We start from the raw sequence: 144,179 nt of genomic DNA on the forward strand, positions 1-144,179 counted from the left end.
TTTCTGGATCCAAAAGAGCAACCACGTCCCAAGTGATAAATTGCACTTGCTCTACAATTCCCAACGCACAAGCGATTTGTATAAAAACTAGATCTTCATGCTCGTCGAAGGCCGTGAGAAAGTAGCAATTGACTAGGAGCTCCTTTCCTTCGAGTTCCACACAGTCGGAGTGAGGCAACCTTCTCACAATTTCATAAAGAACATCCTCATCAAGTCCAATCAAGTTTGCAAGATTTAAAGACTCCACTTGTGCTACAAAATTTCTGGACAAAAACTCTTTAGGATTATGGTTAAATCATTCAAAAGCATAAAGAGATTTACAATGTCTCTATGAACAAAGTGTTATAGAAAGTAGAGAAGGATGAGAATTTATACAAATTTGCAATCTTCTCTATGCTCTCTTTATTAAGACAAGCTCTGAATAGCTCCCTATCTCCTTTGTTGAAAGCGAAAGGAAGACTATTAATAAGACGCAAATGAGGGAAAAATTCACCAAATGTGAGTCTATGAAGCATGAACTCTGGCCGCAAGTTTTCTGAAGAGTCTTCCTCAATGGTGAAATGCACTCGCCAAACGCCAAATTTCACTCTATTTACCAATCTTAGGGCACACACTAGTTGGATGAATGCGCGGTCTTCCTTAGTGCCCAACAACAAGAGGAAAATGGAATCCACGCGTAGGACCTTTCGTCTTAACTTCACCACCCTCTTGTTATGAGGGAGACGCTGTCAGGAGTTTTTTGGAGCAAGGGATTGCGCATATGTACATATACATGCATGGTGCATCAAATAAAGGATTGCCCATTTTCCTTAGCCAGGTGGTTATGTGGGGCCCACATGTGTACAGGTAGGACAGGGTGTACATAGTGCATCGATTTTCACTATTACCAGTACCACTGTGTTTTTCTACAATAATGAGGAGTTTATAGCGTGTAAAACTTCTCGAGGAAGCTATCCACGGGCCGACGACATGAGGTCAGCAGGTGCGTCAGATGGCATCTAGTGGCGTCAGGAGGGCGAACGAGGTCAATATTTGCACGCAGATGAGGACGGACACAACGTGGGTGTTTTCTTGTGAGAGTTACGCAGAAAGGTCATCATTAGGACCACTTTTTGGGGCCACTTCACGTGGTGGCGAGATGCATTATTGGAAAAAAGCTGAGTGCCAGGTGTGCGGATGATGCAAAAAGGTGACAACTATGCACCGCGAGGTCAGTTTTTGGCCTGTTCGGGGTCCGTTTGAGGTCATCTAAAAGGCCAAGGGTGCCCAACTAATAGAGCTAAGTGTGGGAACTGAAAAAACTGAGAGAAGACCAGAAAAAACGTGGAGAAGAGAGGAGGAACAGCCGCAGGTGTGTTTTTGGAGCCTGTTTTGGCCGTAAACTGCTCATGCGAGGTCGGATTTGAGCACTTTGACATTGTAGACTGGGGTTTTGGGCCATTCCGGACGCAATGGCACTGTCCATTTTGCCAAATTCTTCACTCTTTTCCTGATGTTTTTCTGTGTAAGTTTCTCCTATGAGCGAAGTTTCTACTCTAGTTTGTGATTGTATCTGGCTTATTTTACCCATATTGTGTGAGCTATTTGCCCCATTGGTGTTGGCCCAAGCTCAATTGTATATAAACATCAGAAATTCTCCTCTTTTGAGCTGAGTTTTTTGGGTGTCTGTGTGGAGTGGGCAAGTGGATAGTCTCTCTCCTCTCACTCCAGAGGTGTGTTCCCTGTCTCGGCCAGGTGTGTTGTCTGAGCCGAGTGATGCCCCATAGTGTGTGTGTGTATATTCCCAAGAGTGTGTGTCGGGTCGTTATAGAGGCGCTGTGTGTGTTTTCATCCCGCTCACATTCTTTTGGCGCCCCCACAGAGGATCTTCTTCGAGTACCTTCTGCTTCGAGCTTCGGGATTACAGGTTGCAGGTTGTAGATTACAGGTTACTGGTTACATGTTACAGGGACAGGTACAGGTACAGGTGATTCACACAGGTACAGGTAGCTGGAGTACAGTGATATACTAGCAGTGATGTCACTTGCAGTTGTTGTGGGAATGCATCACTTGGCGCCTATTTGAGCGCATTGTCTGCTGGATTGTACGTTACTTGTGGAAACTGCCATTGTACGCATTTGTGGAGCCATACTTGGTTGTATTTGGCAGTCCTAGCCATTTCTGAGGCTTGGTCTGGAAGATAGTCATTTCTGAGACTTGACTATATGCGATTTGCATTAGCCTTCGTGTGAGGGTCGATAGCGTGAGGTTTTTATTGAGCTGGGGGATTCTCAAATGTGGAGATCCTTTCGGTGATACAGGTAGCTAGAGCACCCTTTTTGTGACCTCGCCATAGGCTATGTACTAGTGAGTCCTACTTGATGCTCAGGTTCTATTGTTGACAATTTATGCATACATAGACAGTCTATATTTTGGGTTCCTACTGCTCTACTTCTGGGAAAACTCTGTCGAAATTTTCCCAAGTTATGATGGCTGGTTTTTTGGTATTTTGAGCCATTTATTCTGTTATGCTGCTGAAATTTTGGCAAAATCAGAGGTTGAGTCAGGTGTGCCTTCTTGGGAGCTTCATGGTTGGGTTTAATGGATGATCAAAATGGCCCTCGGTTCACTCCTTTTCATTTAAATCAAAGAATTTAGATTAATGTTCATGTGTCCAGGAAGATCTTTTTCCAGCAGCGCATAGTCTTTATGTTTGGGCCAAGAAAATTGAGAGAGATCCTGGAATGTCCTTTGCCTGTTGTCATTTCGATGATTAACTATGAAAACTCATTTGATGTGCATGTGTTTGTCCTTATCTAAAGTTGAGCTCCATTGAAGTTTCTGGGGATTGGGTAGTCAAAAGTTTTGGGTTCTTGCAGGTGTGTTCAAAGGGGTTCTCAAAGCATTGTAACTTGTGTAGCCATGGCTTTCTCTTATCTGAAGTTTCATGGAAGAAGTGATGAAGATGTGGAAGAATTTTTGGAAAAGATGGAGGTTGCCTGCATTAGCAACCAGATTCATGACCCTACGCAAATGTTACGCCTTCTCCAAATTTGTTTGAAGAGTGATGCACGAGTTTGGTCTAAAGCATTTGAAGAGGAGTTGCGTGTGGTTGATCCACCTGTAAGGTTGAGTTGGGACAATCTACGACAGGGGTTAGAAGTGGAGTTTGTGAAGATAGAAGATCCTGACAAGGTGTGGCAAGAAGTACAGGCTTTGGTGCAAAAGGAAGGTGAGCCAGTAGATGCGTACATACGTATATACACACACACACACACACACACACACACACAGAGGCATATATATAACTTTACCAAAAAAAATGCTACGTTTTTTAGTTATATATGACTGTGTGTGTGTGTGTGTGTAAAACATAGAATTTTTTTTAGTTAAGTTACACACACACACACACACACACACACACACACACAAGAATTAGCGATTAGGCACAGAAACTAGGTGCACAAAAGCAATTAGGCACAAAAACTAGGTGCACAGTCATATATATATATATATATATATATATATATATATATACACACACACACACACACACACACACACACACACACACACACACACACACACATACAAGATAGAGGCATATATATAACTTAATTTTAAAAAATGCTACGTTGTTTACACACACCCACACAATCACACACACACACACACACACACACACACACACACACACAAGATGCATGCATATATATAACTTAGCTAAAAAAAATGCTTTACTCACTCACTCGGTCATATATACACACACACACACACGCATACACACAAGATGGAGACATATATATAACTTAATTTAAAAAAAATGCTATGTTAATTACACACACAGTCATACACACACACACACTGTAATGGAATTTGCCTATTCAATTTGAGAATAGCGGAATTTAATGAGAGTACTTTCAAGAAATGATTTTGTGAGCATAGCGGGTAGACATAATTGAAGATAGCAACATAATCATAGCAATTAGTTAACTTGGCATAGACAATACTTTTGCAAGAGAGAGAGTTTAGAGAACATGACAACAATTGAGGACCGAATTTATGTGGAGCCGGTCCCCCCTCCAATAGGCATTTGTATTATGATTTCTCCCATAAAGAGAGACTTGTTACAATACAGTCTTTGTGTTCCTTGTGACCTAGGTGATGCCATGAAGATGGAAGGCTTCATGCACCACAAACATAACATAAACTAGAAGAAAGCTTTAACTATCTCAAGCCTCAGTCCCAAGACCTCAAACACCTTCGAAGGTGGAGAGAGCTAGCAGGGAATGAGGGTAGGGAAGAGGAAGAAGAAACATTTCGTAGGAGAAAGAATTAGTTCCTCACTTATCATACTCTTGTTGCTAGCATACATAATAGCATAGTAATGAAGAAGAAGGAGATGGCAAGCTTAAGCATTGAAGCATGGCTCTTGGTTGGATTTGCACTCCATAGCCAAGAGTGTTGGTGTAGGCTCTCAACCTCTACTTGCTTGGAGAGGGAGCTCTTGCACTTTGCATATCACACAATGAGAGTGCTTGTGAGTGTGTGTGGGTGAGTATACCCCCTAGGCACCCCCCTAGCTTGCTTGGGTCGACCCCCCCTTGTAGCTCATGCCTGAAGCTCATTGGACCCCTCCAGGCCTAGCCAATCACAAGCAGGAGCCATTACAAGCAACATGGGTAGCCTTGGGACAAGTGTCCCCCTTTCCCCTTTGAGAGAGAGGACTTGATAAATGCTAAAACAATTAGATAATTCATGTAATTTATCATTGGACCCCTTTGAAGCCTAGCCAATAGGCTTCAAGCAACACATGAAGGTAACATGGGTAGGGGCCTGACATGTGTCCTTGCTGCCTCTTCAAGTTGGGCTTCCCTTGTGTGTGTGAGTGGGTGTTCTCTCTCTAGCCCCTAGGAAAAGGGCTCGCCCCCCCTCTTGTAGGAATTCTTTTGACTTTTAGGTGATCAAGCACCTTACTCACCAAGCATGACAAAGCACTTGAACTAGGGGGTGTTCCCACAAGCATCTCAGGCAAGCTTCTCAAGGCACCTCAAGTACTTTAATCATGCAGCAAGTCAAGCACCTCAAGCATGGAGCCAGTCAAGCACCTCAAGAATCTTAATCAAGCACCTCAAGCATGAAAAACACCTCAAGCATGACAAGCACCTCAAGCAGGACAAGCACCTCGAGCTTGGGCCGGGTTCCCACCTCAAGCTCAGCCCTAGCTTACTTAAGGTCAAAGGACTTTTACACACATTTATTGGAGGTCTTCAATGAAGCTAACCCTAAGGTCCTATGCTCCATTGGTTAGCCTTGCTCTTTGATAGACCATCTCCCTTTTGGGCCCCTTTACCATTGGCCCCGTGTTGAGATAGATCTATAAGCACATACCTATATCTTAACACTTGTTCCCGTTTATTCTCCCACATTAAGTGATCAATTTAATATGAGAAAATCATTTGGGTTAGTTAGATATTAGATTTTATGACACACACACACACACACACACACACACACACACACAAGATGGAGGCACTATTAAACTGCATTAATGCAGTTCTTGAACCACCATTTAAAATTAAAAATCCCTTCAAATTTGATGACATTTTACTGGTACGTATTTAAAAATTATAACTTACTAGTTTGAATGCACATACATTCACAACCGTCATATATTAAATGACATACTAGCCAGTTTAAATGCACTTCTTCAATTATGATTTTCATTATTCTTTGAGCCGTCACGATATCTTATGCAAATGCCTTATACACAAAATCCATGGGTCTTTTTGTCTACCTTCCAATCTTTCACTTTCATTAACCTTCACCATTTACATTAACTTTCACTTCATCTTTCACTTTCATAACCCTTCACCACCTTGACTTAACCCACCACAGTTTTCTCTCATCTCCCCCCTGTAATCTTTTGCTTGAGATAATATGTCCAACATGAAAGTGAAATTAACTTGGAAGGTTGGTTGTCAGATAGTCAACCACGACATTTAGTTGAGGGGAAACTCATTGTTGCTTAGTGCTTACTATTTGCAAAGTTTTTTGCCTCCATCTTGCCATCTTCAATCACTATCTGCTCTTATTGAAAGTGATTGTGGCCTAGCAAAATTCTTATTGCAACCACAGTGGGATTTTGAAGGTCATCAACATTTCTTAATCGATGGATCTTTGTTGAGCTTGTCTGAGTTGCTTTATTCAGACACATTTATACAGGTATGTGACAGTGAGAAAGAAAATGATAAAGAGATATCTGAAGAGGTTCAACTCAAAACTGAGTCAATAGCCATTTGGATTCAACAAAATCCGGGGGAAAAAAAGTTAAAGGATCTATTAACATTATGTGGAGCTCCTTTGCAAGTTGCTGAACTTCCACAACATTATGATGGAATATTGTTCTTTTAGTTGCCTGCAACTCAGGATAGAACAAAACGAATGTCAGGGTTGAAACAACACTTTGATGGTCACATGTCTTCCATCTGTTACAACCATGGCGATAGCATGTACAGCTCGTCTAAGCCATTGTTTGGGATGCATGTAATGCAGTTATTTAACATGTCCTCATTATATTAAAGAACAAGAATTTAATAATAGATATTTTCATGGATATTTGGACAGACAAGTCAAGAAGGACTACCTTGCAATGGAAGAGAAAGCAACAATAACTTGTCATTATTGTCAGAAGGTTGTTACTTGTGTTTCTGTCTGTCCCTGCAAAATCTATTATGTTTTGCCTAGAGATGGTACAATGTAGCGACCGGCAATACATGCTGGTAAACATTGTCATAATGTTAAGGCATGAACCTCTAGGGCTGCGTTTTCAAGAGTGTGGAAACTGGTAGATGCAGTACAGGAAAAATTCAAAAGTTGGTGGTGCAACAACTTGTGCTTAACTCCTTGATTGGTGAGGAAGCTGAAGCTATATCCAATGAACAATTCAATGATTTTTTGGAAGAAATGATGTCACTTGCTCAAACCAAAGGGTATAAGATACTCAATTTTGTTCCTTGAATTTGTTAATTTTTGAACTATTGTTGATTTAACTTTCTTGGGATGCATCATGTAGGTTTTCTTCGATCAATTGTTTCAAAGGAGAGGAAGAGTCAAAGTGTTGTTATTGGGGATGGATATGATAGTATTATATTGCTTCAAAAAAAGTGCATGTTTTCTTTTTTCCAAGGAAGTAGATTTTTTGGACAGGGCAAAGAGGATGACAAGTGCTTCCTATTTAAAATGTCCACTAAGGGACCAGGTTCTTGGACTGATCTAGTAAATTGAATGAAAAGAAGTGGAACTGGTGACTTAAGAATTGTGTGGGTGCATTTTGATTTTACCCATAAAATAGATGGATGGGCAACAATGTCATGCTCAGTTTATGATTCAAGGTAATCTTAACTATTTAAATATCTCATTTTTTTTCATCATTAAGTAAGAGAAGATATGTGTGAAAATATTTATGGTAAATATCTTGCATCATACGATCACTGCAAATAATTGCTATATGTGAAACTAAAGAGGAGGATGCAAAGACTCAAGTTATTTTTGGGGAGAATCTTAATTCAACAATGGAAAAGTACGGACATGGTGCAACAGACTTTGCAGGTTTTGGGTGAAAGCATGTTACCCTGTCGTGCTTTTTGTGCTAGTTAGCAGTTTCAAGTTAGCACATCTTCAAAAAGTTGGGCGTCTAGTAAATTTTTTACAAATAATATCAAAATTTATCGGAGGTTGTACATTTGGATTCCTTGTTTCAAGTGCTTTCTATTGATATATCATATGTCATAGATCTTGGAGATGTAGCTCAAGTTATTGTACTAGTTAGCATATGTCAAAATTGTGCTAGTTAGCATTGTCCGGGACATGAAAAAGCATGACACATTAACATGCTTTCACCCTTTTATGTTTGATGAAGTTGGTGCAAATTGGAATGCTATTCGAATAGTCTTCAATGGAGGGCCAAATAATATCATGGAGGGACGTGAACGGTCATGCCTACTTTATTGGGAACAGAGTCTGCACAAATATGCTAAAAATTGGATACCTCAACATCTAACAAATCAACACATTGATATGTGTGAGGAATGGAGAGCTTGTAAGACCATTCTGCTTGCATATCTAAAGGTGCTTCCAACTCAAAAATGGTGGAGACAACATCTATCTACATAGAACATCACAGGAGTGAGCATATCGTTCAAATGGTGGGAGCGATGAATTTCACACTGGGAGGAATTGCAACAGATGTAAGTACCTTTATGACAATTTATATTTATAAACTTTGCATACATGAAATTTATAAATTTTAATGCATGTTTGTTTGAATTTTATAGGCTGGTCTAAGTCTGTGGGAGCGGGCACAAATTCCCAATGTTAATTTATCAGAAAGTGTGCATGCCGGTTGGTTAGCAAGTGAAGGTGGAAAGAGAAAAATATGCTTGTATGATGCCTGTGTAACATATGTTATAAACTCATATATTCAAAGCGTTTGGGATATACTACTAGGTGTTAGATAGGAACAGGTCCCACAATGGAGACCTTGCTTTCTCAACTTGAATCTCAACAAACTCCAACTCCGACCAACGTCCATCTATTACACGAGGTTTGGTGCAAGGACTCCAATGTATGCGCAACCAACTTTGCATGGAGACAAAGAAACAATTACAACGCAAAAAGAGGGGCATTAGGAAAATTTTGAACGCAGTTTTGGGTCTTTTAAGAGTGCCACATCATGAAAGTTGTACAAAAGAAAGCAACCCGGTAGACTCCTCTAAATATTGCTTAGAACCCCATGATATGACCTATCATTGGAAATTTCTTGAAAAATGGATTCTAAAGAGCCAAGGTCCGAAAAGTTTGGATGACTTCTATGAAAGTTATGCCATTTTTTTCAATCAGCCAGGTTTTGTTACCGTTACGGTAATCTAAAATCACCTTTTTCTAGATCTACATGAAGGCAATGTCTGATACATGCATGCTATATATCAATAGATAGAATTTGAAGAGTAGATTCTAAATATACAACCTCCGATAAGTTTGGATATTCTTTGTAAAAAATTTACCGATCCCCACTTTTTGAAAGCGATGCCACATCAACAATTCTTACAAGGCCCATTTTTGAGTCCAAACTTTTCCTAATGCAGAACAGGAACAAGTAGATCCCATCTCCCGAAATATGTCATGGAATCTAGGCAATGAAACCATCGTGGTCGGCTCAAAGAAAGCAGATTTGATACCCAAGGACCAAGTATTTCTAATATTCTGTTGCAAATAGTGACAATGATGATGATATTGGATCTCAAAAACGAACAACCACACCTTTGTTATCTCAAAGAAACAACGTGTTTGAGAGTGATGTGCCACACACTCACTGGGCCCTGAGGAGAATGCCCATTGAAAGTCAAAGAAAGTGTTTTGGAATAGTAGGGAGAAAAAATTGTGACAATACCTTGCATAGTCGCTCTATTGGTCTTGTTGCTCCATGTATACGGTTCGAAAGAATGTTCAAGGGTAAAACAATTGAGAAATGGTTATGGTTTTGTAATCATGATATTTTTCATACTCCATCAATCAAAAGACAAGTCAAAGATTTACCTCTTGCTCCAAATGTCTGGCCAGTAGCAACAAAAGGGACAGATATCTCCACAGAGGAACTTGCAACACTACATCAGAGTGGATTTAGGACGGAGAATGCAATAGTAAATGCGCAACCTCCGGCTGGTGCCTGCGAAGAAGGTGGTGGTAGCTCGTGGAAGAAAAAGTGGAGGCATGTAATTTCTAAAGAGGCCAAGAAGAAACTGGAAGCAATAGTATGATAGTTATATGTTTGGATGAAGTGAAAAGGTCTCAAGAGCATGTAGTTTTTTGAGTTCTCACTAAAAATAGTTATGATATTCATATAAAAGGGAGTCCAGCATGCACATGTCTGGATTTTCAAAAGAGAGAAAAGACAAACAAATCCTTTTTGGCATGCAAACATATGTACTATGTGTACACGAAAGTGCTCGGACTCGAACCTAAGGAGCACATGATTGTTCATCAGCCAACCCTCTCACCAATGGATATTGCCTTTATTCTTGGACAACCAAGGAAGATTTTCCCCCCCATTTAATTACTGCTGGTTTGGTTTTCATCTTTCACTAAATTAAATAATTATTCTACGATATTAAAGTGTTTTTTTGCCTTTATTTTAGTTTATTTCACTTGTCATTATTTATCTTAGAAGAACATTGTTTATGCAGCACAGGATTTCAAATTGTAAGCAAAAGATAGAAGCAACTTGAAAGCTATTTGGAAAAAAATTACTTGCCTTTTACAGTGACCATTACATTTATGGAATTTATTACTTTTTGGTACTCTAATTTTGGTTCTATCCTGTGGGAGTAAAGTGAATGTACTTACATCCTCAAATTTATGTTGTTTCAAAAAGCTCAAGCTTGGGAAAAACAGTATTGTCTTTATTTGACATGATTTTTGACTTTATTGCATGTATATATGTTGTGGATTATTTGACAAAAACGACATGTGCTATGAACAGATTTTACTCTAATGGCATGAGATGTGGAATGGTGGTTTTTTTGGTTTACATTTTCACGTCGTTATGCCCTTTCGGTCTCTCTCTCTCTCTCTCTCTCTCTCTGCATAGTGATATACAACTCTAGAATTCTACTTTATCTCTCTGAAAGATTTTAGAAGAGAAGTCACTCTCTCTCATGGATTTATGATTCTTCTTCCAATGGTAACATGCATAGATACTATCTCTCTGAATTTTATACTTTCTCTCTCCATTGACCACACATATATGGAGTCTTATGATGATTGAATAATACATTAAATATATACTTTATGCTATGACACATGTTTGATTAAAAGAACTCAAAAGATTGCAGAAATTGTCAAAAAAACTTGAAATGAAAAACTCTCGACTGTTAAATCCCCGTTTCCATCTACTCTTGCTGTTGTCCCAAAATTGGCCCAATCTTCTAAGAACTTTGTTGTTCACTTTCTAGGCCACCTCCCTCCAGAATGAGTTTGGTAGGATGCTTCCCATATTAGAAAGACAAAAGGACACCAATGGGATAAAGAGTTGTGAGAATACTTGGTTACTTCTCTCTCTATTTATGGGGCTTGGGTTTCTCTGTTACACTTCCAAACAGGCTCGTGTATTAGGCCCCTAAGTTTTCGGTTTGACCACTGAGGGGCAAGGAGATTATCTTGCATCTGAAGACCTTTCTACTGACCCCCTTCTGACCTCAGTTTATCATTGTCCATCATGGCCTTTGTGATATTGGTCTTGCTTCATAATTGCAACCACAAACGTGGCATGCTATGCCTCCACATGCATACTAGGGTAACAAATTCCCACACCACCTTGCTCAATAGGTCTTGCTATGGAATCCCATTGTTTGCAATGCCAAGACATTGAGTCTTTAGTGTTGCTCTTCCAAAATAATGTTTCATTGGATTGAAGAACTCTTTTGAGTTTCATTTGACAAGATTCATTGGTGGGATGTTGAATGCTATGGAAGGGAGAAAAAATGAGTTGATCACTCTAGATCTACGCTAGAATGGGACAAGTCCATACTCCCACCTTTGCATCTTGCTCCTCACCTTATCCATGACCCACAAGATTCTTTGATTTTGTGAATGTCCACCCCAAAAGGGGCCCCTAGGTGCTGAAAAACCTTCCCTTTCCCCGATCCATACAAATGGATTGAATGAGTCAATTTTGGAGAGTGAGATCAATCTAGATTTTTCATTGCTACATTTGATCTTGATGCAATGGTAAAGGTTTTGAGAATCTCTGGAGCTTTGAGAAATAGAAGGGACTCGTTTACAAATAGATTTGCAAAGTAGTTTGTTGTTTTGTTAGATAGGGTCTACCCTTGAGTCTTTCCTATGGTAGAATTATCTTCCAACAATGTTACCAATGGATGAGATCCAATGGCAAAAAACAGAGGGGCCCGTGCGCACCCCTACTTGATTGATCCTCTGACCTTGAATCCTCCATCAATTCTCTCATTAAAGAGGATTTCAGAGTGGCTATTAGTATCAAGGGTGTGGACTAAGAGACACATCCAAGGCCCAAACCCCAATGATTTCATGACATATTCAATAAATAACCATGTGATCCTGTTGAAGCCGCTTTCAAATTTTGGACCACCTCTCTCTTGGTATGCACTTGATGGCAAGGCTTCAATCTTCATGGATGAGGAGGGACTTGATGAATTAAAATCACAAAAAATCTATATATTTATGTTGTACATAGCTATGATTTTGTCACATTTGGATATCAAAAATAAGGAGAGGTACGAACAAACCCTATGAAAACATAAAATTCACTGGATGCTGATTCTACTTGACAGTCACTATAGGTGAAAAATAAGAAACAAGAGTGAAAGGGAAGAGAATCTTATGCATTATGGAGTTGGAGTCAACAAAATATTATCAAATTCAAGCATAATTCACTTGTGGACACAAGGCTTGCACATGGAGTCAAGAGGGGACCACCTAGAAGACTTTTGGAAGAAAAAGATGGACACATATTTTTATGGGATTTTTCTCTATCTTTTCCATTCCAAGTTAGAAACAATTTTTCAACAAAAAACTTGTAGGCATTGATCTAATCTTTCTACCTCTTTTTTTAAATAATATTTGAAGCTACGGTTTGGGAGATATGGCCAAAATGATGGAGCCTATTTGTCCACATGGGAAAGAAGTCATGATTATCCAACTCCACACACACAATTTCTTATAGGTTTCTCTCCATTATTGCTAGATTTTCTCTTATTTTATCAAGATTCTCTCAAATATTACAACGAAGCTCTTGGACTCAAGCTATGGAAGGTGGCATGGAGACAAAGCTCGCCATGATGAAGGCGATTAGGAGGAAATTGGTCAATAAGCAGGCCACATGGAGCTCTCTCATTGGGGGAATGCTTCTAACTTAGATAACTTTGAAATAACTCATCTTGCTCATAATCTGTTCCCTAATCACTCTCTTGGCATATAAAAGGAGGCCTTCTCTTTTGTAAACGGGACTCAAAGCTTTGACATGATCAAGCTTTGACACACACACAATCAAGCTTGGCACACACAGACAATGAAGCTCTAGCACTCATGCTCTCATATGTACATCCTTATGTATGTACCTCTATGCATACATAATTCTACTATTGCATAGTATTGGCTATGGTCATTTGTTTTGTTTTCTTAATGGCCGAGAGGTTTGAGTTACCATGCACACATGATCTTGTGAGATGTTGATTATGTGAAATTCCCCTCATGAATGTCTGTATTGTGTTTATGAAGCCTATATTAATGCAACTCTATTGATCTCCTCCCCTCCCTCTCTCTCCTTCTCTCACATATTCCTTGTGTATGGTGTTTATGAAGCCTATATTAATGAAGCTATAATGATCTCTTCTCCTCTCTTTCTCTCTCTCTCTCTCTCTCTCTCTCTCTCTCTATCTCATCTTCCTTGTGTTATGTGTCAACCCCCTACCATGCATCCTAGCCACATTCCAAGCTAAGTGGTGACCCTACTGTGCACCTCCCATGATGAAGCTATTGTGCATAGTCTTGGTGTAGAGGCCATCGGGTCTGTTTTGCGCATCCACCTCTCACCGTCATAAGCTTTATCAAGGTCTAGCTACAATAAGACATAGTCTTGTTGAGTGAAGGTTGCCTACTCATTGCTATGAAGATGGTATCATAAAATGACTTGCCCTTGATAAATCCATGTTGGTGGGGAGTGACAACTTTTTCCACAATCAGATAGAGAACAAGTTCTATGGCATTAGGGCCAATTTGGATGCTATGTAAGGATCTAAAAAGGGGCAACCTACAAAAGATCATGAAGATCAAGTACCAAAACTATTCAACATGGGTACTCATTGGATAGATCTCATCAAGCGCCACAGATAGACCATTTGAGCACTAGATTTTGAGTACATGTATAGAAGTTATGGCTAAAATAATGCAAAATCTTCCAAAAGAAAGTGAAGGAGATCTTGAGATGTGTAAAAAAGTGTGATGGCAGCAAGCTAACTCGGATACTCGGATAAAATTTTTTGGAGCTTTTATTGTAAAAACACTTTTATTTATCTGAGCTTTATTTTTTAGAGCTTTTATTTTTTGGAGCTTTTGTTGAATCTAGAATGTTGTAACTCCTACTTTTCAGATAAACAGTGTAATTGATAAACTGGGGCTACAAGCTTTCAAATTGTATCAACTTGTCTTTACTTAGAGCTCCCAGATTAATAGTTTTGACCAAAAAAACCTTGGCTAAGGTATAAAAGCCAATTTTTGTAAGTATTTTATAAGTTTTGGATAATATAAACACAAGGCGAGGTAATGGCACTCATTTCTCTCCTTCTTGTGCTTCCTACTCCCTTCCCGGTTGACACATTGTAGTGACGTCAATTTGCATTGCAACCGCAGGTAAGCATTTCATGGTAATCTGTAGCTTTTGCATCGTCGACCTGTGGCCTAATTTCATCATAGGTAGGAATTTAAACTTCAAAATTATAACTAAGTATAGGCGAGGTATTGGGGCATCATTGCTAAGCATTGGCCGAGTCAGCTTCATCTCATGGATTGACAATTGTATTTGTGGTTCTTGCTATGTCTACAATACGATGGGAGTGAGGTTAGACACCCGTCCCACATTTGGCGCCCTTGCTGGGGATTGAAGAGACCTAAACTAGGAAAAAATACGAGTGTCTTGTGAGGTTATCCTTTTACTTCCTCTAGGATCACCTAGAGTCAAAACTTTCTTTTTAAAATTGCATAGCTTAAGATTGTCGTTTTTTGCTGTGTAGAGGTAGCTTGGAAGTAGGTTGTACTTGCTAAGTACCTTTTAGGACTGTAGGATTAGATTAGGATTTTACGAATGATTGATGGATGAGACAAGTCTTAAGATCAAGGCTCAAAAAATCATATAAAGGAGATAAGGAGTGTTTGTGGACACTTTTCACAACCTCATTGCAGAAGAACCTAGGAGTAGGGTAAGTAGAATCCGTGGTGGATCTCAAAACATTGCTCTATCCAAAAGAATCAATTGTGAGTTGTTTGTGTGAAGTTGCAGAATTTCAGGTCTACGGCTACAAATAGCACCAAAAGATTGTCCACCATTAAATCCGACTCGAGTTTATGCTCTAAAAGTTGTATGAACCAGTGGGTAAGCTTAAGGATGCATTTGAGGTAAAATTTCAAGAGTTTGCAAAAACTCAGATTAATTACTTTTTCTTGATATTTTAGGCCAAATTAAGTTTTGACTTGACTTAGAGGCTTAAAATAGCTCGTGAAAAGACTGTCCACTAAAAAGGTTAAAAAAATGGCTCATTTTAGGCCAAAAGTAAATAATCGCAATTATTACTTTTAGCTCAAAAGTGATCAAGGTTGACACCAAAGACTCTATGCATGTGTACAAACATCTTTTGTAAAGGTCCATAGAATTTGGATCACCAAATTGACCAAAAAACTTGGTAAAAAATGAAATCTGTACTGATTGTCGAGAACTTGAGTGTAAATTGGGATTTTTTTTGCTCAAACTAAGTGAAACTTGACTCATAGGCTTATATTGAGGTGTTAAACAAGTGTACATGCTCAGTTGACCAAAAAAATGTAAAAAATTATCAGAAGTAAATAATCGTGATTATTTACTTTTGTCCCATTTTTAAACTTTTTTGACCAACCGAGCATACCACTAGTTTTAGATGTTATATTAAGTCCACAAATCAAATATGGTAAGATTGTATCATTGGAGTGAAAATTATGGCCAAATTTGCAAAGTCAATCTGCAGAAACAAAATTGTTGATCATGTAAACAGAAATTATCCAAACTTGATGAAACTTGGCTAGGGAGCTTAAGTTGAGCTGTTTAACCACTCTGTGTCAAGATTGTGGCAAAAAATTGCATAAAAATAGTAGGAATAAATGATCGTCATTATTTATATCTACTACTAAATTGGACATTTTTGCACATTTGAGTATACCACAAGGTCAAGCATATCAAGTAGACTATATATACAAATAAAATTTGGTGAAATTTGGATCACAAAAGTGAGACTTAAGCCAAATTCTTGAAAACTGAGTCCGCGAACACGAAACGGTTAATAACTTGACCAAATTTTGTTCAAACTTAGTGAAACTTGTGCAGAGACCTTAACAAGTTGAGCACTTGGCAAAACAAGCAAAAAAGTGTAAACATTGAGAAAAGCCAATAATCATGATTATTTACTTTTGATACACAGAGACAGTATTTTGGACTTTTGAACTTGTACAATGTTAGACCAACATAATACAAGGACATTGGGCAATTTTGGTTTCAATTGAACCCAAATTGATACATGTTCACTTAGTTTCCGGGTTGTAGATTAGTCCTTTGGCTTTTTACAAAAGTAGAATATGAAAGTCTCAAGTACTGACTCTCTTAGGTCAAATTGAAGAGATACACATAGACGAGTCACAATAGTTAGCAAAAATTGTACAGTCTTTGTGAGAGACTAGCTAACTTGATAAAAGATGATACAGGAATCAGGTTGCAAACAAAACATTGAAAGTTCGACAGAAGTTGCAATCAAGTAAAGTGGAAGAAGTTGATAACAAGTCTATCCGATGGTAAGTACTCTATCTAGGTCGTTCACAAGTCTATATGAACCTTAGATCTGGTCGTATAGTAGCAAGTCAAGGCATATTTGGAGAGATCGCTAGTAGAGTATCTACAGAAGAGAGTGTGCATCAAGGCGATCACTTGGACACTATCTTTGAAGAAGTTTTCATACACTTTTTCAGAATCAACATCTAATTGTCTTCCTATTAGACTCATTCAAAAATTGGAACGACAGTGCGTTATAAGCACATACTCACCTTTTGTAAGACTGATCGCCATGGAGCTCAGGTTTACCTAGATCCTAATGAAGAGTATGTTATTCGCATTGATGACCATGGCATAGAGTTTGAAGAGGAAATCAGGGAAAATAAACAAGGAAAAATGTATATGGATAAAAATAGAACTGAGTATTTACAAGTTGAAAACCCTGACGTGATAGACAAATGGGGATCTTAGAAGTAAATACCATAATTTTGGATATGGCAACAAAAGAAGGACCACCGACTTTAGAATTTGAGGGATACGATCAAGTAGATTTGAAGCCTTTGAAACGGCTTAGTACGGATAATCCTAGGATCGAGTCTATTGTTGGGAGGATAGAAACGTTAAAGATCTTCTATGGACTTCTCATGCCAAATGAGGATAATTAACATCCATGAAGATAATCTATATCTTCAAAATCAAAGACAAGGGTTCAACAGATCTACCAACCCACCTATTTAGGGATTGCTATAACAATAACTTTATTATGATGAGTCTTGAAGAGGTGGAACAACCAAATACCAAGGGTACTCCATAAGGGATTGGACATTGAGCCAAGGACCAGAAACTATTCCAAGAGATGAACTCCACGAGAGATCTTTTGAGAGCAATATTAAAAAACTAGAACCTACCTCATCACAAAGAAAACCGGGTGACACTAAAGCCAGTCCAAGGCTATGTGAGTCACTATTTCCAATAGACTGGTCTAAACGACTCGGAACATGACCAACTACCAGGGAACCGGGAGTTGGACCAAATAGGTGTGTCAGAACAACTGATTTTTAAAAATGGATCAAAAAATATAATATGGTTTTGGGGATCCATATGACCACTTAGCAAGCTTTAAACAAGTGCTAAGAGAGAACGTATATTTGATTTCCATACTCAATTCAAGGGATTGGGAATGACATTAGAAGGAAGAGCACTGACATGGTTCCAAAAAATTCCACCAAGGTCAATTATGGACTTAAAAACATTAGCTCAAGGATTTGTAGCTGCATGTTTTCAAAATGAGGATCAAACATAATATGGTATCTCAAATCTATAGTCTGCTAGGGATTTGCAATTAGAATGAAACAATACATTGCAAGATTCCCAGAACTAGAAATACCTGTAGAGGAAAGGTTAGTTTCATTGTTTCTAGAGGGACTGCTAAACAAAGAACTTCATGCTATATTGTATAGCAAGAAACATATGACCCTAGAAGAGTGTGTGTCAGATGCTATTGAATTAGGAGAAAATTGTAATATTTTCAATGAAGAAGATGTCCCTAACGATAATCAAAGTTAGAAAACGGCATCCACCAAACTAGCACAAGTAGGAATGGTTGCTACAGCACCGCTTACAGCCATAGAAGACATGCCAAGGGAAAAGAGCCTGAACACGAGGAATAGGTAGTAGCAAGTTTTGAACAGCCAAAAGAAATAGAACAAACCGAAGTTGAATCTTCTACGACCACCCAACTAGAAAAAACTGAGACATCTACTAAGCCTCAAGAAGTAGAAGCAGCCTCAATGCCTCAAGGAGAACTAGAACCCCCACCGCAACCACAAGTAGCCACCACAACACCACCCAAGTACCACAACCTGAAACGGCAGAAACCTCTAGACAGGAGCCTAAAGAATGGTAAACAAATGATGAAGTCATCATGTAGGTAAATGAATATGCCAAGAGAATGCAGTTGATGACATAAAAAATGCAAATAGCAGCACTTAGCCACTATGCTAAGGCTAGGGAGCTTGAGCTAGACATTGATGCTCTACAAGGAGAGCTAGATGATAGGATAAACATAATTGCAGCTCTACAAAGACACATCAAAGAGCTGAAAGATGAAGCAGAACATCACTAGGTTGCAAAAGAGAAACATCAAAAAGAAATGGAAGAACTGGGAGAGCTTCTAACCGAGTTATCCGATTCCTCCAAAAGAAAATATCAACAACTGATAGAAGTAACCAATGAGCTTCTAACCACGACTCTATCAATACAAAAGAACCAAGTGCAGCTTGATGTAGCAAATGCTTCTCTGTAGTACTAAGAGAAAAGGATCAATGTGATTAGGCAGCCTTTTTGAGATAGATAAGAGAAAACCCTGCTCTCACTTTGATCAAAGGTATAGACGAAGTCTATAAGACTTCGGAAAAGAGAAAAAAGGATATGGAGCTAGATCTAAAGCTAGAACAATCACAAAAGAAGAGACCTTGCACTAATGCGGGTCCAAAGAGAAGAGCAACTGCTCAAAGAGATAGCGAAATTAAAGAGAGTGAATCAGCTGCTAAGAGAGGGACAACCAGAACATCAGCATGAATCAGGTACCTTTGAACAAACACCTGTTGACATACCCTCGGTATCATTTGTTGAGATGAAAACACATCCCTCAGAAGGACTCGCAGGAGAATTAGACTTTCAAGTACCACTCACTGAAGCTGAGCAAGTGCCCATGGTCTAGCTTTCTAAAGCTAAGGAAATTGCACTAGAAGAGTAGATATCCCAAGAAACAGATGTTGAATGGAATGCAGAAATGGATTGGGAGTTGAGAGTTCTCCACTCAGTCAATGTATCTCAACTCACTCCCACCCAAATCAATGCTCAGTGGCATCAACAATCACTGCCATACCCCTTGATCAAAATGGAGCTACTATAGGTAAAGGAAAGACTATACAAAGATATGCAGACAGAAGGCTTAGAGTATATCCACCCCAAGTGGAGAAAGAGCTGGTTAAACAAGAAATCAAGATATCTCATTTTGTTCACAAGAGCACCTGCAACACTCCAGAAAGACCCAACATTTTGCCTTGTACCAAGGGTAAGGACATGGCAAACATATGAAGCACTAAAAAAAAAGAGGCCAACATGGCTGAACTATCCACGACTACAAACTCCAAAGCAGGGATTGGCAACATAGAAATATACGGTGAAAATTCTAACGGGTGCCATGACTTTTCTTCAAGAGCCTTCTTGATCTCTCATGTGACATGTTGTATAAGATTTTCAAAATGCTGTTCACCTGCATTCAAGTTTTTCACGAGCCACAGTAAGCCGGAGCACCATGGATGTCTTTCCTTGAAGGAAATAAGGGTCTCTGTTACGACTTAAGTGGCTAGCCTTCCGAAGAAGTCCTTTATGGATTTTATGCCAGATGCATGTTCCTGTCCTCTAGCAATATGTTGGTGTGTGAGGAAGCATTCTATACAGATTTCTTCACTTGGAGAACCAAGATATTTGGGCCAGTGATCAGTAACCTTACGTCCAGAATTGTTGGCTATTCAGTCATTCAGCCTAAAAACAGAGTCACTATGCAGTTCTTGCAAGTTCTTGATAAAGAACACAAAATCAGATACGAGAAAGCACTACATGCACTTAAAGACCGCCTCGTCAGCTGTCAACCCGAAGATTACTTCAGTCCATGAAGCTGTGTCAAGGAACGACACGGTCGAGGAGGGGGGGAATATTAGCAGCAAGCTAATTCGGATAACTCGGAGAACATTTTTCGGAGCTTTTATTGTAAAAACACTTGTAATTCCTACTTTCTAGATAAACATTGTAATTGATGAGCCAGGGCTACAAGCTTCCAGATTGTATCAACCTGTCTTTAGTTAGAGCTCCCAAATTATTAATTTTGAGCACAAAAACCTTGGCTAAGGTATAAAAGCAATTTTTTGTAAGTTTTGATAATAGAAACACAGTGTGAGCTAACGATGCTCACTTCTCTCCTTCTCTTGCTTCCTACTCCCTTGCTGATTGTCACATTGCAGTGCCATCCATTGCATTGCAACCGTAGGTAAGAGCTCTACCCATTGATGGAAGCATTTCATGGTAATCGGTAGCTTTTGGCGTCGCGACCCACGGCCTAATTTCATCATGAGTAGTAATTAAGCTTCAAAATCATAAGCTAGTATAGACGGGGTATCGGGGCATCATTGCTAAGCATTTAGATGCATTCTGAGTCAAAAACGACTAGGTCAAAAACTCATTGCTGTTAATAATCGCGATTTTTTCACTTGACCTAAAGTGAGATTTGAGACCATAAGAATGTGTGCTTAGGTCTTATAAACATTTCCTATAAGTTTTGTGACTTTTGTATGTCGTTTGATGCTGTAAAGGTTATGACTTGTTTGCCAATGAGCGATTAGCTTTTACTGATTTCTGTCATTTGAGTGTAGCTTGAGTTAGATTCGATTTTTTTGTTGTTTTCCAAGAGATTGACAACCTCTTTTAGACTCTATGTACTAGTGGAGTAAGCTTCATCCCATGGATTGACAATTATATTTGTGGTGCTTGCTATGTCTGCAATAAGATAGGAGTGAGGCTAGACACCCGTCCCACAAAGTGGCATACTTTTAAAAATGTGGCTTCTCCTTGACCCTTAGATCAAGAATAGAGAAACCCTAAACAACCCTTATTTCATCCAAATTGGCCCTAATGGTTTTTTGCCACAATTTGATACGCCACTAACATCATAGTAGGGATGCCGATGTTTTAACTAGGAGCAACACACTTGCTTGGGAATAGGTTTGATGAGTCCCCTTTTCATGCTTAAGTCAAGAACCCCATTTACGAGGACTTGGTTAACCATTATCATAATTTGGGATCTCATATCATCCCTGAATTTGATGAAGAACTTTGTAGTCCAACTAGGGAACTTTGTCTTTGCCTAGAGCTTGCAGTGTGCAAGCTCATTCCTCCTTGGTGAACACCTTTTCTAAAAGGTTGATGTATAAGTGGGAGACCATTTTTTTAAACACTTTTGAGCGGAAGACAAATGGCTTCCACCACTTCCGGGGAGTGGGTCTCTGACTGGTCTAAAATTTGTTCTAAGTGATCAAGCATAAATTAAACCATTTTATCTGGGTTATTAACATTGTTTTGTTCCACATGAAAGAGTGGTTGGACAATGCCCTTATTTCTCTTTACTTTGAGGGCCCTATGAAAGTGAGGTTCACTAGCCTCCTCATGCTTGAACAAGGTTTATTTGGAAAGAATTCTCGCTTTCCTTACCTCCTCGTGTCGTTGTATTGTTGAAAGGTCACATTTAGCTTCAAGCCACCTTTTATGCTCAGCTTAGGTAGAACATTCAAGGATCATTTGTGTTTTTTACAGTTAAATGCTCAACTTTGCCAGCAAAATGCTTGAGGCATTCCTCATGATGCTTCTTCCATTTAGGGACTGTAGTTTTAATCACTTTTTGAATGTTATTTACGAATATATCCTGGGCCATTGGGCTCATTGATTCTATATTTGTATGAATCTTTCTCATAGCTTTTGGAGACAAGCTTCTAAAGAAAGGGTCTTTGAATAGGTGAGCCATTGATGTAAGCAACTTCTTGGACCCTCGTGGGCAGTGACCTTCTCCTTTGTGTTTTTTTAATTACATGCTTAATGACAGGTGGTCTCATAGAAACTCTGAGGTCACCATCTTCATGTTAATAGATGGAGGTAGCCTATGAGCATGAAAAGAGTAGTAAGAACAATCCATCCAAGATGTCGTGCCTATATATTGCAACCGTGTGTATGTAATCCATGATGTACTATTCGGAGGGTCCACTTCCCACATGTCCATTAACGCCCATTTTCCACATAGGGTAAAGCCATTTGGCCTTTTTGGACCCAGCTAGCATGTTAGATGATTTTGTTCTATCCTTTCTCATCTCCACCATGTTGTAGTCTCCCACTAGGAGCCATTCCACACACAACTTGGCTCTTTCCTTCACTAGGCACAATCCATATACATTTAAGATGGTGATGTGCGGACCTATCCACTCGATCTTAACTCCTAATGCTCTCCCAAAAGGATGGTTGAAGAGAACCTTAGGCTCTAGATCCCTATCCACCACTATGTGGATTCCATTGTATCCATCAACACCTTCTTTATATAATAATAACTTCTTTTCAATTGCTTGTTTCTTTTTGCTTGGCACATCCAGATCATGCTCGAAGATAGTGAGCCGGTCCGGGATGGGCAACAATAGAGGAGACCTCTAAACACCCCTCAAGGATCCCGTGTTGCTCAATTGGGGCTGGGGAAACCACAAGCATAACACAACAACAAACCCACAACCAAACCCAAACAAGATAGGGGCCCCACCTAGTTATGGTATGCAATCTAGGATGCAAGAGAGATTTTGTCACACCCAAGAAGATGCGCCACAAAACACACACAAGCAACCTCACAACAAGTATGAGAACAAGGGGACGTCTGACATGCTATTCTCCACCCAACCATCTCCTCTTATAGCATTCTAGCTATCTCTAGGAGCCCCTGAACTTGCATGTAGACTGGTGGTAGAGCCTTGATCTATCTAGCCACTGTAGGACGTTTGTCCTGACACTATTCCCTCCTTAAGGAAGAATGTTCGTCCTCGAGCATTAAGTGAGAAGAGTGTGTCCTCACATAAAGATCGTAGGACTCTAACTGGACTATATACTAATCGCCATGTCAACCTTTGTGTAAGACTGGTCTATGTACAAAATAGCCATGTCATACCTGTGTGCTCTTTCACTAGTCTCTTACTAGTGCGTTATGCACATCTCGTAATGTACATCTTTCACTAGTCTCTAACTAGCGCTTTATGCACATCGTATCCAGCGATGCTCCTAGCATGCCGATCATCTCATAGACGATGCACATAGCATGTCTATAAGAGTCCATACTCCCTTCATAAGCGCACACGGCTGTGTGTACCGCTCTTCACAAGTGCACACGTCTTTGTGTACAGCTTGTATGTTGGGTCATTGATCACTCCCTTCTTGGAGAGACGTTTTCGTCCTCGAAAACATAGGTCAGATACCTCTTCTGAAGAGTAGACACAGCTTCGTAAGAGTGGAGACATTCTCCCAAGTTGCCCGTATTCGGGACGAACTTTCCAACCAAACACGCACACTATAACTTGTGCGTAACTCATGAGAGTCCAGAATACGTTCACGTTTAGGTGGTAGAACAGGAGGTTCAATGCAATCAACCAAACACCGTGGTCAACCATTGTTGTCCTGGAGCAAGCGTTATCACAAACGTCCTTCTTGGAAACGTTTTGAATGCAAGAACTTTCAGGAAGCTCAAGCTTATACGCCATTGACCCTATACGTCCATGAGTATCGTTAAGGGTCGTCAAACTTGGCGAACTTAGGTACTCACTTGAACATGCAAATACACACAAGTGCGTCGCTCAAAAGCGACTTGTTTGCAATGTTCACCAGCATATAAACCTATACCGAGCTTGTACTTGCTTAACACTTTGTTTAGAAAACCTCCACATGATCGTGGAGATAGTCCTTAACATGTTTACCATACATGAACTAAGGACTCAACATAGTGCTCCCCAACTTGGCACTATTGTAAGCAAATTGTAAGCTTGGAGTAAAAACTCCTAGTTAGCCTGTCACCCATATGCGATATGCCCAATCTTGCCTTAGCAGTACGACAAAACCCGATCATTGCAAACCGTACAAACGGTAAAGATCATCCAACTCTGGAGTCTTAGGTTACTACGATCCACACACAGTCTTCCATCTTAGCTGCTCAACACTCAACGGAGGAGAGAAGCACATGGAGTGACTTACGCTACCTTCATGTAGTAGAATGAGAAGAATCTCTCACTGGAACATGTCTCCACAATTTGGAGTACACATCAAACTTACAAACACGTGCAGGTTCAATGCGCTTAGCACCTTCCAGGTTCTATGATCTTAGCACCACTCCAAGAGTGTGTACTCTTTAGCACAACTTACAGGTTATGCTTGGGGCAAAACCTTAATCTATGCTCTTAGCACCACTCCAAGAGTGTGTACTCTTTAGCACAACTGACAGGTTATGCTTGTGGCAAAACCTTAACTTAGGCTATGCGTCTTGCATACCTAACCCAAATGGTAAAAACTATTTGTGATTTGCTATAGCATATCTCTTCATGCACATCCCAATGTACACGACTTAGGGGAGACGTCTCTCACCCACATGTGAAAAGATATTGAGCTTACTCTTGAATCATCAAGTCATAGAACTAATGTATTCGCATGCCCCCTCAGACAAGAGCTTGTCAACCACTAGGGCCCATGCATCTAGTGTGCATGCATCAACAAACTCGCATCCTAGCCTGAAGAATACAAAAGTGCGACTACAACCATCCGTGTAAAGTTGTGTCGACTCCCTTGTTACCTTAACAAGGATGTGTATTTGAACAATCCTTGGCCCGAGAATTGGATACCAGATACTGTGCTATAGGGTCGCATAGACAATGGATTGACCAGCACAAGGACTTTTTCACGACACATCATATATGAATGATTGGTACCAGTGTCAGTCCCGGAGTCTCACATATTCATCCTATGAACATGTCTCCATAAGGATGGCATACTTGCAACATCCCTGAGTACACTCAAGTACTCACATGTGGAGGATATTGGCACTCTGTGACAAGAGTGAGAGGACCTCATTCTTACTCCACACCCGAATTCCCTGATTTCGTGTAACTGGGACAACCTTTGCCCCTCCAAATTCATTGAATTCGGTAAACTTAGTGAGACAATGTTTGCATCACACTATAGTGAAACAATAGTTGTCACAACTTGATTGGACAATTTTTGCCAATCAAGAATTGCCGAGTGTACACCTTGTGTCCACTGCCTGATGACGAATGTGACATCAAAGTCAATCATTCAAACTTGCTTAGAATGTGACATCATAGTCAATCATTCAATCTTGCTTGGCGTTGCTATGTAAAGTGTGGGTTAGAGAACTCTCCACATACCCAAGATTCACACATGAACCAACTCTCCAACATAAGGAGTAAGAGACATAGCGCCTAGCCTAGTCTCATCCAACATAAGGAGTAAGAGACATAGCGCCGAGCCTAGTCTCACATTGGACAAGCCTTTATGTGTCTAACCTTACTCATGCCCTGCACAAGTAGGTAGCACAAGCTAGTGTCCTTGCATCGTACATGCCATCACCATGCCATGCATGTGACCCATGCTTTGAAACCTTGCATACCTCAAGCTCTGCTTGATAACTGCCTTTGAGACATGTGTGTATGCCCTGCACACCTTCATGATCTCCTAGGCATGCTTATTGCCACTTAGGCAAACATGGTGCCTACTAGGCACACTTTTTTCCTCATAGGGATGCCCTAGTACCTCCGAGACATAGGGGTTACCTCGAGGATGGCCCTATCACTGGTTAGTCATAAGGGTACCTCTTAGGCTTACCCTAGCGCGTCCCAAGCATAAGGGTTACAACTTGCCTCAAGCAAGTCAACATCATGCTCTACAGATATGACACATGCATTGATCGAGTAGACCAAAGTATATGCAACTACTAAGGACATCTCCGCATCATGCTACCAAAGCCATACCCTCTCAAGCACACATGGTTATGCCCCCTCCTCGAGAGCCATGTACATGTCGTACATGTAGGGTAGAAGCCGTGACATACATGCAATGTATTCCGAAGTAATTTGACACACACATCCATCTACTACGACTCAACCAAGTGTTCCACCGTAAGCATACCATATCAAGCATACAAGGTCATATGCCTTCTCTAAGGGCATTCCTTGTCATGCATGATATCAAAACATCTAATGTACACTATACTTGCAGTCGTGTGCAAAGTTTGTCTACATGTACGTTGCACTCATGGAGAGATATAAATGTATCTAACACAATCAAGTTACAGTGCTATACTTGCCTCTGGCAAATAACATGCTCTACACATGCATCAACACATCGCATAGCTCAAGCCTTGCTAGACTTATCATGCATCAGGCTCACAACCTTGTGTCAATACATGAGCTCTAGAGCATGACCGAGGAGACCATATGTGTTACTATGAGCGACATCTCTGCAGCTACCAAAGCGTACCCTTCCTTAAGCACACAAGGCATTACCCAAACTTTATGGGCCATGTCCTTGTGATGCCTGTGGAGTAGAGGCTATAGCAAGAAGAGAGAGTACCCCAAGCAACACATAACTGTCTCTACGACTACTCAAGCATAACTTCTTGTGTCAAATGCATACGTGAAAGAAGAAAACATAACTTTAAAAAGTTACCTTGGCTTCTAGACCCTCAGCTTCGGGTTTCCTCCAGCGATCAAGCATGTCGGAGCGTGTGCATATGAGCTGACCCAAGCCTAACCAAACATGTGCCACCTTTGGATGCTGCCATTGCCCCATGCATGCATCTATGCATGGAAATATCCTTGACGTTCCATCTTTGCATGCGACATCTCGGCATGTGAACTCGTCCCTCACTGCAAACAGTCCGCTCAAAGAGCCCATGACGCCTCCCGGCCCCGCTCCCAAAGCTTGCGAGGCTTCTCGACCACCCTCTAACTATACCCAAGAGATCTCTGCACCAGCCGGCTCGTTTGTATGCACTCCATCTAATGCATGCAAATGTTGCCGAAGAACACGGGATGGCGAAGCCTTCAGAGCGGTGTTGCCGCAGGTCAAATGCCGCAGCTGCTTCGTAAACACACTGCAGGTCAAATGCCACAACTTAAGCGACACTTGGCCGTCCTCAATTGGAGTCTCTTGTGCGGCACTTGCATGCCACCTGCCGCCCACAGAAATAGTCGGCCCCTGTCCTGGGGCTCACACGCATGCAAAGACCCATTTCTTTCAACAGTGGTCGCGGCCATTAACTTCCTTTCAACAGTGGTCGTGGCCGTTAAACTTCCCAGCCAGGCTTTGTTGTCCCTTGGAATAATGATGATGGAGCGCTGCATGATGGCGGAGGTGGAACGAGGGAGGCACAACAGCGATACCCGCTTGAGAGTGGCAATCATGTGGGAGCACTAGCCATAGGAAACCAGGCCAAGAATGTGGCTCAGCACTGTTGGGTTCCCTGCTGTAGCCCGTCTTTAGCATTCCCGAGAAGCTTTCACGTCGTTAACGACTGCAGGTTGATGCTTCCATGCATGCCCCCGGAGAAGCTTACACGACGGCATGTTCATGGGACTACCCACATGCCGAGCCCTCCCCACCATCCACGCCTTCATGCGGAGCTACTCAGCAGGCTTCGGCCATACATGCCTTAATCGAAGGAGTGCCGCTCTTAGTCCGTCATTCCAGCCTTTGAAATAGGCACTTTGCAGGAAAATCGCTTGAGGTCCTTCTGAGGAGAGGCGTGAGCGAGCCCCAGGCCTGTGAGTGTGTACACCGCTTTTCCAGGTTGCTGGATCGCCTCCTCTCAGCGAAGAAGGCACCCTCAGCTCTACGGTTCTCTTTGCAGCCACATTGCTGGGGGTAGCCATGCATACGACACGACCTGCATGGTCTATCGGTTTCCTATATGCAGATGCTTGGGCTCCTTGATTCTGTAGGTTGCTTCACCTTCCACGTCCATGGCTCTTTTGATACTTAGAGCAGGTGATGCCCTTCATCAACAGTCGCACGTGATCTCTTAGTGAGACCTGCAGCAGAGCATCTGATTCCCGATTAGGGCCGCACATACTGATGAGGGTGGCCTTGAAGAATTGCTGCCACCCACTGCTGTTTCGTTTTCATTTTCTTGGCTACCCCTTCAAAGGTTGCTTCCTCCTCTTCTCTTGAGACCATGCTATGGCCACTTGCAGTAACTTGATCTCCTTGTTGTGACCGCTGCATCAAATCAGTGGAAGTTGTTTGTGACCTTTGAAAATTCCTTGCATGCCCCTCTAGAACTTTTGCATGGCATTGCATGTGCCATGCACAAGAAGCTCTCGCACATACAACTGCTCCCACTCTTGATTACTTCATGGTAACTAGCAATATTCAGCAGCGCCCATGAAAATGCAAGTCAGCGGCCCTTCTTCTCTACATGTTTGGTCACTCTTGATCCTCTTGTGTTCTCCTTGTAGAGAAAGAGACAAGCAAACGAAAACTCGTCATAGCCTAGATAATATAGAGGGGGACATGCTCCATGCATTGAAGAGAGAGGGAAAGAGAGAGGCATGCTTCTCCTCCATACCCAAGAGCTCTCCTAAGCTCTGATACCAATATGAGAACAAGGGGACGTTTGACATACTATTCTCCACCCAACCATCTCCTCTTATAGCATTCTAGCTATCTCTAGGAGCCCCTGAACTTGCATGTAGACTGGTGGCAGAGCCTTGCTCTATCTAGCCACTGTAGGACCTTTGTCCTGACAACAAGACACACACAAAATGGACCAGAGAGAGCTAGAGCAAAGGGAAGAGAGAGAGGAATGGATCTTGTGTAATACCTTATTTGTGACTTGCAAATGGAGATGGTTGTTATTGATGCTATCGTAGAGCTTGTACAAAACTAACTCAATGCTTATTGAATGATAAACATTGCCACTTACGCTATCTTGGGTATGGGAGACCTCTCACCACAATACCCTCTTACAATGGACACAAAATTGACAATGAAAACACACTAAAACACTTCCTAAAACACTTCCTAAAACAAGATCAACCGATAGAAACGCAAAATACACAAGTCACCTTGAATTCACCAAACCGTATTGCATAAATGGAAGGACGAAGATTTGAGGTGAACTGTCTTTTATGGTTAGGTCAATGGCTATTTTGTGTTAGTATGTTAGTGGTTAGTGTTAGTAATCACTAGAAAGTTAATGTTATATTTACAATGGGGAGAATGAGGGGGATGGTTGAAGTAAGATGGTTGAATGAAGTGATGAAATCCTTGTGATGGTGAAGCTTGAAGAAGGACTTACTTGTGTAGGTTCCCAAAATGACTATCGATCCTCTTCCTCTTCTTCTTCTTCTTTTGTTCTTTATGCCACCGCCGTCAAGGTTGATTATTGCGATTAAAATGGAAATTCAGCTGATGAGATTTATCATTTTTCAGAGGTTAAGCATGGTTTACATGCTGATTTTATGTATATAGAGAAGGGGTAAGATGGTATTGTACTTTGGAAGTAATAGAGAGAGGCATATATAGAGATGGTGTGTGTACATGTAGAGCTCATATAAGAGCTATGGAAGTAAGAGGGGATTTTAATGGTGAAGAAGGTGAGGGAAACCATGGATGGTGCAAGTTTGAGTGAGGGATTGAGAGGAATGAGTGTGTGTGTGTAGAAGTGTGGAAAGAGGTGAGAGAAGACTATGGGCTACTTGTGAGAAAAGTGGGCAGCGTGGGGTCCACTCAAAACATCCTAGGTCACCGGTGGTTGCTCCAAAAGTAACCAAAATATTGGAGGTAATTATTTAGCTCTTGGTCCACATTTTCTCTTTTGACCACCGCTTCTAATTTAGGGTGGAGATGGATATAAAAAATCCTACCAAAATACGTGTTTTTCTTCACAAAAAAGTCTTCAGTGGCCTCACTTTTGTTGAATTTGCATATGGCTCCAAAGGTGAGCCCCTCCTTGCATGAGAGCATGAACTAATTGTTTCTTAGGGGTATTAAAATATGCATGGTTGTGGATTATGCATAAATATAATACATGGATAAGATAGGGAAAAATAGACTACTATATATAAACAATTTATGGAATCTAAAATAGTGTCAGCTTTTTATAAATATAAAATGGAAAGAAGAGATATATGAAAATATAAGGAACAAAATGAGGGGACCCTCATTTGTTTTTATTGAAGTATATTTATTTACAAGAGATAAGAAAAAATACCTCTAGGAAATAGGAATTTAGTAAAAGGCAATGACTGATGGTGAAAGGTATTTTATAAGTTTTCCATGGAGTGGATTCTCGCCCAAAAATAAGACAAGCTTGCATGAAATGATTTTTTATAGAATGCATAGGTAAGAAAGATTATGGTAATGGTGAGTCAATGTACATAGCATACATAGGAAATTAACGCACATCTAGGTATGGCCTTTGGCTTTAGCTCGATCTTGTGTTGAACATCAACTACTCCACGCACATTGGTGTAGTCTTTAGCAAAAAGATTAGGAAATTTCCTTAACACACCTTTGAACTCCTCTCTTTCATCCTTTGTAAGTGTTGTAGACAACATACCTTCTAACATTCCTTCATCTTCCACAGTTTGGTTCCCTTGGGAACCTACCTCCTCGAAACCTTGACAAGATGTCTCTTGGTTGGTTGGCTTAGACCTTACCCCCATGACTTCAATGGAAGACTCCTCTTCAATAATGCTGCTGCTACTTTCTTCTTCTGAAGTGTTATTGGTGTAGTCTTCCTCCGTCTCACTTTGCGATGATTCTTCATGGAGCTTCTCTTGACGTTGCTCCTTCATGTCAAAGACAACCTTTTTATGATTGTCATTCCTGCAAATCAACTTTCCACTTTTTCAATCCTGCAAAGCTCGCATTTTCATTAGCCATGGTCTTCCTAGGGTAAATGGATAGCCACTTCCCTTGGTCGACATAACATAAAAATCCACTGCCTTCTTAATGCTAAAGTCTACAAATGCATACACACCTAGCCTTGCTATTGTTTGCTACCTTGACTTTGATTTCAGGTGTCTCATGGATGTGCATGCCTAGTCTTTGCATGAGTCCCTCTGTCATGATGCAAATTTGTGCACCCCAATCCACTAGACCTTTCCTAACCAATCTTCCTTTGATGTAACAATCCAGCATAGGTGTAATATCCTCATTCATTCCAGCTTGTGCAATTTTTACAATAGGCATACTCTCTTTTACCTTTCTCCTAGTGCTAAGTGCCCTTGTTAAATCCCTCCTAACATGTGGATATAATGCAAGAAATTGAGGCCATGAGATATCAGGACCCTTACCTCTCATGTCTTCCAACAACTTGTACGGAGCCATACCATGTCCAAGATGGAAGTCTTGGAGGTTGATACGACGTCGAGTCCTCTTGGTTTCCTTGGTCTCCTTTGCCTTCTTTTCTAGTCCATGGTCACTTTGTGACGTGACTCCTTTTTTTTGCTTACCTTTTCTACGGCCACGCTTAATGCCATTTTATTCCATGTACACCTCATTGGAATTTGTCACCTCTACCACATGTACATTTGGGTCTGGAAAAGGTGGAACTTCTTCCACTCCTCGTGGAGGTGGACTTGCTCCATTTGGCCTTTGTAGAAGCCATGCTTGTTGACTAGTTCCTTCACCTGCATTCATCACTGGATAATTCAAGTTAGGTCTCCCTGGCTCCCCACGGGGCCAAGAACAAGTGTACATCCCATGTCCAGACTCTCTGCAATTCCAACATTGCAAGACTCTCCGAGGTCGTGGATCTCGCTCTTCAGACTCTTTGCTTGTCCCTTGGGACCTACAGCTTGTGCAAGGTGAAGTGACAAGTTACTTAAGGATTCATTTAACTTTTCAATTACCTCTGTTGTTACCTCCGGAATCTCTCTAGATGTTGATGCTTGTAATTTTCCCTTAGGTCTAGGACCCTCTATTGGAAGCTCTCCTCTTAGACACTTGAGTTCTCAACAGCCCTAGTTCCAACTGCATCAAAGGTAGCACGTGCACCCGCCTCTACTTTTTCCTTGAGTGTGGAAAAGAGACCGGCTATGAACCTCTCCTTCTTGAGGAAATCTGCACCATCACCAGGGTTAGCAACATTTCTCACCCACACAGCCCAAAGACGTAGAAACTCTTGTTTATACATGTAGTAGTCCTCTAAGTCTTTTTGTTTGCGAGAAACAATGTCTTGCCATAGCTTTTGAGTGTTTTGGGGATCAAAGAAGTATCTCTTGAAATGATTCACAACTTTCGTATAACTCCCTTTAACTTCCTCAGGAAAAGAGTCAAACCAAGTGCTACCATCTTTTTCCTAAGGACCACCTCAAACATTTCTACACGTTCTTGATCAGTTACTATCCTCTTGATACGGGAAGACGTCTTGAAATTTGCTAAAAATAATTGTGCATCCTCTTCAGGCTCTCCAAAGAAAAGAGGATATCCGGACATTTGGCATTGAGCCTCCATTGAATCAGTTTCAAAGTGACAACACGTTTTTGTTTTTTTCTTTCTTAAAAAATATTTACACAATAATATTTTCTAAATTGCAATCTATTATCAACAAAATAAAAATATTCACATCAAATGACCTATGATAATCAATAAGATGCAGGATGACACGGTTTGGTGACGCGAGAATTTCTCCTACTCTTTGGGCACCAAACATGAACACCATACGTTGTTGAAAATGGATTTTTCTACTAATTGCAATGTTTATTCTAATGTGTGGAGTGAAATAGAACGGAAAAATATCTATTCCTGGGCCATTATCCTCTCAAACCAATGGATTGCCAGGCCCGGTCCATCCGCCCAACCTCCCTTTTATAGGCTTCCAGCCTGCCTGAACCCGTTCCCAGTGGCAGCCGGGGCCCCTGGCCGAGTCCGTGACCCCATTGTTTGGCCCTTGGCTTGACATTACTCCCCCGTTGGAGAAGCGTTGTCGTCCTCGAAAACAAAAGTGGGGAATTTCTTCTTAAGAACACTAATGTTTTCCCAAGTGGCACCTTCCTCAGGTCGATCTTTCCACTTGACTAAAGCTTGACTACGTACATGTTGACGAGTGCCTTCATGAAAATCTAAAATGCGTTCAGGTTCATGCGGTTGAATGGGAGGTTCAGTGAAATCAACCAATATCTGCTAGCCGATAACATTGTCGTCCCCATGCAAGCGTTTACGTAAACGACTTACATGAAATACTGGATGGACAGGAGAGTGCGCAGGTAACTGAAGTTTGTAGGGCCTATCACCAAGTCGCTTGAGTATCTTGAATGGCCCACAATAACGTGGAGATAATTTGGGTGTAGGCCCAGTCTTCAGACTTTCTGAATGTTCTGGCACACGCAAAAATACCTCTTTCCCTTCTGTGAAGGTAACTTGCTGACGTTTCTCATCAGCATACTTCTTATACCGATCCTGTGCTTGTCGAACATTTTTTTGAGCAAGTCTCATCATTTCCATATGATCTTGGAGAAACTCCTTGACCTGTTGGAGCTTCTCAGTTGCCAACCCCACCGTCACTGGTGATCTAGGTTGAAAACCATACATAAGCATGAATGGACTAAAACCAGTTGTAACATGCTTAGCACTATTATATGCAAACTCAAGAATAGGAAGATAATCTTCCCAATCTGATTGCTTCTTGCTAACGTATGCTTGTAGCATATCCTCTAGCACTTGGTTGACTCGTTTAGTCTGACCATCTGTTTCAGGGTGATCAACCGTACTTAAATTAAGTTGTGCACCCAATCGTTTAAAAACAGCCGTCCAAAAATGACGGTTAAACTTGGAATCACGATCACTCACAATGTTACTTGGAGATCCATACAACCTGTAAAGATTGTCCACAAATAACTTAGCTAATTCTGGAGTCTTAATTGTTGACTTGGTTGGAACAAACCGACAAAGTTTAGTCAACCGGTCTACGACCACCCATACCGAGTCATGTCCTCAAATAGTGGTTGGTAAACCCACAATAAAATCCATGGAGATACTTTCCCATTTACCATGGGGAATCTCTAAAGGATGTAAGAGTCCTCCTGCTTTCGGGCTCTCTGCTTTATTAACTTGACATCTTTGGCAATGCAAGACATAGTCTTGAACATACCCATGCAAACCTGGCCAGTAAACTGTGACCGCCTTATGAGTGCATAAGTTTTCTTAATTCCCGAGTGCCCTGCACTTGGACTATCGTGACATTCATAAAGAATTTGGCACCGAATGTCCGCGTCCGTCGGTACACACACTCTCCCCTTGTGGAGTAGGTACCCATCATCTATGGAAAAATTCTTCCATCTCTGCAGTTCATCACTCGAAAGAGGAGAACTGGGTGTGGAGGAAACAAAACCACTACCAACATTGGATTGAAAAGGATCCCTCTTTCTAACATAGCTCCACACCTTGGAGTATGCAGTATCATGCTCGCACTTACCTTTGAGAGATTCCAAAAACTCACTCCGCAATTCCGTGAAAGGGAGAGAGTTGATCTCTGGCATTCGGCTGAGAGCATTAGCCACTACATTGTACCGCCCTTTGCGATATCATAGCTTGGCATCATACTCCTGAAGAATCTCAGCCCACCTGGCCTTGCGACCCTTCAAATCACTTTGTTGTGTAAACCACTTGATGCTTTCATGGTCAAGCACAATCTCGAACTGTGCACCATACAAATAATGTCGTCATGTCTTTAAAGCAGACACTATTGCATAGAGCTCTCGTTCGTAAGCATAGTAATTCTGATGTGCTGAATCTAGCTTCTTGCGTTCAAATGCAATTGGCCTTCCCTCCTGCAGAAGGATTGCTCCATTCGCACGATTACTAGCATCCGTTTCCACTAATGGCTTTAAGGGATCCACAATAGCTAAAACAGGAGCTGTGGCTAATGTGTCCTTAAGTTTGTCAAAACTTTGTTGTTGTTCACGTCTTGCCCTTGGCTTTTAGCTGATCTGTCATGGGAACATCAATATGGGCATAGTTTTTTACGAATCGATGATAAAAACCTACAAAGCCTAAAAAAATATGGAGCTCTTCCACATTTTTGGGAGAGGGCCACCTCCGAATGGCATCCACCTTGGATTGGTCCATGTGTAACCCTGCAGCCGAAATAACATGCCCCAAGTAGTGAATTTCCTCCTTAAGGAAATCACATTTGGATTCCGTGGCATATAACTGATTGTGGCATAGAAAATGAAACACTTGTTTCAAATGTGCTAAGTGCTCTTCCTCAGAGGCACTATATACAAGAATGTCCTCGAGGAAGACGATAAGAAAATTTTCCAAGTAAGGTCTCAAGACACTATCCATGAGTGTCATGAATGTAGCTGGAGCATTGGTTAACCCAAAGGGCATCACCAAAAACTCATAATGTCCAAAACTTGTTCGGAACGCTGTTTTGGGTATATCCGCAAGCCTGATGCGTACTTGATGATACCTAGATCTTAAATCAATCTTTGAAAATATATGAGCGTGGGTGAGCTTATAAAACAGCTCATCCACTCGTGGCAATGGGTACTTGTTCTTAATAGTAACCGCATTTAATACACGGTAATCTACGCACATGCGCATACTACTATCCTTTTTCTTCACCAAGAGAATGGGAGAGGCCAATGGTGAAGAACTTGGTTGAATAAACCCTCTACTGAGATAGTCAGCAAGCTGACGTTCCACCTCAGCAACCTCAGAATGACTCATTCTGTAAGACGGTTTACTCACTGGCTTACTGCCTGCAACCACGTCTATGCCATGTTGCACAGAATGTGTCGGAGGTAGTCCTAGTGGTAAATCCTCTGGGAAAACATCCTTGAATTCCCTTAAAAGTTCCTTTAATTCATTAGAAACGTTTGCTTGTTTTGAATTAGTAGGCATAGCTGGAAGAGGAGAGAGAGAATAATGAGGCGTTGAGGAAGTTTTATTCCAAACATTATCAACATTAGAAACATTATCCACATTGGAAATAAAATGGCACAGTGAGTAACACAAAAAGAGTTCTTCTATTGCATCATCAGAAGAGAGCTTCATAAGCTTAGCTGTACAAATAAGTGGTAAGGAAGGTACATCCTTCTCCCCCAACAGCAGCACGTGCACACCATTGGATTCGAACATTAGACTATTATTCTCATAGCTACGTCTAAGTGATGATCCTAAACTATGCAACCATTCACGACTAAGAACCATATCTGCCCTCTTCATATTCATGACTTGGAAATCCGAAGAGGTACGGCATCCTTGAATTTCCAGAGGTACATCTTGAACCTGAGTTTCCTATATCTCAGCATCATGGCCGTTAATCATTGCTACCTTGTAGAGATGGGAACTCGGGGTTTGGGGCAATTTGAGTCGTTTCACCAATTTATAATTGATGAAATTATGCGACGCACCATCATCTACCAAGATCAGCACCCTGTGCCCTTGGATAGAGCCATGCATACGCACCAACTCATGTGGTCCGAAAGTCTGCTGCCACATGGAGGTCGTGATACAAGACTCATGCACCACCTCGGTGTGTATTACTTCCACATTAGCAAACTGGGAAGAGGATTCAAGAGGTAAAAGCTGCACCATGTGCACTACTTTCTCCTTCCCCTTGTCTTGAGCAGCAGATTTCCCTTTGGGACAATCCTTTTTGCTATGTCTAGTTCCCAAACATGTAAAGCACAACTTTTCTTTTTTGGCATTCTCAAACTCTTCGGTTGAGAGAGGACCTCTAGACCCCTTGGGCTTTTTGGAGGTCTCTGATGCAGCAGATGCAAATTTTCTTTTATGATGCACATGCTGTGGACGTGTTGAAACAGGTGTAGTGTCAAGCATATGCAAACTATGCAATGCCCGATCATCGGGATCATCATGGATGTGAGCTTGCACTATTGCTTCCTCAAGTGTTTGTGGATCCTGGGTTTTAACGTGCTTCTTAAGCTCGGGATTCAACCCACGGATGAGCCCACGTACCTGTTGAAAGGTGTCCATCCCTTCCAGCTTGAGGATCACATCCCAATAATGGGAAATATATTCCAATAATGTTTTATGCTAACGCATAGAACATTTGTCCCAGGCGGTCCAATTTCTATCCTTCTCATTAGTAGGTAGAAATTCCTTCCTGAAGACAATCTCAAAAGCTGCCCAAGTCTGTGGTAGGATGCCCTTCTCCTTGAAAGACATCCACCATTTGTAGGCCTTGCCGTCCAAAGTCAGACTTGTCTGCAGCGCCTTGGCTGCATCCGGGGTACGTCTAAGGTCATGAATACTATCCCACTTACTGAGAAAAATATTCACGGTGTCCTTGTTTTGCTCACGCTCTTCTCCCCAAAAAGTTGGTGGCTTTGTATTTTTCAACAAATCGTCCACCTCTTTTTGGGTTAGAGAGTGCAGCGGTCCCGGAGGAGGGCCTTGCCCGACCCTGGCCCTTGGCCTGGTGTGGATCCGTGCTCCTGATTTTGCTGACCAGCAGGGCCTATGGCCTGTTGCCGCATATGCAACTTAATCAAATCGGACAATGCTGTGACATTCTGATTTAATTGTGCAAAATTCGTTTCAAGCGTACAGTTATGCGTGTTTGCAATGCACGGAAATCTTGCATGTCCAGCAACTCATACGCATCGTCTATCACCGTTGTGGCATGATTACCCTGCGTGAGAGAAATCGTCCGCGTGGCATCGGAAGACGAAACGTGTGCGGACTGCTTGAAATCGAATGCATGATGCATATCTATGTCCGAATCCATGCTATGGACGTACTGTGTGAGAAAAGAAAGGAGAATACCTGAATTCCAACGAGCTTGTAGCTGTATGCGATAAGGAACTGTATAATTACACCTTTGAGAAGAAAGAACGACGACTTCGAAAGCGAAGTTCAATCCAAGACCACTACCAGCTTGACAACAACGAGAAAAACTGTAGTGGATGATTCACTCAAAAGCACGGAGCAAATTCGAGTTGCGAATAGAATGGTTTGCGTCGTATGCAATACACCAGATAAATTTGAAAGTTGCTGACAATTTGTGCAGCCGATGTGAAGAAGTTGAAAACAGAAATCAATGTATAGTCACTGCCGAGGTGGCTGGCATCGTATGCAACCACCAAATCGGTTGAAGCTTGGTGACCAATTTACAGTTTGTCGAAGCTTCACAAGCTGAGTTTCAACAAATTCAGACTGCTAAATGTATACCAATCAACAAAAATTGGTCTTGATTGTGCCCATCGAATCGGAGATGAGAGCAGGAGAAGAGATGTTGGCTTGCCGATTAAGGGAAGGTGGGTCGAATCCCTTGGAATGGCCACTAGGGTTGGCCAAGTGTGGATGGCAAACCCTTAGGAGTTCTAAAAAAGATAAATAACGGATTCTCTCTGCAGCAGAGGGTGAGCACTGCGCGATGCAAGATGAAGGCCTAGCTCGTGATGGCGAAGGAGTTTGGGGCCCGTCCAAGCACAAAATGTTTCTGTCTTTCCCCAGCGCTCCCAAAGAGCTCAACTCCGACCAGTTTGGTGCTGCCCAAGATTTGCTCCTTTCCCGACTTGGAGCTCTTGCACGCCACGGCCTCGGATTCGTCTTCCTCTTCCCTTTGAGGTTGCATGCAACATGCAACAAAAGTAAAAACGTGCCTCAGTTCTAAAGATAGCCTGAAGCTCTGATACCAATTTCAAACCAATGGACTGCCAGACCCGGTCCATCCACCCAACCTCCGTTTTATAGGCTTTCAGCGTGCCTGAACCCGTTCCCATTGGCAGCCGGCCCCTGGCCGAGTCCGTGACCCCATTGGTTTGGCCCTTGGCCTGACATATCCATTGTCTATGTAGACCTAATGCTTAAAACAAAACAAAAATATAGACGTCTAAACTAAGGTCATACCTAATGAGAGGCAAAATAAAAGGATTTAGTGAAGCATTTTGTTGGAATTAGGGTTGCAGACAAACGCACACAGCTTGGAGAAGACGAAGGAAGCTCAAGGCACACAATAGAGAGTGTGTTACTTATTGTGCAATCGAAATATAGATAGCCCTAGAGTGATGGGCGTATATACTATGCACGGGGGAAAAAACCTCCTAAAGAGGGAAAAAATGCCCCGACGGTCCTAGTGTGTTCACACACATCACTACCACATGTATATGGTAACAAATCCCCCCTAGAGTGATGCCGTGAACAAGAGCTGGAACATGAGTAAAGGGAAGTGCCATGCCCTAAGGACAGGATCAGTCCACAAAGGGAAGTAAGCCCAAAGCTTTGCGGAAAGCTTCAAGCTTCTCACGAGACAATGCCTTTGTGAAAAGATCTGCAAGGTTGTCCTGTGTTGGCACATAAGCCAAGCTGATCTCTCCTGCTGAGAGCCTCTCCCTGACATAGTGGTAATGCACCTCAATGTGCTTTGTGCGAGCATGAAAAACTGGGTTCCTCGCAGCTGCCAATGCGCTCTGACTGTCAGTGTAGATAGTGTTGGCAGTGTCCTGTCCAACACCCAAATCAGCCATAAGGCGTCTGAGCCATACACACTCAATCGTAGCTGTGAAGACTGCCCTGTACTCAGCCTCACAACTCGAAGTGGCCACAGTAGGTTGCTTCTTGCTCAACCATGATATACATGAACTGCCAAGCATGAAACAAAAACCACTTGTGGACACTCGTGTGTCAAAACAACCAGCCCAATCTGAGTCCGAAAAAGCATGTAAGTCTTGCGGCAATGATCCCCCCTTGGGATAAAACAAGCCAAGATGTAAAGTGCCACTAAGGTAGTGGAAAATCCTCTTGACAGGCTGCCAATGCTTAGACCCTGGGCTATGCATGAATCTGTTGACCTGTGAGACTGCAAACTGAATATCTGGCCTCGTGTTGCATACATAAATGAGGCAGCCAACAGCAGTTTGGTAAAGAGTGACATCAGCAGGATCGCCAGCATCATGTAGACTAAACTTCAAACCTGTTTCCATGGGAGTGGCAATAGGTTTGCAATCCTCAAGTCCAAACTTACATAGCAATGTCTCTATGTAACTTTTCTGACACAAGGAAATACCACCATCACACTGCTTAAACTGTATACCCAAGTAATGATGCAACAGTCCCAAATCTTTCATCTTGAAAGTAGCATTCAAATCAGCCTTAAATTCAGCAATATGTCTCTCATTTGGTCCAGTGATCAGTAAATCATCAACATAAAGAACCACGATGAGAAATACATCACCCTCACGCTTTACATACAATGTGCTTTCTGTTGGACTGTTACGAAAGCTTGTTACATTTGCATACTTTGTCCTCTTGTCCTTTTGTGACAAAACCGCGAGGTTGCGTTACATAAACTTCCTCAAATATGTCACCATTCAAGAAAGCAGTAACAATGTCTGATTGATGTACATCCCAACCAAAATGAGCTGCCAATGCACATAGAAAACGCACAGTAGTCATACGACAAGTGGGAGCAAAATTTTCTTCATAATCTATGCCTTTTGCTGTGCATAACCCTTTGCAACAAGTCAAGCCCTATGGCGATCAATCTCACCATCCGGCTTGCGTTTCAACATGTAAACCCACTTTGTACCAATGGCATTTTTGCCAGGAGGCAAATCACATAAAGTCCATGTGTCATTTTCTATAAGTGCATCATATTCTGATTGCATGGCAGCCATCCAATTTTCTGAATTCTATGCTTCATCAAAAGACAGAGGTTCCTCAACATCATGTAAACTAGACACAGTCAAAGCATAACAATGTGATGCATAAGATGCATGGCGAGAGCCTGAACGAGTACGACTAGACAAGGGTGCATCCAATTTACTGTCATGCAAAGTGTTCACCAGCCATTTTGGCATACCTCTAGCCTGCTCATTTTCAGCCCTTTCCTCATCAAGTACATCATGTACATCTGCATCAGTAATAGGCTGATCTGTAACATTTTCAGAAACCCCCATAGGCTGTACATTTGCCTCATTGGAACTTTCATTCGTATTTCCACCACTGAAACGAGGAAAAAAAGTGTCATAAATGTCCTATGAGCTTACATTACTGTCTCTAGTACATGACAACAAGGGTTGAACAGAATCTTCCACAAACACTACATCCCGAGAAACCACAATACGTTTTGTTTGCAGATGATACAACCTGTAACCTTTGCTTTCAGCACTATAACCAACAAAAATACATTTGACAGCCTTACTATCCAATTTTTTGCGCTGCACTTGTGGCACCAAAGCATATGCCAAACAACCAAAAACACACATGTGCTCAATAGAAGGCTTTCTATCATGCCATGCTTCATATGGATTAATAGACTGCAAAGCTTTCGTAGGACACCTGTTAAGTACATAAGTGGCACACATGATGGCCTCGAGCCAAAAAGAATGCGGTAAAGCTTGACTTTTGACCATGCATCGTGCCATTTCCGTCAGTGACCTGTTTTTCCTCTCAGAAACACCATTTTGCTGAGGTGTATAAGGCATTGTACATTGGTGTTTTATCCCACGACTAGCCAGAAATGCATTAAATTCATGAGACATATACTCCCCCCCTCGATCTGAACGGAGGGTGCCCATAGTACATTTCGAGACATTTTCAGCCATAGCCAGAAATTGTTTGAAGCACATAAAACCTTCGGACTTCGCTTTAAGCGGAAATAGCCATGCATGCCTGGAGTAATCATCAATGAAAGTCACGAAGTACAGGTAATTGCCCAAGGACGGAGTTTGCATGGGCCCACAAACATCACTCTGCACAAGCTGCAACCTGCATGTGGCCGGAACTGAACCATCCTTTGGAAATTTAGAACGCTGCATCTTACCCAAAATACAGCCTTCACAAACATGTTTGACAAGTGCTTCAAGAGGGGGCAAAGAAGCAACCATATCAGATTTCTTCAAACGCAGCAAACTGGCAAAATTCAGATGACCAAAACGTGCATGCCAAAGTTTTGCATCTGAAATAGCCCTTGAATCTGCAACAGCATTTGCAAAATTTTGTCCACACTTGTCATACAAAGTGACCTTATACAGCCCACGGCACAAAAGGCCAGATGCAACAATTTCATCACCAAAACTGAGATCATGAACTGTACATCATTCATCCACAATTTTGACTACAAGTCCAAGTCTAGCAAGTGCGGATACAGACAAGAGATTCTTCTTGATCCCAGGTACATAAAGTGCATCAACAAGTGTGAAGGAACTGCCATTAGCAGCAGTGAGCACAATCTTTCCAACTCCCTGAACTGGATAAGAGGCGTTGTTGGCACAAGTGGCTGAATTCCCATGAGGGACAGACTCCAGAGAGGTAAACAATTCACGATGTGAGGTAATGTGCTTTGTAGCACCACTGTCGAAATACCACACATAAGAATCTGCAACAACTGACAAGCATGCATCATGGACAACAGGATTGTAAGTGCACTCTGTGCTAAAAGCCCATTCCGCATCAACATCAGCAACACAGAAGAATCAACAATGGCTGCATTTTTAGTGGAACCAGCATTTGCAGTGGAACCACCCTCTTTCTTCTTAGCCTCTTTGGCCTTCAACTTAGGACACGACTTGATCAAGTGATCATTGGCTTTACAATAATGGAAACGCATTTTCTTTTTTCCCTTATCACTAGAATTTCCAGATGAAGTACTGCCAGCAGAAGCATTAGGAACATAATTTTTGCCACTCACAGCAGAACCATAAGAAGTGGCTGCATTACTATTACCACCCTTTCTTTGAGAAGCAATAAAGGCCTGTTCAACTGCACGCTTCCTAGTCCTGTTTTTTCTAGAAAGTGACTCTTGCAACAGCAATGTGCATAATGCATCAAACTTGACAACTTCAGGATTTCCTTGGGTCATCAGTCTCCAAGCACTAGCAAAATTCTGGTAAGGCATCAAGAATAGTCTGCACAAGGGAACTGTCAGAAATGACTTCACTTGCAGAAATAAGCTACTCATTGATATCCTTGACACTAGCAAGGAAAGTGTCCATATCATCTTCCTCATGCATAATCTTCGACCCCAGCCCTTTACGTAGCAAAGCAATTTTATCCTCATTGCGGCTTGCATAAAGACTTGCTAAAATATCCCAAGCCTGTTTTGCAGATTTTGCTAAACGGATGTGAGGAACAATGGTGCACTTCACAGACAACGCAATCAATGCATGAGCCTACGCATCCTTAATATCCCAACGAGCTTGTTCTGCCGTAGGCAAAACAACTCTAATAGCTGCAATCCTTGCAGCAAGACCTGCAACATCCTCAACATCGCCTACGTCCTCAGAACCAGGACGTACATCAATGCCCTGCACAATGTTCCAGACACCTTTTGACACAAGAACATGTTGCATCATATAAGCCCACATAGGGTAGTTGTCCCCATCCAACCTGTCCTCAACAGCAAACATCTTGAACACATCTGTGTTGTTGTTGTCAGCCATGGTAAATGCTGCACCTGATGTGAAAACTTCCCGAAAATAGGAGAAATGGAGCGGGAACAACCTGTGCTATATGGCACAAACCGTAGAAGACTATAAGGCACCTATTATGCAGAAAACGACACTAACAGAAATTTTGCACAAAATGACGAAATAGCCTGTGCAGTACTGCCTGTAGTGGAAACGGAGGCCAAAATGAGCCCAAATCAAAATTCTCAACAGACCTGCGAATGCTCGCCAAACCTCACTGAAATCAGAGAAAGTGAGCAGGTGTGTGCTGGAGCAGCTGGCGACTAAGCCCGGGAGGACGTGACCTGCCCTGATACCAATTGTTGGAATTTGGGTTGCAGAGAAACGCACACAGCTTGGAGAAGACGAAGGAAGCTCAAGGTACACAATAGAGAGTGTGTTACTTAGTGTGCAATGGAAATATAGATAGCCCTAGAGTGATGGGCGTATATACAATGCACGGGGGAAAAAACCTCCTAAAGAGGGAAAAAATACCCCGGCGGTCCTAGTGTGTTCACACACGTCACTACCACATGTATATGGTAACACATTTATCTCGACCAACCTAAGAGGACCTAAAATTCTACAAATTACACGTTGAAATTGCAACTTAGTACTAAAAATTATGCGTACTTCTTGTCTTGCAATGGGAATGAAAGGATCATACAAATTTTCGTGATTCATGCAAGCTACTTGACTATGCTAAAGGTTGATCCTACACAAAAATACACAAGCGCTCCTCAGCGGGGGCACCGAAATTGAGTCGGTCCGGGGCGGGCAACAAGAGAGTTGACCTCTAAACACCCCTCAAGGCTCTCGTGCTGCTCAATTGGGACTGAGGCAAGCACAAGCACAACAAAACAACAAACCCACAGCCAAACCCAAACAAAATAAGGGCACCATCTAGTTATGGTATGCGAACTAGGATGCAAGAGAAACTTTTTAACAACCAAGAAGAAGCACCCCAAACACCAAGACTCACACCAAATGGAGCAGACAGAGCTAGATCAAAGGGAAGAGAGAGAGGAATGGATCTTGCATAATACCTTGTTTGTGACTTGCAAATGGATATGGCTTGTTATGATGCTATTGTAGAGCTTGTACAAAATGGATTCAATGCTTAGTGAATGCCAAACATTTCCAGCACACACACCCACAAACATTGTCTTAGGGTGTGGGAGACCTCTCACCACAGTACCCTCTTACAATGGACACAAAATTGACAATGTAGACACACTGAAACACTTTCTAAAACAAGATCAAATGATAGAAACTCAAAATACACAAGTCACCTCGAATTCACCAAACCCTATTGCACAAATGAAAGGATGAAGATTTGATGCGCCAAACCTCAATTTATTGATGATAGAGGAGCATATATAATAGTGGTTTTGAGATTTTTGAACTCACGCTCTCTCACTTGTAATGTGTAGCTGGAAAGCTTCTCTCACACCAAAAGTGAAGCTCACAAAGTGGTTGCTACGCCTAAGTCTCTCCTAACGCATAGAGTGTTGGGGTGCTATGTGAGATGTTGGAGGTTGTTTTACAAGAAGGAGACGGGCCTTTTTATAGGTTGGAGATCCCTCATGAGTATTATTGGAAATCCTAATTTACAAGCTAACAAATCAGGATTATGATTTTTTTCTGAATATCAAAACATTGCGGGCCTTCTTTGTCTGCTTGAGTCATGGATGTGGGCTCAAAAGAGAGCATTATTGATGGTAGATAAGGTGAAACTATATTTTTAAGGAGAGAGAGAGAGAGAGAGAGAGAGAGAGAGAGAGAGAGAGAGAGAGAGAGTTACTATGCACATGTTTTGAGGTGAGGTGTCTTTTATGGTTAGGTCAATGGCTATTTTGTGTTAGTATGTTAGTGGTTAGTGTTAGTAATCACTAGAAAGTTAATGATATATTTACAATGGGTAGAATGAGGTGGATAATTGAAGTAAGATGGTTGGCTGAAGTGAGGAAATCCTTATGATGGTGAGGCTTGAAGAAGTTTTTGACTTGCTTGTGTAGGTTCTCAAAATGACTATCGATCTTCTTCTTCGTCTTCTCTTCTTTACGCCACCGCCGCCAAGGTTGATTATCTCGATGAAAATGGAAATTTGGTTGATGAGATCTCTTTATTTTCAGAGGTTAATCATGGTTTACATGCTGAATTTTATGTATATAGAGAAGGGTAAAGATGGAATTGTAGTTTGGAAGTAATAGAGAGAGGCATAGAGATGGTGTATATACATGGAGAGCTCTTATGAGAGCTATGGGAGTAAGAGGGGAGGTTAATGGTGAATAAAGTGAGAGAAACCATGAAAGGTGCAGGTTTAAGTGAGGGATTGAGAGTAATGTGTGTGTGTGTGTGTGTGTGTGTAGAAGTGTGGAAAGAGGTGAGAGAAGACTATCACTACAAGAGGCTATTCATATTAGCGACGCTCACACAGCGACGCTAAAAAAAAAAATTCCCGGCGTCGCTATGAGCGTTGCAAATTTACAAAGAAATTTGCGACGCTCATAGAGACGCTCATAGCGACGCCGGCTGGGCTAAAAAAATAACCGAGCGCGCCCAAAAACGCAGATCTCAGATCTGAGTTTTTCGACGCCCTCAAGCAAGGAGCAGGTAACGCTCTCCCTCACTCTCTCTCTCTCTCTCTCTCTCTCTCTCTCTCTTTTTCTTCTCCACACACACACACACACACACGAGGAGAGGAAGGAGAGCCAGGTATGCTCCTTCCCTCTCCTCATTCTCATGTTCCCTTCCCCTCTTTCTCTCTCCCTCTCTCTCTCTCTCACACACACACACATAGTGTTTTTGAGAGAGAGAGAGAGAGAGAGAGAGAGAGAGAGAGAGAGAGAGAGAGTACAAACAAAAACAAAAACGCACACACACATACATAAACAAAGAATGCACACACACATTGAGAGAGAAAAAGAGAGAGAGAGCATGCATAAACAAAAAACGCACGCATTGAGAGAGGAAAAGAGAGAGAGAACATGCATAAACAAAAAACGCACACATTGAGAGAGGAAAAGAGAGAGAAAACATGCATAAACAAAAAAACGCACACACATTGAGAGAGAAAGAGAGAGAAACTAATTTAACGTCGTAGGAAACTAATTAAAATTAAAAGACCTAAAGATCTAGCCGACGAGGAGTTGAACTCAAGACCTATTATTGAAGAGGGAAATGGCATAACCAATCTATCATACTTGGCATGGGTGATAGAAAGGTTATACCATTTATCTCTTTTTATTGGCACACACATCCACACACGCGCACACACACAAGAAGAAGAGAGTTATAACGTCGTAGGAAACTATCTTAAAAGACGTTAAAGATTAGGTTATATGTTGACTTACATTAAATTAGATTTAGGTTTATTTTTAACTAGATTTACGTTTATTTACGCTAGATTTAGATTTACGTTATATTAGATTAGATTTAGGTCTCCATAGACTGCGATGCCTGCATGAAGCGGGTGAAGAAAGCCCTCAATGGAATATAGGGTATTGCTGCCTTCACTCATGGTGGGCTCCGTCGATCCAAAAGTACTGGTGAAATGTCTTCAGAAGATAGGGAAGAAGGTGGATCTTCGATCAGGGCGGCAAGAGTCACTACATCCCCAACACAATGACCATCTAGACAACCTCTAGTCATTCAACAACAACTTCAAAGTTAGTAACAAGAGCAAGAACGGTCTAAAGGGCCAATTGCTGTCGTCAGATGTGGATGGAGATGAGGCAACGTCACCGCCGGAAGTTAACTCTCACATCTTTAGTGATGAGAATGCCAACTCTTGCCGAGTTATGTGAAAAATTATGTGTTAAATCAGTTTTAAGGTTCTTATAATCCCTGTTAGTTTAGTTCTTTGTTTTTAATATAACATAATTTACGTTAGATTTAGATTTATGTTATATTAGATTAGACTTAGGTTTATTTAGGTTTACCCACACACACACACACACACACACACACACAAGAAGAAGAGAGTTTGAACGTCGTAGGAAACTATCCCAAAAGACGTTAGAGATTAGGTTAGATGTAGACTTACGTTAAATTAGATTTAGGTTTATTTTTAGTTAGATTTACGTTTATTTAGATTTACGCTTATTTACGTTAGATCGAGTCCACGCAAGAATTACTTACGGTTTAGGGTTTAGAGTTAGACGAACAGTGAAAAGATCTACTGTGAAAAGATGTTAAGATGCTGTGAAGTGCTACAGCTAGAGAAGAGGCAAAGGGGTTTTGTCCACTACATGCAGTATCATGTAGACATGGGTGTGTAGATTTCTTGTACCCACAAATATAGGTATTGACCAATAAAGACGAGATTATAACCCGGTGGTTCTGATTTCCGTGCACCTCTAGACCGAGGTGTGCGGGGATTGGACATGACTAGAGAATGTGAGGTAAAGAGAGAGAGAGAGAGAGAGAGATAAGATGAAGAATGCCAATAGAATATTAAATTTGTTGTCCAGGTTATAAGTTTTTTATCCTCACTATGAGTAGCGACGAGGATGTGGGACCGTCCAACCGAAACACCTATCTCTCAACGAGGGTCTTATGTCCTTGTAATCAATGCAAGCATGCTGTGCGACGGACAAGACGTGTTTCTTTGCAGCACGTTCACGAATTTGGCGAGTTCGATCCATCTATTATAGATCGAGTTGTTGCCAATTATAACTCGTCGGACTCTGACGCTGGCCAACAAGCAGCATATGTGAGGCCACAAGATGTAGCCTCTGATAGCTCGGGGGATGATCATGCAGAGCACATTCCCAACGAGGCAATGTTTGAGCCCGAGATTGATGAAATGATCGAGACGATCATGGATTCAGAAAGGCTTATCTATGATGATATGAAAAGTGAAGCCGATACGCCATTGTATAATGGAGCACGTATGTCTAGATTGAAAGCACTCCTGGTTCTTCTCAACATGCAGGCAAAGTTTGGATGGAGTGACACTAGCGTCACAGCGTTTTTCAGGTGATCTATTACAATTAGTTTACTTTAATAAAACTGTAAATGTATAATGATCTGATAGATTTTTACACGACTGTATCATATTTTTATGTTGTGTAGATTGCTGAAAGAGCACATACTACCAGCTGACAATGTGATGCCAGATTCCCGAGATGAAGCAAGAAAGATTTTGCGAAACTTGGGGATGGATTACAATTCTATCCACGCTTGTCCTAATGACTGCATTCTTTTCAGAGGGGAATACATAGACATGGAGAAGTGTCCGAAATGTGATTCCGAAAGATATCGAGTAGATTTCCACGGGACAAAAATTCCACAAAAGGTTTTGCGACATTTCCATCTGCTTCCTCGCATCAAGCATTTCTTCGAATGTAAGTCCATGGCCGCCCTAGCATCATGGCATGAGGAGAATAAATCTTCGGATGGTGTGCTACGAATTCCTGCAGATTGCGTAGCGTGGAAACATATAGATGGAACATGGTCGGATTTTGCCAGGGAAGCTCCAAATTTGCGCTTAGGCCTGGCTATGGATGGCGTAAATCCATTTGGTCAAAGATCAACATCTTACAGTGTATGGCCCGTTGTCATCGTCAACTACAACATTCCCCCGTGGTTGACTACGAAGAAGGGGCACCTATGGCTAAGCTTGATTGTGCCAGGGCGATATAAAGTGGGGAATATGGATGTGTATCTTCGTCCACTATTGGAAGAGCTACAACAATTGTGGATTGGCATAGAGGTGGTGGATATGAGCCGACACACAGGACGACGGAATGCTTTGATCAGAGGCATTCTAATGTGGACCATGCATGACTATCCCGGGCTAACAGAATGCTCAGGTGATCTATTGACACTCCTCACTCAGACAGTGTAAATCTTGTTTTTTCCCATAGTTGATCTATTATCATGTGTATACATGCAGGGCTTCAAACAAGCGGATACAGAGCATGTGTCACATGTGGACCTAGACTGAATGCACGTAGGGCACCCTCACTGAAGAAGAAAATCTATGAAGGTCATCAAGCGTATCTTCCAGAGAATCATGTGTTACGCGACGGCTTTTTGGGAAGAGAGCCATCAAGGATGTCTGCACAAGCATGGTTAGAGCAGAAGGAGATGTGTGATGACGGATTGCCTCCAGGGATGAAGAGACTATCTCTATGGTACGAGTTACCATACTGGCCCCGACTCATGATCAATCACTTGGTCGATCCAATGCACATATTCAAGAATGTGGGTAATCTACTATGGGACCATCTGACCGGCAAGAAAGATACTTTGGGAGCCAGAGTTGACCTTAGAAATGTGGATCGTATGGAGCAATATTGGCCACAAACAGCGTCTGATGGATCGATAAAACTCCCTAAAGCACCATGGATTTTCACAGGAGCCCAAGAACGCAAAGTAAAAGAGACCATTCGATCTTTGCGGACCCCCACTGGCGTAATGCACTCGCTCCGAACGTGTTTTACTAAAGAAGGAAAGCTTACCGGTTTGAAGTCACACGATTGGCATAAAATGTGTCAGGTACGTTCATAGTGGACTTTAATATCATTGCATAAAATGTGGACTTTAATATCATTGCTGCACATACTTTACAGTTTATTTTACCGGTTGCCATTGAGGGATGTTTGTCTCTCGACATCCGTAACACAATCTACAAACTTGCAAAGCTGGTGCAATGGATCTCACAAAAGGAGATCAACGTAGACTCCATACCATTCGCCAAACTAAATGCTGCGGAGCTTGTGTGCATGTTTGAGAAACATTTTCCTACTACAATGCTAACCATTCAGGTGCATCTTCTTGTTCACATAGTTGATGAGGTGGAAATAGCTGGCATAGTTCATTCCAGATGGATGTTCTTCTTAGAGCGTTTCATGAAAACGCTTAAGGGATATGTGCGTCAAAAGGCACGTCCGGAGGGTAGCATGGCAGAAGGTTGGTTGGTATCAGAGTCCCTAGTGTACATTGGAGAGTGGCTAGACGGATTTGATAAATCCCGGGACACACTATGGCGAACCATAGATGATGAGCGCATATCTGGGATTGTCATGTGCAATCTCGGTGTTGAGAAGAAGATGACGGAAGATCTAGAGGCTAAAATCAACCGATTTTGCATGCTTCACAATCCAGTGATGCAAAAGTGGATTTCACAATATGAGGATGCAAAGCAAGAGCGACAAAGGGCCCGAATCGAGTGGAGACGGGGAAGACGACCACCGATGCACTATCCAGCGGTTCTGGAGAGCCTACCAACCTTCATGAGCTTAAGATGGTTGCACAACCAATTGAAAAGCGCACAACAATGCGGTGAGGAAGTGACTGAAGAAGAGTGGGAGTACTCTCGGGGTTGCGCGACCAAGGTAAGTTTGCAATGTACGACTAGCAAGTGACTTTATTTATAAACGTTTGAACGGCCACTCATAATCTTTGTTCGTTGTAGTATAAGTCATACACAGCAGCATGGTGTAAAGGTCGACATTTTAGGGTGGAACGAATCGACAAAAAGCGTTTTACTCAAGATTGTGGAATCATGGCAAAATTTGAACAGTCTAGTCGACGACGTTCCTCTGATGCAGATCCTGTGGTGGCGGAACTCACTTACTTCGGCACGCTGCAAGAGATTTTGAGGATCGATTACAGAGGATTTTTTGTCGACTTGTTCGACGTGCAATGGTTCAAGATAATCATGGAGGGTCGCAACGCTACTGTGCGTAGAGGAGAGTCTGGTTTTCTTGAGGTGGATTCTACTAAGAAATGGACTGACCTAAGAGACACTTTCGTACTACCCGAGCATTGTGAACAAGTAAGTATGTAAATAGTTAACATCCCCCTTTTACAAGTTATGTGCTTGAAAGCTCTCATGTAAGTTATGTGGCTCTGGCAAGTAATATTTCATCCTACAAAGTCTACATCAAACTGGTGGTACGTCATAGAGGTAGCCCCTCGTAGTGCAAGGACGTATGAAGGCTACCATGTGCCAATCACAACGACATCAATGGAGGAGATCAGAGAAGATGCTCAATCAGAAGCCACTGCGGTGGTGCCAGACGAGCATCAAGATGCTACTACTCTATATGGGGTGCATGTAGAGGAGCTACAAAATGAAACAGAGGATATGTGTTTAAACGGAGAGCTCTATATAGATATAGGAAGTTATGCTGAGTTATGCGAGGATGAGAGAGAGATCTCTTAAAGCCACAAATATTGTATTTGAACAATTTTGATCCATGTTGTAAAAGCTCTGGCTCTCTAAGTACCTTCCATGGTGTATAACGCTCTTTTCTACTCGCGCTCACATCTTTTGATTGAAAATTCTGAGTTTTGGACTTGCCTCTTCTATCACTCAATTCATTGCGTCATTGTATTTATATGCGTCATTACGTCATTGTATTTAATGGTCTTTGCGTCATTGTCTACTCTATTCATTCAATATTAAGTTTAAATATTTGTGTGTTTAATGCAGGTATGGATGATGAGGAGTTTCTTTCTTCTTTGTCACCGCAGCAGAGACAGTGGTACGTGGAGCATCATCGCTCTGGCGCATCATCGCGCGTTCCTACTCCATCCGCATCTCCCTCTCTTTCGGAGCATTCGGCACGCTCCGAAGCTTCGGCGTCGACGAGACGAGCTTCACACTCGTCTAGACACCGGCGCTCTAGTGGTGGCGGTGGCGATTGTTGTGGGGATTCCGCCACCGATGCCTCCACACCGCCTAGTGTTCGACGAGGCTCTTTACCCTCCCCTTCTTTGCCCGCCCCCACACCAGCCACAGCATTGCCATCTACGCCAGGTTTTTCACGGCTGGCTGTTCCTAGAAGCTACACACCTCTACCTACTCCGCCAGGAGCCACCTCACTCGACACTCCTCGCTTCGGGGCCCAGACGCCGGTGGAGACACCTGACGTCCGTACCCCCATCGACACGCCGCTAGAGACCCCTGCCGGGACACCCAGGTTCACGCGTCACCGGCCAGAGGGCTTGCCTTACTCCGTCGACATCAGCGGCGGCATCATCATGGATGATGACGGCAAGAAGGTGATCTCGCGCATGCGTGGTCTTTGCTCTCAGTTGTTTGGACACTACATACTAAACAAATGGAGTGAAGTACCAAGTGATTTAAAAAACAGAGTCATCAACATACTTCATGATGAGTTTCCCGTTCCAACACGGGATTAGCGCTTCAATGAAGACCTGATGAAGATTCGAATGCGCGAATACTGCAAAGACAAGCGTTCCGAAGTGCAAAAAGCAATCAAGAATGGGTGGAACAGGCCAGATTGGCTGGCCAAAGAAGATTGGAAGAATGCGAAGAAAGCAGTGCGCGAGAATCCCGACAAGTGGAAGCAACAAAAGGATGCAGCCAGAGCACGAGTAGAGGCAGGGAGCTCGCACCACTTGGGGAGCGGTGGATGGGCATCATTTGAGGCCGATTTTGTAAGTGTTTTCACATTGCTCTTTATGTTCGATAGTTTAGGGTTTATGAGTTTTTTAATTCTAACATAATGAAATCTTTGTATGTTTTGACAGTGGTCGATGACAGGACGTGATCCCACACCGTACGAGCGCGAGTACGCAGGCAGGAAGGGCTTAAACGCCCTGATGGACATTCTCAGTTCTCGTGGCGGCATGGTTAGTATTAGGGTTTACTCTTTTTTATTTTTTGTATTGTTTTATAAATGTCGTTATATGTTTATACTTACTGAAAGCTGTCTTATTGTCTTTTTTTGCAGAATCTGACAGATACGCCGCTTGGACGCGATCAGACGTCTGACTAGACGACGTCAGTTTAGCCGTAGCTAGATAGCATTAGTTTAGGGTTTCTCATAGCTTATGTATCATGAGACGGATTTTATACGTCTTTTTGAACCATGTATATTATTACATTTGTCACCGCAGTTCCTTTTGCCAATCAATTCTTTATGCCTATGATGTTGTACAATTGTCATTATTACATTTGCCAATCAATTCATTTTGCCTATGATGTGTACAATTGTCAATTTTGCAAACAATGCGTCTTGTGGGTGACTATTTTGGGTCTATTATCTACCCTTGCACTTTTTTTAAAAAGTGAATCAAGTACAATATGGTTGATGGGTGGCAGGGCATTCAATGTCCTACCACCAAAAAAACATTCTCTCGGGCGTTGCTATTTATGGCTCTGTAGCGTCGCTATGAGCGTCGCGATAGTCTTCTGTGTAAACGTCGCTATGAACGTCGCTATATAGCGACGCTGATAGCGACGCATATAGCGACGCCTATAGCAATGCATATAGCGACGCTCTCGTAGCGACGCTCGTAGCGACGGTTTTAGTGACGCCGGGGGTTATAAAAACCCAGTGTATTTCCGTCGCTAACAGCGTCACAAGAGCACACAACCTCTTGTAGTGTATGGGCTACTTGTGAGAAAAGTGAGCAGATTAGGGTCCACTCAAAAAATCCTAGCTCACCGGTGGTTACTGCAAAAATTACCAAAATGTTTGAGGTGATTATGTAGCTGCTGGTCCACATTTTCTCTTTTGACCACCGTTTCAAATTCAGAGTGGAGATGGATATAAACAATCCCATCAAAATACCTGTTTCTCTTCACAAAAAAGTCTTCAGTGGCCCCCCTTTTGTTGACTTTGCATTTGGCTCCAAAGGTGAGCCCCTCCTTACATGAGAGCGTGACCTAATTGATTCTTAGGGGTTTGAAAATATGCATGGTTGTGGATTATGCATAAATATAATACAATATGGATATGATGGGAAAAAACAGTATAGTATATATAAACTATTCATGGAATTTAGAATAGTGTCAGATATATATAAATACAAAATGGAAAAAAGAGATATATGAAAATATAAGAAATCAAATGAGGGGACCCTCATTTTTTTTTATTGAAGTATATTTATTTACAAGAGATAATAAAAAAATACCTCTAGGAAATAAGAATTTAGTGAAAGGCAATGACTAATGCTGAAAGGTATTTTTGAGGTTTTTCCTTGGAGTGGATTCTCACCCAAAAATAAGAGAAGCTTTCATCAAAATATTTCTATATGGAATACATAGGTAAGAAAGATTATGGTAATGGTGAGTCAATGTACATAGCATACATAAGAAAATAATGCATACCTAGGTAGAAATATTTAAATAAATACCAAAATAATTATAAAAATTCCTTATACTTAGGCCCTATGCACAATAAAATATTTACACACAAATGGGCCATAATATATTTTATTTTTTTGATTTTATTTATTTTTTTGGCTCAACTAGCCCTGTGACTAGCGAGCTGAGGATTTTAAGGAGATATGAAAAAAATTCCCTAACTCACATACGCTTATGTACAGTGAAAAGGTAAGAATAGCCAGAGTGTTTAGGTGATTTTGGTAGGGTGAAATAACTCACTATGGCAATTACGAAGAGCTGAAAAACGGTTACGGGCAATAAGAGAGGGGACCTCTAAACACCCCTTAAGGCTCCCGTGCAGCTCAATTGGGGCTGGGGCAACCACAAACGCGACACAACAACAAACCCATAGCCAAACCCAAAAAAGATAGGGACACCACCTAGTTATGGTTTGTGAACTAGGGTGAAAGAGAGATTTTGTCACAACCAAGAAGATGCACCACAACACACAAATAACCTCACACCAAGACACACACAAAATAGAATAGAGAGAGCTAGAGCAAAGGGAAGAGAGAGAGGAATCGATCTTGCGTAATAACTTATTTGTGACTTGAAAATGGAGATGGTTTGTTATGATGCTATCGTAGAGCTTGTACAAAACACACTCAATGCTTAGTGAATGCTAAACATTGCCAACACACACACACTGTCTTAGGGTGTGGGAGACCTCTCACCACAATACCCTCTTACAATGGACACAAAATTGTTAATGAAAACACACTAAAACACTTTCTAAAACAAGATCAACCGATAGAAACTCAAAATACACAAGTCACCTTGAATTCACCAAATCGTATTTCATAAATGGAAGGACGAAGATTTGAACATCAAATCACGCCTTTGATCCACCAATCCTCAATTTATTGATGATGGAGGAGCATATACAACAGTGGTTATGAGATTCTTGAACTCACGCTCTCTTTGTTGCAATGTGTACCTTGAAAGCTTCTCTTGTACACCAAAAGTTAAGTTCACAAAGTGGTTGCTACACCTAAGTCTCTCCTTACGCATAGAGTGTTAGGGTGCTATTTGAGATATTGGAGGTTGTTTCATAAGAAGGAGAGGGGTCTATTTATAGGTTGGAGACCCATCATTAAGATTATTTGGAAATCCTAATTTACAAGCTAACAAAGAAGGATTATGATTTTTCTTGAATATCAAAACATTGCGGGCCTTATTTGTCTGCTTGAGTCATGGATGTGGCCTCAAAAGAGAGCATTATTGATGGTATATAAGGTGAAAGTAGAGTTTTAAGGAATGAGAGAGAGAGAGAGAGAGTTACTGCCTCGATATGTGAAAAGAGTTTTCTACCATATGTATTGAGAATTCTCGCGAGACGTGTTTGACAGCCCGGACCCACAAATCGTATATGCGATTGCCTTCAGATGCGAATGTAGTATCGGCCAAAAACAATGCAATGAAAGTAGGACACGTAAACTCCCATGCGTGTAAATCAGCGAGGACCACTAAATGTTCCTGCAAGTTGTAGTCAATACCTAGTATGTAAGCCGTTACCTCAAACTTGGAGGTTAATTAAATAAAGGCAAAGTTGGGTTTTTTCGGTGTAGTTGTGAAATAGTCGACACCTATAACGTTGCTATACAAAACTGTATGTAAGATTCCCACTTCATATAAGTGAACTCTTCGTCATTTAACTAGTGTTGAGAAGATAAATATTCTCCGTCATGACATAGAGTACAAAAAAATCGCACATGTCTTGAGGTGAGAGATGTCTTTTATGGTTAGGTCAATGGCTATTTTGTGTTAGTATGTTAGTGGTTATTGTTAGTAATCACTAGAAAGTTAATGTTATATTTACAATGGGGAGAATGAGGAGGATGGTTGAAGTAAGATGGTTGAATGAAGTGATGAAATCCTTGTGATGGTGAAGCTTGAAGAAGGACTTACTTGTGTAGGTTCCCAAAATGACTATCGATCCTCCTTCTTCTTTTTCTTCTCTTGTTTATGCCACCGCCGTCAAGGTTGATTATTGCGATTAAAATGGAAATTCGATTGATGAGATTTCTCAATTTTCAGAGGTTAATCATGGTTTACATGCTGACTTTTATGTATATAGAGAAGGGGTAAGATGGTATTGTACTTTGGAAGTAATGGAGAGAGGCATATATAGAGATGATGTATGTACATGTAGAGCTCATATAAGAGCTATGGAAGTAAGAGGGGAGTTTAATGGTGAGGAAGGTGAGGAAAACCATGGAAGGTGTAGGTGTTAGTGAGGGATTGAGAGGAATGAGTGTGTGTGTGTGTGTAGAAGTGTGGAAAGAGGTGCAAGAAGACTATGCGCTACTTGTGAGAAAAGTAGGCAGAGTGGGGTCCACTAAAAACATCCTAGGTCATCGGTGGTTGCTCCGAAAATCACCAAAATGATTGAGGTAATTATTCAGATCTTGGTCCACATTTTCTCTTTTGACCACCGCTTCTAATGTGGAGTGGACATGGATATAAAAAATCCCACCAAAATACGTGTTTTTCTTCACAAAAAAGTCTTCAGTGGCTCCACTTTTGTTGAATTTGCATATGGCTCCAAAGGTGAGCCCCTCCTTGCATGAGAGCATGACCTAATTGTTTCTTAGGGGTATTAAAATATGCATGGTTGTGGATTATGCATAAATATAGTACATGGATAAGATGGGAAAAAACAAGCTAGTATATATAAACAATTTATGGAATCTAGAATAGTGTGAGCTATATATAAATATAAAATGGAAAAAAGAGATATATGAAAATATAAGGAACAAAATGAAGGGACCCTCATTTATTTTTATTGAAGTATATTTATTTACAAGAGATAAGAAAAAATACCTCTAGGAAATAGGAGTTTAGTAAAAGGCAATGACTGATGGTGAAAGGTATTTTTGAAGTTTTCCTATTCTACAAGTCCTTTGAACCCATTTTCATATTTTCCCTACAAGGCCGCTAATAGTCGGACACTATTTGAATAGGTGAGTGAGGTCTTTGTATGCCATTTGGAATCATAAACATCTATCAAAACCTATTCCTATTGCATGAATCTTTACCCTTGTAGGTAGAGTCCCCCATAAAAGCTTCCAAACGAAGATCTTCATTGCTAGCATCCATTAAGGTGTTGCAAGCCATTGCCTTCCATATTGGCTCCAACCACTATTTTCCCCAATTCTTGTTGAGAGGAGCGAGCCAATTTGGAGAGGTCATAAGAGTGAGATATGCATCCTTGGTTTTTGGTTTATAGAAGTGCCGACTCTTAAGCCATCTCCAAGATTTCCACACAAACTTAGACTCGCCCCTGACATATATAAGTTGTCCACACCGTCCAAAACTCTGATGGCCAATAGTCTTTTTGTCCCACTGAGATTATATTGAGCTTTGAGTTGGTCAATCGCTTTCTATCCCTAGAATTGATATTCCTAAGTTGGATTAGTGCCTTCAAATCTCTATTGCATTTTTGTACTACCTTATCCTGACCCTACAAGAATAATCGAGGGGCGAGAAGCTTGTCGTGCATTTTGAGGCCTTCCCACTCCTTGAGAGAAAAAAATTGCCTTACTGACTATGTTGTTAGTCATAATTGGCCATGCCTGGTCTTTCTTGGAAGAAACCACAAGGAATCTATAGCATTGAACCTATACATGGATAATTGGGTTGATAATTCCTATTCATCCTTGCTCCACATGTCTCGTGACTGTATCTCAACTGGCCCATTTCCATGAAATCGCCTCTTTAGTTTTTTTTTTCCATAAGATTGTTTTCACAAGTTTTAAGAAGGTTCTTCCAATTGCTCTTGGAAAGTTTGAGCAACGGACTAGTGAAGGCTATGTAGGGTAGCATAAATGAATTGATCGCTTCCACCCTATTGAAGAAGGGAGAAATAGAACATACTCTTTTAAAATTTTCAATTCGTACGCTTAATTTTTTTAAAGAGTTACTGACTTTTTTTTCCCAAACTCACAATAGTGAGTGGGTGTATTGAATTCTTTTGAAAAAAAATAAATAGACAAATTTCAAGCTCAGATGGAGCTGTGAGGGGTATCATATTACATTGACATAGTCCTAAGCCTCATATAGAGGCTTAGATCAATTCAAGCTCGTCATTATGGCCATGCTGGCCCACACCCACTCATTTGAGACCCTCCTTTTGCCACATGCTACAATCCAATCCTTGCTTTCTTGAATGATCAGTGTGAAGCTCGAAATTATAGTGCAATTATAGTAGCACTGTTAAACACTCAATTCTTTCTAGCCTTCCAAATTTTCTTAACTACCAGTATCTAACTATTTGATTGAGAGCAGCAAAGCTCGGCTTTTTCAACACCCTCCCTCCAAGAAACATATCATTCTTAAAGAACCATATTCCCATGGTCCTTTGAATCCACTTGTAGATTTTACCTACAAGGTGACTAATGGACACTGCTTAAAGAGGTGAGGGCGGTCCTCATATGCCATTTTTCATCTTGAACATCTATTACAACCAATCTCTCTAGCATGAGTCTATACACTTGTAAGAAAATCCCCCCATAAAACCTTCCAAATAGAGACCTTTATCACCTATGGCCATTTAGGAGTCCATATGCTTTTCTTGCAATCGCCACCCATCTTGCCTTTGACCATTGTTTCCTTATGGCTTGTTAAGTAGGGAGAACCAATTAGATGAGGATATTAGATTAAGATATACATCCTCGGTTTTTGGTTTGTAAAAGTGTCTGCTCTTGGCCCAACCCCAAGCTTTCCTCTCGAACTTAATTAGATTCACAAATTGGTATGCAATAGCTGTGTAGTCCTTCCATAACTTTGATGGCCATTAGTATTTTTGTCCCATTGAGATTAGATTGGGGTGCTAGTTGGTGAATTGTTTTCCATCTTTTGATATTGCTATCCCAAAATTGGGCCAGATGACTAAGTCCTTTATTGTTCATCTTTATGGAAGTATCCCTCGAGACCAATTTCATAGGAATGTTATCTTCTTTGGAGAACGGATTTTTGGAAATATTTTGTAAGCTATCCTAAGTCCAATGCCGCCAAGTCTCTATTACATGTCTGCACTAACTCTCCCGTAGTTCCCCCGAGGTTAAGTTTGGCCCATTGAGGGGCAAGCAACTTGTCATGCAACTCAAGGCCTTTCTAGTTTCCATCTTAAGAGAACAACTTTTCCTTGTCAACCATATCTTTCATCAAATTTTCCATGCCTGGTTGTGCTAAAAAATAGTTATAAAGAATTTGACGCATTAGGCCTCCGCATGGATAGCAGGCTTGAGAATCTCTATTCCTCCTTGCTCCACGAAAGAGAGAGAGAGACGAGACAAGAGACACACCATATATGCTCCCAAAGACTGATTCATATTGAGGACAAGATACAAATATATAGGTGAGACCAAGTTCAGTAGAGTGAGCCATATATAGCTCCAACACCCCCACTCAAACAAAGGTGTCTAGCTTTGGATGAAAAAACCCTTGGGGAGTTCAAGGGAAAAACCCAAGCCCCTATACAATGTGAAATATGAACCAGCGGTGATGATGTGAAAGTGAATTGTGCATCTATGTACAAATATTCAAGTGACTTAGATATCACAAGGTGCAAATGTGGAGTGTGCATAGTGCATGGTACCTAAAAGATTACAATGTCATATGTACAAAGCTATTACAATAGAAAAGAAGCCAATCTAGAAAGAGTGAGGCCGAAGCAACTCCAAGCTCCGAGCGCAAGAGGATGAAGCGTGACTCATTGAGGCCTTTGGTCAAAATGTCTGCAATCATCTGGTCACTTGGACAGTGTTCAACCATAATGGTTCCCTTGTGTACTTCATACCTGACATAATGATGATGGACAGCAATGTGCTTTGACTTATTATGTTGAACATAGTCTTTTGCAAGACTAATAGCACTTTGGTTGTCACACCGCAAGGGTGTGCTAGAAAGAGGAGAGTGACCAATATCAACCAGCATTTGTCGAAGCCAAATCAACTCACAAGCTGCAAGTGATGCCGCAACATATTCTGACTCAGTCGTAGAAACTGCAACACAACGTTGTTTCTTGCTGGTCTAAGAAACAAGACAACCATTTATAAAGAAGCAATTTCCACTAGTAGATCGCATAGATAAATGTGAGCTTGCCCAGTCTGCATCTGTGTAACCCAAAAGAGAAAGAGATTTCATAGAATCCGATGTGAGTTGTCGTCGATAGACTAAACCAAAATCTGTAGTGCCTTTCAAGTATTTCAATACACGCTTTGCAACAGACCAATGCTTAAGAGAAGGACATGCAAGATGTTGTCCAAGATAGTTAGCAGCAAACAGAATATCAGGACGAGTGTTCATGCCAACAAACTGAAGACATCCAATCAAGTTAGCATAAGGTTGATTTGTGACAAGTTGACCGCCATTGTCAGAAGTATTCTTCGTAGAGCTCGCAAGACAAGGTGTGTTGGCTGAATGTGCAGATTCCATACTAAATTTTTGAATAGTATCTGCAATAAACTTTGACTGTCGAAGGAATAAAATACCTTTTGTACAGTTCCGTTGGATTTGAATGCCAAGACAAGAGTGAATCTCTCCAAGATCCACCATATCGAATGCAGAAGACAATAACTTTTTCACTTGCTGAAGAAATCCCAAATCGTATCATCCACATAAAGAGCAAGAATCACAAAACTGCTACCTTGGCGTTTTATGTATAAGTTGGGGTGTGATGAGCAAGAGATGAATCCTTTAGAGGTGAGAAAAAGATCAAATTTTGTATACCAGGCTCGCGAAGCTTGTTTGAGACCATATAGTGCCTTATGGAGTTGAGCAACAAGGTCTTCTTTACCTGGAATAACAAACCCTTCTGGTTATTCCATATAAATTTCCTCTTCCAAGTCACCATTCAGAAAAGCAGTTCGCACATCCATTTGATGAGCTTCTAAATCAAATTGAACAGCAAATGCCAATAAAACTCGAACACTTGTAATGCGAACAACTGGTGAAAAAGTCTCTTGATAATCAACACCAGCTACTTGGGAGTAACCTTTTGCAACTAAACGCGCCTTGAACTTGTCAACAGATCCATCTGCTTTTACTTTTGTTTTATACACCCACTTACATTTAATAGCTGTACGACCAGGAGGTAATTCAGTTAGTATCCATGTACCTTTAGAGATAAGAGAATCGTACTCTGCTTCCATAGCCTTGTTAAGTATGGAGCCTGATTTACCCTTGTAGTTTTCTGTGGTAAAAGCGCACATTTGTAAGGCCCCCATTATGAGGAGAAGCCATCGTGCGTGAAGGAAAATCACTCACCGGAAACCAAAATTTTCACGGACAAGAATATTATGGCCGGACGGCGGCCGGAAAGTGGTCGGAAAACAACCGGTCGGTTGGCCGGTGGCCGGTAGTCAATGGCCGATGGCCGATGGTTGGAAGTCAATGGCTGGTGGCCGTTGGTCGGAAGTCAATGGCCGGTGGCCGGTGGCCAAATTCAATGGCCGGTGGCTGAATTCAAAAGCGGACTTGTCTTCTCAAGGGCGGCCACACATGGGCGGATTGGAGGGTCCGATTTGGACTTATTCGCACAAGGGCGGCTACACATGGCTGTCTCTCATAAGAGAGGGCAGCCCTTTTGGCCTATAAAAGGAGGCCATTTCTACACACATTTCATAGTGTGTGAAGTTGATGCAACAAGGTGAGTGTGAGGTGGTGAGAGTGAAGCAAGGCGGGAGCTCCATTAAGGGTATAATCCCTTTGTAAACTACTTCTTGTTTTGAAGTACTAAAGCCATTGAGTGGCTGCTTTCCCGTGGACGTAGCCCACATTGGGTGAACCACGTATATCGTGTGTACTCTCTCTCTCTCTCTCTACTCTATAATCTCGTGTATGTAAATCTGTCTCTCTCCATTAAGTAATCTACTCAATTATCTATTTAGCTACGTCTTATTTCCTAACAACTGGTATCAGAGCAAGGTTTGCTCGTAGCTAAATTATCTCAAGGAAAAGATTTCCTTGAATTGAGTGGGAGTTATGGCGGAGGAAGGGAAGCTCAAGATTGAGAAGTTCAAAGGCAAAAACTACCAACATTGGAAGATGCAAATTGAAGACTATCTCTACCAGAAGGACCTCTATTTGCCACTAGGCGGTCTTGCGAAGAAGCCCGCAACAATGGCAGATGAAGCATGGATTGTCCTTGATCGAAAGGCACTGGGAACAATCCGGTTAAGCTTGGCGTCAACGGTGGCCTTCAATGTTTCGGAGATGAAGACCACGGAGGACTTGATGAAGTCACTTGACGACTTCTACGAGAAACCATCGGCATCCAATAAGGTATTTCTTATGAAGCGCTTGTTCAATCTAAAGATGGCAGAGAATGGTTCAGTTGCAGAACACCTAAATGACTTTAACACAAACATAAGTCAACTTCGATCAGTGAAAATCAATTTCGATGACAAAGTGCGAGCTCTCCTTATACTATCATCTCTACCGGATAGTTGGGACAGCCTTGTGATGGCTGTAAGTAATTCTATCTCTGGCACAAATACTCTTAAGTTTGATGATGTTGTGGGTGTTCTCCTAAGCGAGGAAATGCGAAGGAGAGGCACAGGAGAATCATCAAGTGCTGCACTATCAGTGGAAACAAGAGGAAGGCTTAAGGAGAGGTTCAAAAACCAAAAGGGTCGTGATCGCTCAAGGCGGAGCAAGTCACGCACAAAGTCAGTTCTTGAATGTTGGAACTGCGGCAAGAAGGGCCACGTCAAGAAGGATTGCTGGTCCAAGAAGAAGAAGGAGACAGAGTCTCAAGACAACAAGCCAACATCGGAGGCCAATGTGGCAAGTAAAGTAGAGCAAGATGCTCTAATTCTCTCATTAGACAATGTGTCTAATTCCTGGATAGTAGATTCCGGGGCTTCATTCCATGTGACACCACACAAGCAACATTTCCAAGACTACACCAAAGGTAATTTTGGGTATGTATACTTGGGAGATGATGAAGCTTGTGAGATTGTCGGCAAAGGTACAGCTTCTGTCAAAACTGCTAACGAAAATGAATGGAAGCTTAAAGATGTTAGGCATGTTCCTTCTCTTCGCAAAAATTTGATCTCTACAGGACAATTGGACGATGAAGGTCACAACATTGCATTCGGAAACAAACGGTGGAAGATCTCAAAGGGATCTTTGGTGGTTGCCAAGGGTGAAAAAGTAGGTACACTTTACTTGTGTACTGTTAGCACGCAACCTTCAGCTTGTGCAGCAACTACAGAAGTTGACAGTGCGGTGTGGCACTACCGACTTGGGCATATGAGTGCCAAAGGAATGCAAATCCTTCAAACAAAGAAGCTTCTACCAGGTTTGAAAGAAGTGGACTTAGAGTTCTGTGAAGATTGTGTTTATGGTAAACAAAAGAGGGTAAAATTTCAAAAATCAGGAAATGAAAGAAAAAATAAAAAACTTGAGTTGGTTCATTCTGATGTTTGGGGTCCTGCAAGTACACCATCACTTGGTGGCTCATTGTACTATGTAACATTCATAGACGATGCGACTAGAAAAACATGGGTTTATGTCATGAAGAATAAATCCGATGTATTTTCCATATTTCAAAGGTGGAAAGCCTTTGTGGAGAATGAAACAGGTACCAAGGTTAAATGCCTCAGATCCGACAATGGAGGCGAATATTGTAGCCAAGCTTTTGAAAGCTTTTGTGCTAGCAATGGCATTCGGAGGCAAAGGACAACCCCAAGGACACCTCAACAAAATGGGATTTCGGAAAGGATGAACAGGACAATCATGGAACGAGCACGAAGCATGCGGCTACATGCAGGCCTACCGCTTGAGCTTTGGGCGGAAGCTGTAAGTACGTCTGTGTACTTAATCAATCGGTCACCCTCAACGGCATTGGATGGGGGAGTTCCAGAAGAGGCATGGACAGGTAAACCGGTGAATTATGCATTTCTCAAAGTGTTTGGGTGTGAGGCTTTCATGCACATAGATAGAAGCCTAAGATCAAAGTTAGATGCAAAGTCCACAAAGTGTTTCTTCATTGGCTATGGAGAAGGAGACTTTGGGTATCGCCTATGGAATCTTGAAGATGGTAAAATCTTAAGGAGTAGGGATGTAATTTTTAACGAACAAAATATGTACAAAGATTACTTGGAAAGAAAACAAACAAAAGAAACAGGTGATGAGTACATGGAGCGTGAGGACGGTGAAGACTCAAGGACTGCAAACGGTGACAATGTGCAACAACGTCAACCAAATGAGGAGCCTCAACCTATTCCCCAAAGATCTACAAGAGCAAGTAGACCTCCAGAAAGGTTTGTTCCTTCCTTCAACCATCTCTTGATCTCAGATTCTGGAGAGCCCGAATCATATGAAGAAGCTATGCAACATGAATCCAAAGAAGAATGGACGAAGAGCATGCAAGTGGAGATGGACTCACTACATCGCAACCAAACATGGGAGTTGGTTGAGTTGCCTAAAGGTAAGCGGGCACTTCAAAACAAATGGGTGTACAAGCTAAAGGAAGAAGAAGGTGGGAAAAAAAGGTACAAGTCTAGGCTTGTGGTAAAAGGTTTTTCTCAAAAGAAAGGTATTGACTTCAATGAAATATTTTCTCCTGTTGTAAAAATGAACTCAATTAGGCTTGTCTTAAGCCTTGTGGCTACTCATGATCTAAATCTCGAGCAAATGGATGTAAATACGGCATTCCCTCACGGTGACTTAGAGGAGGAAATCTACATGCTTCAACCAAAGGGGTATGAAGTAAAAGGTAAGGAGAAAATGGTTTGCAGATTAAAGAAGAGCTTGTATGGTTTAAAGAAAGCATCAAGACAATGGTACTTGAAGTTTGATCAATGGATGTTGGATCATGGATTCACACGATGCAACTCAGATCACTGCGTCTACATGGAGAATTTGGGAGATGGGAAATTCATCATCCTAATGTTGTATGTTGATGACATGTTGATTGCAAGTGCTAACATGCAGGACATCAAAGACCTAAAAGAGGAGCTGTCCAAATCTTTTTCAATGAAAGATTTAGGTGTTGCAAAGAGGATACTTGGTATGAAAATATCAAGGGACGGGACGAAGAAGACAATAAAGCTATCTCAAGAAGATTACATCAAGAAGGTACTAGAAAGGTTTGCAATGCAAAATGCAAAACCAGTTTCTACACCTTTGGCTGGTCATTTTAAACTAACGAAGGATATGTGTCCAAAGACACAAGATGAGATAGCCTATATGTCTAAAGTTCCATATGCTGCAGCGGTAGGTTCTCTAATGTATGCTATGGTCTGGACAAGGCCAGACATTGCACATGCAGTGGGAGTTGTGAGTAGGTTCATGGACAACCCAGGTAAAGAGCATTGGCAAGCTGTGAAGTGGATACTTAGGTATCTAAAAGGGACAACAACAAATGCTTTGTATTTTGGAGGAACTGATATTTTTCTAGAAGGGTATGCTGATGCAGATATGGCAGGTGACAAAGATACTCGAAGGAGCACTACTGGCTATGTGTTCATGGTTGGAGGCACAACAGTAAGCTGGGCTTCAAAGCTGCAGAAAGTGGTTTCACTTTCTACCACGGAAGCAGAGTATGTAGCAATGACGGAGGCAAGCAAAGAAATTCTGTGGCTTCACAGATTCTTAGAAGAGCTTGGATTCAAACAAGACAATTGTGTCTTGTACAGTGATAGCCAAAGCGCTATCCATCTTGTGAAGAACTCAGCCTTTCATTCAAGGACAAAGCACATTGAGGTGAGATATCACTTCATACGCACTCTTTTGGAAGAGGGACAACTAAAGCTAGGAAAGGTGCATACAAGTGAAAATCCTGCAGACATGTTTACAAAGGTGGTCGACAAGGAGAAGTTGAGCTTTTGCTCATCTTCAATCGGCATTCAAGGATAAGAAGCCAGGATGGAAAGCAGTCACAGGTTTGGTTTGGAGATCAGTCTCCAAGTGGGAGATTGTTAAGTATGGAGCCTGATTTACCCTTGTAATTTTCTGTGGTAAAAGCGCACATTTGTAAGGCCCCCATTATGAGGAGAAGCCATCGTGCGTGAAGGAAAATCACTCACCGGAAACCAAAATTTTCACGGACAAGAATATTATGGCCGGACGGCGGCCGGAAAGTGGTCGGAAAACAACCGGTCGGTTGGTCGGTGGCCGGTAGTCAATGGCCGATGGCCGGTGGTTGGAAGTCAATGGCCGGTGGCCGGTGGTCGGAAGTCAATGGCCGGTGGCCGGTGGCCAAATTCAATGGCCGGTGGCCGAATTCAAAAGCGGACTTGTCTTCTCAAGGGCGGCCACACATGGGCGGATTGGAGGGTCCGATTTGGACTTATTCGCACAAGGGCGGCTACACATGGCTGTCTCTCATAAGAGAGGGCAGCCCTTTTGGCCTATAAAAGGAGGCCATTTCTACACACATTTCATAGTGTGTGAAGTTGATGCAACAAGGTGAGTGTGAGGTGGTGAGAGTGAAGCAAGGCGGGAGCTCCATTAAGGGTATAATCCCTTTGTAAACTACTTCTTGTTTTAAAGTACTAAATCCATTGAGTGGCTGCTTTCCCGTGGACGTAGCCCACATTGGGTGAACAACGTATATCGTGTGTACTCTCTCTCTCTCTCTCTCTCTACTCTATAATCTCGTGTATGTAAATCTGTCTCTCTCCATTAAGTAATCTACTCAATTATCTATTTAGCTACGTCTTATTTCCTAACAAGCCTCTTGCCATTGATCCTTTTGTGGTGAAGAGATAGCTTCATCATAAGTAACGGGATCTTCAGAAGTAGAAAAAGCATTATCAGCAATATCGTCATCATAAACATGACATGAGCCATGTTCAAAATCAATAGGCAGATCAACAAAAATATCAATATCATCATTGGCAACATTTGGAATGGATGGTTGTGAGGAGGAAAGTTGCTCTATAGGAAGAGTTTCATCTTCTGAAAGAAATGGAAAAGCCTGAAGCAATGATTTAGTATCATCAGAATCATCCATGGGCCATGAGCCTCCCATAAGCTGTTCGTTAAAAGTAGCATCACGATTCACAATTACTTTCTTGGAGGAAGGGTCATAGAATTTGTAGCCTTTGGAAGTGTCAGAATATCCAATAAAAATAACTTTAAGACCAGGAGCATCAAGCTTTGTTCGTGTTTCTTTGGGACTTTGCAATCATGATCACCTGGAGCAGTGACAATATTTGCTACAACATTGTTGAGAGAGAGTTCAAATAAATTACCGTTTCGAGGAGCAGTGGCTATAGTCTGTCCATCTTTCTCAATTCGGCATTTGGTATAATCAAATCCAACAAACAGACCAAGATCAACAAGTCTAGCAACTGAAAGAAGATTACGTTGAAGATCTGGTACATGTAATACTCCTCGCAAAATTCAAGTGGAAGAAGATAAGGTACCAAGATATAAGTCTCCAATATCCTTTACTTGACAAGTAGTATCATCAGCAAGATAAACAACACGTTGAACTGGCAGTGGATGATAGTTATGGAGCCACTTAGACTGATATGTCATATTTCCTGTAGCACCAGAATCGACAATAAAAAGTGATCCATCACGTACATGAAGTATTCTGTCTGGAGCAACTGAACATAGGATGCAGCTTGTTTCTGGTACAATGTTGTTTCGATGTTCAGTAGCATATGCTCTATTCCGATCTGTGTCGAATCGACGCTTATAGCACATATGAGTGGGATGATCAGATCGTCCACAATATTCACAAGAAGAAGAAGAAGAGTCTCTAGATAAACGTGGTTGTTTTGTGGTAATATTGTGTTCTTCATCATATTGACGTGCCCAACAATCATCTTCAGTATGGCCATTTCTGTTGCAGTAAGAACATTGCTTATTAGGAAATTTGAGACGAGAGAAAATATTACCGCGACGGCCACCTCTGCGGTTTCCTCGTTGAAATGGACGCCTTTGAGCATAAAAAACACGTTCCATCTGTTGTGACTCAGTCTCCTCTTGTGAAATCATAGCTGTATCGTGACCAGCATTCCGACGTTCTTGACGTTGAGAGTATTCAATTAAAGACATGCAAGCTTGGTCGAAATCAAGACCATCTTTATTAGAGAGAATAGTAACAATGTTATCATAAGAAGAGTCCTTCACCGTATCAAGGAGAAGTGTAATCAGTTGCTTTTGTGGAACAGGATCACCGACAGCAGCAAGTTGATTAATAATAGATTTGAAAGACTCAATATGTCCCGTCATGGCAGTACCAACTTCATATTGTAACTTGTTAAGCAACCCTCTCAAATAAAGTATTTCTGTAACAGATTTCTTCTGAAAGTTTGCAATAAGGTACTTCCATACGTCATGGGAAGTAGGCAGTTCATACATATCAAGCAAAAAGGAATCAGTAAGAGCAGAAAGAATATACCGACGAGCTGCTTTATCACGTCGTTGCCAATCCGTATAGACAACATTCCAATCTTCAAATATAGGTCCTTCAGTGATAAGCACGTTATCATTATCCGTATCAACAGGCTGAGGCGGACAAACACGATTTCCAAGAACAACATCGGAGAGTTCATCGCCTTCAAGAATTAACAACATCTTTGCTTTCCAGCCTGGAAATCCTTGACCTTGGAAAGGAGGAACAGAACGTTGGCCAGAAGGAAAGCCGTTGACGAGAATATTCATAGCCATATCTTGTTGCGAGAAGACGTATAAGATAAGATCGCAGAATCTGCACACCATATATGGTGAAGGCCGCAATTGAGAATGAGAGAGATATGAGTACTGCGTTCTGTCAACGATAAACGTAAGAAGGATGCTCAAGGAACGTCCAAAGATGTGAGAGACGTCACCCAAAAAAGACAGGGTAAAGGAGACGTTAATAATAAACGAGTCCTCAAAATAGAGTGGCGTGAGACGCAAGATTGACGGCCACAATACGAATAGCAAAAAGCTAAATCTTCTCGAAAAAGTTAACGCCAAAATAAGAAAAACGATCGTGGACGCTTCATGAAGAAGTAGGACGAAGAAAGCTGCGTCAAGCTCTATTGCAGTAAAAACAGCATAACTTTCTGCTGCGAACTCCAATTGACGCAAACCTAGAACTCAAATCGAAGAGCTCGAGGAGACGAACAAGTTTTGGATGAAAGGAGCCATTGCGCTTTTCCCATTTCTCCAAATTTTGAGCAGAACAACAAGAAAAATTGAGATGAAGTTCAGGGTGTCATTAACAAGAAAACGTAATCAACGATTAGATTGATTATAAATGAACGCCACATAAAACACTAATCATATTCTTCTTAACACAAAACAACCACAGTTAACAAGAATCAACGCTCAAAAATAAAATTTGTAACAATTTTGAATCTTACGTGCGAATCACATACACATACTGTTGTCACCATGAATTGAATCGGCGAGTGATCGTTATTGCTCTGATACCATGTTGAGATGTAGAGAGAAAGAGAGAGAGAGACGAGACAAGAGACACACCATATACGCTCCCAAAGATTGATTCATATTGAGGACAAGATACAAATATATAGGTGAGACCAAGTTCAGTACAGTGAGCCATATATAGCTCCAACAAAAACTCCCCACAAGAAAATTCAAAAGAACCCCTTTTTTTGCCCTTTTTTGCTCTACCTGCTAATTATGGCCCGATGATCTGACTGGCAAGCCATAAATTCATGATGGTAGACCATGTACCCGAATACAATCCCACTTGATTACTCCGCACCACACCTTTCCCAAGGCCACATTCTTAGGCCGCCAAAGCAGGCATCATTTATTTGTCAGCTCCCCGCAACAAGTAACTCGTACCAATTTTATATTGGAATAACTTCTTGCTCCGGAACCCATTTGACGCACTGTAACTTCTTGTAGCCTTCACTTTCCACATAAAACAAATGCAATTCCTGGCCAAGCCCCAAAGCCATCACGTGGAACATCTCTTGAGGCGGCCAATCCGGCACCAACCTGGCTCCTAACAAAACTTGGACTACCCGTATCTTGGCCTCTAGGACTCAGATGGTCGATATGAAAAGACCAACACGCTCCATGAATCAAGAACTACACACCTATAGCCCCAAAACGACATGACATCATGGAGCAACTCCATGGAAGAATGATCATCTCAATGAAAAATGATCAATACAAACGATTTTTAATTATTAATAAAAATATATCATCGCATCACGAAACAAAGCAATAAAGCAATAATTATTTTAATAATAATTGGCCAGTACGAACAAGGTCTAATTACCACAAAAACACATCATGGAATCACGAAATAACTCCATGGAAGAATAACCATATAGTTAAAATGAACGATCAGTACGAACAAATTCTAATCATCATGGAAACACATCATGCAATCATGAAACAAATCCATGGAATAGAAATCGTACTTATAATAAGATGCTCAGTATGAACGACTTGTGATCATCATAGAAATTTATCATAACACAATGGAACAACTCCATGAAAGAATAACCATATCAATATAACGTACGTACAACCTCTAAGCATGAAAATGTATCATGATCTCATGAAAAAACTACATGGAATCATAATAATAATAATAATCTCAATATCCCAATAAAATAAACAATCAGTACGAACAACTTCTAAACATCATGAAAACACATCATGGAATTACTCCATGGGGTAATAATCATCTTTATAATAAATGACTAGTATGAACAACTTCTAATCATGAAAATGTATCATGATCTCATGGAACAACTACATGGAATAGTAATAATAATAATCTCAATAATAAATGGTTTGTACAAGCGATTTGTAGTCATAAAAGCATATCATGGTATCATTGAACAGCTCCTTGAGAGAATAATCATCTCAATGAGAAACGATCACTATAAATGATTTGTAAGCACTATCAAAATGCGTCAAGACATCATGGAACAACTCTGTAAATGAATAATCATCGGTAACAAAGGATCAATGCGAACGACTTCAATCATAACATAAAACTGAATGTATCATGGTATTATGAAACAACTCCATAGATACAATCTCAATAACAAACAATCATAAGAACTCATCATGAGTAAATCATGAAAATTGTAACTTTTAGTATCCACATATAAAGAATTGACATAGAATTAATAAATCATAACATTTTGATATGCGTTATGGATGATACCAAATCATTAAAATTGTAACTCTTTGATTTTTACAATCAAAGGAGAAAATAAATCATCAAAATATAATTCTTTGATAAATCATCAAATCATACCCATTGACATGCATAGAGGAGATAAATATATAAATTGTCAAAGCATAAGTGTCAATATCGATTGAAGACTATAAAATAAATCATCAACATTGTAAGTATGTGAGATGTAACAACATAAATCATTGAAATATAACACTTTGATATCTATATCAAAAGAATAAAAAGAATTATCCAAACATAATTCTTTAACATAGATCTTCGAATACAACACAAATGATCAAAATTGTAGTTCTTGAGTAGCTACAATCATAGCTCTTTTTTGAATCATTAAAACCATATTCCTTTAATATCTATAATGGATATAACTCATTTTTTCTCTCAAGTGAAACATGTTATATATATCCATTGATGGGGGCTTTTCACAAGCCAAGCTCCCATACTCCTCTTCTCTCGTCCCCACCCCATGAAAACCCCCTCTTAGGGAGGGAGTGATAAAAGGCATTGGAAAAAGTAAGAAAAAAATAAAGTATGATTATGTAAATATATGAGAAAGGTAAAATAGGCCACCTCATGCCTGCGGGGCAGCCCATCCCCACCTTGCCTCCTTTTTCTTCACTGTTGCCCCACCGTGTGTCCCTTTTCCTCTCCTCCACTCAAAAGGTCAACCCCCTCTCTCTTCCCCTTGTCCTTTCTCCTTTCTCTCTCCCCTCAAGCTACCCCACCTCTCACCAATAATGCATTATAACTCACCAATAATGCACCCTAACTCACATGCAACTTATGCTATCTTCCAAAACAGTATACCCCACCCCCCTTTTCTCTCTCGTACACTCTCCCATGATCCAAATACCCCCCTCTCTCTCTAAAATTCGAAATCTCTCTTGTCTTGTAGCCAGATGGCCTCCCCCACACTCACACACACCCAGTTTCACTGAAAAAGGTGCCCACAGACCCATCCCCACCCAGTGTTACCTGATTTTTCTTGTGTTCACACACATCTGCACACAGATTCACCTCTGAACACACTCCCCTCTCTCCCCTCTTGTAATTACTTTATTCTCCATGTCACCTCTCACTTTTTTTCATCCACCCATCTCTCTCTCTTAGTCTCTCTCTCATGAGACTGCTATTCTGGCACATATACACATAGCCAGACAAGTGGGGCCCACAGTCACATGGCCTATGTAGATAATGATTTCTTCATTTCTAAATTCTAGAATTTCTCCCCCCTCCTCCCCTATATAAAGAGGGGTCACCATCACACTACACACACACACAACATCACCAAAGAACACACTATGCACTGTGTGTGCCTAGTGCACACACACACACCCACACCATCACCATCACCGCAATCACCATGCTTGTCTTGAGCATGAACTCTACACCCTTGGCTATGGAAGATGAAGGGCAACTAAATGAAGGATGATGGCCATAATCCTCGTGCGAGTCTTCTCCATCAACTCCCACCTATCCGCCATGTGCTCTACCACTCTCTCCCTTCTCATTCCCCTACCCTATGCTCCCCATTTCATCGCCTAATTCTCTAAATAAAGCTTGAGGTTTTGTGAGTATGTTTTCTTGCAATGCTTTGCCCATGTGAGGTGTGCGGAATCGCCACCTAGTCTTGTGTTTTGGAGTGAGCTTGTGTGTGTGTGAAGGGTGTGCGGATTCGCCATCCTTTTATGGTGCCTAAGTACTAAGCCGCTATACCCCCTCCCTCACTCTCTCTCTCTCTCTCTCTCTCTCTCTCTCTCTCTCTCTCTCTCACTTGATCTCATTCCCTTTCCTCTTCATCATTACTCCCAAGCATCCATCTCTCTTGGATGAAAACTTTGTTATGGTGGTGTGTTGTTTGCGTCCTAGTCGCTGAAGCTAGGTGGTGCCCCTTGTTTGCTTTACCGTGACAGGCTCGAGGCGCGCCATTTCGGTCCCCGGTGTTTTAGAGGCCGTCGGGGTTCGGGGTTCGGGGTTCGCTTTGCACCCGTCAACATCTGTGTAAAATATGATATAATGGATATAAGTCTCTCTACAACAGCTTCATGCAACTTCCAATAATTTTAATAAAACAAAATCTTGATTTGATCTTTATCATAAATCCTATGCAATTGAATCAAAAAGAAAAATAAAAAGATTTCAAGTGATATGACTTTGATGTAACTCGATGTACATGCATCAAAATATATGTGATACACATAAAGAGTAAATATAGAGATCAATTATAAATCCTATTGAAACAAAAAGCAAAATAAAAAGATTTCAAGTGATATGACTTTGATGCAACTCGATGTACATGCATCAAAATATATGTGATACACATAAAGAGTCTAAAAAGCAACTTTTGCTTTTTGTTTTTGATTTTTCTCCTTATTGAAAAAGACTTCGCAGAAACCACCCATGGGAACCACCAGAATCGATGTGATCTACAACTTTGCAAAAGAAACTTTTTTTAAAATTCTGCACAGATTTCGAGTTATCGTTTTCAGACTGCGAACATGTCTGAAAAGCAACTTTTGTTTTTTGTTTTTTATTTTCCTCCTAATTGAAAACGATTTTGCAGAAACAACCCATTCAAGCCACTGAAATTGATGTGATCTATAACTTTGCAGAAGAAATGTTTTTCAAATTCTGCACAAATTTTAAGTTATCATTCTCGGATTGCGAACATGTCTTAAAAGAAAATTTTGCTTTTTGCTTTTAATTTTCCTCCTAATTAAAACATTTTCAATTATATTTTTCTCTTCATCAATCATATACTTGCTACTGACGTAGCTTTGTTGAGATTTTGTGTGAAACTACTCAATATATGGCTTCTCTATATATAGCACCCAGGTCCCCTCTAGATATATGTTCTCAAAAGTCTATACTATTTCAAGCTGTCTAATACATTCTAAGACATTTACTGATGATTTTTTCTTGGATACCTATATTTCTAGATATCAAATCTCTATAGATCTGTTTATGGATAAATGTCATGAATATCGTTCTGATTCAGTCGAGCCGTTGGTGATTGTCCAAATTCCATCGAGCTACTCATGGTATATGATCTTTTGTTATATGATATATTCATTCATTGATTCTGGTATAATTATTCTTTTAGAGATATAGTTTACGTCATTTGATTGATAAACTCTCGTTGATACCCTAGTGATTTTGATGGTACCATAATGATGTTTTGTTATTACTTTGGTCATGGTGATTTTCGTTGATAGCATGATGATATTTCGTTGATACAATGGTTATTCTCGGCGATACCATGATGTTGTTTTATTGATACCATGATTATTCTCAGTGATACCATGATGTTGTTTTGTTGATACCATGTTATTCTCGGTGATACCATGATGTTGCTTCGTTGATACCATGGTTATTCTCGGTGATACCATGATGTTGTTTTGTTGATACAATGATTATTTTTGGTGATACCATGATGTTGTTTCGTTGATACCATGGTTATTTTTGGTGATACCATGATACTGTTTGGTTGATACAATGATTATTCTCGATGATACCATGATGTTGTTTCGTTGATACCATGGTTATTCTCGGTTATACCATGGTGTTATTTCATTGATACAATGATTTTTCTCGATGATACCATGATGTTGTTTTGTTGATACCATTGTTGTTCTTGATGATACCATGATGTTGTTTCATTCATACAATGATTATTGTCGGTGATACCATGATGTTATTTCGTTGATACCATGGTTATTCTCGGTGATACCATGATGTTGTTTCGTTGGTGATACTAGAATGATTTTCCTTGATACCATGATGATTTATTCATTTTTATTGATACAATGATGATGTTTTGTTAATACTTTGATGATATTCATTGAAAGAACTACGTTGATAAACGTCGTTTTATGTAGTATATACACTTGTCATTTGCATCACTTAATCGCACATCTTGTACTTTTACGTTCATACTTTATGTACACATATGTTGTCGTGCGTATATATGTTGTCAAAAGAGTGGTGTTGCGAACCATCTCTTATGGCATTGTAAACAAAATTATTTCACTAATGATGCTAAAGATTTTCATGACTATGTTTTTTGAGTCTGTGATCTATGTAGGATTGATTAAAGAATTGATTTCATGAAGACAAACTTGGTGACAATAAAGATTTATGAAGACATGTTTGGTGATGCCATATTGATGAAAAGATGAAGACATATTTGATGATGCCATATTGATGAAAAGCTACACAGCAGATTCATGGTGACACTGAACTGATCACGAGCTAATCTAAAGCCCTTACACCTCTTTATTGAACCTTTGTATTCATTATTGTCTTTGATAGGATAGGAGTGATGTAACTCCTCATAAAACATTCATTGTAAAAGGAGTGATGTAGCTTCTCATAAAATATTCATTGTAAAAGGAGTGATGTAGCTCCTCATGAACATTTGTACATTCAACGATTTTTATAATATAACGGTGGGTGTATATAGAGCTGTGGGTTTTTCCCTTGATCTCCCAAAGGTTTTTTCATCCACAGTTAGGGACCCTTATTTGAGCGGGGGTATTGAGCTTAGATGTGAAGCTACTCAATATATGGCTTCTCTATATATAGCACCCAGATCCCCTCTATATCTACATCATCTCATGTGTGTATTCAACACACTTTGGGGTTCTTTTTATGTGCTCTCTCTCTTTCTCTCTCAACATACACAAATCAAATTGCAATTTGCATATGATCCATAAGCAGTAAATCCAAGAATCATGCTACAAGAAACTCAACACGCCTGAATATATAAATTTAATTTTATACAATATAATTAACACTTGATGTAAGTTCTTTTATGCAAATTGAATTATATATGATGCAGGAAAAGGAAAAGCAAAGATTCATAATAAGAAGCTTAACGCAGCTGGGGACAGGTGAACCAAGTGGGCATCAATCTATAGACGTGTAATGCTCAAGTTTTGGAGTTGGCTTGTCTTTTCAGATTGTAGATCAGAGCTATGGATTGAAGTTTATGGCCAATTGAAATTTTTCCAAGGGCACATGGGGATTCGGGCCATCGGGCATTTGGGTTTGCCCAAACTCTAGAAGCTAAATCACTTCATATGGAGTCGGAAGGAACTCAATTCTTGTCAATCAGATACCCGTACAGAGACTTATTGCAAGTTAAAGTTGATGCCCAAAGGAGGAAGTGTAGTGCCAAATAGTTTGTTGTAGGTTTTGGCGGTCTGGATTGGTGTGCCCGGAAAAGTTCAAAGGGAGCAAGGATTTGGCATATTGAAGTTGGGAGTATGACTACACGTACCACTTTACCGCCTGTCAATTGGTTTTATGGAAAATCCTTCGCAAGCACTACAAGTTGGGAAGAAAAATGGTTTTTTTTGAAGCTTTTAGGGGGGTTTGGGAACCTTGGAAATGGTGGATTCACATGGGGCTACCATGCAGTGGTGAAAAACACACATCTCATGGTGCAAGGGAGAGCAACAGGGTATAAGATCCACAGTGTGACCACATTTGGGAGTGCAATGTGGAGAGAAACCTTCTTGCGTGTCGAGATATGGGTGGCAGGCACGCTGTGGTCTTTGTGCTGTGGCATGTTGGGCGGACTCTAGCGGCGTTTTGACCAAAGCAGGTAGTGATGGTTGCTTCTACATGGTGGCATGCCAATGAGATGGTAGGGGTGGGTGATGATGTGGCATGCCCGTGGGCAGTCGTTCCCACGCCCGTGAGGAGTCACCCCTTTTATTGAAGCATAAAGACAAACCCCCGCACAACTAGCGATATTGCTAGTGCTCGGGGAGGGGTGTGTCCTGTGGCAGGCAACAGACAAGATGTGTGTGAGAGAGACAGTCGGAGAAATTTCCAAGTCCAGTCAAAGGGCAGGAAACCTAAGGGCAGTCCCATAGCAGTGGAGGAGGAGGAGAGAGAGAGAGAGAGAGAGAGAGAGAGAGAGAGAGAGAGAGAGAGAGAGAGAGAGAGAGAGAGAGAGAGAGAGAGAGAGAGAGAGAGAGAGAGAGTTCAAAGAGGCCCAAAGGGCAAGCTCAAAAAGTAAGCAAGCGGTCGAGTCGAGCGGACAAAGGACAAGCCAAGGTGCACCATGCAGGAGTTTCCAAATGAAGTATGCCAAGTGCTAGCAATGCAACAAAAATGCTAAAAGGGACTCAACTTGAAGTGCACGAGCTAGAGAAGCTCACATTTTTTCTTTTTTTGGACATAGCCACCCCTATGAAAGGATGTAAACGTGAATTTTTCAGGGATTTTTTGCGAGGAGGATTTTTTGAAGACCTACAAGACTCTCTATTGGAAGTTTTCCATTGGAGCTACAAACTTGGTTGTACTCTCTTAATGCTCAATACTACTAAGCATTTGCCCCACTTTCTTGTGTCGCTTCTCCCCATCCCCTTTCTTTTCTCTCGCTCTTTGTGTGCTTGCCTCCATGCTTGCGGAGGTGTGTGCCTGCAACATGAAGTGTGTTGCAAAGAGTGCACAATCGGGGTGCTGTGTGAGTCGGAAAGGGTGAGTCGAGCTATATATGTGCATTTGTGTTGAGTGGCATTTCTGTAGAGTAGGAGGTTTTTGTTTTGTTTGCAAAGGTGGGTCCGTTAGTGCAAATTAGCCAATTTGAAGATGTTATTCGAGAGGTTCAGGGTGTTGTGGATACCAATTGTAGGGAGGCATTATGTTGTGTGTCGTGTGTGTTCCTTGTTCCCCCTCTCCATCTTCCTGTGCCCCCATTGAGGAGAAACTGATTTCTAGTCGGTCTTGATCAAAGAAGGTTGTTTCCATCAAGGAGAGATGGCAGCGCGCAGTTATGGACCAGTTTTCATCGGAGAAGAAGATCCACAAGAGTGGATGGCCAATTTTAATTTGTATATGCTGTCACTGCCTATGTCAAATGAAGATAGCAAGATGCAAACTATTTCTCTCTCGATGCGGGGAAGAGCAAAGACGTGGTTCTATGACCTGGAAGGGGATCCAAGACTTATGTGGCCGGCGTTGCGGGCCCGTTTTTTGCATGATTTTTGTCAAGAGGTGTCCCCTGTCGATCTGGACACAGAATTGAAGAATTTGAAGCAAGATGTGAACGAGGAGTTCGGTGTTTTCCTCGATCGCTTCGAGGAATGCTAGAGGGACTTTTGCCATGCATATTGGCTAATGGTGGTGAGTACTTTAAATTGGAAAAATTTATGACTTGTTTGCATCCCAAAGTTCATGAAGAGGAGTATTTCAAGAGCCCGGAGAATTACAACAGAGCGATCACTATTGCATGGGCAAAGAGCCAGATAATTAAAAAGAATATTGAGCTAGGTGCGTTGAGATACAAAGCGATGGTTCCCAATCCTACCTCAAGTTTGAGGGAAGAAGTTCAAGTGGAGAATCATATGAATTGAGGCGTGGCAACCGTTCCTCAACAATGGGTACGTACAATTTATTTGAGAGAAAATGCAAGAGTTGCGTTTAAGTGTTATGGATAGAGTCCAGGCAAGGACAGGAAGAGGCAGAGCTAGGAAATTTCTTGGTAGGTGTTATAATTGCAGACAGGAGGGCCACTATGCTCTAGATTGCCCTCATCCGCCGACGGAAAGGGGCGGTATGTATCCTTTAATTTGTTTGGTCGAGGCAGGGGTCAAGCATAGTTTAATGGTCAGAGGGAGCAGTAAGCAATCAAAAAACCAAGTACAGACAGTTGCGTCAAGTAATGATGATGTACAATGGGTTTATAATATTGGTGTTCAAAAGTAGGAGGTTGTTATTATGGCTAACAAAAGAGCAAGAGGTGAAAGAGACACCGAGATGGAACGTGAAACTAGAGCAAGGAAGGGTAAAGAGAAGGTGAACGAAGGTCAAGAGCAGCCAGAGACAAGCAAGAGAATACCAAGACAGAGGATCACACAAAAGGATTTGCAGTTGGGGCGCGGTAATCCTGAATACGATCTGGTAAGAGATGTTCAAAATCAGAAAGCTAACATCACTTTTGGTCAGCTGCTTGCATTAAAACCTAAATCAAGGAGGCAATGGTCAACCAGTGTCACTACGAGGCTTCCCCGAGTAGGAGGAGATGTGCATGCAGTACATTATCTAGCCTTGAGGGTGAGGAGTCCGACCGATGTGCTTTGTTACCATATACATGTGGTAGTGATGTGTGTGAACACACTAGCACCGCCGGGGCATTTTTTCCCTCTTTAGGAGGTTTCTTCCCCCGAGCATTGTATATACGCCCATCACTCTAGGGCTATCTATCTTTCCATTTCACACTAAGTAACACACTCTCTATTGTGTGCCTTGAGCTTCCTTCCTCTTCTCCAAGCTGTGTGTGTTTCTCTGCAACCCTAATTCCAACAATTGGTATCAAAGCAGGTCACGTCCTCCCAGGCTTAGTTGCCAGCTGCTCCAGCACACGCCTGCTCACTTTCTCCGACTTCAGTGAGCTTTGGCAAGCATTCGCAGGTTGACAAATATTTCGGCCTCCGTTTCGACTACAGGCAGTACTGCACACGCTATTTTGTCATTTTGTGCATAATTTCTGTCAGTGCCGTTTTCTGCATAACAGGTGCCTTATAGTCTTCTACGGTTTGTGTTATATAGCACAGGTTGTTTCCGCTCCATTTCTCCTATTTTCGGGTAGTTTTCACATCAGGTGCAACATTTACCATGGCTGACAACAACAACACAGATGTGTTCAAGATGTTTGCTGCTGAGGACAGGTTGGATGGGGACAACTACCCTATGTGGGCTTATATGATGCAACATGTTCTTGTGTCAAAGGGTGTCTAGAACATTGTGCAGGGCATTGATGTACGTCTTGGTTCTGAGGATGTAGGCGATGTTGAGGATGTTGCAGGTCTTGTTGCAAGGATTTCAGTTGTTAGAGTTGTTTTTCCTATGGCAGAACAAGCTCGTTGGGATGTTAAGGATGCAGAGGCTCATGCATTGATTGCGTTGTCTGTGAAGCGCACCCTTGTTTCTCACATCCATTCAGCAAAATCAACAAAATAGGCTTGGGATATTCTAGCAGGTCTTTATGCAAGCCACAATGAGGCTAAAATTGCTTTGCTGCGTAAAGAGCTGGAGTCGAAGATTATGCATGAGGAAGATGATATGGACACTTTGCTTGCTAGTGTCAAGGATATCAATGAGCAACTTATTTCTGCAGGTGAAGTTATTTCAGGCAGTTCCCTTGTGCAAACTGTTCTTGATGCCTTACCAGATTCTTACCAGACTTTTGCTAGTACTTGGAGACTTATGACCCAAGGAAATCCAGAAGTTGTCAAGTTTGATGCATTATGCACATTGCTGTTGCAAGAGTCACTTTCCAGAAAAAACAAGACTAGACGGCGTGCATTTGAACAATCTTTTATTGCTTCTCAAAGAAAGGGTGGTAACAACAATGCAGCCACTTCTTATGGTTCCGCTGCGAGTGGCAAAACTTCTGTTCCTAATGCTTCTGCTGGCAGCAATTCGTCTCAAAATTTTGGTGATAAGGGCAAAAAGAATATGTGTTTCCATTATTGTAAATCCAATGATCACTTGATCAAGTCGTGTCCTAAGTTGAAGGCCAAAGAGGCTAAGAAGAAAGAGGGTAGTTCCACTGCAAATGCTGGTTCCACTACAAATGCAACCATTGTCGAGTCTTCTGTGAAAGGAGACTGTGTTGCTGATGTTGATGTAGAATGGGCTTTTAGCGCAGAGTGCACTTACAATCTTGCTGTCCATGATGCATGCTTGTCAGTTGCTGCAGATTCACATGTGTGGTATTTTGACAGTGGTGCTACAAAGCACATTACCTCACATCGTGAATTGTTTACCTCTCTCAAGTCTGTCCCTCATGGGAATTCAGTCACTTGTGCCAACAACACCTCTTATCCAGTTCAGGGAGTTGGAAAGATTGTGCTCACTGCTGCTAATGGAAGTTCCTTCACACTTGTTGATGCACTTTATGTACCTGGGATCAAGAAGAATCTCTTGTCTATATCTGCACTTGCTAGACTTGGACTTGTAGTCAAATTTGTGGATGATAGATGTACAGTTCATGATCTCAGTTTTGGTGATGAAATTGTTGCATCTGGGCTTTTGTGCTGTGGGCTGTATAAGCTCACTTTGTATGACAAATGTGGACAAAATTTTGCACGTTTTGGTCATCTGAATTTTGCTAGTTTGTTGCATTTGTAGAAATCTGATATGGTTGCTTCTTTGCCGCCTCTTGAAGCACCTATCAAACATGTTTGTGAAGGCTGTATTTTGGGTAAGATGCAGCATTCTAAATTTCCAAAGGATGGTTCAGTTCGGGCCACATGCAGGTTGGATCTTGTGCATAGTGATGTTTGTGGGCCCATGCAAACTCCGTCCTTGGGCAGTTACCTGTACTTCGTGACTTTCATTGATGATTACTCCAGGCATGCATGGGTATTTCCGCTTAACGCGAAGTCCGAAGTTTTTATGTGCTTCAAACAATTTCTGGCTATGGCTGAAAATGTCTCGAAATGTACTATGGGCACCCTCCGTTCCGATCGAGGTCGGGAGTATATGTCTCATGAATTTAATGCATTTCTGGCTAGTCGTGGGATAAAACACCAATGTACAGTGCCTTATACACCTCAACAAAATGGTGTTGCTGAGAGGAAAAATAGGTCACTGACGGAAATGGCACGATGTATGGTCAAAAGTCAAGATTTACCGCATTCTTTTTGGGCTTGAGGCCATCATGTGTGCCACTTATGTACTAAACAGGTGTCCTACGAAAGCTTTGCAGTCTATTACTCCATATGAAGCATGTCATGATAGAGAGCCTTCTATTGAGCACATGCGTGTTTTTGGCTGTTTGGCATATGCTTTGGTGCCACAATTGCAGCGTAGAAAATTGGATGATAAGGTTGTCAAATGTATTTTTGTTGGTTATAGTGCTGAAAGCAAAGGTTACAGGTTGTATCATCCGCAAAAAAAACGTATTCTAGTTTCTTGGGATGTAGTGTTTGTGGAAGATTCTGTTCAGCCCTTGCTGTCATGTACTAGAGACAATAATGTAAACTCACAGGACATTTATGACACTAGACAGTAATGTAAGCTCACAAGGCAGTAATGTAAGCTCACACGACATTTATGACACTTTGTTGCCTCTTTTCAGTGGTGGAAATACGAATGAAAGTTCCAATGAGGCAAATGTACAGCCTATGGGGGTTTCTGAAAATGTTCTCGATCAGCCTATTACTGATGCAGATGTACATGATGTACTTGATGAGGAAAGGGCTGAAAATGAGCAGGCTAGAGGTATGCCAAAATGGCTGGTGCACACTTTGCGTGACAATAAATTGGATGCACCTTTGTCTAGTCGTACTCGTTCATGCTCTCGCCATGCATCTTATGCATCAGATTGTTATGCTTTGGCTGTGTCTAGCTTACATGATGTTGAGGAGCCTCTGTCTTTTGATGAAGCACAGAATTCAGAAAATTGGATGGCTGCCATGCAATCAGAATATGATGCACTCATAGAAAATGACACATGGACTTTATGTGATTTGCCTCCACGCAAAAAGGCCATTGGTACGAAGTGGGTTTACAAGTTGAAACGCAAGCCAGATGGTGAGATTGATCGCCATAAGGCTCGACTTGTTGCAAAGGGTTATGCACAGCAACAAGGCATAGATTATGAAGAGACTTTTGCTCCCACTTTTCGTATGACTACTGTACGTTTTCTATGTGCATTGGCAGCTCATTTTGGTTGGGATGTACATCAATCAGACATTGTTACTCTTTCTTGAATGGTGACATATTTGAGGAAGTTTATGTAACGCAGCCTCGCGGTTTTGTCATAAAAGGACGAGAGGACAAAGTGTGCAGATGTAAGAAGGCTTTGTATGGGTTGAAGCAATCTCCTCGTGCTTGGTATGAGAAAGCTGACACCCATTTGGTTAAACGAAGCTTTCGTAACAGTCCAACAGAAAGCACATTGTATGTAAAGCGTGAGGGTGATGTACTTCTCATTGTGGTTCTTTATGTTGATGATTTGCTGATCACTGGACCAAATGAGAGACATATTGCTGAATTTAGGCTCATTTGAATGCTACTTTCAAGATGAAAGATTTGGGGCTGTTGCATCATTACTTGGGTATACAGTTTAAGCAGTGTGATGGTGGTATTGCCTTGTGTCAGAAAAGTTACATAGAGACATTGCTATAAAAGTTTGGACTTGAGGATTGAAAACCTATTGCCACTCCCATGGAAACAGGTTTGAAGCTGATTCTACATGATGCTGGGGATCCTGCTGATGCACTCTTTACCAAATTGTTGTTGGCTGCCTCATTTATGTATGCAGCACGAGGTTGGATATTCAATTTGCAGTCTCACAGGTCAGCAGATATATGCATAGCCCAGGGTCTAAGCATTGACAGGCTGTCAAGAGGATTTTCCGCTACCTTAGTGGCACTTTACATCTTGGATTGTTTTATCCCAAGGGGGGATCATTGCCGCCACACTTACATGCTTTTTCAGACTCAGATTGGGCTGGTTGTTTTGACACGGAGTGTCCACAAGTGGTTTTTGTTTCATGCTTGGCAGTTCATGTATATCATGGTTGAGCAAGAAGCAACCTACTGTGGCCACTTCGAGTTGTGAGGCTGAGTACAGGGCAGTCTTCACAACTACGGTTGAGTGTGTATGGCTCAGACGCTTATGGTGGCTGATGTGGGTGTTGGACAGGACACTGCCAACACTATCTACACTGACAGTCAGAGTGCATTGGTAGTTGCGAGGAACCGAGTTTTTCATGCTCGCACAAAGCACATTGAGGTGCATTACCATTATGTCAAGGAGAGGCGCTCAGTAGGAGAGATCAACTTGGCTTATGTGCCAACACAGGACAACCTTGCAGATCTTTTCACAAAGGCATTGTCTCCTGAGAACCTTGAAGCTTTCCGCAAAGCTTTGGGCTTACTCTCCTTTGTGGACTGATCATGTCCTCAGGGCATGGAACTTCCCTTTACTCATGTGCCAGCTCTCGTTCACCGCATCACTCCTGGGGGGATTTGTACCATATATATGTGGTAGTGATGTGTGTGAACACACTAGGACCGCTGGGGCATTTTTTCCCTCTTTAGGAGGTTTTTTCCCCTGAGCATTGTATATACGCCCATCACCCTAGGGCTATCTATTTTTCCATTGCACACTAAGTAACACACTCTCTATTGTGTGCCTTGAGCTTCCTTCGTCTTCTCTAAGCTGCGTGTGTTTCTCTGCAACCCTAATTCCAACATGCTTCCAGTGGTGGAAGTTTCGCTTGAAAAGAAGAAGCATGTCGAAGACTATATTGATAGAGGTGCCGAGGTTTGTGTGATCACCGCATTTGCTATGAGGGATATTGGTATTAAAGATGTTTTCAGGTCCAATGTGCAAATGAGAATGGCCAACAATGCCAAAGCTCGGTGTGTAGGAGTGGAACAAGATGTGAAGGTAAAGGTAATGGGAATTAAATGCTTAATTGATTTTTTGTCATGAAAGCAAGTGAAAATGCTTATCCAATTATATTGGGGAAGCCATGGTTGTTGGCAATTGGGGCCAAACAGGATTGGGAAAAGGGATATTTACCATGGTGGATCGAGAGAATGGAGGGTAGATCGTGCTTGACTTGAAGATCAGGGAGAGCCGCTTTCATCCATCAACCAGGGGTGATATCAGGGATCTTAGCACCAATTAGGAATATGAAACCGAGTCGCCTTATGATGAAGGGTCCAATAGTGTCGAAGAGGAAGAGAGTGATGAAGACTTATTGAAGCTGGATACAAATTTTTTCGGGGCCACCATAGATTCCGCCAGTGCTGCAAGCTCCCATTTGTAGTCTGAAGGTTAAAGAGGTGGAAGATATGCTAGGTAAAAATTTAATTCAAGCAAGAGAAGGAAGGCTATATGGACCTATGTGCATCCTATCACGACTTATTAGCGACGGAGTATAAAAATTTGAGATTATCTAAAGGAGTGAAGCATCGGATCCTACTTAAAGACGGATACATGCAGAAGCTAAGGAGGTTGGGAGATATTCAAAAGGAGGCTCTATGGCAAGAGATCAACAAGTTGCTCGAGGCAGGTAATATCTATCCATTGAAAGAGTCGAGTGGGTTTTCCCTGTTGTCATTACTCCAAAGAAGAATTGGATATGGCGAGGTTGTGTAGACTATAAGCCCTTGAATGCTGCAGCCAAGCCGAACCACTACACCTTGTCTTTTCAAGACGAGATTCTAAACTAGGTTGCTGGACACGAGCGTTATTTTATCATAGATGGATTTTCATGCTATGTTTGGATTAGTATTGCTTTGGAGGATTAGCTGAAGACCACCTTCATCTCTCCATGGGGGTGCTTTGCCTACCGCCCGCGCAGGATGCCTTTTGGATTAGTGAATATGTATGCTATGTACAACTGGATGAACCAAGTTTTCGGACCATACTTGGGTAATTTCATCAGATTTTTTATGGATGATATGTGATGTTCTAGTTCTGAGGCGAAACACTTGTCCAACCTGAAGCTGTGCTTTCAAAGGCTAGATGAAGAAGGAGGGAAATTGAACCCAAAGAAGTGCAAATTGGCACAAACAAGCGCTCAGCTGCTGGGTCATGTGGTATCACAGAATGGTATAGAAGCAGATCCAGAGAAAGTGAAGGCATTGGTTCTCATGGAGCCTCCCACCAGTGCGATAGGGTTGGCATCATTCATGCATAAGTTAAATTATCCGTCACGTTTGTTTTGGATGTTGTCTCGGTATGTTTATCCTCTTCAAAATAGGGCTCAGTAGGTGCACGGAATTCAATAGGATGATGAATCTCAAGAAGCATTTGACAAAGTGAAAGGTATTCTATGTCAGGTACCTACGGTATGCCCTCCCAACCAGGAGGATGACTTCTATATTGCTATGATGGTGCATACGGTGGTCATTGGAGCAGTATTCTTATAGGAGATGGGGAGAAGCTACAAGCCTATTAACTTCAAGAGCAAGGTAGTAAGTTTGAGAGAGGCTACCTATTTTGAAGTGGAACAGTGGGTGATGGCTTTAGTCTTTGCCTGGAAGAAGTTCAAAGTGTGTTTGATTGTTCGTAAATTTTATGCGTTGACGACTAACAATCTTTTTCCTAAAGTGGTGCTAGACTTGAAGCCAGAGAAGCGAATCATGAAGTGGGTGATAGAGCTCTAGGAGTTTTTTGAGTTTGAGTTCAAAGGAGATTACACAAGTCGGTCTCATTTGGCAGATATCCTAGTCAACAAAAAGATCGAGTTACTAGTTTATCCAAGGGTAGTGCAAGAGGAGGACAGAGAGGAGCTGGACCTGGAAGGGGCCTTCACTATGTGGTTTGATGGTGCTTATAGAAGGGTAACACAAAAAGGAAGTGGAGGTGTGGTCATCCGAGATCCACATGGCACCATCATTTTTTCAAAAGCTTACAACTTGGAAGAGGTGCATACCAACAATGAGGCGGAGTATCTTACTTTACATTTTGGTCTAAAGTAGTGTATTGAGTTTGGCATATAAATTTTAGTAGTAAAAGGAAATGCTCTATTGGTTCAAGCAGCTTTTGGTCCAATGGCAGGTAAAGAGGGGTTCTCTCAAGAACTGGTTTTTTTCTATAAAGAAGCTGTTGAAGTTTTTTGAAGAGGTGCAATTCAAACATATTAGAAGGGAACAGAACCAGAAAGCAGATTGGTTGGCTAGTGGTCGTGTTTAAACTCATGTTTCGAGTTTGTATGTGGCACCGACTACCTATGTAGGTAGGGAAACTTTAAAAGACATTGATGATTTCTTGAGCACATGTGAATGTTCCGAAGGGCTTTCCAAGCTACAAAAAAGGAGAATTGTTCAAAGAGCTTGAAATTTCACTCTCGTAGGTGAAAATCTTATGATGCACAATCGAGATGGGGTGCTACCTTGAATCCTTTACAAAGAGGAGATTGGTATGGTTTTGGAGCAGTGCCACAAAGAGAGCAGACATCAAGGTAAGGATCAGGTGTTGTTTTGTATTTTAAGAAGCGGTTTTTGTTGGACTTCTGTTGTGCGAGATGTGCACTATTGGTGTAAGGCATTCCATAAGTGCCAAGTAATGGGTGAAAGACGATTGGTAGCCGAGCAGCAAGGGACTATCTTAGCATAGGATGATTTTGAAAAATGGGGTATGGACGCTATTGGTCCATTGCCCAAGTCAGCCAGTGGGAAAAAGTATATTGTGGTGGGCATAGATTGCCTCACCAAGTGGGTTGACGCTAAATTGGTAAAAGAGGTAAATGCTCATACTGTTGCCCAATTTGTTTTTGATTGCATATGCTACCATTTTGGAGTACCTTGGGTGCTTATATCTGATAAAGGACAGGGATTCAAAAGTAAGTTGGTGCGTGCACTAGTAGAAAAGTTGGGTGTTCAACATCAATTTTCATCTTCGTACCATCAATCATGCAATGGTTTGGTGGAAAGTGCCAATGGACAAATAATCATGATGCTTACTAAGTACATCTACCGACAGGTTGAAGAGTGGGAATCTAACCTTGACAAATGTTTGTGGTTTTACAGGACTTCTTACAAAGTGGCCACCAACTTTACTCCTTACGAGTTGGTCTATGGCAAGGAAGCAGTATTGCCCGTACATGTCCAGTTAGGGGCAATCAAAGGTTTGTGGTGGATTGATAAAGCTCATCAAGATGTTTTTCAGGATAAGATTACGAGTCTTGAAACTTTGAAGATGTATCCTGAGGCGGCAAGGATTTCTACATGAAGCAGCAGGAGAAAAGAATTGCAAAGTTCAATCAATATTTACTTGAAAAGCTGATTGAAAAGGGTTATCTATTGATGAAGTACGAGTGCTATCTCGAATTCACCTTCGAAAGAAATTCAAAAAAAAGTGGACAGGGCCTTATAAGGTCCATCAAGATTTTTCGAATGGTACCTATGCACGGATGAGGATGGATGGTCACTTTCCCAAGAACGGGTCAATGGTGTGCGTCTCAAGCTCTGTTTCGAGAAGGAGTTGGTGCCAGTAGTGCATCAGGTTGGAATGGACGGGGTTGGGCAACCAACCCAAGGTATGCTAGGAATAAAACTATGTACATACAATTGAGTTTTTTTGTGGGTTTTCTCATAGTGTGCTCTCTGTTTGCAGTTTGTAGTGGAATAAAGCTCTTTTTTGGTTGAGAATGAATGCTGAACTAGGGGGTGGGCAATTCCGGTGCAACCAAAATTGTTTGACCATATAAGATGGCATGGGCAGATATGTGTAGGCTAGTAGAAGCATGACAAAGGCCAGAGCAGCTACAAAGGTCTTGGCCAGGCAAGTGGCAACGGAGATGTATGGCTGATGCGGTTTATAGGCCAAGAAAGACTCCAGAGGGGGCTAATTTGCGGAGCAAATGAATGAGGTTCAAGGTACATACTTTGGGTCTAGGAATGTAGAGCTTAAGGTGTTGAAGGAGTAGGTCTAGACGACTCATCAAACAGAGCTACCAAGCCCAAGATATTTATGTTTGAAGGTACATTCTATTGCAGATCCTTGTCGGATAGGGCAGCTAGGGACAGGTGGCCAAAGTGGGTGTCAGTGTATAGACACGTAGTGCTCGAATTATGGAGCATGCTTGTCTTTTCAGATTGCAGATCAGAGCTATGGATTGAATGTTATGGCCAATTAAAATTTTTTGGCAGGGTTCGGGTTGGTACTCACTTGACCAAATGGTGATTCGGGCGGTCGGGCATCATTTTTGGTTCGAACAGATTCTAGAAGGTAGAGCACCTCATATGGAGTTGGCAGTAAGTAGTTGCTCGTCAATCAAATACTCGGCCGAAGAGTTATTGCAGGTTAAAGTTGATGCCAAAAGGCGGCAGTGTAGTGCCAAATAGTTTGTTGCAGGTTTTGGCATTCTCGAGTAGTGTGCCCGAAAAAGTTCAAAGGGAGCAAGGATTTGTCGAATTGAAGTTGGGAGGATGGACTACAGGTAGCACTTTATGGCTCGTCAATCGGTCTTATGGGAAATCCTTGGAAAGCAGTGCAAGTTGGAAAGAAAAATGGGTTTTTTTGAAGCGTTTAGGGGGGGTTTGGAACCTTGGAAATGGTGAATTCACCTAGGACTGCCACGTGGTGGCGAAAAACCCACATGTTGTGGTGCAAGGGAGACCGACAGGGTATAAGATCCACAACGTGACCACATATGGGAGTGTGATGTGGAGAGAGACCTCTCTTGCGTGTTGGGCTATGACGGACCTGCTATGGGCTCTACCCGGTGGCACGTGCTGGGCGGAGCCTAGAGATGTTTTGACCAAAGTAGGCGGTGGAGGTTGCTTCTTCACGATGGCGTGCCCAAGAGCTCGCAGGGGCAAGTGATGATGTGGCATGCCCGCGAGTGCTCGTTCCCATGCCCATGAGGGCTCACCCCTTTTATTGAAGCGTAAAGACAACCCTCCCTCCCCCCGCCCTCCCCCAAAAAAAACAACGATATTGCTAGTGGTCGGGGAGGGGTTTGTCCCGCGAAAGGTAGCATACAAGATGTGTGAGAGAGAATAGTCCTAGAAAGTTTCAAGGCCGGTCAACAAAGGGCGGTCAAAGGGCGTGAAACATAAGGGGCAGTCCCACAACAGTGGAGAGAGAGAGAGAGAGAGAGAGAGAGTTCAAAGAGGCCCAAAGGGCAAGCTCAAAAAGCAAGCAGGCGGCCGACTCGGGCGGACAAAGGACTAACCAAGGTGCACCATGTAGGAGTTTCCAAATGAAGTATGCCAAGTGCTAGCAATGCAACAAAAATGCTAAAAGGGGCTTAAGTTGAAGTGCTCGAGCTAGAGAAGCTCACATTTTTACTTGTTTCGGACATAGACACCCCTATAAAAGGATGTAAATATAAAGTTTTAAGGGATTTTTTGCCAGGAGGATTTTTTGAAGACCTACAACCCTGTGTATTGGAAGTTTGCCATTAGAGCTCCAAATTTGGTTGTACCGTCTTTATGCTCAATACTACTAAGCCTTTGCCCCACTCTCTTGTGTCGCTTCTCCCCACCCGCTTCCTTTCCTCTCGCTCTTTGTGTGCTTGTTGATGCTTGCGGAGGTGTATGCCTGCAACGTGAAGTGTGTTGCAGAGAGTGCAGAATTGGGGTGTTGTTTGATTCGGTGATGGATTACAAATAGTCCTCTGTGAGTGCGTCCAAGAACTGCACGACCCTATGGTCATCCACTTTTGTAATGTCATAACCGTGTTAAAACAGCTTTAATGTGCATCTGGGTGGAAGCTTCGGAAGTTGAGCTCGTTGGAGCCGGTTTAATTAAGGACCGACACATCTCCAAGCTTCAATTTGATCATTGCGCAAGCCAACATTTGGCCATCAGAGTGAACTGGATTTCGAGCAAAAACCACCAAAGAAAATGGAGAAACGTAAAGTTACGGATAAGCCACCTCGAGAGATCGGGTGGTATCAATGCAAGACAGCAAGATGAGTTGAGCAACCAAGGGCCGTTGGAGGCATATACGATGCTCGGTGACCCTAAAGCCAATGTAATTGCTTTGTGAAGGCTCAAAAGAAGTCTAGAAGGTGGGCACGACCCCCTAGTATAATTTTTATTTTTAAAAAATCTTTTGTTCTTCTTGAAAGGACTTTTGCATGGTCGAATATGGCTAGTATGGGCATGCACGTGCAGGGGATGGGCCGCCGCCGGAGGTTCTCGAAGCCGCTCGGAGCAGAAGGAGGCCACGAAGGGAGCCATCCCGGGGCTCCGGCCACTTGCCAAGAGCTATTAAAAGGAAAGATTTCTGCGCAGGCTTAGGGGGCGAAGGGCCACGACCAGGGGCCTTTCAGATCAGCTCTTGGGCAGTACAGAGCTGCAAGGACATGAAGTTGAGGACGCAGCACTACGGAATCCAGATCTCATGGGGAAGAGTATGGGGGATGTGAGAAAAGGGAGAGCTGGGTAGTCCAAGAGGGTCGACCAACTGGTGGGGGAGCACTATCAGAACAAGGTAAAGGAGAGCCGCCATCAGAGAGCCGATATTTAACATGAGCCATCCGGGTTTTGGAGCGCCACAGAAAGTGGGAAGCTTGTCCGCATGGCCGGGTTAAGAGACGCGGGAGGGCCGCATGGTAGCACTGCAGGGTAGGCAGTTTGAAAAGAGGCAAAGAAAGGAGGGCGAGCTATCGGGAGCTGCAGACAGAGAGGAGGGCTCGCCAATTAAAAGGGCTGAAAACGGGTTGTAGCAGGGTTTTCCGATTGCAGTTATAAAAGGACTGGCCTCAAGTTGCAGGGTGAGGTGACCGAGAGTTTCAAAGGGAAAACGGTGGGCTCTGAGAACGCTTGTGGGCCAGAAGCCGCAGGTGCTTGGTCAGCTTGAAGTAAAGAAGGGAGCTGTCTGAAGCGGCAGGCTCACATGGGGCCCAGAGTACAGGGTCACTCAGAGGAGACCAAGTACAAGAGAGAAGACAAACGGGGGTTGCCTTTTCTGTGTGGCGAGGCCGCCAACTGAAGCAGGAGGCTCTCAAGGCCAGGCTCAGAGAGAGCGAGGGAGGTGAGAGACGAGCTCAGTAGGAGTCCTCAAGGGCGCGCTGCAGAAGCAGCTTTAAGGGGCAGCCACCATGGCGTGAGCAGGAGGATAAGACCGAGAAGCCACTTAGAAAGGAGGAGCTTTGAAACAGCACGAAGGAGGGGAGCTTGGGCGTGAGAGGAGGTGGGCGCCACCAAGGGACTGCAAAGGGCTGAACGCCGCCAGCTAATCCACCAAAGGGCTGGCCATGATCAAGACAAAGAAAGCAAGGAGGGGGGTCTCGTGAGTCGTGCAGGGCCGCTAGGGCATGAAGAGGAGGAGCCAGCGCTGCAAAAAGAGAGAGGAGGTCGAAGGCAAGTCGAGTTCAATACGGAGCCTGACCTGATCGTACATGGCAATCTACGGTTATATGGTGGTGATCAGGAGCGTTCATGTCTACCTTAGCCCATCTAGGTGAAGCCGCTTAAGTGCATGCAAGGCGTCTGCAACTAGTCCAAGCAGGAGTTTGAATGTGTATATATGATCATTTTAGGTCTCGATATGCTTTGGGTTCTAGCACCAATGCTATTTTGTATACAGCTTCAGCATGCATGAGGTCCATTGAGGTTTTCAGCCTGTGGGTGTGTTCTCTAGAATGAGAGCTCTTTGTGCTGGAGGGTTTTTCTTCTAAAAGAGCTGGCCAGTGTGCGCGCTTAGGCTACGGAAAAAAGTGAGGGTTGTGTCTAGGTGTGTTTGCCTGAGCCCCATCATCTTTTGGCGATCATGCTGGAGAACGAGTTTTTTTAGTGTTGAAAGTTCCCAAGCATGTCTTCAAGGGCAATCTTAAGAGTAATTTCAATGGTATTCGTGTGTCAAAGTAGCCAAGGGGATGCAGATGACGCCTTCCAAGATTGACAGATGCTTTAGTGGAGCATCAGGGCAGAAAATTTGACCATGGATATGGCTTGTGGAGCTTGAGATGGAAGAGGTACAGATCTATGACGAATGAGAGATGGCCGAATATACTTGCCAAGGGCTTACGGGAGCTGTGTGGAGAATCTACTGCAACCTCTTAGCTACAAAGAAAAGTAGGCACCAGGTGAAGCTAGCTCTACTTCTAGCCTTTTGTGAGTATGAGAAGAGGTTTATGGGATCGGCAGCAGTAGCAGCAGAGGTAGTCTCTGATGATGGAGAATCATCAGTATTTATTGATAAACGGATATATGGGCGAATCTGAGGACAATGGTAGTGACAGAAGCTCAGACAGTGCTGAAGATTTTGGGATCTCGAGCAGGTTTTTGGATGCAGTACTCAATGGAGTGCATACTGCAGAAGAGCAAGGCATTGAAGTGGATGGTCTATATCCAGATAGTGTATCCAGTTCAATGGAATCTTTCTAGAAGAGGTATCAGAATCCGGTTTGCCAAAGCAAGAGGGTGGGCAGCCTTGCCATGAGTAGCATACAAAGGTGCATCAAGGTTCCAGACAGGGATTTAATATTTAAGTAATTACCAAAAAAATTGCTTGATCACAACGTAATCACAGTTAACATGATCACGAACAAACGAGTTCAGAGCAACCTGGGAACCCACAAAAAGCCCGTCGGGCTTTTGCTTTTTTCCGTCAAGTCCATTGGGCTTTTGCATTTTCCCTACAGGCCCGCCAAGAACACCCTAAAGCCCGATGGGCTCTAGCTTAATATATAGAGGGACCTAATCGGGCCCATTGGGTGTTTTTTATTGAGCCACACACACAGAGAATCGTGATGGTGTAGTTCAATATCCAATGCGATTAGCAAGCAAGAAGTAGCGTTAGGATGAAGCTCACACTCTCTCTCTTTCTCTCTCACACAATCAATGTCAGCTTAAAATTTTGATTATGATTAAGTTCTCTTTACAAAATGACCTAGGTACCTTATATACTAAGGCTACCATAGGTTAAATCAAAATAGAGTTCAAGGGGTCAAATGGTTTTGTATTTACAATATAGAAGTGCCATTGCCTCCCGGCTTCTCCAACTAGAATAACTACTCATTATAATGATGTTTAACCATAAACTGATTGTCAATGTCAGTGCGGTCTTTGTTGTCGTTTTGCTTTCTTGTGCTTTATGTCCTTCACATCCAAACCCCGAGTTGCAACATCTGTTGTTGTCATTATAGGGCTATTGCTAGATCTAAATTTAGAAAGAAGTCAGTCTCGTTCAGCTTGACTCTTATCATCATGGATAGATAAAGCTACAAATTCATCCATTGGAAGTTGTCTAGTAACTTGATCACAGCCTCTTTGTTTTCATAAATATAATCACTTTACTTCCATCCATCATTCACTTCAGTAAATCTGGTACTTTTATGAGTATTTCTCATTCTCAAAAACTTCTTCTACAATCTGTAGAATTGAATGATTGTCTTTTAGAGCTTATGAACCAATGACAACTTTGTAAGGATTCTGAAGAAATTGTCTAGCTAAACCTTCTACTTGTTTAGGCCAAGTTATACTCCAATACTAAGTCTGTTTGTCAGGCCGAATCTGGGAGATAATTTTTATGATCTGAGATTCAAAACCCATGTTTGCTAGGGGCTTTTTAATTCTTTGCCATCTTCATAGCACTTGTGCCGACATTTTTCTCCATTGCTTTCAATTTAATACCGCAGACATAAGAGTTAGATGTTCAGTTAAAATAATTAAAAAAACTTTTCAATGTATATTAGAAAAACAATCACTAAGAAAGCAATCAAATCTACACAATGAGATTTGCAATGCACTTTAGTCAATTCCACATGTCGATCACATATATTATGAGCGAACATAGACATTGCAATGCACTCTCTACATGGTATTACGGATACAAAAATGATATGAAATTATTAATGCAATTATAAATATAATGATTAGTTATATATTCTCTACGATCTAAAAACAATAAGACAACTATTTTCACATGCTACAAAGAATCATCAACATTTTCATTGAAATGATGATAATTATTTGCAAAAGTCACGTGAAAGAAATAATATCGATGATTGACCATCTCATGCACTAACAATATTTTAATTATAATACATTATTCACTCCCTATATAAACCAATGCATAAAACAAAGCAATGAAATCTTCAATACAGTTACACATTTGAGCACTACTTTATCCAATCAAGGATTGTAGCCCCCTTATGCATTGAATTCAATATATAAAAGTTAATTTCACCCAATTAAGGATTATAGCTCACATTTTGCATTGAAAATGTATATTAATTCAAATCTATGATAGTGAAAAATGCAAGACTTTAAAGATCTTTATATACCCAGTACACTAGTACAGGGCATCCGACCCTTGATTATCAACTCGTTATTTAAATATGCTCATCTTCTAAAACCAACTACAGCCCTTTTATGGACCAATGGCTTCGTCACAATGAGCATGACTCTCCATTTCTCAATTGTTTTGGTTTTGTACCTTTATGTTCAGCAAGGGTTTAAATGTTTTTAGAAGTGGTTGCCGAATTAAGAATCAGTCCGGCCAAAAAAATAGGACTTTTCACTCTGTAACCTTAGGTCAATTCACAAGGAGATGACTATTATACCTAGCGCTCGGATACACTCCCCAAGGATTTTCCTAGTTAAAGTACCAAAGTAAGAAGAGGTTTACTGTACATACAGTTAGGCCCGCTGGGAAAACCCTATAGCCTGGAGGGATCTACCGGGAAAATGAAAAATCCAGGCGGGGATCGTCGGAAAATTGAGAAATCCCGGTGGGCCCCATAAGGAAAATGAAAAAGCCCGATGGACCTACTAGCTCTATCGGTTTCTGTAGGTCACCATCAAGATCACCTTAACAATTAACGTGATCACGTGATTTTCTTGTGTACATACTAGAGTTATTAACGTAATCACACGATCGTGATTACGTCAATGAAATCCCTGGTTCCAAAGTCAGGGTGTGGCCTTGGAGAGACGTAGCAGACACTGTGGGAATTGATTGAGATGCAGGCTTGGAGTGTCATCATGTGTCGAGGATGAGCAAGTATTCCCTTTCAATTGTTCTAATGCCGACTGGACTTTGAGAAGGAATGGGATGAATTCATGTCTTGCTTAGCTGATGGTGTGGTAGTTGAGCCAGTGCAATCAGAGGATGAGAAATTGGCCCGCTATGCAGTAGAAGCTCTGATAGAGCAAGGGGTTGGGCAATTATCCGCTATCGAGGAGTAGGTGGTAATAGAGCTTGAGACTATAGCAGATGAAGTCTCGGCTGAAGAGGATGAAGTGTTAGTACATGAGTCTGCAGATGAGGGCTTGGTTGGTTCTTTTACCAGATTGGAGGCTTTGGATACGTTGGATGATAGAGAGGACGTGGATGTAGATGATGAATGGGGTTTTGATGACCCAGATGTTCTGATGGACCCTTCCCAAGATGTTTCTGTCAATAAGGCTCTTGACAGGATCAAAGCCATGAGAGCGTTGAACAATGTTCGTGAGTCATAGAGGCAAGAGATGCAGCAACTAGGGCTAAATGATACTGTTTTGGGCACTTGGGAGGCAGAGGAAGTCAACCAAGGAGAGGTCTCTCTCGAGCAAGATATGCACTCTCGGGGTGATTGTTCTTTTTGAGATGATGATATTGGGCTTTTTTTATAGTCTCTTATGAGAAGATGGTGATTATGTACCTCCTCCTCCTCCCTTTGATATTGGTATGCTTGAAGACGTTACTTGTGAGAATTTACATTGTTTTCTTGATGAGGGAGTGCCGCTTGAGTTGGCCACAACTATTCAAAGGGAGTCTTTGGCTTATGCGGATGTCTCTAATATCTATAAGGGCTTCGTAGGGATGCATTCTTTTCAGTACCTCTTGAACATTACGGCTCTTGATCATGATAGTGTGACAAGTGTTTCTCAAGCTTTGGAGTGCGGTTTGGCATGTGTTGGTCCGGTGAGATGTTCTTGTGCATTTAAGGGTGTATTCTCTTATGGTAATTATGCTTTTGGATGGACTAGTGATGACATGGTAGCTACAAGTCTTGAAATAATGGTGAAGGGCAATTCTTCTGTGCAGGGATGCTTCTGTTGTAAGCCTGTTCTTTGTAGTTTCATTGCTAGAAAGCATATGCCTATTGTTTGGGATCCAAGAGGGAAATGGTCTTCGAGTTGAGAGGCTGAGAACTATCCCTTTGATCCGGTAGGATGCTGGTCTGCAAGTTGGAGGGCTCCCACGTTTCTCTTTGATGAAGGCAGGGTTTGTCTTTAATATCTAGTAGGTGGATGCAACACATGAACTAATTTTAAAGCCAACACCAATGTATATAGTCTTTTCTTTATGTTTTCAAAGCTACCAACACATTGTGCAGGTGAAAGGGAGCACATGCTTATAGTTCTCAAGTGAAGCTAGAGTTGAGCATTAATACTCAACTAGAGGGTTGGGCAAAGATGATAGATTTCAAATAGTCCTTTGTCAACGCTTCCAAGAACTACATGACCCTATGGTCGACCACTTAATAACGGTGTTAAAGCAGCTTCAATGTGCATCTGAGTGGAAGCTCCTGAAGTTGAGCTCATTGGAGCCGGTTTAATTCAGGATCGACATATCTCTAGGCTTCACTGATCATTGTGCAAGTCAACATCCTGTCATCAAAGTGAACCTGGATATCGAGCTAAAACCACCACAGAAAGTGGAGAAACGTAAAGTTACGAATAAGCCACCTCGAGAGATTGGGTATTATCAATGCAAGACAACAAGGTGAGTTGAGACACCAAGGGACGTTGGAGGCGTATACGATGCTCGGTGACCCAATAGCCTATGTAATTGCTTTGTGAACACTCAAAAGAAGTCCAGAAGGTGGGCATGACTCCCTAGTATAATGTTTGTTTAAAAAAATCTTTTGTTCTTGAAAAGACTTTTGCATGGTCGAATATGGCTAGCATGGGCATGCACATGCAGGGGATGGGCATGCACGTGCACGAGTTTGAATCAGGGTCTCAATCAAGTAGAAATTCTCTTCAACACCGCCTGAAGGTGAGGGTATAATGAGTGTGTTTTTGTGGCGGTATCTAATGATCGTCAGCAACAACTTGGCAAGAAGGTACTCCGAAGTAGTAGTTAATGTGCGTTCAAATTTACACCACCAACATTCCCTGCCTCATATGCAACTGCCGAAGAGCAATGCTGCAATATACTATTGTTGCTAATCTCAACTGCATCCGCATTGGATTCCGCGTGCACGTGGTTTAGGAAGAAAAGCTCTTTAGAGACATCAATATTTGCCATTTTGTCAGTGAAGTTTTTGCTATCCCACCTTGTTGTTGAATTGCAAGTAGTGAACTGCTGCTAGCGGCTAATACGTGCTGACATATTGATATGCCTATCTCCAAAAATACCATTACTCCGCAGTCCGTGTTCTTCAGCTTTTCCAGCATCAAATCTTTTTGTTTGGAAAAAAGAATTAGCTTCCGCTTTTGTTTGACTATTCTTTTGATCATGGTGGGTAGCGTAGACACCTGCATGATTGACTACTTGACCCCTGCTGCAATGTTGCTGCATCTCCTTGGAGCTACACATTAACCAACTCCTGCAAACACCATATTCTGTGTTGAATTGGTCAAGAGAGATGTTTCTATTTGTCCGTGGATCCTTTCAAAATGCTTGTATCAAATTTTCAGACAGGCTATCAAAAGAGCTGGACGAGGAGTGCGAATCAAGCCAGCAACTGAAGCCAACGGCTCATCAGACCATGACTTACACTCATGGAAATATTTCCACCAATGCCTCTCCTTCGACATTGAGTTGTCTACCACTACTCCCCTCACACTCTGTGCTAAAAGTGCAGGCAACTAGCATTGAAGCCACTGGCTTAATTACTTCAGGATAACATCCATCATAAACTTTGGTGTGATCGATGCTGTTAAGATTTTCTGCCCTTATCCACTTTGACGTTTACTCTTTCCATTTTTTTGCCTCTTTGCATCGTGAATAGCCTGATAGCATCAGCAAAAGAATGTGTTGAACGGGCCAGCAACGGCAATGAGTTTTGGTGATTTGACTACAGATCAAGCCAACTGATCATGGATTGAAATCTGATATCTTATGCTTCAGTAGCACTAGTAGAATATACCTCTACCATGGGTTGATCACACGAAATATCTGATCTTTGAGAGTGCTCATCACGCTAGCAAGCATCCGAAGTACTCGCTAGCTTGATGATCTGTGAAATATAACCAGGGTTTGAAAGGTCTCCGGTACTCCTTTCTGGTTCTATCCAGCTTGCTCCTACATGGGCATACTGTGCGGAAAAGAATTGGTGTGAATCTTGAGAATTAGGCATGGGCCTTGCTCCATATCATTTCCATGAACATTGAAGGATGGCCAGGGCACAGTGTTGCTGAATCTGCACGAGCTATACTTGGAACGGCATAATGCTGGCCATAACTAGTTGCGCTTGCAGAAACGAGCTGAGTAAGATAGTTGAAGTTGGACATACTGTTCAATTAGCCATTGAGTCTTGTTGCACACAAAGCTACTATGGTTTCTACGCGGGGAAGGGACAGAGGCTTCAGTGCAAAAGAAGGTCGATTATAATACACCGATGGGGCCAACAGTGACATTGTCGACCTCCTACTGCTGGAATGAATAGGGAGGAGCTTGGCCTACAGACTCTATGCTACTGAATAATGATCTTGCCATGTTGACGAGGTAGGATTTTCTTCATGGCTCTTTGCTTTCATGTGAACAGGTATAAGGTGCCAGTACAATAGCCAGCTCGGCGTTGTAAACGTAGAAGTCTCTTATAAGCTGCTTAAGCATAGGGTAAATGCGAGATATTCTGGAGCACACAAGAGAAAAGCATGGAAAGAGATGTAGACCCACGTCCATTAATGCTTGTCATCTTCCTGCAGTACTAGCTAGAAAGAAGTCGCAGTCTCCTATAGCAATTACTCCTGTGAGTATGTGTGTGCTGAAATTGTAACGTGTTGCGATGATGGCATTAGTTGAAAGGAGGAGCTTCAAAAGATGCCATTGCCTTCTCTCTCTCTCTCTCTCTCTCTCTCTCTCTCTCTCTCTCTCTCTCTCTCTCAAACAGTGGCCAAAGACAAACCTCCTTTGTCCTCCGAGCTGCTTTTGGGAACCTGCGAACGCTTGTGGAGAAGATCGAATTGCTGCTGAGAGCAACGCAGAATGCTTTTTTTGTTTTATTCGCTTGGTAGTTGGTAGCTTTTGACGCCATAGTTTTTTTAGAGCTTTTTATCGCAACAATATTTTTAAAAATAATTTAAATATATGCCACGTGGTGTCTTCTGCGTTCAGAAACCGCAAAAAAGAGATTTGGGCTCACCAAGTAAAGATGACTGCTCATGGCGCCTATGATAGCTGCTTATAATATCTTCAAAAAGCTGATGTCCTAGTTGTTTTTAGTGCTTCAAAGGGTTAAAAATTAACGTCCAGCTGTTGTTTGGTTTGCTCGAAGTTATGCCTAGAAAGCAGTGCTCAAAATTTAGTGTAATCTCACCTACAAATTATGAGATTTACCTCATGATTGTTTTTTTCAAGGTTTTGAAAACCTAAGGGAAAAGGGACCCCTAAGGTTTTTGAATTGTAAGGTGTGTGAGCAAAGGTAAACCACCTTTACAAAATATAAGAGTAACATTATTGTTAGGGCAAATAAAAAAGGATTAGGTTTATATTATATATATATATATATATATATATATATATATAATATGTGTGTGTGTGTGTATGTATGTTATAACTTATGTGTTATGAAAACTTATGATTGATCACTCTTATGAGTCTGAAGTCATGACTCATTATGTGATAAAACAGGAATCCTATGTGGCATATGCATTGTGCACCAATCAGTACGACCAAACTGTCAAAGTTTTATTCATGCTTTAATTAGCCCAACTCCTAGGACCCAGCGTTAAAAATAAACGTTACTTTAGCTCAGGCCTTAAGCGGCATTGGGCAACTTGCAAGCCTCACCTATAAAGTTTAAAGCTCCCGCCCCTTTTACTCTTATCCCGCCTCTTGAAAGTTGAGTCTGGAAAACTGCAAGCTTGAACCTTGGCGCCTCATTTTAATATGCACTTTCCATTAAGCATTGACTAAAGAGCAACACAACATCTCTCTGCCATTCCTTTCTTCATCACATCATCTCAAAGATACTTCAATCAAGAAGAACACAGAAGCTTCTAAGCACTGGGGAAAGCTTCATTCCTCATCCCATCTCTGCCTACGCGAGTTAGAAGAAGTGCTTAGTGTTGCAGATTTTAGGTTGTGAATCGCGATCCGTCAAATTGTCGATGCAGTGATCCACACAGAGGTCAGGACTCATTTCTATTAAAATTTGATTTGAATAAAATATTTAAGTGATTCATATGTGCATATCGGGTAAACCCCAGAATTGTAAGTTGTGGGCTGTGTGTGTGTGTGTGTGTGTGTGTGAGAGAGAGAGAGAGAGAGAGAGAGAGAGAGAGAGAGAGAGAGAGAGAGAGAGAGAGAGAGAGAGAGAGAGAGAGAGAGAGAGAGAGAGAGAGAGAGAGAGAGAGAGAGAGAGAGAGAGAGAGAGAGAGTGTATGTGTGTGTGTGTGAGAGAGAGAGAGCGAGAGAGAGCGAGAGAGAGAGAGAGAGAGAGAGAGAGAGAGAGAGAGAGAGAGAGAGAGAGAGAGAGAGAGAGAGAGAGAGAGAGAGAGAGAGAGAGCGCTCTGAGCTGCAGCCTGCGGTTCTCATTTCTCGAGGGTCGAGGCTCGTTTTGAGAGAGAGAGAGAGAGAGAGAGAGAGAGAGAGAGAGAGAGAGAGAGAGAGAGAGAGAGAGAGAGAGAGAGAGAGAGAGAGAGAGAGCGCTCTCAGCTGCAGCCTGCGGTTCTCATTTCTCGAGGGCCGAGGCTCGTTTTGAGAGAGAGAGAGAGAGAGAGAGAGAGAGAGAGAGAGAGAGAGAGAGAGAGAGAGAGAGAGAGAGAGAGAGATACCCAACTATACCGTCTACAACAAGCTTCTCATTAGCCATTCAGTTGTTGAAGACGTTGTGCAGGCAGGCTCTCTGAAGCACTCTCTCTCTCTCTCTCTCTCACACACACACACATGGCATACTCACTTGTTCACATATAAGGAAACTTTAATACACATGACTGTTGACAGGGATACTTTTTTCTTTTTGACCCATCACATCGTGTTCGGTCTCACCTTAGATCATTGTAGTGAGGGGGATCCCAAGGCTCGTTTAGAGAGAGAGAGAGAGAGAGAGAGAGAGAGAGAGAGAGAGAGAGGAGCCTTCTGGCTTTCTTCAAGTAGCAATGTGTACTCATATTTTTAGAAGTTTATGAATGTTAATATTATATTGTGGGCAACCTTTCCATGCAGAAAGCAACTTGGAGTTGATTTTCAAACTATTTGATACGTGTTCGCACACGAAGCTAAAGGTGTAAGATTTTTCGGATTATCTTTCGATTTAGGAGCTACCACATCAAACGAATTCTCTTGTAAGCGTTTCTTATGGCCTCAAATTCGTCTAAGAAAAAATCTTTGCTTGCTATGCCTAGGTTTTCAAAGCAAGTTAACATTAGCAATGAAAAAGGAAAAAGGAAAATTGAGCTTGTGCTTGATGATAATGATGTGGATGATGTAGAGGTCAAAAATGTTGGTTTAGAGGAAGCCAAAAGGCGTAAAAAAGCTTGAACTTCGTGTAATGATAAATGGAAAGTTGAATTTGAGTGGGTTGAGTTTGATAGGGTGCAAGACAAGATGTTTTGTTTTTTTGTAAAAATGACAAACATTGTAAAAGTGATTTTGGGACTGATGGGGAAACTAATATACAACATGGTGCCTTAGTGAATCATGGGGGATCAAAGAGACACAAAGCACTTGCATGGGCATTGCATAGTGGGAAGAAAAGTTTTGAAGTTGGTGTTACTAAGCATTTTGAAGACATTGGAGATAGCATGAAAAATTTATTTCGAGTTTCCTATTTTGTTGCAAAAAATGACCTTGCATACACGAAATATGTTCCCACACTTGAATTGTTTAGAGAATGTAACACTCCAAATATCCCGGAAAACATGTATAAAAATGATAAAGCATGTGCTTCGTTTGTGCATTACATTGGAAAGGGTCCCGAAGTAGAGTATATGACACATGTTCGTCAATCTCCCTTCTTTGGCATCATGGTAGATGAATCAATAGACATTTCTATAGAGGAACATTTGATTGTATATGTTTCTTATATAAAAGACAATGAGCCAAAAATATCATATCTTGATCTTTTAGAGGTAGATGACCGAACATCTCTCGGATTGTTTGCCTCGTTGAAAAAATTGTTGGTAGATTTTGGCTTGGATGAAAAGAAGTTAGTAAGCTTTGGTTCGGATGGAGCATCCGTTATGGTTGGGAAAAAAATGAGGGTAGCCATACAATTTAAAGATGCATATCCTTTTTTGACGTCCATGCATTGTGTAGCTCACCGCACTAATTTATGTGCTAGTAACACCATAAGTGATTTTCCATTTGCAATGTATGTTGATGCAACGTTGAACGAAGTGGCTACTCATTTTAGAAGAAGTGTGGTTCACTTAGAAAAGTTAAAATCTTTGCAAGATGAATTTGACTTACCTTTTCTTAAGATAGAGGATATACACACAATCCGATGGTTGAGTAGACATAAAGTGCTCTTGAAATTTTGTGAATTGCTTGAACCATTGCTTGAGTACTTTAAAAAATAAAAACCAAGTATTTTTGAGAAAATATCTTCATTTGCCTTTGTGTATGTTGCACATTACTTGGGTGATTTATTTTCTCATTTGACAAGTCTTAGTAAGCTCTTTCAATGTAATTATGTTGATGTGACTGCATTAGGAAAAATATAGACTCTCCATGGGCCTTGTAAGAATCCCTATTTTGAAGGAAGTATGTTGTGATTAAGGGAGACAAAGGAAGTGATGGGGGCTATTTTGGTAGGTCATTTTCTATCCTTCAAGCCTAGAAAAGATGGGGTAAGTAGTGACTAGGAGGCTACCTTTTCTCTCTAGCTTTTCAACATCTCCTAGAGAAAAGGGGGTGTCATAAAGAGGGAGAGGGACCCTTGTACAAAAAGAGAACCCCACCTTTCATGTTTTTTAAAAAACGCGGCAAAAAATAAACCCTAAAAATTTGAAATTTATTGAAATTTTCAAAAGTAGTCATTTCTCCCCAAAAAGTGACCCCAAACCTATTCTAATATCAAAACATCATTTTTTGCCTCCAAAATCCCTTTCTCTCTCTCCATGTCTCCTCTTTGTCTCTCTCACTCCCCTTCCTCAAAGTAGCCATGCCCACCATAGCCAGGACCTGCTGCGTCTCCCTCCATCTAAATACTAAATCCTCCTTCTCACTCTTACAGAATTTTGCATCTCCCTCTCCATCTACCTACTAAACCCTCCCTCTCATTCTCACACACTCCTGGATCTGCCTCTTCATCTACCTGCTAAACCCTTCCTCTCACTGTCACATTCCTCTCTCCTCTTTTCTTTCTATCCATGTACCCTCTTCCATTGTTCACTGTCCTCCCTCAAAAATACCAAGTCTACCGTAAGCCAAGATCTACAGCAACTACCTCTTCATCTACCTCCTCAATCTTCCATTTCAATGTCAACATCCCCTCCGCTGACCCTACCCCTTCCCTCATAATCAACTTCCCCTATCAACCAAGCCCACCGTGATTACAAGCTAATGTAGTTGTCTTCACATCCACCTTTTCCTCTATTGCATCCCACAACACTAATACACAACCGTCACACAAGCTATGGAAAAGACTCTAGCATACCCAACTTCTTGCAAGCTATGGAACATAATATTTCTTTTTCATGTAAGGTGGAGTGACATCATAAACTTTCTAGTTGGAAGGACATAGAAGGGTGCCCCTGCACCACAGGTGGAAACTCCATAGCCATGAGACAGAGATGGATCCCAAGCATAGGAAGGTCAAGTATGTCAAGCAATGGCGATGTTACTTTACACAAGGGAACTGGTTTCAAACGTGAGTGTATTTGAGGTGCCAACATTTGAAGAATTTAGATCTGTACTCTATACATGCTGGACATGTATCCATAATGCCCAAAGCTATCAACATAGCTTTTACTTTGTAATCTCAATCATGTTTGAGGTGGTCTACAATAGACATGGTTTTGTAACAACAAGCGCTATGGCTTTAATATATGAAATATTTGATCTTGCAAATTATTTTCCATGTAGCAATTTCTTTAAATATTTGATTCTTACTGAGGGGTTTGATGCTTATACAAGTGTGTCACATGAATACGGTAAATTCTTGGTGAATTCTAGGGGTTCATAACTAATATAGAAAGTGTTGAACCAATGTTGAGAATTATGCTAGTGGGGAGGATTACCCATCACTCATAAGCCTGCATCAAGATGGGCCATGTAATTGCATCATGGTAGCATTTTTGAGGATGCAAAACTATATCAACCAATGCTTCAAAGGTAGGGGCTAGTTGGTTAGTTTAGGAGAGGAGGCAAGGGGGCCTATTCATGAGTTGGATGGAAAAGAGGCATGGGATGGGTTTAGACAACCTTTATTATCTCTCTCTCTCTCTCTCTCTCTACCCCCCCCCCCCCCCCCCCCCCCCAATATCTCTTTGCTTGCAGCTAGCTAGCCATGTATGATCAATTATTTTTTGCATAAACTTATAGAGTAGTGTTTTGTACTAATAGAATATTGGCTCCTTTATGGGTAGCTTCTTAAAGAATCAATTATCTCTCCTTTTTGTGGATGTTATGGCCATTTGCTTCAGCTCTGTTTCACTAGTAGGCCTTTGTGAGACTAAAAAGTGTCTTGTACAACCAAGCAAAGCACCCCCTTTTTCTTTCGAGACCAAAACTAGAGCATACACACTATGGAGCACTATCCTGAAAATCAAAGGGGGGCTTGCAACGCGCCATGGTATGAGATAGCTATTATTGCATGGTTGAGTGAAGTTTGAACATCCTGTAGGACCATGTCAACCATGCCAAAGCAAGCTGGCACAAATAGAAGGCAAGGCAAGGGATGCATAGTCCTTGGGAGGCCCAAAGAAAGCCCGCCACAAGGGAGCACATTTGGGCCTTCCATAGGTCTATGGAAGGCCCAAATGCGCTCCCTTGTGGCAGGATTTCTTTGGGCCTCCCAAGGCCTATGCACCCCCTGCCTTGCCTCCTACTCTTTGTGCTTGCTTAGTTTTGGGCATGGTGGCCTTGAGCCTACAAGATAACCATGAACATCCATCAAAAGAAGCATTTTGCAAGGCAAGGGATGCATAGTCCTTGGGAGGCCCAAAGAAAGCCTGCCACAAGGGAGCGCATTTGGGCCTTCCATAGACTTATGGAAGGCCCAATTGCGCTCCCGAAAGGCCCAAATGCGCTCCCTTGTGGCAGGCTTTCTTTGGGCCTCCCAAGGCCTATGCACCCCTTGCCTTGCCTCCTACTCTTTGTGCTTGCTTAGTTTTGGGCATGGTGGCCTTGGGCCTACAAGATAACCATGAACATCCATCCAATGAATCATTTTACAAAACTATAGCTCATATGATATATCTAGAAAAAGCAAACTCATCCTCTACTACAAATGGCTATAGAGGGCTCACCATGTGCATGATGCATTCTCTACTCATTCTCTGCTATAGATGGCTCAAAGTATGCATGATGCATACTCAATTAGCAATCAATACAAGGAATAACTTGTCTTGGGTTTGATCCATGTATCATATCATTTGTCCATCATAAAAGTGTATCCTCAATAAAGGGGCAATGACGTTGAGTTCCAAAAGGGTCTCTCTCTCTCTCTCTCTCTCTCTCTATCCCTAGTTATCTATCTATGTATCTATCTTTGTGTTTTTTATTTGCATGTGTATCTATCTATGTATTTCTGTATCTATCTATCGAATTATCTATCCATCTATCTATCTATCTATTTATCTATTAATGTATTTATCTATATCTATCTGTCTATCTGTCTGTTTATCCTCCATCTATCTATGTACAATATATATATATATATATACATATATATATATATATACCCTATATCTATCTTGTTTGTTCGTTCTCTTTTCTTTATTTTGATTTCATACTCTGTTTTCCTTGGGGATTTCAAAGAACACAAGCTTATGGTTAAACTTACATAAACTCATATCAAATACAACATAATAGCATGCCATTGCATTATTGATGGCAAAGGTAGAACGAAGTGTTTGCACAATGCCAAGAGGGGATTCATGTGTGTGCTTGCAAACATGAGGGAATATGATTGCTCTATCTTTCTTGGATTAGGTTTGAGTGTATTCTTTCAAAAATTTGAAACCTGCCAAATATATTGAGATAAACTCTGAGTGCTCATGAACTAAATGTTTGTTCAATGTCAAAGGAGGTTCATGTCTATGCCTGCAACACAAGGAAATACGATTGCTCTATCTTGCTTAGATTAGTCTTGAGTATGGGATTCTTCTAAGAATTTAAAGCTTGCCACCATTTTGAGATAAACTCTAAGTGCTCATACAACAGAAAATGAATCAAACCTGACCTTTGAGGTTAGATGGCTTAGTAGATCTACATGCAGGCACATTGCAAAGGTGTACTTGCTACCAAAAAATAAATTTACTTGATCAATTCACTTATGAGCACCAAAATTTTGGCAGGAAGCACAATACACATACAAGATTAGATGAAACAAAAATTGATCACAAGCACAACATCATATAGTTGAAGATTAACTAGAGTGGACAAAAATGTAATGAAACAAGAGTGCTTTCTATTCAAGTAGTTTCATTACAAAGTTTGTAGCTTGTCTACAATAATAGCTTGGGATGTTATGTACTGGATCAAATACATTGAATGGAATATAGACTGAGGCAATTGCTATGCTTGTCTCATCATTGATAACTCCATGGACCTTCATATCCACAAGTATACACACCAAACAAAGACTGTTTAGAATGAGCTTCTGATTGGAGAAGTTGCAATTTCCACTTGACACCAAACCAAGTTGATCCCAAGCATCCACTACAATAACATCTTGTAATACAACAAATATGGTGTTAGCTACTATATTTTAAATTAGTATACATTGTTGAGTTATATAGATTAGTTCTTATCTATAGCATGCACAACCATAAAGGTACCCGAGAGGCATTCAAGCGGTTGCTTTGCAAGTAAGCTGGATAAAAAAATACGTTCACAAATACCGTTGTCAAAAAATATGAACACATGCAAATTAAAGAGGACATATCCATAAGATGACTTAGCATTAGACTTACAATTAGGTGCAAATTGGTTTGAAGCTCTCTGCAAGTGGATCTCAGGTACACTATACATATGTTGAGTGATGGACACCATTCTAGATTTTGTTTTGAAAGCCACTAGTCTTCACTTCCAATGGCGTTCCAGTATGCCTCGACATTGTACTCCATGAGGACCAACACTGAACGGTTGCATGTAGACCCATGAGCCTTGCTAAATACCTGTGGGATCCATTCCACCTTCGAGCTCTTTGTGTTGTGCACTATGACCTTTTGTATCTCCAACTTGGGCCATCTATGCATGGTATGGGTGGACATGCTTGAGAAGAGGTCGGGTGGCCATAGAGTAGAGAGAGATTGGGAAGGGGGAGGGGGGTGAGGGTTGGAGAGAAGGATAGTGAGGTCTACACAGTAGAGAGAGAATGAAGGGGATAAAGGGAGAGATAGAGAGGATGGAAGGTGAGCTTTTGGCTATGGTGGGATAGTGATGAGCTTTGGGCTATGGTGGGCTGCATTGTGGAGAATGGAGGGGTGAGGGGAGGGAGAGCTAGAGAGGATGGAGAGTGAGCATTTGGCTATGGTGGGGTTGACTGTAGAGAGAGTGAGGAGAGGGAGGGGGGACAACTGAAGAGGAGGATAGTGATGAGCTTTGGGCTATGGTGGGCTGCACAGCACAGAGAGAATGAAGGGCGGAGGGGAGGGAGAGCTAGAGAAGATGGAGAGTGCGATTTTGGCTATGGTGGGGTTGACTGCAGAGAGGAAGTGAGGGGAGGGGAGGGGGCAGGGGAGAGAAGATTATGGGAGAGAGGGAATTTGGAGAGAAAAAGTGACTTTTTGATGTTTGGTTATGTTTTGGGCAATTTTGGAGGGGAAACTGTCATTTTTGAGACTTTTCAAAAAATTTAAATTTTTAGGGTTTTTTGACCTGCGCAATTTTTCTTTTGGGGTCCCTTTTTGTCAAGGGTTCCTCTCTAGGCTTTATGACACCTCTTTCCCCCCTTTTCCCCCCCCCCCCCCCCCCCCCAAGTCCACCTCCCCTTTCTCTCTAGGAATCAAGCATTGAAGAGGGGGACAAATAGGCTACCCCCCTATCTCTCCTTAGGCTATAGGTGATATCCCAAGAGCCCTCTCATTGGTCCTCCACTAACCCTTCCCTAATCAAAAGGGCCCTAGGAGAGTCCATATTTTTTCTAATGGCTATCTCTGGGATAGTCGATGCCGAGATAATAGCAATGGAGACTGAATTTGTGATGATACCTAGCCTTGATCTTAATGCCTTAGAGTTAGATGGCTACGGATATCCCATAATTCCCGATTATGGGCCATCCAAAGGACTTTTGTATGAATTGAGGTCTTCTATGAGAGGCTCAAACTTTAGAAGCATTCAACTTACTAGAGATAAAAGTGGCTCTGACCTTGAAAATGCGATAGCTTTTCAAAAGACTTTCACGAAGCATATTGCTGAGAATTTGAAGGAGAGATTTGAGGATACTTCTATTTTGAGCCATTTTAAACTTTTGTCCCCTGGTTGTTATCCTCCTACAAAAGATTTTCGAAAGGATCTTAAAATTTTTGGGGGCGATGCAATTGAGGAGACTATAAAGTTTTATGGACAAACCAAAAATTTGAAAGGGGGGAAAGTTGTTGAGCGTTTAGTTGATTCATTTTTGTTGAGAAAGGAATTTCAAACTTTTAAATATCAAGCATACAATGAGTGGAAGGGGTGGAACTTCAAAAACACATGGTGCTACATTGGTAGCAATGAAACTTTGAGAGAAAAGTATGCATCATTACTAATGCTTGCTCAAATAACATTGGTGCAATGTTGTAGTACGGCTATTTGTGAGCGAGGTTTTAGTATCCAAAATATAATAAAATCCAAGCTTAGAAATTCTCTTACTACTAAGAGCTTGCGTACTTTGATGAGAATTTCTCTTGAAGGACCTCCGTTGGACGAGTTTAATTTTGATGAAGCGATTGCAATGTGGTGGGATGATGCAAAGACCTCCAGACATGCATTTAGCTCCATTCAAGATTAGATTGTAGGTTTTCATTTTTTAAATTATTCTAAACTTTGTGATCTTTGGGTTATATTTTTAATTTTCTTTTATGATAATTTTTCTCTAGGTTTTTGGCCGAGGAAAAATGGATCAAATTTTGTTCTTTCATTTGAGCTAAGAAAAAAGCTTTCTCTCGTCGCTATGAGCTTTCATATGTACCTCTCTCTTGCCAATAGAATTTTGGTTTTCCTCTTTACATTAATCTTGTTGCCTTGCTTTGTAATCGATTATCTTCAAATTAATCAAAATTTTGCTCTAGCAAAAGTTACTCTTTAGACTTTATTTCAATGCCTCTTAAGTTTTAACTTCTAATGTCTATCCTTCTATACCAATAGGTCGTTTATTGGTTCTCAAGACCTTGAATTTTGTTCACTTAAGATTGGTTTTTTTTTATGGAAGAAGAGCTTTCTTTCGCTATGATTTTTTCTATGTAACTAATGCTTGTCAATAGTCACTTTGTTTCTTGGGGAAGTTTGAAAATTTTTGGGTAGTAGGTTTTAGAAGTACAAAATTTAAGGATAAACTTAATTTACCTATGTCTATAGGTTTTTTAGTTTTTTTTAATTAGAAAATTTTTAAGAAACCTACCTCCTTCCATAGTTGGAGGTTTTACAAGACTAAAAATTTAAGTTTTTTCGAGCACTGCCAGAAAGCCCTCAACGGCTTGTGACCTTCTTCTCTTTCGCCTCACGCTCAATCAATGGGTTTAGCTTTTGCGTGAGCTTCTTTTGTCTGACTTGATTCTTAGATAAAGCTACGCCAGTTCCGCGTGAGCTTGTTCAGGCTGCGCCAGCGCTGCAATCAGCTCTAATCAGAGGCCAATGTTTAACATGCTGATCTGCCTACTATATCTAGGGCGACGTACGATCTTTTTTAAGTGTGTCTTTGCGGCCACAAAACTATGCTAATAAAGTATTTGCCTCCAGTTTCAAGAATAGTGAGCAATTGCAAGTCGGGAACTAGCGGCCGCAAGCCTAGGATATTATTAGCATTGCATATGACCATCTACTCCTATTCACCTTCAGCTTCAAATTTCTTTAATAATTGTTGCGGTCCTGTCTAGCAAACTACACCAACCTTGTCTACAAGGCGTTTCACGTGTACATGTCATCAAAAAATAGGATTACTGGCAGTTATAAAATTATGATCATCGTAATTTGTATGTAAATATACTCAAAACTCTTGCAACAACCACCATCACTGTGTTGCAGGAGAACACGGTAGTTACTTTTGCAAGGGTAGCGAGATGATTTGATATGGGCTGTAAATCCTTAGGCACAAATTTTTGGCCTTTGTCCTCACTAGGGATTGCCCTGCAACCACCTTGACCTTGTCATATTTAGATTGTATATTTGGGCATCCGTTTTGTAATTTGAACATATTCATCTCGTTGCATTTTGTCATACAATACTTCATGTAGTCTATGATCGTTTTATGTGATCATATACTAACATATGTGATGGTTTTCATGGGAATCAATTCAATGTAGAGATGACAAGATTTACCAAGCCATTGTCTTCTGACTAGTCATTGTCTTGAGGTTTTGTAGATTTTGCACAAAACTAGCATCTTTGATGCCATGGTAAGTAAATCCATGATGGTGATTACTATTTTACAATTTTTATTTGATTTGAAGAAAACGTTTCTGATGCCATGGTACGTAAAGTGTTGAGAGAGAAGGAGAGAGCACAGAAGTAGAACCCCAAAAGTGTGTAGAATACACACATGAGATGATGTATATATAGAGGGGACCTGGGTGCCATATATAGAGAAGCCATATATTGAGTAGCTTCACATATAAGCTCAACACCCCCGCTCAAATAAGGGTCCCTAACTGTGGATGAAAAAACCCTTAGGGGATCAAGGGAAAAACCCACAGCTCTATATACACCCACCATTATATTATAAAAATCATTAAATATACAAATGTTTACGAGGAGCTACATCACTTCTTTTACAATGAATGTTTTATGAGGAGTTACATTACTCCTATCCTATCAAATATAATAATGAATACAAAGGTTCAATAAAGAGGTATAAAAGCTATCGATTAGCTTGTAATCAAAAGTGTCTCCGTGAATCTGCTGTGTAGCTTGTCATCAATATCGCATCACGAAACATGTCTTCATGTTGTCATCAATATGGCATCACCAAACATATCTTCATAAATCTTTTATTGTCACCAAGTTTGTCTTCATAAAATCAATTCTTTGATCAATCCTACATAGATCATAGACTCCAAAAAGAACATGTCATGAAAATTATTAGCATCGTTAATGAAATAATTACGTTCACAATGCCATAAGAGATGGTTCGCGACGCCACTCTTTTGACGACATATATACGCACGACAACATATGGTACATAAAGTATAAACGTAAAAGTACAAAATGTGTGATTACGTGATACAAATGATATGTGTATATACTACATAAAACAACATTTATCAATGTAGTGATCAATGAATACCATCAAAGTATTAACAAAATATCATCATTATATCAATAAAAATGAATAAATGACCATGGTATCAACGAAAAGCATCATGATATCACCGAGAATAATCATTGTATCAACGAAACAACATCATGGCATCACTGAGAATAACCATGGTATCAACGAAACATCATCATGGCATCACCGAGAATAACCATGGTATCAACGAAACAACATCATGGTATCACCGAGAATAACCATGGTGTCAACAAAACATCATCATGGTATCAACAAAAATCACCATGGAATCAACGAAACAACATCATGGCATCACCGAGAATAACCATGGTATCAACGAAGCATCATCATGGCATCACCGAGAATAACCATGGTATCAATGACATATCATCATGGTATCAACGAAAATCACCATGACCAAAGTATTAACAAAACATCATCATGGTACCATCAAAATCACTATGGTATCAATGAGAAATTATCAATAAAACGAAGTAAACTATATCTCTAAAAGAATAATTATACGAGAATCAATGAACGAGTATATCATATAACAAAAGATCATGTACCAATAGTAGCTCGATAGAATTTGGACGATCATCAACGGCTCGACTGAATCGGAATGATGTGTAACTGGCTTCTGCAGCAAAGTTACGTCAGTAACAAATATATGATTGATGAAGAAAAATATAATTGAGAAGTTTTCAATTATGAGAAAAATCAAAAGCAAAAAGTAAAATTTTGATTTTCAAACATATTCGCAGTTCGAGACGATAACCCAAAATCGGTGCAGAATTTAGAGAAACTTTCTTCTGCAAAGATATAGACCACATCGATTCCAATCCCCATAGTGGGTAGTTTCTTCTGCAAAGTTGTAGAACACATCGATTCCGGTCTCTCACGCGGGTAGTTTCTGCAAAATCGTTTTCAATAAGCAGAAAAATAAAAAATAAAAAACGGAAATTGCTTTTTATGTATGTACGCAGTCCGCGAACAATAACTCAAAATCGGTGCAGAATTTGAAAACACTTCCTTCTGCAAAGTTGTAGACCACATCGATTCCAGTTTCCTTGAAGAGTAGTTTCTGCAAAATCGTTTTCAATTAACAAAAAAATCAAAAACAAAAAGCGGAAGTTGCTTTTCAGGTATGTACGCAGTCCGCGAGCAATAACTCAAAATCGGTGCAGAATTTGAAAACACTTCTTTCTGCAAAGTTGTAGACCACATCGATTCCGGTCTCCATCGCGGGTAGTTTCTGCAAAATCGTTTTCAATTAGCAGAAAAATCAAAAACAAAAAGCGGAAGTTGCTTTTCAGGTATGTACGCAGTCCGCGAACGATAACTCAAAATCGATGCAGAACTTGAAAAAACTTCCATCTGTAAAGTTGTAGACCACATCGTTTCCGGTCTCTCTCGCGTGTAGTTTCTGCAAAATCGTTTCCAATTAGCAGAAAAAGCAAAAACAAAACGCGGAAGTTGTTTTTCAGGTATGTACGCAGTCCGCGAACGGTAACTCAAAATCGGTGCAGAATTTGAAAAAACTTTCTTCTGCAAAGTTGTAGACCACATCGATTCCGATCCCTACAACGGGTAGTTTCTGCAAAATCGATTATGACCAGGAGAAAAATCAAAAACAAAAACGTACTGCTCTGATACCATGTTGAGAGAGAAGGAGAGAGCACAGAAGTAGAACCCCAAAAGTGTGTAGAATACACACATGAGATGATGTATATATAGAGGGGACCTGGGTGCCATATATAGAGAAGCCATATATTGAGTAGCTTCACATATAAGCTCAACATAAAGCCATGATGATTGCTATTTTAAAGTTTTTTTGAGCGTCTCTAATGCCATAAGGAATGCCATGAGGCCATAGTACGTAAAGCCATGATAATTATTGCTCTTTCAATTTTTATTTGTTGAAAGCGTCTCCCGATGCCATGGTACGTAAAGCCATGATGATTATTCCTATTTCAAAGTTTTTATAACTATCTCTTATGCCATGGTGAATACCGTGATGCCATGGTACGTAAAGCCATGATGATGATAGCTACCAATTTTTGAGATCTTCGGCCCCCCGATATGTTCATTACATCTTGAATTTGTATATATGTGTGCACATGTGATTACATTGATATTATGTTTGTTTCTATGTCATCTGCATAGGTGATTGCATCATTGTTACGTTTGTTTCTATGTCATCTCTAGAACGGTGTCAGGAGTTTTTTGGAGCAAGGTATTGCGCATATGTACATACACATGCATGTTGCATCAAATAAAGAATTTCCCATTTTCCAGAGCCAGGTGGTTACGTGGGGTCCACATGTGTACAGGTAGGACAACATGTACATAGTGCATCGATTTTCACTATCACTAGTACCAGTGTGTTTTTTCTACAATAAGGAGGAGTTGGTAGCGCATAAAACTTCTCAAGGAAGCTATCCGTGGGCCGACGACATGAGGTAAGCCGCTGTGTCAGATGGCATCTAGTGGCGTCAGGAGGTCGAACGGGGTCAATATTTGCACGTGGATGAGTACGGACACAATGTGGATGTTTTCTTGTGATAATTATGCAGAAATTTCATCATGAGGACCATCTTTTGGGGACACTTCAGGTGGTTGCGAGACACATTATTGGAAAAAACTGAGTGCCAGGTGTGCAGATGATGCAAAAAGGTGACAACTATGCACTGCGAGGTAAGTTTTTGGCCTGTTCCGGGTCCGTTTGAGGTCATCTGAAAGGCCAAGGGTGACCAAGTAATAAATCTAAGTATGGGAATTGAAAAAACAGAGAAAATATCAGAAAAAACATGGAGAAGAGAGGAGGAACAGCCGCAAATGTGTTTTTGGGGTTTTTGGAGCTTGTTTTGGCCGTAAACTACTCATCTGAGGTCGGATTTGAGTACTTTGACATTGTAGATTGGGGTTTTGGGCCGTTCTGGACGCGATGCCACTGTCCATTTTACCAAATTACTCATTGATTTTCTGTTGTTTTGGCTATGTAAGTTTCTCCTATGAGCGAAGCTTCTGCTCTAGTTTGTGATTGTATCTGGCTTATTTTACCCATACTGTGTGAGCTGTTTGCCCCCTTGGTGTTGGCCCAAGCCATTTGTATCTAAATATCAGAAGTTCTTCTCTTTTGAGCTGAGTTTTTTGGGTGTGTGTGTGTGTGTATCTCTCTGTGTGGAGTAGGCAAACGGATAGTCTCTCTCCTCTCACTCCATAGGCGTGTTTCTTGTCTCGGCCAGGTGGGTTGTGTATGCCGAGTGGTGCCCCATAGCGTGTGTGTATATCCTTCCAAGAGTGTGTGCCAGATTGTTATAGAGGCATTCTGTGTGTTTCCAACCCGCTCACATTCTTTTGGCGCCCCCATGGAGGATCTTCTTCGAGTACCTTCTACTTCGAGCTTCAAGCTTCGAGATTCGGGATTACAAGTTGCAAGCTGCAGATTACCGGTTATCGGTTACATGTTACAGGTTACAGGGATGGGTACACGTACAGGTGATTCACACAGGTACAGGTAGCTGGAGTACAGTGATATACTAGTAGTGATGTCACTTGCAGTTGTTGTGGGTATGCATCACTTGGCGCTTGTTTGAGCGCATTGTCTGTTGGATTGTACGTTACTTGTGGAAACTGCCATTGTATGACTTTGTGGAGCCATATTTGGTTTTATTTGGCAGTTCCAGCCATTTCTGAGACTTGGTCTAGAAGATAGTCATTTCTGAGACTTGACTATACGCGATTTGCATTAGCCTTCGTGAGAGGGTCGATAGCGTGAGGTTTTATTGAGCTGGGGGATTCTCAAATTTGGAGATCATTTCGGTGATATACGTAGCTGGAGCATCCTTTTGTGACCTCGCCATGGGCTATGTACTAGTGGTTCCTACTTGATGCTCGGGTCCTATTTTTGGGAGTTTATGCATACATATATAGTCTTTATTTTGGGTTCTTACTGCTCTACTTCTAGGGAAACTCTGCCAAAAATTTTCCAAGATATGATGGCTGGTTTTTTGGTCTTTTGAGCCATTTATGTTTTTATGCTGCTAAAATTCTGGCAAAATCAGAGGATAAGACAAGTGTGCTTTCTTGGGAGCTGCATGGTTGACTTCAGTGGATGATCAAAATGGCCCTCAATTCACTCCTTTTCATTTAAATCAGATAATCCAGCAGCGCATAGTCTTTACGTTCGGGCCAAGAAGATTACGAGAGATCTTGGAATGTCCTTTGCCTGTTGTAATTCCAATGATTAACTATGAAAACTCATTTGATGTGCATCTGTTTGTCCTTATCTAAAGCTGATCTCCATTGAAGTTTCTGGGGATTGGGTAGTGAAAAGTTTTGGGTTCTTGCACGTGTGTTCGAAGGGGTTCTCAAAGCATCGTAACTTAGGTAGCCATGGCTTTCTCTTATCCAGAATTTCATAGAAGAAGTGATGAAGATGTGGAAGACTTTTTGGAAAAGATAGAGGTTGCTTGCATAAGCAACCGGATTCATGACCCTGTGCAGATGTTACGTCTTCTCAAAATCTGTTTGAAGAGTGATGCACGAGTTTGGTCCAAAGCATTTGAAGAGGAGTTGCCTATGGCCGCCTATGGCCGATCCACCTGTAAGATTGATTTGGGACAATCTAAAGCATGGATTGGAAGTGGAGTTTGTGAAGATAGAACATCCTGACAAAGTGTGGCAAGAAGTACAAGGTTTGGTGCAAAAGGAAGGTGAGCCAGTAGATGCGTACATACGTAAGTTTTCATTGGCATGGGAGCAGATGTGCAAGGCCATAGAACCACAAGTACCCCGCCTGACATGATGAAGAAGGACAGGTTCTTGGCTGGTCTTTGGGAGAATATACGTTCGAGAGTGGAGCTAAAGAAGCCTAGGACATATGAAGATGCACTAGATGTAGCAAGGAACAAAGAGTGGAAGCTAAGGAAAATGAGCCAGAGTTAGGGGTGGAGTCTTTGACCATGAGGTCTGAATTTCAGCCTATGGACTCTTTACAAGGTCGTATGCCAGGGGTTCATCATGAACCAGTGGTTTCTGTTACTCCTCAAGTTATGCCAGTAGTGGTCACTACAGCAGTGTAAGATGATGGGCTAAGGCAAGACATGAGACAAGTGGTAGATTTAATGAAGAATCTCAGTGTAAACATGCTAGGTCAAGTGGAAAATAATCAAGGTCAATGGAGGTTTGCAAATCAGCTAGGAGGAGAAGAAAGACCTAGGAATGGTGTTGGACAAAGCAATGAGATGTTCTGGAGGTAGACACCCACATGTTATAATTGCGGAGAGTTGGACCACATCATTCCACAATGTGATAAGCCACCAAGGATTGGGGGAGACATGTATCCATTGCCAAGACAGGTGCTAACTAGGTCCAATGATTATGGCATCGAAATTAAGGGAGAGCCTAAGGAACCAGTGGATTAACCCACGAGGAAAAGGGAGAGACAAAAGTACTAGGTGTAGTGACCTTGGAGAAGGCATCAAAGCTAGAGGATACATTAGTGATGCCTATTGGGAAGAGGACCACAGAGAAAAAGGAAGGAAGAAGTACCCCAGGTCCTAGTAAGAAGAAGGGAAAGAGCCATGAAGCCGAGGATGTCAAAGCCAAGAGGAAAAGGAGGGCCCGTCGCAAGTTTCATGTTTCATATTTCCCACTAGGGGATGGGCAATTAAGCTATGAATTGAAGGAGGATCTGACAAGCAGGAAAGCCGATGTTACTTTTGGGTAGCTTATAGAGATGGTGCCTAAGCTAAAGCAACAATGGAAGAGGATGGTTAACCCAATGGAGAGAGAGCGAGAGAGAGGTTCAGTGAAGGTGTTAGAGATGGATGAGCTACCTGAAATTTGCCCAATAGTAGATGTGTGGAACAAAAGAAAAAATTTGGGACAAGGTTATATGGATGGTGGAGCTCAAATATGCGTCATAACACACTCATGCGTTGAGAAGATGGGTTTCACAGTGACTGGGGTGGGAGGTTTTCGGATCAGATTGGCAAACCATCAGAAAGTAAAATATTTGGGTGTTGTAAAGAGCTTAGAAGTGGAGGCATATGATGCAAAGGCGGTGGTTGATTTTCATGTGATGCCAGTTGAGTTGGGAGCATATCTTATTATACTGGGCAGACCATGGTTACGTGCAGTGGCAGGTGTTCAAGATTGGAGACGTGGTACGATTGGAGAGGGTTCAAATTGGATGCTCATAGTAACAATGAGGCTGAATATGCTACTTTGGAAGCCGGATTACACATTTGTTTGAAGCATGGGGTTAGAAGGTTGAGCATAAAAGGTGATGCCTTGTTAGTGGTGAAGCAAGTGCTGGGTGTGTGGAAGAGCAAGAACAACTCATTGAAGGAAATGTGTTTCATAATTAAAGGCCTGTTAAAAAAGTTTGAAGCATGGAGCATCAGACACATTGAACGTTCTCTAAATGGAGAAGCACATGAAGCATCTCAAAGCATGATTGGGGAGTTATTTGTGTTGAGGACCACTTTACCTCTTTATCATGGCCGGGAAAGTTTGGCTCAAGAAGAGGAGTTTTTGCTAACAGGAATCATTCCAAAGGAGATTCAAAAGTCTAAGAAGTATGGTTTTCAACGTAGAGCATACAGGTACAAATTGATTGGTGATGTCTTATACATGAAAGGAGCTGGTCTCGTGTTGAGACGTGTACCTTGGAGGGAGGAGCTTTACAGAGTGTTTGGAAGAGAATCATGAAGGCGCATGTGGTGGCCATTTTTCTCTAAAGATCACTTTGCATAAGATCTTGCAAGAGGGGTATGTCTGGCCTAGTTTGCACAAGGATGTTCACCATTGGTGTAGGTCTTGCAATAGGTGTCAAGCATTTGGGAAGAGAGTGTTGAAGCCAGAGCTACGAAAAAATATTATGGTGTTTGATGTGTTTGAAAAGTGGGGGATAGATGCAATAGGCCCGTTACCTATCACAAGTAGGGGCAAAAGCTATATTTTGACTGTAGTGGACTATCTCTCTAGATGGGCAGAGGCTATAGCACTAAAACAGATTACTGCAAAGGATGTGGCAAAATTTGTGTATGATGAAATATGTTGCAAGTTTGGGGTGCCACTAGAGCTACTTTCAGATAAGGGGCCTGGCTTTAGAGCTAAACTGCTAGATTTTTTATGCGCAAAGATGAAGATTAGGCACCAGCATACCACTCCTTATTATCCGCAGTGTAATGGCTTAAATGAAATTTTTAATGGTGAGTTGGTACAAATTCTTTCAAAAGTGACAGAGCACCAAGGAAATAATTGGGATTTGGAATTGCATAGTGCATTATGGGCTTACCGTACTTCGATGAAGACAGGTACAGGGTTTACTCCATTTCATTTGGTATATGGAAAGGAAGCAGTATTGCCTGTGGAAGTAGAGTTGCTTGCAGTAAAGCTGCTAGAGAAGCTACTTGGGCCGTCTAGTGATGCATTCAAAGAGAGGCTCTTACAGTTACAAGAGGTTCAACTGCATAGGATGAGTGCATTGGAACATTATGGGCAGATGCAAGATAGGGCTTTGGCAAAGATAAATGAAAAGGTTAAAAGTAAGGGTATCAAGAAGCATGACTTGGTTTTGCGCTACAATAGTAAGCTGGATAACACCTTCCAAAAGAAGTTTCAAATTAAGTGGGAAGGCCCTTTCAAGGTAGTGGAGTGTTTCCCGAATGGTACATATGAGTTGGCTAACCTGGATGGAATTCTACATAAGTCAAGGGTAAATGGATTGAGTCTTAAATTATATCATGCCAGGTTAATGATGGTGGAGCAAGATGAGCTGTCTGTGGAGCAAGTAATGTTGGGGAGGGATGAGGAAACTTGTGACGGGGCGAGTCTCATATCGCTTTTTGCTCCTGCTGATCATGAATGATCTAGCAGGCTAGGGGATGGGCAAATTATGACAGGAGTTTTTTGGAGAAAGGGATTGCGCATATGTACATACACATGCATGGTGCATCAAATAAAGAATTGCCCATTTTCCAGAGCTAGGTGGTTACGTGGGGTCCACATGTGTACAGGTAGGACAGCATGTACATAGTGCATCTATTTTCACTATCACCAGTACTAGTGTGTTTTTTCTACAATAAGGAGGAGTTGGTAGCGCATAAAACTTCTCGAGGAAGCTATCCACGAGCCAACGATATGAGGTAAGTAGGTGCGTAAGATGGCATCTAGTGGCGTCAGGAGGTCGAACGGGGCCAGTATTTGCACGTGGATGAGTATGGACACAACGTGGATGTTTTCTTGTGATAATTATGTAGAAAGGTCATCATGAGGACCATCTTTTGGGGCCACTTCACGTGGTTGTGAGACGCATTATTGGAAAAAGCTGATTGCCAGGTGTGCGGATGATGCAAAATGGTGACAACTGTGCACCGCGAGGTCAATTTTTGGCCTGTTCGGGGTCCGTTTGAGGTCATCTAAAAGGCCAAGGGTTCCCAAGTAATAAAGATAAGTCTGGGAACTGAAAAAATAGAGAGAAGACCAGAGAAAATATGGAGAAGAGAGGAGGAATAACCGCAACTGTGTTTATGAGGTTTTTGGAGCCTGTTTTGGCCGTAAACTGCTCATCTTAGGTCGGATTTGAGCACTTTGACATTGTAGATTGGGGTTTTGGGCCGTTCTAACGTGATGGCGCTTTCCATTTTTCCAAATTCCTCATTGTTTTTCTGTTGTTTTGGCTGTGTAAGTTTCTCCTATGAGCTGGCTTATTTTACCCATACTGTGTGAGCTGTTTGCCCCCTTGGTGTTGGCCCAAGATCATTTGTATCTAAATATCAGAAGTTCTCCTCTTTTGAGCTGTGTTTTTTGGATGTGTGTTTGTGTATCTCTCTGTGTGGAGTGGGCAAACGGATAGTCTCTCTCCTCTCACTCCATAGGTGTGTTTCCTGTCTCGGCCAGGTGGGTTGTGTAAGCCCAGTGGTGCCCCATAGCATGTGTGTATATCCTTCCAAGAGTGTGTGTCGGGTCATTATAGAGGCGTTCGTGTGTTTCCATCCTGCTCACAACGGCATCGCGAACCGTCTCTAAGAACAATGTGATGTGGTTATTTCTAACCTTCACGTTTCGATATGTTTCTTGAGTTGATATTGTTTATAAATGAAAGTCACATGAAGTAGAGTGTATAGAGGCGCAATGATATTCAAGCTGCTCAATGATATTGAAGGTTTTGAAAGATATTGCATCAATTCAACTCTGTATATATGGTTGTTACAGACCCTTTAAAGGTCACATTGTAAAACAGGAGTGATGTAGCTCCTTTGAACATTGTAAATGTATATTTAAAATATTTTAATATAACGGTGGATATATATAGAGCTATGGGTTTTCCCCTTGAGTCCTCCAAGGAATTTTTCATCCACAGTTAGGGACCTTCATTTGAGTGGGGGTGTTGAGCTATATATAGTATCTCTATATATAGCACACTGGTCCCCTCTATATAAACGCATCTCATGTGATCAATACACACTACTTTGGGTTTTGTAATTGTGGAGTCATCTCGCTCTCTCTCTCTCCCCTTCTCATCTCTCGTCTCGGTCTTCCTCCCTCATCAACAATACAAGAGCTGGACCACCTCCCTTCTAGAAACTTGCCTTCATTGTGCCATGACTCAATTGGACTACTGCATTTCTTAGCTAATTGATTCCTTTTTGAAGGTTTGGTTATTGCTACTCAATATTTTCTACCTTAAGATCATACTTATCAGTTTTGGTAGAGTCCATTTTCACTTTCCATACCTCTTTCTCAAGATGCTACTCCAAGCCTTTTGTTGATTCCTCCATTGCTATTGGGCAAAGCAAGGGCAGTCATCCAATTTTGATTCTGTCACTCAAACCACTAGCTGTCTTTCCACTAGATAAGAAACACAACCACAAATCAATGTTTTTTTTAAAATTTAATGGTGGATAACATTTGTTTAAATTTAGAATATGACACAATTTCAGATCATTTTTGTTGAGAGAGAAAGAGAGAGCACAGAAATAGAACCCCAAAGTGTGTTGAATGCACACATGAGATGATGTATATATAGAGAGGACCTATGTGCTATATAGAGAGAAGCCATATATTGAGTAGCTTCACATATAAGCTCAAATAAGGGCCCCTAAATGTTAATGAAAAAACCCTTGGGGGATCAAGGGAAAAACCCACAGCTCTATATACACCTACCGTTAATTTATAAAAATCATTGAATGTACAAATGTTCATAAGGAGATACATCAGCTGGAGATACAAGTTTGTCTTCATAAAATAAATTCTTTGATCAATCCTACATAGATCATAAACTCAAAAAACATAGTCATGAAAATCTTTAGCATCGTTAGTGAAATAATTTTGTTTACAATGCCATAAGAGATGGTTTGTGACGCCACTTTTTTGACAACATATATACGCACGACAGCATATGTGTACATAAAGTATGAATGTAAAAGTACAAGATGCGTGATTACATGATGCAAATGACATGTGTATATACTACATAAAATGACATTTATCAACATAGTGATATCAATGAATATCACCAAAGTATTAACAAAACATCATCATTGTATCAATAAAAATGAATAAATCATGATGGTATCAACGAAAAGCATCATGATATGAAAAAAAATAATCATTGTATCAACAAACAACATCATGGTATCACCGAGAATATCCATGGTATCAACAAAACATCATGGTCTCACCGAAAATAACCATGGTATCAATGAAACAACATCATGGTATCACCAAGAATAACCATGGTATCAATGAAATATGATCATGGTATCAACAAAAATCACCATGACCAAAGTACTAACAGAACATCATCATGGTACCATCAAAATCACTATGGAATCAACGAGAGAGTATCAATAAAACGACGTAAACTATATCTCTAGAAGAATAATTATATCAGAACCAATGAACGAATATATCATATACCATCAATAGCTTGACAAAATTTGGATGATCATCAATGGTTCGATTGAATCAGAACGATATTCATGAACAGATCTATAGACATTTGATATCTGGAAATATAGGTATCCAAGAACAAATCATTAGTAAATGTCTCAAAACGTATTTGCAGAATTTAGACAGAGTTTCTTCTACAAAGTTGTAGACCACATCGATTCTAGTGGCTCGTACGAACTGTTTCTGCAAAATCGTTTTCAATTAGGAGAAAAATCAAAAGCAAAACGCAAAAGTTGCTTTTCAGGCATGTTCGCAGTCCGAGAATGATAACTCAAATCTGTGCAGAATTTGAAAAAAGTTTCTTCTGCAAAGTTGTAGACCACATCGATTTCGGTGGATTCCATGGATTGTTTCTACAAAATCGTTTTCAACTAGGAGGAAAATAAAAAACAGAAAACGAAAGTTGATAATTCCAAATCTGTACAAAATTTGAGAAACGTTTCTTCTGCAAAGTTGTAGACCACATTGATTCTGGAAGATCACTCAAATTGTTTCTACAAAATCATTTTCAATTAGGAGAAAAATCAAAAACAAAAAGCAAAAGTTGCTTTGCAGACATGTACGCAGTTTGCGAATGATAACTCAAAATCGATGTAGATTGGAAAAACATTTCTTCTGAAAGGTTGTAGACTGCATTGATTTTGGTGGCTCTCTCAACCTGTTTTTGCAAAATCGTTTCCAGTTAGGAGGGAAATTGAAAGTACATAGTCCACAAATGATAACTAAAAATTGGTGCAGAATTTGAAAAAAGTTTTTTCTGCAAAGTTGTAGACCACATTAACTCCGATAGCTTTAGCGAGTAGTTTTTAATTTATTTTTTTCAATCAGGAGAAAAATAAAAAACAAAAACGTCCTGCTCTGGTACCATGTTGAGAGAGAAAGAGAGAGCACAAAAATAGAACCCCAAAGTGTGTTGAATACACACATGAGATGATGTATATATACAGGGGACGTGGGTGCTATATATAGAGGATCCATATATTGAGTAGCTTCACATATAAGCTCAACAATTTTGATACATAAATGGCACAAACTATAAGTGTTGGGATTAGTCTTAGTATATCTCGTAGTACTTGCTAATCTATACCATCTACGAAAGGTGCTCATGGATCCAACAAACAATTCTAAGTAAGTCTATGACACTTTGGCATCTAGTTTCAATTTTGACCTTGATAAGCACTCAGTCAATCTTATTCTGCATGGTATTGAATATTGTAAGAGCCTTCAAGTGATCCAACGTTTATTGGGTCTCTCTCATACTTCGACAAACTGGAGCCTCATTAGAGTCTTAGAGGGGTGAGGCTTGTGAGGGTTGAGCTTTCCACACATTGATAACTTGAAGCCGGCATTAGTGGAATACCTTAGTGGAACGTATTCTCTATCAAGTTTGTTGCCAGTGTGTTCACCTTAGTTGCAGAGTTTTTACTACCGGATGGCACAATAGCCATGGAATGTTGAGCGAACCACTTGGCACTCATGACCAAGGAGGCCCACTTGTGGAATTTTTTCCATCTTTACACCATCAATCTCCGGATGGTGTCATGCACATATGTTGTGATAGATGACTTCATGAATCTAGTAAATTCATAACCATTTCTCCACAAATTTCATGGCAGATATTGGTGTTTGTTTTTTAAACATTAACCATATTGGTGTTTGTTTTTTAAACATTAACCATATTGTAGGTCGAGGCCTTGTGGTTTTCCATGTTCACACGTAAATTTAAAGGGCTTCTAGTGATTACAGGATGTGATTGCCATGCACGATATGTGGAAATAAACAATGATGGGTTTGAGTTTGATAGTGACATGATCCATGAGCCACTACGAGACCTGTCATGGACGCTAGGTTTCCTTGGAGTACCCTTTCATCATGGAGTGGAGAACAGTGAGTTCTTTGGTCGGTAAGTCAAGGAGGAAACTTCTATACTCGTTTTTTGACATTGCAATGTCTGCTAATGTTTGTGCAATCTTAAACAGGTGATTGTTGGATACCTTCTCATAGGTTGAGGATGCAATTTTATATTGCCTTGTACAATGTGGCAGCTTGACAATGGAGTGTGAGATTCTACATTGAGATTGCTTCCGCATTGACTAAGATCGCAAATTGTTTTTGAAAGGTGTTCAACCATAGTAGCGGCTTCATAGTGGTCTTCGGTCTAGGTCGACTCTTCATGTGGGCAAGGTATCACATTCAACATAGTCACAACCACATCCATCACCTTTACGACTTCATCAGGAGTTGATTGCCCGGGGGGTTCACTATATGTAAGACCACTATATCACGTGCGTTCAGGACCTTTTTTTAAAACCCCTATTCTGTGAAATTTCTAGGGAATATAATGAATCCTTTTCATTTAAATTCTGTAATTTTTTTTTAGATTTGTAAATAAAGTATCCTTATGTAAATTTATTTCTGTAAGTTTTAAGGGATTTAAATACCCTTCTGTTGAACTCACGTGATAGGTCACATGCTATGTAAGGTGAACCCCCCGGGGTTGATTGTGTCATCTGCTCCTTCTCTGAGTTAACCTCTAGTTCTAGTTCTAGGTTGGACAATCAATGGTCAACCGCTCTATTGGCCACTATTTCCTACACTACACATGGGACTCCCACCGGCACACACCCTAGTAGTGCAACCTCCACAAGAATTATAGACACTAGGAACCTAAGTTCTGATTTGTATTGATTTCTCCATATAAGCTTATTCTCTACATTGTAATGGATGTAAGGTGTGAGTCTTGTCCTAGAGTATGAGTCAAGGAGAGTAGAGAAGGAATTATACCACATGCACTGGTGCAAGTTTGTAGAGCTGTCTAAAGCTCATTTCATGAATGAATAAACCATGTCTACTTTACATTCCATGTCTCTTGTTTACTGTGAGCTTGAGATTGCTTAGCAACAACTCAAGATCGTGTTTATGACTCCAAGTTAATCATCTTGGAATCTAATTTGCTTGATTGATAATCTAGCCAACACATACTCACTTGTGTGCATGATTTTTCTCTTTCGCCAACCCTAGCTAGCATGATCCCATTTCCATCAAGTGGTATCAAAGCACCATTTCGCATTAAAATTACTCTTGCGGTATTTTTCAGTTGCTCATGAATTTCATGTGTGTGCAAAGTGTTCATCAACACCATTTTGTAAAGCTATTGAATGCCATTTTTTCTCAATGTTTTCAGATTCTAATTGATTTCTTGATCATTCAATTTGGAGGATATTAGCCCCTAGTTATCCCCCCCACCCCTATAATAGGCGTGTGTGGAATAGTGTGTTTATGTGTGCACTCTGCCAAGACTAAGAATAAAGTTATGACTTTATTCTTAGTCTTCTACAGAACCAAAAGCGAAATCTCACATGATTAGCTTTCCTTTCTTGAGGCATCAGAGGGGCGCAAGGTCACGGGGTCAACCCCTCTACCAACTTTCGGTAATGAGGGTCGTGGGCGGAATGGAAAGAGGGACTAAAAACCGGCTAACTCGTTTATCGGGTCCGCATGGATTTTTTCCCGTGATGCTAGTTTTGTGCACATGATGTGGACACCAACCGCATCTTCAATCCCTCCTAATGGCCCTCTCGAGTCCGTAGAGGGGGTTTCCTGTGTGCAAGACCAACTGCAGTCGGCAGACGTCAAGACTCCTCCAAAATATTTTAAAGGCATTTTTTGGGTCCGCTAGAATACATTCTTGCAAGCTTCCTTTCTTGGCCTCCCATTCCCAAAAAGCACTGTAAGTACAACTTCCCAAAGATCCAAGCCCTTTTTAAGAGTCTTCTCCACCCATGTTCCCACCTGTAGAGAACCAGAATACATTAAGGCAATCGAAGGATTTTCTTGAGCATCCTTTTTTCCTCAAAGAAATCAAAGCTTCAATTCTTGCATCCAAGGCACTTTGTGAAGAGGAGCTTCACAAAAAAAAAGAATCTCATCGCAAACAAAACTTAGGGGCCACTTGATGAAGAAGACACTATGGGGAGTGGTAAAAATGTCACTAGATGAACAAGAGGGAGTACATACCAGGTCATTCAGTGTACAATCCATAGAAAAGGATGAATAATCACTTGGGACCATCATCACCGCAGTTCACAACAACTATGTCCACTTCATTGATGAATGTACAAGTGAACATAGAGCATGGGTTGTTCATGAAGAAAATTTTGGGGCTAGAGCTAAAAGGAGTAAAGTGAGTCTTAAAAGAATTCGTTACAAAACCACAATGTATGAACGAGAAGACATATCTAGCCTTTTGAATCAACTTAAAAGAATCATAGTGCATCTTACTTACATAGAATGTGATGTACCAGAAGATAAGTTTTTGTACTTTTGAGTGTAGTTCCACCCTCTTATGACCACTTAGTCAACATCCTTGAAGAGAAAGAACCGGATCCAGCATCTCAAGACGTCATCAATTCTCTTCAAGTAGAAGAGAAGAAGAAAAAGCACACATTGACTCCATCATGAGGAGCCTTTGTCGTATCCTCGCCAATGGGAGGATATTCAGCATCCTCATCCTCAAATATAAGAAGTGTTGTGATTGTGTGAGAATGGGACATGTAGAGAAAGATTGCTACACCATCAAGTCTTCTAGCCAATGTCATAAGAAGGGTCATCCTCCTTCTTGATGCTACTTAAGTGGAGAAAGCAGGAGTGTCACTAGTAACATCAAAAACTACAAAGGCAAGAAACTTTCAAGAGGATTATCTCAGGTGGTGGATGAAGAAAAACAAGACAACGATCAAGGCGAGAACACCCGGGTCTACTGTGACAACATACTATAAAGATTGTAACCTCTCTATTGCAAGGGGAGTAATTTTATATTTTGTCATCCTTTGTGGATATGTATCGATATTCTGTCATCCTTAGTGGATAAAGAATCTTCATTGTATTTTCTTAGCCCAAACCTCAAGGGGAGGATTGTAAGGTGTGAGATTTCTCCTAGAGTATGAGTCCAGGAGAGTAGAGAAGTAATTATCCCAGATGCAGTGGTTCAAGACTATAGAGCTACTTAAAGCTCATTTCATAAATGAATAAACCAATTTTATTTTTCATTACATATCTCTTGTCTATGGTGAGCTTCTGATTGCTTAGCAACAACTCAAGATCATGTTTATAAGTCCAAGTTAAATGACCTAGCAACCTAATCTTCTTGAGTGATATCTAGCCAGCACTCAGTCACTTGTGTGCACAATGTTTCTCTTTCAACTACCCTAGCTAGCACAATCCCATTTTCCAGCGATGGAACAACAAAACTTACTAGTCATACTGTGCTTTAATATTTGATGAGAATCATGTGCTATGCGCTTGCCGCTATGTTTTGATTTTTGTAACTATGTTTTAATTTTTGAAGGCAAGTCAATCAAAGGTTGTTAATCTTTTAGTGAGATTTTGTTTCTGCTTTATTTTATTTTAAAATATTACGAAGGACATGGTGAAAATGATATTTGAAGTAGATTCACTAAGGGTTCTTTATAAATACCCTAAAAAATCTAGCTTCATTCATTTATTCATTTGCAAATTTCTCTTAGTTTTCTATTTTCAAAATATTATCTTTTAGTTATCTCTCATTCACATATTTAGCATATGCATGGTGAGGGGAAATTGTGGAAAACACGATTGGGGTGGGCCACGTGCACAATGCGGGCATGGTCCTCAACGTGTTCATCCACCCCCCCGTGTCGACCCCATCAACAATGTGCATGCTAATTACATTCTCCACAATCTTGTATGCCAACACAGATTGCACTGAACTACATGGAGTCTTTCCGTGTAGTCAACGAGCCATGATGTCCATATTCAACGCCATGCATGGCCTTGATTTCAATGCATATTCAACCTAATGGGATATTGAGGAGGTTTATGATCTTGCCAACAATGCAATCACGATTTGGGGGGAGCATGGTTTTTGCACCCCATAGGAGTGTGCAAGCTTTGAATGACACGTGGAGGCTTGGGTAAATGACATACATTGCTCCCAAAGGACAAGCCAATGGAGCTAACGATGACAACAACAAATCCAAAAATGACAATAGTGACACTAGTGCGATGAGGACAACCAGATTTCACCTTTCTTAGCTAATGTTAGAGAACTAAATGCTTGACACCATATGAGCATATTGTACTATTTTTTGTTTTGGTCCATATCTATCTTATTATAGTTGCTGCTTTAAGATGCGTACTTTCAACTCTTTCAATATTACTTCATGTGATTTTGCTATTAAAATCTTTAAATGTTGTTCAAAGTTGAATTGGATTATGATGGACTGTTAATCATTGAAATTGGCTTCTTGCGAATGATTTTTGTGCATGTACCATTGTCCAGTTGATGGATAATCTTGTTGCACAGTTTTTATCATGATCTCCGAAAAGAGTGTGTATGCTTTGATTTGGGTGTACTTTTTGTGTTTATATGTACGGTTTTGCATGCGTATGAGTGCACACAAGTGTGATGGAATAGAGGGACAATTATCAAGTTGGTGGTTAAGCTTTTTCCCTAACATACATCATGAAGTTTGAGAATACTATGTGTGGAATGATTCGGGTGCATTTATGTGCTTGTATGAGTGTACATGACATAGGTAAAATAGAGAGAAAGATTTGTGAATGATGGATGCTTGATCGATGTGTGTTCTCCAAGAGATTAATTCAATCTGTGTGTGTGTGTGTGTGTGTGTGAGAGAGAGAGAGAGAGAGAGAGAGAGAGAGAGAGAGAGAGAGACAGAGAGAGAGAGAGAGAGAAGAGAAGAGAAGAAGAAGAAGAAGAAGAAGAAGAAGAAGAAGAAGGACAAGATTGTTCAAATGTTGTAGGAAACCATCCCAAGGGACCTTGGAGACCTGTCCAATGAGTAGAGTTAAACTCAAGGTAGTTTATTCAAGATGGAAATGGAATAACCAATCTGCCACAATTGGCTGATAAAAAGGTTATACCATTTTCCTCTTTTCTTTAACACACATACAACCATTGACAAAGCACACACACCTGAGAGAGAGAGAGAGAGAGAGAGAGAGAGAGAGAGAGAGAGAGAGAGAGAGAGAGAGAGAGAGAGAGAGAGAGAGAGAGAGAGAGAGAGAGAGAGAGAGAGAGAGAGAGAGAGAGAGAGAGAGAGAGAGAGAGAGAGAGAGAGAGAGAAAGAGAGAGAGAGATAATGATATACTAACATCTTTAAAAGGCCAAAATGACCTAAAAGACCAAGATGTTACATACTAGTGAATGTGATACCATGTATGAGTACAAAAAAGAGACACTAAATTGAATCTAGAAGTGTTACTAGCTAGAACTATATGGGGTATGTGTGATCACCAATACAATGGGTGCCCAATAAAATACACAAATATAATGTGTGATAATTTTGTCTCCGTCTATACTCTGGATGTCAAGGTAGTATGGCTCAAATTCTCTGTTATAGTCTCCATCAATGATGTGAATCTCCTCACCTCAACTGGGGGCATGTCAATCTACCTAGCTCAAATACTCGATCAATGATAGTACCGCAGATGTGAGTATGAGCTGCAATTTGCAATGGTGGTAGATCCTCTATCTGTACATTGTCTAATGTAAAGTAATATTTCTTTGGGATTGCCTCTCTCCACATATCCTTAGTAAACTATTTGATATCTCATGAATATAGAGAAGGTTCCAAAGCCTTCTCTGAATAGACAGTGGAAGCAATCCTTATCTTGTAATACATTGTGCATTGACATATATAATGCATCTCCGTCTTTGTCTTTGTATGTCATAGGAGGCATATCTTGTTAGCTATTGGTATCCCTCTGAATCTACTAGTCTCAATATCAAGCTACTTTGAAGATTTGTATCTAACCAATGGAACATTTTGGCCCATGAGATATATATGTATCCATATAGCTAAGTCAAATCACAAACCCATCTCCTATGAGTTGGAGAATATTATCTCTATAGAAAGCCATCTTTGTGCCCAACTCTGTAACCCATGAACAATGGCACTCCAAGGTTTACAGACAATCCACTGTCCTCTGCAAAGCTATGTAATGAATCCAAAGATTGTTGCATACCCTCTGGTGAGTCAGAGATCAACACAAAATTGCCAGCATATAACAACATCAGAGTCCATGTCCTGCTGCGGTTGGGCACCTCTATCACCCTCTCTATCAATGTAATAAAAAACCTCATCTATATACATACCAAAAATAATACGAGATAATGGAAAACCTTATTTCACTTCAATAGTGGAGTGAACTAAATGAAATGTCCCCTCTATAGTCTGTACATGTCCCATCACTGATCTGTATAGAGCCATGATCCCCCAAATAAACTCAATGGGCACTCACATCTCTTGTAGTCTATGCATCAATCTAGCTCTGGGCACCATGTCAAATGCTTTGAAAAACTCCACAAGGCTACCATAAATCCATCTCCCTTGTGACCTACCCTCATTGATGATGGTTATGAGTTCTAGAAGCCTCTCCTAAAACCATCCTGTCCGAGTGCCCGTATGACTCACTCTCTGCTGATCTTCTCAATTGATGCTCAAGTATTGATGCATACAGGTGGGACAATGTGTGTCCAGTCATAATAGTACCATAGTTTCCTAGCTCCATAGGATCACCTACTTTGAAGATAGGAACAATAGTTGATAGTCTCCAAGTCTTATCTATACCCTCACACATGATACAATTGAATGGAAATGGAAGAACCTCTGCTAGAATATCTTTAGCATGTATAAATTTCTCTGCTACTAGACCATCATGATCATATTCCCTCTTGGTCCTCTTTACCATCTTAGTGGAAAAAAAGGTACTTGTAGATGAGCATAGCTCAGGAGGATCTAGAAGTGGTATTTGTCCAAGGATTGTATATGAGGATGTTGCATACTAACCCCACACATCAGGGAAGTTAAATAGTGGGGAAGGGGAGTTCTCATGAAATCAACCTTATGCCTCCCTTGATACTCTTCTCAAGAAAATTTGGTATAAGTCTCGTCCCATTTGAGCTAGGAATGCTCGATTTTTATTTTGCACAAGGCATCTGAAGGTTATCCGGGTGAAAGCATGTTAACTTGTCATGCTTTTTCATGTCCCGGACAATGCTAACTAGCACAATTTTGACATATTCTAGCTAGTACAATAACTTGAGCTACATCTCCAAGATCTATGACATATGATATATCAATAGAAAGCACTTGAAACAAGGAATCCAAATGTACAACCTCCGATAAATTTTGATATTATTTATAAAAAATTTATCGGACACCCAACTTTTTGAAGATGTGCTAACTTGAAACTGCTAACTAGCACAAAAAGCATGACAGGTTAACATGCTTTCACCCATCCAAGACTGTCTTTGATTGCCGATGACTCCTAGTCAAAAGGCCAAAATGACCTACGAGACCAACTGACACAATCTTACTGCATCAAATCCAATGTCTAGGTACAAAAATACAAATGAGGTGAAATAATTAAATCATCATAAAAAATGCTCAACAATCTCTTGCATCAAGTGTTGTTCCAGAAATTATCGCATCGGTCATTGAAGAGCTTTGTCAATGTCCAAATTTGTAAATAGTTGCATTGGGCCTCTACCATGTCATGCTAGAATAGTCCTAGTCCTTTGATGGAGCCTCCACCAATGTCATGGTCTCCCTCGTTAACCTGGGCCTCTAGATCTCATAGGCTCAATGGCTCTACTAGCAAGTAATATACCTCTAATATAAGTGGGTTGTGAAGTTTACTATGAAGCATGCTGATTTGGCCGCTAAGTCCCTACTCTAAAGAAGTAAGTGATCTCCCTCTCTGAATGCATGTCTCCCATAGCTTGATCTCCTTAAGAGACTCACCTTGTGTTTGTGCAGCTCTAGCAAAAACAACCGGAGACATCTGTTATCCTAAAATCTCATGACTATAGCCAACAATCCAAAGCCCTGTATGAATAGAAAATGAAAGAGGCCTCGTATCTCATAGAATATAGAACAGTGACAAATGTGATGTAGCTCTATCACTGACACTATTTGATACAACTGGCATATAATTGGTCTCTGTTGGTATTCTCCTAAAATTACCAATCTTGATCTCTATCTAATGTAATCATGTGTGCATCTAGCCAATAGCACATCGTATCCCATAGGATAAATGAATATACATATAGCCTTTGATCACATATTTATCCTCTGCTAGTTGGAGAGGATGATCTCTTGTATATCGGTTGTATCCATGTACTTATGGTCTCTAGCTGAATAAAATCCCAACATTAAGCCTAGTTATCTCTGTCCATGAGAGATATAGGGAGGGTGAATGCAAGGAGTACTGAAATGGAGTCAATCTATCCATGCTAAAACCATGTGATTGAAGCCACGTTGTCATACACCCATACCAACATGTTGTGTCCCCCTCCAACGCTTGCCATTGGGATGACTTAAGGGCTAGTTGGGCATATCTATCTCTAGAGAGGTCCCAAAAACTATGCATCAAGGATAATAATCTAGTAAGAGCCAAGGTGTGAGGGTTGTGGTCCTCTATGAAACGTTTTGCATCTTGTTTATAGTTTAGCACAAGGTGCATGCCAAAAACCATATAAAGGAATTGTGTATGGTTAGTCCAGTACACTTGTTAGACTGATGATTGAGTGCCCTACAACCTAGCATGTTTGAAAGCTTCTGGAATATTGAATTCCTATACTCTTAAAAGAAGGACCTCAAACAAGAGGGTCTTCTTAGCAACAAAGGTGCAAGACTTGCATTGTGTCGGGTTTCTCTCTCTCTCTCTCTCTCTCTCTCTCTCTCTCTCTCTCTCTCTCTCTCTCTCTCTCTCTCTCTCTCTCTCTCTCTCTCTCTCTCTCTCTCTCTCTCTCTCTCTCTCCCACAAAAATATATTTGCAACAACTCTAGAGAAATAATTCTTTTTTGCAACTTCTCTTTATGCTTTCCTTGCAGTCTACACAACAATTTCAAGGCATCCAACTGCACATGTATGGTCATGCGAGCTTCCTTTCCATAAACAAGAACATATGGCATAAATTGTGTCTAGACACTCTATACAGAGTTCTATAAGCCCACAAACACTTTTCTAGGTTTGATTCCCACTCCTTAGAATGCTCTCTAGCATACTTTGATAACATCTTCACAATTTGACTATTGCATTTTTCAACCAGCCCATTGCATTAAGGATAGTAAGGAGAAGAATGCCTATGCTGAATTTTCAATTTCTCCATGAGAGCACCAGCAAGTTTTCCCCTAAACCGTGGTCCACGATTAGAAATGATAACCATAGGATCTCCAAACCTACAACACACTTGTTCATATGAAAAAGAGGCTACTCTTCCTGCTATTACATGTTTCACAGCTTTTGCTTCCACCCACTTTGTCAAATAGTCCACAAGGATATATTTTTTGCCTTTGTGGGTCCTTAGCATTGGACCTACAACATCCACTCCCCATTTTGCAAATGCATTGAAAGACATCACAACTTTTTGAGGCTCAGCCAAAAGCTTTCGGTATGAAAAAACTTGGCATTAATGTGGCAGGACTTGCACCAAAAATAGGCATCTCTCATCATAGAGGGCCAACAACAACTCGATCTCAGAATACAAAATGGAAACGCAATCCTTACCTTGATCGAGTGCTTCTTCATGGCAGTGCTTCAAAATCAAGTCTATTTCTTCTTTGTATGGCACTTTCCTTAGAATGCTATCTTTGCCATAAGACATGAGATCCTAACCTACCAATGTGCAGTTTCTTGATTTTGCAACTATTCTCTTATGCCAAACCTTTGACATGCACTCTAGACATTGTCCTTTCCTAAGAAGTACTTCTACATCTTGTAGTGATTCCCTTCTTGCATACCTCCTACATGCAAGGCTTCATTGACCTTTACAAGATTTACCAAGGCATCCTACTTTTCCCTAGCCTACTCATCAGCTTCTTTATTTTTCTCACTGTCGATAATTATATCTTCTCAAACTCCTCCAAAAGTTTCTTGATGCCATAGAACCACTTCTTCAAATTATCTTTCTTCACATTCCACACACCAAGCGACTAATTCATGACTAGCAACACATCCCCTTTCGCAATGACCCTCTTCAATCCAAACTCAACACAATGCTTCAATCCAAGGAAAAGCGTGAGATATCGGCCTCATTGTTACTTTCACATTCATCAAGATCGTAAGTTCTAGAAATTATTACATCACCTTTTAAATTCTTAAGATTACCTCACCACTTTCCTTTTAAATAAATTTAGTATATGCACCATCAAACATCATCGTATATGCATCTGTAATATCCACTTCCTTTTCATGATCATCCTTTCAATTCTTGGGTAAGACGGCAGCTCCGCTCCCTTCTGTACCACTATTTTTGCTAGGTGAGATTTAACAAAATGGTCCACTTTAAACTCAATTCATACTATTGAAGCTCCATAGTCCACTTTAAGATGCACTTTCTAGGCTTCAAATGTAGTACTACATTCAACAAAAGGTTTGATGTGGTAAGAAAATAGAACTTTTAGGGCAACATATATGTTTTGAACCTATGACAAGCAAGAACCAAGGTGGATACGCACTATTCCATTTTTGTGTGGGAGAACTTGCTTAAATTCTTAATCTTGCTTTCAAAAAAGACTGGCTTGAGTTTCCTTCCCTGCTTTTGTAGAGCACCAACCCCAAAGCTACTGGATACATAGAAAATGGACTGCAAATTAGAAGGAATCATAATTGGTGGTAAAGCACACAATACCTCCTTGATACCATCAAAAGAATGTTGCATGTCTTCATTCCATCGCAAACCCTTGAACTCTTTGACTCAATTTCTAGAGAGGATACACATACTGACATAGCATCCAAAAAATATGTGATAGGTACATGAGCTTATGCACAAATGATGCCAAATCCTTTGTGTTGCTGGGAAAATCCATAAGCAATAAAGCCTTAACTTTCTCTAGGGTGGCCACTATTCCATTTTGGGAAACCACATCAAAGCACCAAAACTGGCCATCGAAAAATCCTGTACTAACCACATCTCTCTCATCCAGACTTTAATTGATGAGATGTAAAGACAAGCATGGAGAGCATGTCGAGAAATATAAATTTGGTTTATTAAATTGCAGTTCAATAACATCATTGCATCTCATCCTGCAGGCACCAAATTCATCTATAGCCCCCAAAATGCACATTTATCATACATATTAGTCATCATGATGACATAGCAGCTACTAGCATTGTTCCTAAGCCTGGAGAAACTCAAGATTGCATGAAAATTCTTTTCTTTCACCCTGTGCCTTCAAAAGGGCATGACATCCACCCCCTTTGAATCTGCAAAGCCTCCGGTCTGCACCAAACAGTCTTCAATTTGCATCTGCTATAAGCAAGTTAAGCACTTTTTTATCAAGATCGCATACTTGGTAAGTACATGCAAAACACTATAAGGTCAAAAACCTGGGAAAAATGGTCTATCTTTATCATTTAGTATCTACCCATCACAAATCTTTGAACCATATTCTGACGTATGTTCAACACACCCAATCAAGAAAAACCCTATATAGTGAACCCCACCAAACTCAAGTACGGTCCATTTAGTTATGCTCATGTCTTGACCACCAATCTCAACTCAGGGAGGTTTACGAAGCTCAAGTATGCCTTAGTCTATCTTAAACATGGAATGGCTGACAAGTCGTTCCATTTAGTAACAACCCAAAAATGTGAAGATACTTCAAATGTCCAAGGAAGGAAAATGAAATCTATCCATATAAACTTAATGACCACAAAACCCAAGGAAAACCATGAAGAGCTTGTGCAAGAGCGCGCGTGTGTGTGAAGCAATGAAGAAGAGAGGAGACACAGGTTTGGGTGGACTCCAAACACAACAGTGTTAGGGTTATGAGTCCTTATTCTTTTATATAGAATGAATGGTCAGTGTTAGTTCTCGATAGTCTCCGGCCGCCCAACACTTAGGCGCGGCACATTGGTCTTTACCACCCCAACAACCTCTCACTTAAAGGACAATGTGCCTTTAAGCTGGGGTGACAATGTATACATATATATATATATATACATATATATATAAAATACACGTAGACAATGACCATGATCATCTACCCAATGCCCATGAGTGCCCGACAATGTGCAAACCACTCTGAAGGTAAGCCCTTTGTTAGAAGATCAGCAGGGTTATCAGTGGTGTGAATCTTGGCAAGCTGCAATCGCTTGTCCTCAAGCACCTCGCGAATGAAGTAATACTTCACATCCACATGCTTTGTCTTTCCATGGAACACTGGATTCTTTGCTAGTTGTATACCACTTTGGCTATCACAATGTAACGCAGGAATCTCAACATTGATTCCCAAGTCTCCCACCAGCCGACCAAGCCATATAGATTCCTTGCAAGCTTTTGAAGCTACAACATATTTAGCCTTTGTAGTAGACAAGGTAACACAATCTTGGTAACAAGATCACCACGAAGCTGCACCTCTAGTGAATTCAGAAATAGAGCCTGAAGTGGACCTTCTCTTGTCGAAGTCTCTTGCATAATCTGCATCCTTGTAACCAATTACACATGCTTCCTTTCTTCCAAAGAAAATGCACATGTCTTTTGTACCATTCAAATATCGCATAAGCCCTTTCACTGCCTCCCAATGTTTCTTGCCTCGATTTGACATATATTTGCTAACAACTCCCACTACAAAGGAAATATCAAGACATGTAGCAATCATCAGATACATCAAACTCCCAACTGCAGATGAATAAGGAACTTGTGTCATTTCAGTCTTTTCCTCTTCAGACTTAGGGCGATCATTTTTAGAAAGTTTCACATATAGAGGCAATGGAGTACTCAATTCCTTCCCCTTCTCCATATTGAAATGCTTGAGCACTTTAGCAATGTACTCAAATTGAGACAAATAGGCCAATTTCTTGCATCTGTCTCACTTAATGCGCATGCCAAGGATATGGATTGCTTCACCCATGTCTTTCATTTCAAAGTTTGCATGTAACTCTAACTTTAAGGCTGAAATCTCATCCCTGCATTTCTTGGAAATTAACATATCATCCGCACAAAGGACCAAAATCAGCAAACTACCATCGTTAGCTCACTTAGTGTACAGGCAATGGTCCATATTGCTATGTTTGTAGCCTTGAGAGATCATGAACGAGTAGAATTTATGATACCGCTCCCTTGATGATTGTTTTAGACCATAAAGAGTCTTTCTAACTGACACAGCAAGTCTTCATTGCCCTTTTCAACAAAACCTTCTGGCTGCTGCATATAAGTTTCTTCTTCAAGATCACCATGCAAGAACACCGTCTTGACATCCATCTGGTCAAGTTCCATGTCCTCTTTAGCAACCAACGCAAGTACACACTACAAAGTAGTCATCTTAACAACCAGAGAAAAGATCTTATCAAAGTCAATACCCTGCTGCTGCTTAAATCCTTTAGCAACAAGTTGTGCCTTGTACTTGGGTTTATTATCGTGAGGTGTAATTTTTTTCGTGTACACTCATTTGCATGGTAATTCCTTTTTACTTTTAGGCAACTAAACCAACTTCTAAGTTTGATTCTTATGCAACGAGTCCATTTTTGATTGCATAGCTTTCTCCCACTTTGCCTTGTCATCCATTGACATGGCTTCCTTATAGCAGGAAGGCTCTCCGCAATCTGTCAACATAATGTAGTCTAATGAGGGAGTAAATCTATCAGGAGGCCTTGAAACTCTTGTAGACCTTCTAATAACCGCTTGAGCCGGTTGTCCCTCAGCAACATCTTGTACTGCAGGAGGATTTTGTACTTGTTGTCTGACATTAGGCACTTCAGCTAGCCCTATTGTGGACAATTCCATCTTCTTGGAAGATAACTCTCATGATATCCAGTGTATGCACAGGTTTCTTATGCATCTTTTCTTCATTGAAGTATACGTCATTACTGCGAACTATCTTTTTAGCTTCATAATCCCATAACCGAAATCCCATCTCGCCAGGATTGCCATAGCCAAGAAATATGCATTTCTTTGACTTAGGAGCCAACTTGCTTCGAAACTCCTTTGGAACATGGCAATACGCTTCACAGCCAAAGACTCTAAGATGCTTGTAAGAAGGTGGCTTCCCAGACCAAAGCTCACCAAAGCTCTTCACGTACCTTCTCATCTAAAGCCTTGTTAGGAGATCTATTCATAAGATGGACAGCAATTGTCAACGCTTCCCCCCAAAATCCATTAGGAAACTCTGCATTAAACAACATGCTATGTAACTTATCTTGTATGGTACAGTTCATCCTCTCAGCAACACTATTTTATGGACGGTTATATGGAGCAGTCAACTCTCTTTTGATGCCTTTGAAATCACAAAAATTCTGAAAGGCTTTAGTGACATGCTCACCACCATTGTCTAACCTCAAGCACTTGACTTTCTTGCCAGACTGATTCTCCACTAATGCCACAAAATTCTGAAATTTTGAAAGAACTTCATCCTTCTTCGTGAGAGGATATACCCACACTTTCCTTGAGAAGTCATCAATGAATGTAACAAAGTACAATGAACCTCTCATGGATACATAGGTCCATAGACATCACTATGCACTAAATTTAATGGCTCACTTTTTCGTGTGCTTCCCCCTTTTGTGTGGTGACTATGTTTGTTTACCATAAAGACAATGCTCACAAACTGAAAAGTCTGAGAAATTGAAGCCAGACACATAACCAAAACGAGCTAATATTTTCATTCCATTTTGAGACATATGTCCTAATCGACTATGCCACAAAGAAACACTTGGTTGCTCGGTTACACAAACATTGGATACATGTAGCATGTACAACGTCCCAGACTTTGAACCATGTGCTACCACTAAAGGACCTTTGGTGATCTTCCACGAGCTATCACCAAATGTGCACTAATATCCAGCGTCATCCAATTCTCCTGTACTAATTAAGCTTTTGGTAAGCTTCGGCACATGTCTCACATTCTTGAGCATAAATGAAGAACCATTCTGAAATTTCACCTGCACATCACCGACACCAACTATGTCGCAAGCAAAATCATTGCCAAGACGAACACTACCTTTACGAGCTGCATCATATTTACTGAACCACTCTCTGTGAGTAGTCACATGAAACGATGCACGTGAGTCAATAACCCAATCTTGTAAAGCATAGTCATCAGTGGCAACCAAAAATGCTTAATCCATGACAAATGTAAGTTAAATATGTCCATCAAAATCTTCAACAAAAACATTGTTGATCTCTTCAATCTTTATACTGCTTTCCTTAGTCTTGCCTTCTTCCGACTTCTTGTCTTTACCTTTCTCTTGTTTCCACTTTCGACAGTCTTTCTTCATATGACCCTTTTTGTGACAATTATAGCACTCAATGTCTTTTCGGCTACGAGATTTTCCTCTCTGATTTTGCTTGCCCTTTTCTTGTGATCGACCACCAACAACGAGAGCATTCCTAGTACCACGAGAAGTATCAAGATTCTTCCTGCTAACCTCTTTAGTAAGAAAACTGCCCTCAATATCAGCACATGCTAAACCATCAGGATGTGTTGAGTTACTTATGGCTGTGCGAAAAGTATCCCAACTGTCTGGCAGCGTAACTAGCAAGAACATTGCTTTGACTGAATTGTCAAATTGACTTCCTGCGTAGAAAGCTGACTGAAAATTGTGTTGAACTTATTGAGATGGTTGCACATGGGTGTGCCCTCATCCATCTTCAAATCAACTAGCTTTTTCAGCCAATAAACCTATGATGCTGCACTTTGCTTCTCGTACATGTCACATAACTTCTTCCACAGCTCATAACTAGTCTTTTTCGTGTTCACATTGAAGTACACATTCTTTGCATGATGGTGGACCTGGAAAGCTCATCCAACTCTTGCCAATCATACTCATCCATATCCTTAGGCTTTATCCCTTTCATCTTTATCAGCTGGATCTGCTTCTTTTGTACTAAGATATTGTAAATTTGTTCCTTCCAAAATGGGAAGTTAGTGCCTTCTTACTTCTCAATGTTAAACAAAGAGTTCTCCGACGATGAAGCCATCACTCCAGAAGAAACAAAAGTGATAGATCGGCTCCACTAAAGAGAAAGATAGAAAACCTGAAAATTTTCGGCAGAGTTTCCCCTGCAAAACTGACTTTTGAACCCAAAAAAAATGTGTACAATGAGTCTGAAATGCTGATGAAAGTGGCTAAACTGGCAAGATAAAATCTCAAAGAATTGTCATTGTAATTGTCTCCAACTCTAGAAGAGTGTCTCTGACCAACTGAACACTGTCAAAGGCATATGCATAAAGATGACAGCAATGCCAACAACGGCGGGTCAACAAATGCACACCGATACTGCACTAACCAACCGCATAAACATACATCTATGTCGATGCCGAAACTATGGGGATATCGGGGGACTCGCTCCAAAACCTGTATCACCGAAAGGATCTCCACGTTTGAGAATCCCCCAACTCAATACAACCTTACCACGAACCTCAACAATAGTCTTTGCATATTTCCATCACAATACATAAAATGCATAAGATCTTACATCAACCACAGAAACCTTTTTCTGTAACCGTTACGGTGGTTTGTCTGATATAACAGACCCTCAAGACCGTACATCAAATATGCATGTGACAGACATTGCAGAAAGAGTCTGCAACAAAAACCTGTACGCAGAAGAACCGACGAGGGTAGACCACCCTGCTGTCTCAACTGAATATCTCTCAAACTATGCAAAATTTGTAGAAATTTCCTTATGCAAAGTTGTAGGTCACGCGAAAATGGTTAGAGACGTAGGAAATGGACTTGAAATAAGCTGTTTTTACAGATCGAAATAGATCTGTAAAAATATGTAGCTTCCACTTCACGACCTACAGGCAGTCTGAGTGACAAATCTCAAAATTGGTGAAGCTTTGAGAAAACTTTCTTGTCCAAAAATGAAGAGGATGAAAAAACGGTCTGGGTACACGAGAATTGGCTTACATGAAGACGTTTTAGTAGGCCAAAATATATTAGCAAAAACGTGCTGCAGTTTTTGTTGCTTCTCCGCTTGCATCCCTGCTGAGCTCCAATAGTGCTCCCAATCCCTGAGCTCTGATACGAGTTGAAGAGCGTGTGTGTGTGTGTGTGTGGGCAACAATGGAAAAGAAAGGAGACACAGGTTTGGGTGTACTCCAAACACAATAGTGTTAGGGTTATGAGTCCTTATTCTTTTATGTAGAATGAAAGGTCAGTGTTAGTTCCCGGTAGTCTCTGGCCGCCCAATACTTAGGCGCGGCACATTGGGATTTACCACCCCAACAAACCATAGTGCCCAAAAATATGCTATAAGAAATAACCAATATGCTTTGAATCTACAACCCGCATTCAATAGTCCCTCAAGACCAAATGTGATAAGAAGGAATTGAACAATCATTGGAGAAGCATAAAACCCATCTCGTAGATGTAGCTGCAAAAAATTATAATGCATGGGTATTGTGGAGGATTCACATAACATAACATCATAGCTTAGCCTAAACACCATACAACAATGGTGGATCTGTCTCAAAAGGTTTTTGGATCCACTCGGTATGAGTGTCACGGTATTTGGGAGCAAAATTTTTATTTTGGTATGCACACAAGAGAAACTTCTCCCTTCCGTTGGTAGACATAAGATCCCTATCACGATCACTAATAAGGGGAATATATTAAAAAGTCCATATTACATATATCCTCTAAAAAAGATAGCAAGAATTATTTGAAAAATTTGGTTGATTTACCACCTCAAACAATGATTCGTCTCACTTCCTTCACACCCTCTAGCTTTAATATTTTGATGTGTGTGTTGGTATCCCATTCCCACATCACCCATACATGGAAGCTCAACATTATTATCTACATCTCTAAACTTTGTCACATTGCTCACACATATAGACTTGTCTATGCATAAATCCTCTATCTCATCATCTTCAAAAATATATGTGCCTATTGGAAACCTATCCTCCCTGTGTAAAACCTGCACCCCCTCTAAACACACACACCATCATAAGTGGTATCACTACATGTTGAGCCATATTCATGTAAGAAAATCATGAATGACGTCATCCTCATCCTGCTCAGCAACATCACCATATGCATGTGAGAGGCAGATTTGTGAGATAGACCCGGTGGCCTCAACACAAGGGCTAACACATAACGGCCTCATCATGAAAGG

Source organism: Adiantum capillus-veneris, chromosome 16 (genome assembly GCF_014529385.1).
Source record: "Adiantum capillus-veneris isolate H3 chromosome 16, ASM1452938v2, whole genome shotgun sequence".
Lineage (NCBI taxonomy): Eukaryota > Viridiplantae > Streptophyta > Polypodiopsida > Polypodiales > Pteridaceae > Adiantum > Adiantum capillus-veneris.